Source organism: Triturus cristatus, chromosome 11, assembly GCF_964204655.1.
Source record: "Triturus cristatus chromosome 11, aTriCri1.1, whole genome shotgun sequence".
In the NCBI taxonomy this organism is placed as follows: domain Eukaryota; kingdom Metazoa; phylum Chordata; class Amphibia; order Caudata; family Salamandridae; genus Triturus; species Triturus cristatus.
In genome coordinates this window covers 823,920,322-824,064,500 of record NC_140594.1, presented here as the reverse complement: position 1 = coordinate 824,064,500, position 144,179 = coordinate 823,920,322, and the positions used below count along the sequence as shown (strand labels likewise).

Below are 144,179 nucleotides of genomic sequence, written 5' to 3'. Positions count from 1 at the left end.
AAAAAAAAATGCCTTCATATTTATACAGTGGCAGATTCAGCAGTAAAATGCAGAACGCGCAAACAGCGAGCATTATTGGCAACTTTTTTGTAAAGAGTTGGTGCCGACAGCACTAATCCTGCAACTTGCATCATCTGGACATATTTCATGGTGTAGTGATGCTTATCAGATGGCGGTTGTAGGAGACAATTGAGTGGCTAGAAGGGAAACCAGGACCAGGCTCTGGCTAGCAGTTTGTTTTATACATTTTGAAGATGTGGTTTACTGCTGGACCTGACAACTGTGATAGGGCAGCTTCAGAGTTAATGCAGGATGTATCATCTGTCCTTCACTGTTCTCCTTCCAGACCCAGCTTCTGCAGTTTAAGCATTTTGCATCTCCTCTGGCTCTTTCCTTGATACCTTGCTCTGCTTGCCGCCCTGTCCCGTCTTACTTACCTCATCTATTTCCCCCGGCCTCTTCTCTGTTGGGTCTGTACTAGAAGGGGTGAAGTTGCAGTACTGTATTGGAAACGTGGGAAGTTCGCCGGTGTGTTTTTTACAGCTGCGAAGCGAAAATGCAGCTGGCCCGCTACTCAATGGGCTGAAAAAATGCTCAAAGACAAAAGCAGGTGTTTTTTCGAATTACTGTGAGGGGCTGGGCAATTACTTAACTGAATGATAACTACATTAAGGTAAATCCATTGCCCGGACACTCAAGCTAACACTCTGCTTCCCCAACACGGATGCCTGTGTTCAATCCTGCCTACATGGCCCTCCTGGCGCCCTATCAGGCAGGCGCCACACTCAAGCTCACACTCTACTTCCCCAGCACGGATGCCTGTGTACCATCCTGCGGGCATGCTCCTCCTGGCACCCTATCAGGCAGACGCAACACTCCACTTCCCCAGCACGGATGCCTGTGTACCATCCTGTTTGCATGCTCCTCCTGGCACCCTATCAGGCAGGCGCCAAACTCAAGCTCACACTGCACTTCCCCAGCACGGATGCCTGTATACCACCCCTGCCTGCATGGTCCTCCTGGCACCCTATCAGGCAGGCACCACACTCAAGCTCACACTCTACTTCCCCAGCACGGATGCCTGTGTACCATCCTGCGGGCATGCTCCTCCTGGCACCCTATCAGGCAGGCGCCACACTCCACTTCCCCAGCACGGATGCCTGTGTACCATCCTGTTTGCATGCTCCTCCTGGCACCCTATCAGGCAGGCGCCAAACTCAAGCTCACACTGCACTTCCCCAGCACGGATGCCTGTATACCACCCCTGCCTGCATGGTCCTCCTGGCACCCTATTGGGCAGGCGCCACACTCCCCTTCCCCAGCACGGATGCCCGTGTACCATCCTCCCTGCATGGTCTTCCTGACACCCTATCAGGCAGGCACCACACTCAAGCTCACACTCCATTTCCCCAGCACGGATGCCTGTATACCACCCCTGCCTGCATGGTCCTCCTCCTCCTGGCGCCCTATCAGGCAGGCGCCACACTCCCCTTCCCCAGCACGGATGCCCGTGTACCATCCTGCCTGCATGGTCTTCCTGGCACCCTATCAGGCAGGCACCACACTCCAGCTCATACTCCACTTCCCCAGCACGGATGCCTGTATACCACCCCTGCCTGCATGGTCCTCCAGGCACCCTATCAGGCAGGCGCCACACTCCCCTTCCCCAGCACAGATGCCCGTGTACCATCCTGCCTGCATGGTCTTCCATCTATCATTTCCTATCAGGCACCCTATCAGGCAGGCACCACACTCCCCTTCCCCAGCACGGATGCCCGTGTACCATCCTCCCTGCATGGTCTTCCTGCCACCCTATCAGGCAGGCGCCACACTCCACTTCCCCAGCACGGATGCCTGTGTACCATCCTGTTTGCATGCTCCTCCTAGCACCCTATCAGGCAGGCGCCAAACTCAAGCTCACACTGCACTTCCCCAGCACGGATGCCTGTATACCACCCCTGCCTGCATGGTCCTCCTGGCACCCTATTGGGCAGGCGCTACACTCCCCTTCCCCAGCACGGATGCTCGTGTACCATCCTGCCTGCATGGTCTTCCTGCCACCCTATCAGGCAGGCACCACACTCAAGCTCACACTCCACTTCCCCAGCACGGATGCCTGTATACCACCCCTGCCTGCATGGTCCTCCAGGCACCCTATCAGGCAGGCGCCACACTCCCCTTCCCCAGCACGGATGCCCGTGTACCATCCTCCCTGCATGGTCTTCCTGCCACCCTATCAGGCAGGCACCACACTCAAGCTCACACTCCATTTCCCCAGCACGGATGCCTGTATACCACCCCTGCCTGCATGGTCCTCCTCCTCCTGGCGCCCTATCAGGCAGGCGCCACACTCCCCTTCCCCAGCACGGATGCCCGTGTACCATCCTGCCTGCATGGTCTTCCTGGCACCCTATCAGGCAGGCACCACACTCCAGCTCATACTCCACTTCCCCAGCACGGATGCCTGTATACCACCCCTGCCTGCATGGTCCTCCAGGCACCCTATCAGGCAGGCGCCACACTCCCCTTCCCCAGCACAGATGCCCGTGTACCATCCTGCCTGCATGGTCTTCCATCTATCATTTCCTATCAGGCACCCTATCAGGCATGCACCACACTCCCCTTCCCCAGCACGGATGCCCGTGTACCATCCTCCCTGCATGGTCTTCCTGCCACCCTATCAGGCAGGCACCACACTCAAGCTCACACTCCATTTCCCCAGCACGGATGCCTGTATACCACCCCTGCCGGCATGGTCCTCCTCCTCCTGGCGCCCTATCAGGCAGGCGCCACACTCCCCTTCCCCAGCACGGATGCCCGTGTACCATCCTGCCTGCATGGTCTTCCTGCCACCCTATCAGGCAGGCACCACACTCAAGCTCACACTCCATTTCCCCAGCACGGATGACTGTATACCACCCCTGCCGGCATGGTCCTCCTCCTCCTGGCGCCCTATCCGGCAGGCGCCACACTCCCCTTCCCCAGCACGGATGCCCGTGTACCATCCTGCCTGCATGGTCTTCCTGCCACCCTATCAGGCAGGCACCACACTCAAGCTCACACTCCACTTCCCCAGCACGGATGCCTGTATACCACCCCTGCCTGCATGGTCCTCCAGGCACCCTATCAGGCAGGCGCCACACTCCCTTTCCCCAGCACGGATGCCCGTGTACCATCATGCCTGCATGGTCTTCCTGCCACCCTATCAGGCAGGCACCACGCTCAAGCTCACACTCCACTTCCCCAGCACGGATGCCTGTATACCACCCCTGCCTGCATGGTCCTCCAGGCACCCTATCAGGCAGGCGCCACACTCCTCTTCCCCAGCACGGATGCCTGTGTACCATCCTGCCTGCATGGTCTTCCTGGCACCCTATCAGGCAGGCGCCACACTCAAGCTCACACTCCACTTCCCCAGCACGGATGCCTGTATGCCACCACTGCCTGCATGGTCCTCCTGGCACCCTATTGGGCAGGCGCTACACTCCCCTTCCCCAGCACGGATGCCCGTGTACCATCCTGCCTGCATGGTCTTCCTGGCACCCTATCAGGCAGGCGCCACACTCAAGCTCACACTCCACTTCCCCAGCACGGATGCCTGTATACCACCCCTGCCTGCATGGTCCTCCAGGCACCCTATCAGGCAGGCACCACACTCCCCTTCCCCAGCACGGATGCCCGTGTACCATCCTCCCTGCATGGTCTTCCTGCCACCCTATCAGGCAGGCACCACACTCAAGCTCACACTCCATTTCCCCAGCACGGATGCCTGTATACCACCCCTGCCTGCATGGTCCTCCTCCTCCTGGCGCCCTATCAGGCAGGCGCCACACTCCCCTTCCCCAGCACGGATGCCCGTGTACCATCCTGCCTGCATGGTCTTCCTGGCACCCTATCAGGCAGGCACCACACTCAAGCTCATACTCCACTTCTCCAGCACGGATGCCTGTATACCACCCCTGCCTGCATGGTCCTCCAGGCACCCTATCAGGCAGGTGCCACACTCCCCTTCCCCAGCACAGATGCCCGTGTACCATCCTGCCTGCATGGTCTTCCATCTATCATTTCCTATCAGGCACCCTATCAGGCAGGCACCACACTCCCCTTCCCCAGCACGGATGCCCGTGTACCATCCTCCCTGCATGGTCTTCCTGCCACCCTATCAGGCAGGCACCACACTCAAGCTCACACTCCACTTCCCCAGCACGGATGCCTGTATACCACCCCTGCCTGCATGGTCCTCCAGGCACCCTATCAGGCAGGCGCCACACTCCCCCTCCCCAGCACGGATGCCCGTGTACCATCCTGCCTGCATGGTCTTCCTGCCACCCTATCAGGCAGGCACCACACTAAAGCTCACACTCCACTTCCCCAGCACGGATGCCTGTATACCACCCCTGCCTGCATGGTCCTCCAGGCACCCTATCAGGCAGGCGCCACACTCCCCCTCCCCAGCACGGATGCCCGTGTACCATCCTGCCTGCATGATCTTCCTGCCACCCTATCAGGCAGGCACCACACTAAAGCTCCAACTCCACTTCCCCAGCACGGATGCCTGTATACCACCCCTGCCTGCATGGTCCTCCAGGCACCCTATCAGGCAGGCGCCACACTCCCCCTCCCCAGCACGGATGCCCGTGTACCATCCTGCCTGCATGATCTTCCTGCCACCCTATCAGGCAGGCACCACACTAAAGCTCACACTCCACTTCCCCAGCACGGATGCCTGTATACCACCCCTGCCTGCATGGTCCTCCAGGCACCCTATCAGGCAGGCGCCACACTCCCCCTCCCCAGCACGGATGCCCGTGTACCATCCTGCCTGCATGGTCTTCCTGCCACCCTATCAGGCAGGCACCACACTCAAGCTCACACTCCACTTCCCCAGCACGGATGCCTGTATACCACCCCTGCCTGCATGGTCCTCCAGGCACCCTATCAGGCAGGCGCCACACTCCCCCTCCCCAGCACGGATGCCCGTGTACCATCCTGCCTGCATGGTCTTCCTGCCACCCTATCAGGCAGGCACCACACTCAAGCTCACACTCCACTTCCCCAGCACGGATGCCTGTATACCACCCCTGCCTGCATGGTCCTCCTCCTCCTGGCGCCCTATCAGGCAGGCGCCACACTCAAGCTCCCCTGCTCAGAAAGTTGGTTTTAAGAGCACTGCCAGGGACTAGACTGTGTAATTGCCCGAATGTAATTATCACCAAGGTAATTTGCAATGCGTGGCCCCTAACAATAATAGAGGCATACGAATTCTAGTTCTGTGCATTCCCCACTTCGTGGAATGTGGAACTCTTGTTTTGTAGGGTATTTTGCATGCATTCCTGCCATGTTTCAATTCACAGCAAATGCGTACGTCAAAGGCAGCATTGCCCACAGTCCCGCATCGTCTTACTGTAGATTGACAAAAGTAGATTGGGCATTCCCTGGCAGGACCCTACATGGGTTTGGAGTAGGCAGTACATTGCAGAACGCAGGATTGGGCGCCATGGGCATCTGTGTCAGATCTCCTTACTGAGCATGGTAATAACACTTTTAATAAACCCCTCCAAGTCTGACACCTATTGCCATACTTATCAAAACGTAACGCAGCACAGCATGGTGCAAAAGCAACGCAACCCTTTGATAGATATGGCCCCTAATGCTTTAGTAGTGCATGTGTGTGCCTGGGTTTGTGTCCTGGAACCTCAAGAGCAACGACACAAGCATCCAGCAGGCGCGCAACACCCATTGGGCTCACCGGGCTTCAGCCCCCCCCCCCCCCCCCCCCTCGTGTGTGACAGCCCGGCTGAGACAGCCTCGCGGGACCATTTACTCGTTAATGAGGCTTTTGTTGTGTTTTCACCCCTTCTTACAGCCACTCTGCCTATGGCTGGAAGACTTAGCCCCCCCCGAAACTTTTTCAGCCCCCCCCTCGAAATTTGGCTCTAGTTGCCCGTCTGGCATCCAGGGCACAGCAATCTCTTCCCACAGAAACCAAGACAATGCTACGATGTGGAAAGTCCAAGAAGCACAAGATGGGCAGGAGTTGGACAAGTATCCCCAGAAATCACATTACAAAGTCCGGAGAGTAGACTAGACTGGGAGCAGAGCCTGAGGGGCATATTTATGAAAACTGTGACGCAGTGATGCGCAGCACGTCACCTTGCGGCGCTGCACTTCGTGACAAGGAAAGTACAAGAATGGGACGCATTTTAAAGAATACAGAGCATTTCATCCTTTTGCCCTGCGCTGGTGCCGTCTTGGCTACCTGGCGCCATTTCAGGCACCCTTGGACCATGTTGCAAGGGTGTCTGTGTTGCAGGCAGGATTATTTTTCTGCAGGAAGGGGAACCTTCCTGCAGAAAAACAATCCTGAGAGGCATATTGCTCTATTTATCTGTGTTGCAGAATGCAGCACAGATAGAAAAATGAAGTAATAACTTAAGGTGAAATTAAGATATTTCTCCTCATTACGTTGAAGTCCGCCCTACGTAGATGTTGCATTAAACGATGGCAACTCGTCTAAATGTGAGAGCTGCCGAAGTCAGCCTCACAGAGCAGATGTCATCACCTCTGTGCGGCTGACTTCAAAGGCTCTCACATTTAGACGAGTTGCCGTCGTGTAATGCAACCGCTGCGTAGGGCGGACTTCAAGGTAATGGGGTGAAATATCTTAATTTTTCCTTATTACTTCATTTTTCTACAAGTTTACTCGAGTTGCCGTCATTTCGGGCAACCGCAGCATAAGGCGGTGTAGAGTCCGTGCCTGGACACGTTCTAGTGTTCTAGTCCTATGTCATACACTGTACACCCACCGTGTCAGGTGACGAGGTCAATAAAGGGGCCGAGCGCACGTGCTCGTGGCGATTCCCACTACCCTATCTATGTGTCTGGTGTCAGTCCTTTCACCCAGCATGAGGGCCTAGTGCCCAACATTACAGGCGGACTTCGGTGGCCCATGCCTTTGTTCTTCACGAAGGCTTCTCACCCATAGAAGACAGATGATATGTCTCATCTGATTAGACAGTAGCCCAACCATCGCATGTTTATATCTCAAACATCTTTCTGTCCATAACGTGGCCCACTTGGCACGCTACTACTTTTTGCCAGATTGAATCCCGATCTATCCCTTCCCTCACAGGGCACCCGACTGGGCCCTATGTGAGTATAATACCCCTTTTCCTCACTTTATTGGTGTGCACTCCACCAATTATGGCTTATGAGTATTGTGACTCATCATGGGTCCCTCATTTCTAGGTCCTGATGAGACCCGTTATTGTTTGTGGGGTCGAAACATCGTCTGCTTGCATTTCAAACAAACCATTTCCAGCCTCTCTAAAATAATACAGAGGCTGCTATGAATGAGTGTTTCCTTTAAAAAAAATGGTCAATGGTCGGTTTCATGTATTAAGAAACATTGTATATTGTAATTGGTCATCAATTTTATGTGGTTTCTGTTTTTCACTTGGGACACAAAGCACAGTTTATATGTTTTTTTTTAAATACAGAAGCTATCTTGTGCAAACAGTATTTGGTTTTCTAAATATGCTTTTGGTTTCAACACCCTATTTGCAGTGTGAACTGCTATTATGCTTCTGTACTATTAACTATTCATACATTGTCCACAAGAACCATAGTTCCCCTATATATATATATACACTGTATGCCCTGGTTCCTTCTGAGGAGGGTTGCCCTTGTTTCTTTGACACTGAAATTGCAATGTGACACATCTATGTTCTTAGTAGATAAGAACCACTCCTATTCTACAGTGACAAAAGTCACTAGTCATTCAGTGTGGCTTTGCAGAGTAAACCTTGCATTGTCTCCCCTGCTGTGCATCTTTTGCATCAAACCTTGCTCACAGTCAGCATTCTCTTTGATGAGTTATCTCAGATTTCCAGGTGTTGGCAGTTGGGGGATGAAACAAGTGCAGTGGGAGGCCATGCCCTGGAACCTGCAGGCTTGAGACACTCTGTGGAAGAGCAGCAGACTTGAGATTTTTAACCTTTTGAGGATCTGCTTGAATGCCTTCTGCTGAGAACAAATCTTGTATAGTACTACACGTGGGTTTTGAGAAACACACACTTGTAGTAGGAGTAAGACTATGCTCTGGTCGCCACCGGAGTGTCACCTGAACCTTTGTTGGTTCTCCTGTGTAGGTTTGGTGTATGTCAATCTATTTCTGCTAGAACTTATTTAACTCCCACACCATCTACCCACTGCAAACCCCACAGGGGTCCTGCCAGGACTTACTGGTTAGTAGTTAGGAATAATTCAAGAGTTGGGGATGCACCAAACCGGAGCTGACGATGGCAAAGCCAAGTCAGCTATGTCCAGTATGCCCACACGGATAGAGAAGGAGCTCTAGCTGCTGGTATCTAATGTTAAGGACTAGTTTGGAAAACCACTGTACTCCACTGAGGTCATTCAGAAGGCTATCTACTCTAGGCTTTTTATGCTTTTCTCATCACATAGCTTTATTTGATAGGCGTGTGTGGTTGAAACCCGTTTGCCTATTATTGGGCACTAGACAGAGTGTTGAAGCAGGAAGGCTCCTTCGCACTTGCACTGACCCGGTAATTGTTGTGGGGGTTGCCAAGTTTCTGGGGTGGGCATGGATTATAAGAGCTAAGAGTATCAGATAGTAAAGTCAGACATCTGGTATGTTTTACCCAATGATCTTTTATTATATGCTTTTTTAAAACTTGTAAATATTTTAAGTAGTTTGCTTTTATACTGATTCTTGTTAAATTATTTGTGTATTTTGTACCTGTACTTGTTTTGTCTCGCTTTTATGACTTTTGTCGAATAAAGCTGTTTGGATTGGATTGGATAGCATCCTGTCCACAACGATGCAGACTGGCCAGGATGTTTGGCCTTTTTAGTCACCACTAATGGTGAGACTGAGAGGGTTGGCGCTTGGACAGTTTCCATTTTCCAGGACCTCTGCAGCTTCTGAGCTATTTATTGCTCCACTTGCTGCACAATGTGGAACAGGATGCATCTGTTTCTCAGGGGTGCTACATGCCTGGTGAGACCAGCATTTAGCTTCATCATACTTTTTAAGTGTTTGAGGTGTGTCTGTATAACAATTTTGCAAAGTAATTGTCTCTCAGCAGGTGACTCTGAGGTCAATCTATTTCAGTTGCAACTCCTTCTCTGTGATTTAGTTCATCAGCATTCCTGTCTCCATGACCGATGCCTATGCTTGTACTATGTTTGCCGTATGGTTGAGGATGTCTCAGAAATAGCCACAAAGAGTCAATGGTTCAAGGTCTCCCCAGGTGACGATGCGAGGGCAAGTCTGCAAGTGTGGCAGCCAGGATCCCAAGTGTCCATATTGTACCCATACCATAATCTTTGTGGTGGCTTTTAAGTCAATTGATGCTGTGTTCTTGTGGCCCTGGATCAACACCTGCCCTGTGAGCCTGGTGCAACTGTTTTCCATTATCTTTTTGTGAGAGGAGTTGTGATTCTTCATCCATTTCTCTTCTCTACGGCCTTTCCGCCATTTGTAGTCTCAACGGGAGCACTGCACCCCTTTTCATGAAAAACTCATTCTTGCAGAGCATATGGCCACTGTAGAAGACTTTGAAAAACCTCAAGCCTGGGGTTTTCGATGTGTGTCTAGGGGAGTTTCCTCTTGGCCTAGCCTGGATAGGATTTCCCGAAAGTTCCTCCTTAACTATATTTGAAGCAAAGACTGCATCAGTGTGAGCTGCCCTTAATTGGGACAATACTGAGGCCCTTGCCACTGGAACCACGTCTTGTAGTTTAATTCGGAGCTCCTTCAAAAATTGTTGACATTGATTGTTGGAGCATAGTCTTACTATTCTCTGCAATCTGCACACATTTCCCCCCTGAGAGTCTGCCACACTGCAGGTGTCCACCATTTCACCCAGCATCACATGATGCACATGAGGTGTCCACTGAATCACCCACATACTGACAGAGAATGCACATTAGGAATTTTCCATAGGATGCATTGACTCCCCTGGGACAATGTGCGAATTTGCGCATTCACCACTGGTTTTTGTCTACATCAGCCCATGTGGTATATAAACGCGCACCCTCCCCGCACATGACACCAAATGCGCTTTTTATTACAGCAGTAGTACTTTTGAAGAAAGCTAATGGACAGCCCAGTCCCAAACCTTCCATTGTGGTGACGTGTGCCATGGCTTTTGATGTGTTTTTATAACGTGACATACTATACATACTTTGCTGCATGTCACCATGGTCACTTTTCATGCATTGAATGCATTAGAGCGCATGATGGTCACAAATGGCTTAGAAGACAGGCTTACTGATTTTCTAACAACAGCTGTTCAAATTGTGCAAACTAATTAAATATATACTTGATCGTTATGTATTCTGATTCTCGCGATAACCGTGCAGAGAGAGGACATTTTCCATTCTCTGCGCTTTTTCATAAACATCGCACTTGAGATATGGCTAGAAGGAACAGATGACCTTTGAGAGTTCTTCCTTGAAGAAAAAAACAGTATATTTCATAAAAGTAGTCTTCTGCGTACTACCTCTAATCTAAACAGGAGTACTGTTCAATGTGCTGTATGACAAAACAAGCTGACCCCTCTTCTCTCCATAGGAAAACAGTTTCTTGAGCGATGATAAGATACAGAGCAATGGCTTTAGGCCCAATGGCATAATAAGGTACACGTGGCAGAGGGGGGGGGGGGGGGGGGGGCTTCACACGATTTGGAATATATAAACAAACTAACACAACTCTGCTACAGGACAACAGGATATAATGTAGGTAGGGATTAGACTAATTAATCAGGGATGAAATATTATTGGGGCATATTTAATCTTTGCCCTGATTATTATTACTTGCTGAGCTGGTCATATAATATTTAAAACCATCTTATTCGCATTCTGTGTTAACGAATAGTGTATAATAAATAATCATATAGTATAAAATGCCAGTACTTGTATGTATGCGCTGATTTTGGAGTTTGGGGCAAGGCTTTAAGAAAGCTCAGACCCAATTAAACATCACTACTCCACAAGATGGCCTTTCTAGCTGCTTGGGATGTAAGAGGGAGAAACAATCAGGGTTAAAATCTCAATACTGCAAAACCAATTTGGTTACACAATAACTAAATTTTAGATTAGTAAAATGTAATTTTAAGTTAAATAATAAATTGATATAAGTCAAGTCTCAGCATTACTGTATAGAAATACAGGATACACAGAATGAGTCCAAATCTGCTAAAAAGATTTACCCCATAAAACAAAAAGCATACAACTTGGGGCATATTATCAAGGACGGCGTTAAAATTATCGCCGCTTTAGCGGCAGCAAACTGCCGCTAAAAGCGGCGATAATGGGCTTGATAATATGCCGCAGAGAATTCCAATAGAAGCCCATCTTCTGGTGTGAACATGGGCTTCTATTGGAATTCTCTGCAGCATATTATCAAGCCCATTATCGCCGCTTTAGCGGCAGTTTCCTGCCGCTAAAGCGGCGATAATTTTAACGCTGATCATGATAATATGGCCCCAATTCGGTTATGACAATGCATGTAATAAGGAAAAAGTATTTAACGTTAAATTGCATTAATTGATTATCAAAGGTAAGCATGCTATCTCTCCCTACACTGCCTTAAAGGGACAACTCTAACCTATGAAGCATGAATAAGACTGAAAAATATAAAAGTGTCAGTTGTCAGAGTCTTCAGTAGAGGAAACTCTAACCAAGAGGCATGTAGCATGAAGCAACGCAAAAACAAGAAGAGGTCTGCGCCTCATGAAGCCCTAAGATGTCTCCCTGAACCTCACTACATTACAGCATAAGATATTAGTCTGCATTCAAGGTAAATCGTGGTCTGCTTCAGTAACTTTGAATGATCTAGGCACAAATTGGTTACTGGCACCATCTTTTCCACATCGATAAATTTCTACTTCATTCGTCCTTGGCCATCCTTCTTCTCCTCCTCCATGGGAACTAGTCTCCTTCCTCATTACCGCATTTCTCCTTTCCAAAATCAGTCTTCTCATACCTCACTATCTTACTAAAACACAAGCTCTTCTTTACTAACTAACGAGGTTTGTCTGCACCTTCAGTGGAAACAAAAATGCAAGCAAACACATTCTATATTGAAGGTTAAATGCAAAGCCAATGATAGACTTGAACCGTGAGCTTGTGCTGAAAGCTGTGCTTGAGGCCTCAAAATCATGTACACTTAATAATGCACAAGATTACAAATGCGTGCACATTTCTAGACACATATGAAATGCAGTTTCTAAACTAATGAATAAATTGCAAACTATAAATGTAATGGATGTCATATTAGGATACATCTGTATGACTACAATTCCTTGCTACATGTATAAAAGCCTAAACATTAGTCTACACATGTCTTCAGTTTCACATAAGATATCTTTATAAGCTTAGCTATCTCTGAAAATGTTAATATATAAGTATCGTGGGAATGTCTACTAATTAAATTTCTGAGCACACAATTTATAAACCTCAGTTTTCACATGGAGTACTTCAAATATACAAAATTTTCTTAGTAACATTAATCACACAGAATATATTAGAGTGCTGACTACACATGGTTATGATGCACTCCTACAGTATCTTAGAGTGAAATCAAACTTACGCTGCTCAAGCTTTCATTTATGAACTGTAGATAAGAGATTCCCAGACAGATTTTGTCTGGCACCTAACACTCTTGCCTGTATGAGCATAACTAAGTCGGGAGGGGTGAGAGTCACCTGCCAGTGTTCCTTTCCTATGACAAGGTTGCAACTTCCTTTTGTGGCTTAGGAAATCTACAGGGTGTGACACGAAACAGCGTCCCTGAGGGTCCAGAGCACCACAAATAAGTTGAACGCACAAACTGAACCATAGATGTCTGGAGGTATTTTATATTCCCCCCCTCATTCCCCCCTCAGTGCTGGGAATTGTGTTCTCTTGCCCAATTAAGGTTTGTTAAATGATTGCCAATTCCAAAGGATATTCCCAAGTCGTTAGTAATGATTCTTGAGTCTTTGTAAAAAATGGCAGGAGAAACAGAGAAGGAAGAACTAGAAACAGTGGATATAGAAGATGCCTACCCCACCCTTACTGCCCATTTGAGAGCAAGAGGAATTTGTTTTTACCTTCTTTTTAACGCCATTTCCTTTTGTGCGCATTGACAACAGTGTGCAATATCCTCAGCTGTTGTGTTCTTTGTCAAGTCCTGGAATGGCCCATGTGTGGGAGGGGCACAATGCAGCATGGAAGACACAATCATAAACCGATGAATCACATGTTGGATAAGCTTTGGGGTAGTACTGATGAAAATAGTACTCCCTGCTTGGGGGGGTTACTATTATTATTATTATATTATAGTGTAAAATCAATACAAAAATATATAAAAATAAAAAAAAGAAAGTTTTACTCCTGATGGGGCCAGGTAGGCCTTATATTATTACATCAACCATAAATTCAGGAATTAAGGTTACAAGAAAAGTGGGAGAAGTACAATGATCACGAAATAACCGTCTAGAGCTCCACTCAATCTGTGCATCAGCTATGCAAAAGCAACAAAGCTTTTCCTAATATAAGGCACATCAAAACAATCTTTGGGTGTTATTTCATGTTAGGGGGGTATCCCATCAACCTGCCAGGTCTGTGGCAGAGGAATGGTTGCCATAATAAGATATCCCCCACCTGCCTGAGGGGGGGGTCTGTGCCGTTCAGTGTACCTGCTTGTACAGCGGATGCACTAAAAGCACAGATGAGCCGAGTGGGCACCTGGTTTGTTTAACCTACTGAGCAATCTTTTTTTATTTTTCTGAACAAACTGCCAATGTAGAAAAGCAAAAAACAGCCTGGAATGCAGACAGTTTTGCATGTGTGGTTACATCCCTTGGCAGAGCCAGGCAGGTGAAAGGGGTGTAGCCCCTTCCTCAGTAGGGCAGTGGTGGAGCTACAGCTACTGTGACCAGGCCGCCCATTGGACTGCAAGTTCACGGGTTTCCATCAGCCGACCCAGTTAAGGCCTCATCATAGCAAATCAAGCAGTTATCCCAACAAAAAATGAGTTTGAGGATCCACAGGTTTAGGTAAAGAACCAATTTATGGTGGCACTCCCACTCCATATCAGTCTGACTGTAGTAAGTAACAAAGTTATGACTAACAAAGGATCCCAAGGGTTATCTGGGACCTTGGGTAAACGTATGCAGAGAAACACTGGTCCCATTGACCGATAACATCACAGTAATTATCAATACACCAAACCATACTTTTATTAATGTTATAGTTTACTTTAAAAACGTCAGTGGTGGCATAGTGGCTGTGTAGTGAAAAACATGCTCAGTGCTCTTATAAATGTGATACACGTGACAATCGGTGACAAAGAGTGTGTATCAAAAAACTAGAACAACACATCACATTTCTTCTATATACAATCATGAAAGGGTCCCTAATAGTAGTCGGCTTTTCGATCATCTAGAAGATAATGGAAATCATCATCAGAACCCTTGATCTAAGTGAAGCCAAGACAAGACGGAAATTAACTAAAAGAGAAACACATAAAACATCCATACTTAGAATAGGGATAGGATTGGAAGAAAGTGCAAGGTTCAGATATAAAGCTTTAGAAATTTTCACAGAGCAAAAATCGGGGTACACTTTTGTGAAAGGATGGATAGACCACACCTAAAAGAGGGGGATACAATTGAGAGCAGGCACTACAATGGGGGGATTTAAGCTGAACAGAAACATGAGGCAAAGCCAACAAGACCTTAGAGAACCTTTACAGAAGCAGGATGTAAAGAGTCAAGTCCAGTCCTCTCACTCCCAGGCAAGAAACAGGAGACTAACACAGCAAAGTAAGTGGCAAAGTAGTAGTCCCTCCTGGCAGCACAACAGCTCTTCTTCCGGGTAAAATGTCCTCCGTTCCAGAACTGTTCTGAATACATGGTATCAGAGGTCGAGTACTTATACCCATTTCCGCCTTTGAAGTAGGGAGACATCAAAGAAAGGCCTTTGTAGTGCACAAGACACTGCCCTTGCTCCAAAACTACAGGAGGTATGCACTCTGTGTGGGGACAGGCACAGCCCTGTTCAGGTGCAAGTGTCAGTTCCTCCCTCTCACTCGAGCTCAGGAAGACCCATCAGCCTGGTGAGGGGCCTTCAGGGTATGCAGGGCACACCTCAGGTCCCTTTGTGTGGGACTGGCTAGAGGGAGCGCAAAACCCAGCTGTCTCCCAACAAAGATGTGTATTCCAGAGACAGGCATAGGCACAGAGTGATTAAAGTAAGAAACTGCCAACTTTCTAAAAGTGCAAAAAGAACCATTGATGGACAGAATGCAGAACAATGTCATACATTCACCTCGGTACAGAGATCTGGGCCTAAATCCATCGTTTTTTTTGCTCACCATGCCATTCCAGTTTGGACCCAGCCATATGCAAATCAGTCTTGACCCTGTGTCCACTGGGAACAGTCCAGCCCGAACTGCCAGGCCAGGTCCTCCCTGGACTGGAAACAAGCATCCTAGGACCGGCTTCGGGGTTTCACCCGTCTTCAGCCAGGATAGCTTGATTCCAGTGGCATGGAGAGCACGGGACTCACATCTGAGCATACCCGTCCCACTCGGGGTGAAAAATGCAAAAAGAACTATTGACGGACAGAATGCAGAACAATGTCATACATTCACCCCAGTAGAGATCTGGGCCTAAATCCCTCGTTTTTTTGCTCACCATGCCATTCCAGTTTGGACCCAGCCATATGCAAATCAGTCTTGACCCTGTGCCCAATGGGAACAGTCCAGCCCATGAGGCACCGGGTCAAGACTGATTTGCATATGGACATGTCTGAACTGGGGTGGCGTGGTGAGCAAAATAACGATGGATTAAACCCAGATCTTTGACTGGGGGTGAATGTTTTGCCAATGTGCAACATTCTGTCCATCATCTTGTGTGTTTTGCTGTTCGCCCTATGTGGAAAGGGTATGCCCAGACGTGGGTCCCGTGCTCACTACGCCACTGGAGTCAAGCTATCCTGGCTGAAGAGGGGTGAAACCCCGAAACCGGTCCTAGGATGCTTGATTCCGGCCCAGGGAAGACATGGCTTGGCAGTTGGGTTGGACTGTTCCCATGAGGCACAGGGTCAAGACTGATTTGCATATGGCCATGTCTGAACTGGGGTGGCGTGGTGAGCAAAATAACAATGGATTAAACCCAGATCTGTGACTGGGGGTGAATGTTTTCCCAAGGTGCAACATTCCGTCCATCATCTTGTGTGTTTAACTTTCTAAAAGTGGCATTTTTAGACTTGCAATTTAAAAACCAACTTCACTAAAATATGTGTTTTTAAATTGTGCATCCAGAAACACCGAAGTAATTCTTCCTATATTTTCCTAATTGGAAGTTACACGTGTAAAGTGTTACAAGGCAGCTCCAAGGCTAGCCAATGGGGGAGACAGGCCTTGGGGTAGTGAAAAACGAATTTAGCTGTTTTTCACTACCAGGACATGTAACACTCCAAATTTCATGTCCCACATTTTAAATGCACTGCACCCCACCAAAGGGGCTATATAGGGCCTACCTTAGGAGTGACTTAAATGTAATAACAGGGAAGGTTTGGCAAATATGTGAACTTGCCAAGTCGAAACTGCACCTACAACGTCTGCAGTGGCTGGATTGAGACATGTTGTAAAGGGCTACTTGTGTGGGTGGCACAATCAGTGCTGCAGGCCCGCTAATAGCATTTGGTTTACAGGCCCTGGGCCCATATATTGCTTTGTACTAGGGACTTAGCAGTAAATCAAATATGCCAATCATGGAGAAATCAAATGTCTTTACATTTTAGACACAGAGCACATGCACTTTAGCATTGGCCAGCAGTGAAAAAGTGCACAAAGTCCTAAAGCCAGCAAAAACGAAGTTCGGCACACTTGCAAAACAGAAGGTCAGAAAGCAAAAAGTGAGGAGAAACCATGCCAAAAGATGCCAGGTCTAACACGTGTCCCCTTCTACGGAGAGTAGGGAGAACTACCGAAACCCTTGAAAGTTCTCTTTCACTAAGGCGAAGAACCTGGAAAGACCATCAGCGTTGGCGTGTTCTGTTCCAGGATGGTGTTCTACTAAAAAGTTACCTCTCTGTAGGGAGATGAACTATCTCAACAGTGTAGGATTCTCACCCTGCATTAACTGTCTGAGGGGCCTGTGGTCTGTCTGAACTCAGAAGAGAGTCCTAAAAAAGTAAGGTCTTAGCTTCTTCAGTGCCAAGACCAAAGCAAAAGCTTTGTTATATATTGCGCTCCACCTCCGAGCCCTGGGGAATAACCTCCTACTAATAAAGGCTACAGATTGATCTTGGCCCTCTTTATGTAGCTGTGAAAACACGGTCCCCATGCCATTTTCTGAGGCATCAGTCTGCACCATGAAATCTTGGGAGAAGTCAGGAGCTTTGAGCACAGCTACGTGCACATGGCCTACTTCAGGGTGTTAAAAGTGGTATGGCACGCCTCTGTCAAAATCGCCTGACGTGGCTGCTTCTTGGACGTCAGCTCTGTCAAGGGGGCAACAACGGTGCCATATACCTTGACAAATCTCCTTGATAGTTAGGCCTGCACTCTGCAGGGCCCGCAGCACTTCCTCGAGGTGGTAAAACGGACCTCCCAACTGGAGCTGAAGTATGCAATATTGTGAAGATATGCTGCACTGAAGTTCTACAACCCAGCCAGGATTTGGTTGACCAACCTCTGGAAGGTGGTAGGGGCATTCTTCAACCCAAAAGGCATGACCCAGAACTGGTAGTGCTCGTCTGGCATCGAGAACGCTGACCTCTCTTGCGCTCCCTCGCTCAAGGCAATCTGCAAGTACCCAGGGGCTTATTTACAAGCCCCTTGCGCCGCCGGTGCATCACTTTTAACAAGGGAAAAAGTGACGTATCAACAATGCAAGGGGCTTGTAAATAAGCCCCCCAGACGTTAAATCAAAGGTGCTGAGGAACTTGGCAGCTCCAGCCGATCAAGGAGCTCATAAGCCCTCAGGATGGGGTGTGTGTCAATCTTGGTGACTGCACTGACCCACACAGTACCGGAGTTTATGTGTTTGGTTGTGCCACCAGGCGGAGTAGCCTTAGGGACCAAACCCACTGGGCTAGATCAAGGACTGTTGGAGAGCTCCATAACCCCTAACTCCAGCATCTTAGAGACTTCCTCCTTGATACGGACCCTCACTCTGTCAGACAACCTGTAAGTTTTGTGCTTAATAGGCAGGCTGTCCCCAGTGTCAATGTCATAAGTGCACCAATGGGTGACTCCTAGGGTGAGTGAGAACAGAGAGGCAAACTGTCCCAGCAACTGGTGACCGTCCCTCTGTTGCTCTAGAGTCAAAGTAGCGGAGAGGCTCCCACCCTCTACTGAACCATCCTGCTCTTTGGAAGACAGGAGGTTGGAGGGAGGTTCACTCTCCTCTTCCAGCCCATTATCTGTGACCAAGAGCATGGTCAACCCAGACCTCTCAAAGTGTGGTTGGTGGTGGTTTTAGGACCGTCTAATAGTTCCTAGAAGTCTGCAAGTCCACCAGGTAGGTGAGGTCACTCTTGTGCTTCTTTACCTCAAATGGGCCAGACCAGCGGTCTTGCAGAGCAAGGGGCTCAACGGGCGCCATTAGCCACACCTTCTGACCAGGATGAAACTCAACCAAAGTGGTATTTTGGGTCACACCATTATTTCATGTCTTCCTAGCTAGCTTTCAGGTTCTCCTGGGCTAGTTTACGGAAGCGGGCAGTCTATTTGCCGAAGGCCATCATGTAGCTGAATGCATCCTGGTGTGGCTTCCCGGGAGCTTGCTCCCAGGCCTCCTTCACCAAACTGAAAGGTCCTCTCAGAGGGTGTCCATAAACAAGATCAAAAGGGCAGAAGCCAAACCCCTGCAGCTGTACGTCCCTGAAGGCAAATAAAAGACATGGCAGGAAGACGTCTCATTTATGCCTCATGGGTTCGGGTAGACCTATTATCATGCCTTTGAAGGGTACAGTTGAATCTCTCAACCAACCCACTGGTTTGTGGGTGGTAAGGAGTGAAGAACTTGTAGGTTACCCCACACTTCTTCCACATGGCCTTCATCTACAGGGACATGAAGCTGGTACCACCATCAGATACCACCTCCTTGGGGAAACCCACTTGGGTAAAGATCCCCAACAGTGCCCTGGCCACGGCAGGCGCAGGCACTGTCCTCAGAGGGATAGTTTCCAAGTACTGGGTGGCATGGTCCACCAAGACCAGGAAGAACCTGTTGCCCGTGGCTGTTTTGAAGTCCAGAAGCCTCACAATCTCAATGCCCTCCCGCTCAAAAGGGAATGGTTGCATGGGGGCTTTGCACTTCCCACTTGCCTGGCAGGTAGGACAGGACCTGCAGAACGCATTAGAATCCTTCCTCGTTTGAGGCCAATAAAAGTGGTTGACAAGCCTATCAAAGGTCTTGTCTTGCTCCAAATGACCTGCCAGTGGCACATCATGAGCCAGTAGGAAGGTTCTGAAGCGCAGGGGTACCACCAGCACAAAGGCTGCACCAGGCTGAGAAACCTTAGGCTCACTATACAGGAGACCATTCTCCCAATAAATCAGGTCTTTGACAGAGGCGTCATTAGCTGCCTGGGCCTCAGCTTGCCGCCAAAAGACTCACATGAGTAGGGCACTCCTTTTGCATCACACAGGACCTTTATCCTGCTGCCAAAGGGTCATCTCAGGCAGGTTCTCCAGTTGGGCCACTTCTTCCCCTCTAGGTTCTGGGCATCCCACTCAGGGTCAGCCTCCTCCCGGACTATGTACATTTAGGGAGCAGATTTCCCACACCTTGTCCTTCCTCTTCCTGGCAGGCACCTAGGCCATTCTTTCAGGCTCCATGTCCTTCTGGCCACCCTCACATGCTGCCATGGACTGTGTGGTTAGGCACACCCACTCAGGCAACCCAAAAATCTCCAAGTGTGACCTGAGCTCCACCTCCTTCCAAGCGGTATGCTCCAGGTCAATGCCCAGCAGACAATCCACAGGCATGGACAGACTCACAGCTACTCTCAAGGAACCGGAGGACCCCCCCCCCCCCATTCAAAGGGATCCTGAGCCACTAAACTTTGACTCTCTTGGTTGTCTACACTAACAACTTGGTGGATCACATTAGGTACCACCTGCTCTGAAGACACCAGATGGTTGTCATGCTGGTTCCTGCTTCTCTCAAAGCCTCCACCCTTTGCCTAGTAATGATAATTGTTAGACCTGGACCTTTTTTCAGGGTTGTCCCCAAACCTTTTGCCTTTTTACTCCTATTTTTCTGACCCTCTTTCGGTTGACTCTGGGCACTGTACCACTGCTAATCGGTGCTAAAGTGCATGTGCTCTCTCCTCTAAAACATGGTATGATTAGTTTACACCTACTTGGCATATTTGATTTACTTGTAAGTCCTTAATAGAGTGGTATCCCAAAAGCCTGTAAATGAAATGCTATTAGTGGGCCTGACTCTCTAACCACAAAGCCTACCCTACTCAAAACGAACCAGGGCTATAAATCCTTATTTTTTCACAGTGGTTCCTTTTGGAAAAATATATGTATACTTTAAGCAACACAAACACAATCTCCTAAATTAAAATATAGTAGGATGCAATTTAGGGAAGACTCAACACGGAGAGCACACAAATAATGATTCACAACATAAAAGCACTTGTGAAAATATTTTATGTAAATAATCCCAAAACATATACACAATATAACATGTCTCATGTGAAACGGAGGGGTTGTTGTTGATTACAATAGGTAGCATGGCAACTGTAAACTGAAAGATATAGGCCTGAGCCTAGATGATCTGATACCTACGGGCTGTTTTTCTTGACATGTTGCTTACTGTATTTTGGTACGGTCCGACTGTTAGATTTTGAAGCAATAAGGGAATCTAATCAAGAATAATAACCTGAGTACTGATGATACTGTGATTGCGGAAAAATTCATAGAAAGTATTGTATGGATGTTTGGAAAAATCAATACAAATTTGTTTTAAAAAAAAAAAAACACGCTTCATGTGAAACATACAAAGATCCCATTCCAAAAGAATAGTATACATTATTGAAACTAAAACTGAAAACCTAGGTTTCCAACACAAAAGACATCTACCTGAATTTAATTCACACAGGAGTTTCAAAACAATCCTTCCGTGCAGAGGATTGAAATACACAGTTGGTTTGGTATTTGTCGATGTCGTTTCGAACCACTATAGGATACGGGGTCTCATCAAGATCATACAATATGAGGGACACCTGATAAAACCAACATCCAAACGTGATAAAAAAATGTTTTACCTAAATGGAGACCCAAAAACGAACCCCATGCAGGGAAGTCCAGAAATGATACGTCAGGATTTGCGTCCCACCATACTAAATGTCGTCACAGGATATGCGTTAATTAAAAAGGGACCAAAGTGAATAACGGAACTGAATTAAACATACATTAAAACTTTACAATGGGTAAACTCTAAAAATGATGTATTAAAGGTGTAAATTAAACATACAAGCCACATGAGTAGTAGGGGTGGGCCCTCTGTTGGAGGTAAGTGGCTTACCTAGCTGGAACCAGTGCAGAAAGGAGTGCAACTATAGATACACCGAGGTAGTGCTCTACTTGAAGTACATATTTAAAGTGCTTCTAAAGTACAAAACATGCAAGCCATGGGAGATAATCCAGTAACCCCCATTAGATGAAAGGTGGCTTAGCTAACTGAAACTAGTGGAGGGAGGCATACAACTGCGAGGGCAGTCGCCTAATAATCTGCCTAACATGCCCGCTCAGTGCCCTCTTACGAATTAAATAAAATACCAGACAAATTCGTCTTTAAGAGGAGCTGAAGACCCCTTTCACACTTTCCCCTGAGTCACCTGGGATTAAACATAAATCCAATTGGTCGCACACTGCTCGTCCTACCAGCGTGTTACCCCAAAGCATTGTGGTCCATGAAGTCAGCATCAGCGAGTGCGCCTCTGCCAGGGTATTAAGCAAGAATCAAAGTCGCGTTGGCCATCCCTGGACACGTGTTTCGAGGTCATTACCTCTCGTCAGCAGGGAATAGGCATGTATGTAGGGTTGCTGCGTAGGCTGCCAAAAATTGTTCTCAGGTCCGGTACCGCTCGTGGCACGCAGGTGCGTAACCATGTGCTCGTCAGCCCCACCGGCTCAAGGGAGCCTGAATATAAACATAAATCCAATTGGTCGCACACTGCTCGTCCTACCAGCGTGTTACCCCAAAGCATTGTGGTCCATGAAGTCAGCATCAGCGAGTGCGCCTCTGCCAGGGGATTAAAACTACAGTGGGGGGCTGGAGAACCTAAAGCCTATGTGGCTGCCAGGAGGACTAAGAAAGCGACTTTTAAGAATTTCAGTAAGCGAACAGACAACTGAGTGTATTCCCCTTTCAAACAACATTGCAATGCCTTGTTTATAGTGTAAAGAACCAATGACTTCAGGATTGGAGTATCGAATATTTTCTGTGCGGTAGTAGCGTTTTACAAATGCAGATTATATTAATAAGGACTCTACTTACATTGCACATAGCCTGCACTGTGCCTCCTTTTTGCTCCCTCTCTTGCCTTACCAATGGGCCTTTAGTGTATATGGACGATCTTCTTTATATCACGGCACCCCATGCCACAATTCCAGTAATCTTTCAGACCATAGAGTTGTTTGGTAGCTACTTGGGATACAAAACAAAAATGGGGGAGATCTGTACTTTTCAAACATTATGGCCCCTCTGACACGGTTGCTCTGCCGGGTAGACTGCGAGTTGAAACATTCAGGGATTCAGATCACACCTGATAAAGATCTAGCTCTGGCTGCCAAAACTATGGAAAGTTTTCACTGCCTTTCGGGGAGATGCAGAGCGCTGGCATGGCTGCCCATGACTATTCAGGGGAGGGCCACCATCTTCAAGATGATTATACTCCCCAAGCTGCTCTATAGCCTCCAAAATACAGATTATACAATCCTTGAGGAGAGGTATAACAAAAATAGACAGAGGTGCAGATGTTACCTTGGGGGTGGGAGGAGACCCCCACGGATGGCACTACTGATGCTACAGCGAAACTCCTACAATGGGGGGATATCTCTTCCGGATGTCCAGGACTACTATTGGCTGCACACCTGATACCCATCAACGATTGGCTGTTTGCACCATGGAACCACCCAACTTATATGTTGGAGAAGGCTCAGCTACTGCCGCACTCCACTCTACATTATATATAGGGTGGTACTGGTTCGGGCAGGTTACTGCCAGCAACGCAGGTGATGTTGGGAGTATGGTGCAGAGCCTCCAAGATGATGGGCTGGGCGTCTAAGGTCACCAGGAAAACACTACTTTGGGAAGGGGGCATGATGAAAGAATTGTGGAAATAAAAAGGGTTTGAGTCCTGGGACTTGATTGGCATCTCCAAAAATCGTTCATGCCTGGATGGCTGAGGGGTTATATGAGGTCAGTCAATATGCCTGAATACGCCAAACTTGAGGCAAGGTTCCTTATGGAGGGGCATGGGAGGAAGGCCATTTCATACTTCGACAAAACCATCAAAAATACTATTCCTGTTGTGTGTGCTATGTACCACGTATGTATCCATGCCAATCTGTATTTGAACTGGTATATATTAACCAACGTATGATAAAAAAAAGTTAAACAAATAAATATATACTATTCCTGACACATTGGGTACACTGCAAGAGAGAGGGGTGACTGACATTGGGGAGATTGAGGACACTGATTGGGTGGCAGCTTTGATGCATCCCTGGGTAGTTGCAATAAAGTCAAGGCTGCGACTAATACAGTTTAAGGTGCTCCATCGGGTATACTATGACCGTGCTAACTTATACAGATTAGGGAGGGCGGACTCCCCGGAGTGTTGAAGATGTACGGGGTCTAGAGGAGACTTCTTTCACACACTTTGGAGTTGTCTCATCAACCAGATTAATTGGACTGAGGTTGTCCAGGAACTCCAGGCCATCTTAGAGGTAGATGTCCCACTTGACCTGAAATGCATCCTTCTGGGAACCCCGGCTGAGATTGATGTCCAGAGGGCTCAACTCCTGCTCTGTAATCTGGGTTTGATTGTAGCGAAAAGATATGTAGCCAACTACTGGTGTGTACAGGAGGTCCCATCATTGTGTGAGTTGAAGACTGGTATGGATATGTAAATGGCATCTCTGTCTACGTTACTATGATTTGGCACCGGGGGCAGGTGAGAGTGGTAATTTGGGACCAGGAAGTATGGATGGTGTGTCTGGCTAGAGTTGTACCTTGGGTGGAATGCCCAGTGTTGCTTTATTTGCCTTATTTTTGGGCACTTTGCATTGTGGTTACTAATGGGATGACTTCCATGGGAGAATTTCCTTTCTACTTCTGATGTTTCAATGCTGGGTCCAAGCATGGGTGACTTGATGAGATAAAAACGATGGATTTAACCCATATCTGTAACTGGGGGTGTATGTTTGACAATGTTCTGCATTCCATCCATCATCTTTTTGTGTTGCTATAGCCGCCCTAAGTGGGAAGGGTATGCCCAGACGTGAGTCCCGTGCTTACTATGCCACTCGATTGAAGCTATCTCGAAGTTTGGGGGGGGGGGGGGGGGGGGGGGGAAGATACAAACAAAACCTGATGGACTTAACCCAGATCTCTGAATGTGGGTGAATGTTCGTCAATGTTCAGCCATTTCATCCATCATCTTTTTGTGTTGCCTCAACGCTTTTGAGGCCATGGACTTTCCACACGATACTTTAAAAACAAAATGAAACCTTTGGAAACACCATTTTGGACGCTCCTTTTATTATTTGTTGTTTTTGAAAAACTCAATATAGAGATTTCACACAAAAAAGTGAAAAGGGTGCAGGTTAGTACTTTAAAACAACGTTTGTGACCTGCATTAGAAAAGAAGCTCTCCCAGTGGCAACAGTACTTGAATAGCTCTCTGAATGCCTTAGACCCATACAATTTCTGGTCCGCCAATCTCCCTCTGAAGCAGACGTCGAGATTACTATTAAAACAAGCAAAAATTATCTTGACAAAGTGTGACAGGAAGGCTCTGAAAGAGAAATTCCATGGAAGCTAGGCCATCAACCTTTATGGTCCTGGGGTGCTTCCAATGTGTGTTAGTAACAGCAGGATATAGGCTTTGTGTCGCAGAACAAAGTGGCAGTCCAGGTGGGTCGCCCTCATAGCTGAAACGAGAGTCCGACCTTTGAAAGCTTTGGTTGCAGTGTCGCGATTTATGAAGATGCAAACGTCAGCTACAATACGTGACTACGATTGGGGCATTCACTGTAGGAGAGGCAACAAAATGAAAGTCTGCACTTCAGTGGACAATGTAGTGTGCCCAAAAGAGCAAGTGTTTCAAATAGAGGTACAAGGACATCGCTGGGAAATTAACCAATCTAAGGAAATAATTCCACAATTTGCATGGTAGTTCAATGAGCCATAGGTTGGTATTATTGGGGCAAGACTTGTTTCTGAAGTTATTTAAAGAATAATAACGGCCAGATGGGGGGCCTTTTTGGATCGTGCCCAACAGCTTTCAGCTCTTGTGGTCCATACCAAAAATTTACATCGAGCTTAAAGCCTGCCCGCAGCTCGCCGCTGGATGGCTTCTTTGTCATTTTTTGTGTGCTTCTTATACAATGGTTTGCTTTCCTCTTCTTGTGTTTGTCCCTTCCCTAGAACATAGTCTTTTTACTGTCCTTTTGATTGGGTGACTTGTATCCTTCCACTGCTCACATTCTGGGCACTACTTTTCACCCCAAATGTTCGCATTCCATGTTGCTCCATTCGCTGCCCCACCCCCACCCTGTCCATTGTTTCCTCCCCATGGCTTTTTTTTATATTGTTTTATAAATTCATTCCAGCCCCGCTTCTCTTGCTATTGCGGTCACCACTCTCAATTACTTCCCCCACCCTCTCCTTCATTGATGCCCTGTCACTACTGGTCATTAGAAAAATGTTATATACTAAAGTATAAATATATATTTTCTAAAGGACTCAGTAACTGCGATTTGCTGCCGACCCGCTCCTCTCTTAAAAAAGCAATTTCGTGTAGGTATTTTTTTATTTACCGATTCAGGTGTCCTCCACCATCTTGGATCGGTAAATTACAAAGAAAATGGAAGTCACCTCAAGCATTAGGTATGTGCATGAGTGCCTCAGTCGTCATGCATGAAAGCAGCTACTGAATGACGCAGAACTAGTAGGGTCATGACGTATATGCCATGTTGCGTCACGACGCTTTTTTTTGCGGATGCCGCACACCATTGGCAAAAAGCATTTAGATTTTTATCAATGCTGTGCAGCGTGTCCGAAAAGCAGTGGCTATCTAACAGATAACAAATGTGAGACCCGTTAGCTCTGCCAATACTTGTTTTTATCTGTTAGGTGAGCAGGAAATTAAATCTAAATCAAAAGGAAAATATTTGTGATGTTTTACTAATTAGAAACCAAAGACTGGACTGAGCTATCTCCAGGAGAGTTTTCTTACATTAATTTTAGACAGTCTTCTGCCAGAAACAACCCTTCAACTGTGTGTAAGTTCATCGTTTACACTTTACTCCCATGATGATACCATCAAGCCCACTACTCAGTCAAAAGATACGGGGGACCCACCTGAACGTAAGTCTTGAGGTTGTAAAGCCTGCAATTCGCAAAATCACAGGCTTTGCAACTACAAAATGTTTTGAAACATACAAAAGTCTTCCAATCTGCAATAAGTTGTGACCCTTTTCAAATCCCATATAGGAAGGGGCATCATATTTGCAAATAGCAATGCAATTAGTTGCACAGTTAAAGGAGGTGGGCGGTTTCACCCCAGGCGGCACTTTGAGGGTGGCAGCACTTATCGGGGGGTGAGCAATTCCAGCGAGCGCAAGGTAAGTGGTTTTCTTTTTTTTTTAAATGTTATCGTTTGTCATCGTCTGACGACTCCCCCCACCCCCTCCTCTCCCCCCCCCCCCCCATTGCTCTTACCTGCACAGGCCGTCACTGAGCGTGAAACTCAGGGAACGTCCTGGGTGGCAAAAGCTCTAGCTACGCCACTGAATGCAATGTATCAGTGGTTTGGGACTAAAACTGCAGTCTGCACCACTGATCAGTTACCACCCCCCTTCCCGAGTTGGGATGGTAACTTATTTGCAAAGGGGAACCTGTCCCTTTGATGAGCTTGACCTTTGGGAATCATGTTGGGCAACCTCAGGGGAGCAGACAGTGGCATCCTCCCTCCACGGTCAATCATTCAAGTAAAAATATTCTATTAAAGCAGCACGAGTTCCTTTAACGTTTCAAATCAGTCAGAGCTCAATATGCACATGCTGGGCTTTGTATCACATTATTTAATAACACTAACTGAAAAATGGAGGAACATCTCATTGAGATAAATTGACATACAAAAGAATAGCAAAACTAAAAACAAACCAGCTTCAAGATTACTAGATTGGGAATAATGGGCAGTTCAGATCGAAAAATTACTGGATTTGGGAGAAACTGCAACTCTGATTTACTGACCCTTTTCAGACTGAGGAAATGATAAGGTACAAAACTTAAAATTCATAGTACTTGGAAAGATTAACCTGTGTCCAATGCATTGTTTTTTACAATATACTCGAACTAGGGAGAAGGCTATATGCATGTATCCTATACAGTCTAGGTACGATGGAGGAATGTCTGGAGTTTGAGACATAGGATACTCAGAGAACTATTATTATTATTAAGGTTTCATTTTATTTGACAGGCTGGAAGAAAGATGTTCCAAGGAACTAGTCTTGAGGGCCCATTTGATTTAAGTGTGCATACAGACAGAATCACACACGGTTACTTTGCTTGTTTTTTTTAAGGGGGTTCGGGGGGGCATGGAGACTAGCTAAACAGCGGTCTGTGGCCACCCCCCCCCCCTCTCAGGCAGTAGAATTATGAAGTGATTTTCCTTTGGCTTACCAGGTCAGAATTGTGAAGAGCAGCACTAACAGTCGCGGGAAGAGAATGATAATAGAACTGTCCTCCAATGTGGTCTACTCCAACACCGAGCATTTCCCACAGAGTTGGGATAGAGCGGCGCTTGAGTGGAAACACGACCACTGTCCAGTAACACACATTGCCCTGCAGGAGAACGGTTGTACAGTCAGCACAGACAGGCACATAGTGCATTTGTAGTCAAAGTAGTGTTTCTATAAAAAGCGAGGAACAATTTGCGATGAGTCGGGTGGCAACAACCCTTGGCCAAAGGCAAGGAGGAAACACTTGTCTCCTGAAATAAGATAAGCCAGGCATAGCACACCAGACAGTAAGTGAAGATGCAGGACTTTTAACAAAGGGGGCAGGATATATCAAAGACAATGCAGACAGGGATGCAAAAGAGATTATCTCTTGAGAAGTGCCAAAACAGTGGAAGTAAGGGGCATGGGTAAAGTAGTGAAAGAATACCAACATTTGAAGTCTAAAATGTTTCCACCACGTAAAGGGGACTTACTAAGTCTGGAAACACTTAATGAGAAATACCGCTCTTAACGAGGGTGAAGAGGAAGGGAGAACAAGTCTAAATAATAAGAATTGAACCCAAAAAAACAACCTCTTAAAAAAAAACTTAAGGTTCAATTACAGACGGTGACTGAGCCTAGAGAAGAACAGCACACTAAAATGGCAGGGGTGGATTGGTGTGCTGGGACTGGGGTCCCTCGCAAAGGGTACCTTAAATCGAAATTGAACTGAGCACTGTTTGTTTCCTTGATGGAGGAGAGAATTACAGGGCTAGACAGAGAAGAGATACAAGATACTCGCAGGAGAAATGGGGGGAGCTTATAGTTTATGAAGCAGTACTTAAGGAGTCTGATGAGGAGCAGAGGCAACGTTTTGCAAACAAGGAAGGTAATGGACCAGCCGAGAGAACTGGGAGATGCTCCCAAGTGAAATAAATCGCACTAACCACGGAGATCATATTTTACAATTGCAAGACATACCTCTTTACTATGTATTTTCTATTACCTGCAAAGCTTACAGATGTATGTATCCAAGCACTTTGTTTACACTTTTTGTAGGGTTGTTTTGTTTTTCTTATATTTATTTAGTAATTTGTAAAAATACGCACTTCTATGCACATCCGCTTCTCAGAACGGCTGGTTTATTTAGCAAGAGGTGGCTACTTTTCTTGTTTTGCCACATATATGGGCCTAGAGACAGGGTAGATGGTTGTTAAAGAATAGGTTCTGTGGAGGATCTATTTTATAAAGTTTCATCCGGAGGCCATTTCGTTATGAGAGAGTCTGGCAAGTACACAATATAACAGCAAATTTGTATTTTGCACTGGGTGGTCCTCTGGAGGCACCGTCCGTGGCGCTCCTCGACCACGCAGAACAAAGGGAGACTCTTTAGAATGGTGGCCTGGCCCTCCATTGAGGTGGAAGAGTGGACACAGTATGATCAAGATATTGGTCCTGGGAGAAGGTACTTTCAGTGTTCTGCTTGAAGGTGAAAGTCTCTGCAGGACTATCGCGATAGTGTGCAGGAAATCAAAGACCAAGTATCCTGCACTGTAAGTTTTGCCATAGTGTCTGTTGAAAAATCTAACTGGAATGAAGCTGTATATTTGGTAGGTGCTACTCATCTGTGTAGCATTACATTTTTTAATCCACCATTAAGCAATATAGTTCCGAGAATATCGTCTTCAAGGATTAGACTTCAGATGCTGCACTTTTAGTCTTTTGTTGAATATTCTTTTGGCGACACAGGCACACTGACTCTTGCTTCGTCTATGGCGGCCATCTTAATTTGCAATAGTAATCTTTGCAATTTTGTAAACTTACTAGCCTTTTTCAAACAACTCTAAGGAAAATCTATATGGAGTCAGGACCAAAGCACTAGGATAGCCAGTGTGTATAATGCTGCATATTTAGTGATGGTCAGTTTTGATGCATATTCGGAATTTCGGTTTTTCCCTACTCGGACTGTGATAATCGGTGGCTATCCTTTTATGTAAGAGAAGTTGTTCGGGTGATCATCTGAATAGGGTGAAACCCAGCCCAATTGTTTGCCGACCCCTGTGAGAGCAGATTGTTGTTACCTACTGGTAAGCATCCTTACACCCAGTCAAATTAGATATAGTGAGAATATAGTAAGAAAAACATTCCTTTCAAATATTTGAATATGACTTCCACATCACGTTTGCATCTTGGAGGCATCACTTCATCTTCTCAAAGACGATAACCAGGTACCAAGAAGATACATAATAAAAACAATTATTTTGCATGGCTACAATACAACATTGGTAGCTAATTTATGTTCAATTATTATAGGACTCACAGGACACTAAAAATAATGTATCCTGAGTTAGATAGGAAATGTTAACAAAGGCGTGGAATGCGGAGACACCAATACCTATATGGTGGTCATGCCCTAAACAACAGATTCTCTGGATAAAGGCTCTGATCCATATTAGGAATGTGCTGGGTTATCCCAACCCTAAGGACAGGGTACTCCAATACTGAGGCTGCCTCTACACTCATTGAAAGCGAAGTCCAAAATGGATTTGATACTCACTGCGTATAAGTTGTTAGCAGTGAAACAGGAAATTACAATTGCGGAGGAATTAAAGAAAAACCCACCCACAAGCAGTACTGATTGATCATGATGAATATGGACATTAATGCCGATGATGGAAATACTGATGTGGGATGTAAGTACCAAAATCTATAAATCCGCTCCACACATTTGTTTTGCCCCAAAACTTTAAGAGCACTGACCATATGCTGAAATCGATCAATTAAAGTGAAAGTGGGAAAATGTAAATAGATGGAAGTTAATCTAGTAGAGTGGATAAAATGGGCTTTACAATGAATAATTTTTATTTCTAGGCGAAATCGACCCATTTTTAAATATTACTTCAACAGGATAAACTGGTTCTGGGTGGGGTGGGTGGGAGGGGTTAGGACTGTACAGTTAAATAACAAACGTATCGGGTCAGCGGGAGTATCACCAGCTACACTTTGAATGGCAGGTTGTTTGGTGAAAATAGAGCTAGCAGGTGCTATGTGAATGTAAGTTCTATTGTTCTTGCATTTAGGAGACAGCACTAGGAAGTGAAGGTTTGCTGTGACACCTTTTTCCACGGAGTAGCTACGGATATTAGAGTGTTTGAGTCTCTTTTCTAGGGCGGATGTCTAAATGATAGGTTCAGACGTTCCACTTGAGGTAGCCTAGGGTGGCAAATTCCACAAGGATTTCTTGTTAATAAAGATGAGATTTTACACTTTCCTGTAGTAGAGTAAGTCTCTCTCTACCAAGCGTTTTTATTTTGTTACGGGCCATTGTTATGGAGCTACTGGAAAAGGAGTCATCAGAACTATGTTGGTTTGTGTTGGGATGTTGGAAAATTCCATTATTGGCACACGGGACGCTGGTGCGGAGGAATTACCTTGAACAAATACTTTTAAATATAAAAATGTTTCCAATGAACCAGCGGATGACATACTCGGACTCTGGGTCTGCCATATTGGGTATTTTATATATAATGCTTAAGCAGCCACGTGATACACTACAAGTTAAGCTTTCAAACTATAAAAACAGCGATTAATTTCTAATAAATGAATTGGATTGGGGGGGGGGGGGGCGCGAAGTCCATGCGTTAGTGATTTTGGGAACACTAACTTTCTATAAACAGATTTTGCACATCTGCTTTTAGTGAATTCAGTCATGTAGACACATGCATCACGTTCACCTTATTTAAGGTAAAACTGTATCTTTCCCAGACAAAGGGTTTGCATGTTTCTAAAAACAATGATTTTGCCAAGCTAATACCGAATGGCAGATTTAAATACATCAAGGAGGCCATCGCCAAACCTACCCCAAGCGCCTGGATGCTCTCTCGGGTAATTAGGGTGCTATACAAATCAATAACCCCCTTCCTCCAACCAACCCCCATCGTCTGCAGACCAGAATGACAATTGGATATCGGTAGAAAACGAAATGAAAAGGTCATTATCAGTCAAGCTCACCAAGAAGGAAAGACTGGGTGGATGGGTGTAAAGCATTACCTATTGAAAACAATGGTATTCTGTTGCTGCTTTGCATTAAAAGCAGATATAAAATACATACCTCATCAACAATCTCATAGTTTTGACATTTTCCCCTAATGTGAATTGTAAAAATTTTAAGTTTTATTGGACATGTATATACACTCGTAACTTGACAAGTTTTGAATGTCCTAGAAAAAAGGAATCCAACACATGCAATATTGTCATTTTCTATTTTCAATTTCTAACATTTAAATTAGTTGTGGAATTACATACAGTGCAAACAAAGTCCATAAAACGACCCCACTTAGTCCAACTGAGAAACAAAGTTTGGCGATGAATGTCCCCAATTCTCTTCCACCAAGGTCCAGCTCTGGTGCAGAGAACACGTACACAAGCTGCATAATGTCACCAGCTATTGTCCACAAAACACTGATCCTTTTATGTAGGCATAGTAGTGGCTTTCAGTAATAGGTGCACCAGTTACTGCCATCAATGGGCATCAGTCCTCCAGTGATCAGAAGAATGAGATCGACAAACCACCAGATTCCCAGTCCTCCGAGGGTCAACAGCTTCCCCACCGCAGTCCCAGTGTGTCCAAGACAGAATCTGTCCACTCCAAAGCAGCCCAGGAAGAAGGAATAGAACAAGGTTGTAATGAAATAATGTCCGGTGTATCTGCAGAAATCATGGAATAAAAATAACATTTAGTGGCCTAGGTGTAAATGAAAACAGAAAACATGTCCTTGTCACATATAGTAATTCGTAATCTGTATGCAAGATAAAAATGTCCCTTGTGTACATTTTCATAGCTTTCTGGAATAGGAGTTTTTATTACTGAAGCCTTTAACCGACTGAGGCAAACATCGCACAGATGGTGTATTTCTTGCTTTCTTAACCTCACAAGGCGCAAGTTTAATTTCATATTGATAAATCTCAAACTAAAAAACATTACCTTAAAAGATCTTCATAAAGAAAATAAGCCAATAGGTTTGGGTTGCTTGCACTGTTAGCACATTAGAGCTAAATACTTGAAAGGGAGCCTGCAGGAGCGGACTTATAGTTGTAAACTAGCCCCTCGTGCATTTCAATGCAGGCACTGATGTGGAGGGGGACAGCCACCAGCATTAAGGTAAGAGATGATTACTCCACTAGACTGAGCCAGGATGCGATTGAAAAAGTCTCCATATGAAGAATGGTCTAAGAAAGACAGTGGTGGAAGGGAGAAGCCCTAAAGCTCACTGTATAAATATTGTTCGCAACAGGCCTATTTGAGAGTTGTGCTGTCAAATGCCAGACCGAAAAAATATTCAAGGGAGGCGTTAAAAAGGAAAATAAAGCTAGAGTTATCCAAGCCAAAGTGAGCAGGTAAGTGAATTACAAAACACATGACATCGGTTTATGTTCTGCTGCATAAGACTGCAAGACATGTACATTTAACAACTCACCACTGCAACAGACCAGAGAACAGCAATCAAAATCAGGGCATTACATTGAGCTTTAGTAAATGGTCATCAACACCCCATGCAAAGTAGGACTTTGTCAAATCACGCCCTCTGCAGCCATACAAAATCCAAATAATGCATCCTTTAGTCTTCTATATAACGTGTAATATAAATGTAAATTTGATACTTGTATAGCGCACTACTCACCCGCAAGGGTCTCAAGGCGCTTGTACCAATACCGCTGTGGAACCCATCCTGGCGTTCCCTGTGAGGCGTCCACTCCTGGGCACCCCCAAGGTGGAGGCCAGGCATCCTTAGCGTTGTGGGGGCTGTTGTGGAGATTAAGCAAGCTATTGCCCAGAGTTGCAGAGTGGGACTCCATGATTGGAATAGGCACCGAGGCGAGAATTATCAGGTCCGTGGACTTTTTTGAGCCCAAGACCCGCCGAGGCGGAGATTTGAACCCTGGTCCCGGGCTAGACCTCTGCATCAGGGTCTGCCGCTCTAATCATTGAGCCACACTACTCCACCTCCTCCAATATACAACTAGCTCTAAATAGACACAAACCTTCCTATACACCCATACAAAATGGCAGGTTTTGATGATCCTTAAAAAAATACTATTAACCCTAGCACCTTCAAAAGAACTGTCAAATCACCCATCTAGCATCCTTGAGCAAGGTAAAAGAAAAAAAAAAAGAAAAAAAAAAAAAAAAACTTACACCTTAACTTTCCACTTGGGTACAAAGAACATGAACCCATATGCATGTAAATCCGAAATTGCGATTCACAAATGGCGAATCTGTAGAAATCGCTAAATGGAAATATGTAACCTGCAATTTCCTAATAACAATTACTGCAAATTTTCATTTGCTATTAGGAAATCGCAAAAGTGTGATTCCCTAACGGGAAGTCGCAAAATTAACACATATGAGCCAATTCTGTTTTTGTGATAATATGATGTCTGCTAGTGAACTTAGAATGATGTTAAAAAGGAAGGGAGTAATGATAGATCCTTGGAATACTTCTCCTGTTCTGAATGGTTTAGTGCTAAATGGAAGAAATTATATGACAAGCATCCTGGACAAAAGATAGTCCTGGACAGAAGAGTCATTAGGCCACGTATCCTACAAGAAACACAGCTGGCAGTGCACTACAGGGCGGAACAGCACTTAGCTACCTACATCTCCAGGCTGGAATCCTGGTCCTTGATGTTGCTTCTAGTGCTCTGCTGGTGTTGCTCATACCTTCCGGCACAAAAACTTCTCTTCCTCAAGCAGTTGATAGGAGCGTCCCTTTTCTAGGCCGTTCCTCACTGTAGGGATACTTCCAACAGCCCTCCCTCCTCACTGATAGCTTCTTCCATCAATCCAACAGTTATGTCATACTAGCAGTATTGTTGCAGGGCCTTCATATTTGTTTTTGACCCTAAATGGTGGCTATCTGATACAGATACAGTCCCTGGAACTCAGAAATCTACCTCATTTCATTGCTGTGGACCACCATGCACCAGTTAGTGAGAGGTCTCTGGCACACTTATTTGACGTGGATCCTGAAACCCTCTCGGTTTGTTACATTTAATTTTAGGGGAGTAGGTTTTCCTTCACCTTCACACTAGATACTTGAGAACTCAAATGTGTTCAGCAGACGTGACAGATAGAAGTTAGATGGTGGGTATTCCCTACCAGGCCCCTGTGAGACAAATGACACACAAAAACCTTGACTTCCCTCACCCTACCATATATAGATATGATCTTTGCATATCTTTTGCGAAGCCTGCAGCACAAAGGGGGACAGAGTCTGTCCTAAAATTTCCAATGGGGTTCTCTCTTCCTCCTTTCTTTCACAGGAGCATGTTCCACTTTAAAGGACTTTCAGGAATGCTAGCTGTTACCTACATGGCTCCAGCCTCCACTTCGTGAAAACTCACAGATGAAATCCAAAATGGATTCTTTTGTTCCTGCAGTCATACAAAAGCCACACCTTGCACCCTCACTCTTCCACACACTCTCAGTGCAAACATGCATGCACCTTCCATGCTTCGCAGGGACAGTGCAAAGAAAGTGGATGAAAGGAACTGGCGGAAACCTTTTTAGCAGGAATGGCTGGGAGGACACTCTCCTCATGCAGGTAACAGTTAAATGGCCCACTAAGGCATCTATAAATAAACTGCTGCAACCTGGAGAGAGGACAGTAGTCACTCTCAACAGGTAGGGTTGCACTTGGTAGGTTCCAGAACTCCACTCTATGACCCAGTCCTTGTCACCGACTCAGCACACATGCATCATTCTTGCAGAGGTAAAAAATAAACCAACAGATTCATATATTTGCCATGGGGAAAATTAGATCAGAGGCACACATTCCAACAGGTTATGCAGGAAATTATTTTGTCCCAACCCATATATCCAACTAAGCAGTTGCAATAATAGGCGGGACAACAAATTCACTTCCAACAACTCTATTTAATCCACACTAATGAATGACAGTTGGCTGCCTTGACCTCCCAGGACCAATGGCATAGTGAACATGTTACTACTAAAATCACTAATAGAGTAGCATGGCTAACAATAATCTAGTTTATTCTGGTTAATGAGATTTTTGTATTAGGTGACTTTGTAATATTCACATAAAGGTTGAAAAGTGCCACTGGGGTCGTCTCTTCACTCCTCTTTAACATCTGTAAGCAATTAAAGACAGATGCTAGTGCACAACCATCTTTGCAAATCAAAGCAAATGATGCTTAAATTTACGTAGGATTGAAGAGCCAACCAGAGAGTAAGAAAACGTCACCAAAGGAGTTGGCTAAATATGTCCGTTCCACTTGTCATATAATGGCCAGGCTCTAGAAATTCCTAGTTGACATGGATCAGTCCAGAGAACTACAAAAAAAAAAAAAAAAATGAAAATAAAATTTGAATAAAAAGACATAAAAGGACAGGGTAGAGTTACCCTGTCCCCATAGGCCTGGTGACCATGCAAGGGGCCAAAAACGTTTTTTGTTACGCAAATTCGAAGGTGATCCACGAATCCGCTGCAAAATCTAAAACATTTTTTTTTTGTTAATTGAGGAAAAAAAAAATACAGGGGCGGCAAGGGCTCAGGATGATAGCATGACTTTGAAATAAATCTTTTTATCATGTTTATCGCAGACAAAATGCGTAAATCATAAAATTTGCCAACTTAACCCCCGGTTGCTGCAACATACAGATACATTGGCTATGTTGAGTGACAGTGTCAGACGTAAATCCTTTCGTAGAAAATATATATTTTCTCTGCTAAATCCATACTTAAAAACACTAATCCAGACAACCACTCTCCACAAACTGAAAACTTAAGAATGGAGAATCAGCACTGAAGTTAATAAAAACTTTTTAAAGAACAGCTTAACCCTAGGAGTGATGCTACCAAGTGCACGTTGTGAATGGTATTCCTCTTGTTGCAAGATGTTTTGCACAGTCAAATGCCTTTTTTTCCTTTTGAAAAGAAAATACTGAAATGTGAAACAAAACATAGAAAAGGGGACATTAGCACTTCTAAATTACACTTGGGTGATGGGGGTGGTGGAAAGGCCAATGCGTACAGAAGCAGAGAATGTGGTCACAAAAAGTCTGAAGTGACTAGTTACTCACTTGATGCAAGGTACATTGTCCCTTCTAAAGGTGCGCGGCCCAGCACACTCAATCCCATCCAACGCCTTACAAGGTACTTCAGTGCGCTCCACTTCTTTATATTCTTGACCACCAAACTGTGACAAAGCCAATAAAAAAAAAAAAAAACACAGATCAACTGAAAAATCACATTTGTTGAGCACTACTGTGATATTTGTGGCATTTCACTGTTGATTTCAAACAAAAGAACTAACTTTTTAATAACAAGTACTTTTAACCATGCAACACTATCCAGCAAGCATTGGTAGAACCAACTTGTCTCACCCATGAAAACTATTGGCTTTGCTAATGCTTTTTTTGTCTTAGATAGCCACCAGACTGATCAGTAGCCCCCCTCCCAAACACCCGCCCCCACGCCTTGAGACCCTCATGGGTGATAGCCGAACTTCACAGACCTATGATTGGTTGATTGGTGAATGAGTGTGTATTTGCAGCAGTCATCTTGGAATGAATTTGGCTTTCTTTTAATAAATCTGGTTCAAAGATGGCCACTGTACTTACTTTTACATCCATGCCAGCCACCTTTGCATGTTATTTGTAGAGATTTACAAAAACCCATCCATAGATAACTGCTGAACGTGCATGGCCATGTTGGGATGGGAAGAATCCCATTTTAAGATGGCTGCCTGGCGAGTGGAGACCAGTAGGGCAGAAAAAGATAAAAATAAATAAATACAAAAAAATAGTAGCGAGTGTGAAGAGGGATCTATTGCCAGGGGAGGGGTGACAGAGAGGAAATGGGCACATCATACAATCAAAAACACTGAGGCCGAAGTGCTCCAGACTGGGACAAACAGAAAAGTAGGGGAGAAAGTTATCTAATTAAGAACATGGAAGTGATGCAGACAACAAAGCTATCCAATCATGAGGAAGGGGATGACTCACCGCCCACTCCAAGTATATGTAATGTATTAGAAATAATAGCCCTTCCACAGACATCTGAAGCGTTTGTTAGCTAAAAAGAACAAGCATTGGCATAGCCAATAGGTCTCGCCTTTGGGACCTTATAAGTGTTTAGCCATACAACAGTTGCATAACTAAATACTTCTAAGGTCCCAAAAGCGAGACCTATTGGATATGCAAAGCGGCCGTGCGGCCGCAAAATTGAAAGTAATTGCGGTAAAACGCGGCACGCGAGCCCGCGCACATGCACTGTAGCTCTAGGCTGGCATAGTAGCACTTTTAGGAGCCCTCTCAATAAGTCTCGCCAGGCCAGGGCATGCGCTGGGTCAGGCGAGACCTAAAAAATTAGATCCTTGCACACAGATACTCCTATGTAATGTAGACTCACGTCAAGAGATAAACATTTTGTGCAGAATCTAGGGCATGATTTGCAAACATTCTTGTATGTTCCACTGATATACTCAAAAAGACTAACTTGCAAGAGTAAATAGAATCCTAATTCACAGAATTCAGTTAGGTGAAATTATTTTTATTACAACTGAAAATCCAAAAGAATGCTCAATTTTTCTGCGTCTGTAAATGAACGGAGAGTTAGGTGGGTGATTTCGGGGTGCAATGCAAACTGCAGCCCCCAACTATAATATAAACAGAAAAAAGGGATCCATGTTTTGAATTAAAAAATCTTGCAAATACAATTTTCTGCATCATTTATTTATGTGACGTTTTCCACCTGGAGTACTCTCAGGAACCCACAACAGTTGCAGTTTTACCAAAGTAGTCTGACATACTTTTCAAACCATATAGAACCCATATCTATTCGTATGCTAAGAAACATTTTGACGCTGAAAAAACTGGTTTTGTGATTCACACCCCTATGGTGATGGAACACCACTTAGTGAATTAATACGGAAACTATAATGTTCAAAAGCATTACATTTGGCAAATCATAAAGACAATCTCCTTCAAATTCTGTGTACAACTACACAAGGACTATTGAAAAATACTGCTTATGCACATACCAGAATCATAACGGACAAACGATTAACAGTTTGCAAACGTTTGCCGCACTCTTTGAAATGAAGCAAGCTTTGGATAGGCCTATGAAGCAATTCATAAACAAGACATGAATGACAGCATTCAGACCATTCCATGGATGTGGACATCCACATTCTACATACTCTAGACTGGAATAAGTCAATCAATGAGAAGTTGAAAACGGATGTAGTCACTATTTAACGAACACTACAATGTTTACATACCACTCAACTCACCCCGATATGCATGGTGTCATCAGCGTGGTAATAATTTTTACTTTCCCAGCATTCCAAATGGTTCCCATAGACATCAACAGAATCATACATTACAAACACCTGTCTTCACCCTTCAAAAAACACACTAATCACCTATTATTGACTTCACGCCTCCCTCATCCCTTCTCCTTCCACAGAAATTTAATAGATACAGAGGTTTTTGTGATCTTGAAGCCACCTTATCGAGGGTGCATGGGGTAGGACTAGACCGAGAAAAGCTCATTAGTTTAGAACCCAAATTATTATAGATTATTTTCTGACAAACCCAATTCCAGCGCAGGTTCAAATGCAATTACCTTGTAGCCCAGACATCCTTTGGCTTGACAGGCTTGGAGTAAATTTTCAGGCTGCTAAAGTCCAAGTAGCTGTAGTGCAACCAAGAACACAATCTTTGTCTGGAGCTAGCAGACTTTATATTTGTCTGATTATGATGGCAGTTCAGAGATCTAAGTTCAGTCTGTTCACCTCGGCAAAAGAGGGAGCACATGGCCAACAAAGGCGGTTGTGGGAACTCAGACTGACTTCAACAACTGTTCCCCTATTTTCCCTCACAACATAAGTCTCATCCTGTAGTTTCCTTATCATCCTTTCCTAGGGGGCCATCTTTTATCGTTTACTCTACCCGATCTCTGTGTATCTGAGCAACTCCCAACCTAGCTCCTTTCATGCAGTTTCACATTCAAGGCTTCCTTCAACTTCAAGCAGTGAAAGTACTACCAACATGGAATTATCATTACAGCATATGATACAATGGCAAATGTCCTTTGACTAAGGAGACTTGAATGTAATACTAAACCTCAAATTAAATAGGGCCTCTAAAAAGAATGGTTTCCTAGCCTTAAAGAAGATTTCTGCTCAGTCAATGGCAAAACCAATAACAAAGCTCCAGATTTTTGTCAGCAGGCAAAGTTATTTACACAACAATGAATTAAAACAAAGTCTTTCGGCAACACCCAAAAAGGATACAAGAGATTGTGCAAGTCAGTGAACAGATTGTAATACTACCTTTAAAATATGCACATAAGGATTGGCATGCAAATTTAAAAGAAGAAAAACAAAAACGTAAACATGCCCACACAATAAATGTGGTTTGGCTGAGAATGTTGTGTTTGGCTGGTTTCTGTATAATCTGTGAAGGAATTTGATGACAAAGACCAGGCGATCCTCTTGATTGAAACCTAATCGTTAAACTCAGAGTAGAACTAGAAAAAAAGAAAAACCGCTCCAAAGCCGTCAAACGTCTCCTGTGAAACTGGCAACTCTTGACAACAAAAAGATTATTGGCCTGATTTAGAATCCGGAGGACAGGTACTCCATCACAAATGTGATAGATATCCTGTCCCCTTTAATAAAAGTCAAGTTTATAAGTGCCTTAGATTCTAATGCACTGTAATAAGGCAAACAGGATATCTGTCACTTTTGTGATGGAGTACGGGTCCACCATGGCTTCAGTTAGGCAGAACGAGTTCACACAGGTTACCGCCAGTTCAATGTCAGGATCCAAAATGCACGTCCAGCAAACAATCCATGGTGAGTTATGAGGCCTATTCCCAAATAATATGCAGAAGCCGCTCTGGCCAAGATTATAGGAAGGATGGATCACGGTGGGGGGGAAAACTTCCATCACAGGATGTCAGTTGCCAACATCAGCACGTGGTCGAGTATGAGATAATAAATGAAACTGCTGATTAATGAAACCTTTTTCTAATGGTGCACTAAATTTCAAGTACTAGATCTTCAATTCTGCCCCTTATAGAAACCTCAGAGACAGCACGTTTGACCTGGCTGATATTTACACTACAAGATGGGCATGGTACTATTCACCCAACAGATCCAGCCAGCCTGTTCCCAAACAATTTCAAAAATGAAAGAAAGCAGCCATAATCATAAAACATTAGCCATTAAAAGCCAATCTACCTCATTCCTCTTTAGACTCATAGCCTGTATTAATGGACAATTGAGCCTTCAGTGCTTACCTTTTTACATCCATGTTCAAGATCATCGGTTTTATTCCCATGATGATCTACTGGAGCATCGCATTCGATAAATTCTTCAGGCCTGCAGTAGTTAAAAAGATAAAACAGGAACAGGATAAGCATTTCAGCACGACTCTTACACAAAACAAACCCAATATATTGCGGGAACACAACTAGGTCAACAACAAAACACACTAAGGAACCATTCTCGGTCAGGACCAGAGGCTCAGATCATGCATTTCTCTCTTCATTTATTTTGCTCAGAAACCTATAATCATGAACATTACAAACGTTACAACAGCATAAGACTAGAAGTCCTACGAGTCCAAGCTGAAGAACAAATATCCACCAATCAGGGATAACAACCATCACATAAGAATACCCACAAGTTAAAGCACTTCCTCTTTTTGCTGCTCAACAGCTAGAGTAGCACTTTTCCTTGTGGAGCTTCTTGATGATAAATATAAAAGGTGTGCGTGTGTGTCTTTGTACTTATGTGACTCGTGTAGTATCGCCCTGCTTCATGGGGAGAGACATTTTATTAATTTTCATGCTAAAGGTTTTCCCTCATTGACTGTATTTTGTACTTAACATAGCGCAGGTAGTTCAGAAGCAGGACCGGTGGCAGAAGGGGGGTCTCTTCAGAGATCCCTTCATGAAAGAAAATCAGTAAGTTCATGTCCACATTTTCCTCATTGGATAAGGTCCAACAGTCCAGGAAGAGGGTTTTCAGCACAAATGATTTTAGAGGGTCCAGTAGAGGAAGGGGGCACTCGACAAGCAGCCCTTACTTTACAGCCTCCCAGGAATACTATGAACAAAGCAGTTACAATGCTAGAATATATTTGGAGGTTTCTTTCTGACCAGAGGTGCAGGACACGGACATGGAGGACAGAGATCTTCTGGATGTAAAGACACTCTTTTTTGGTCGAAAAGAGACAAAAAGGGCCTTTGTCCAGTTATGAATTTGACAGAGTCTGGTGTATCGCCATTTACACCTCATAAGAGACATACTGCTACCAAACAATTGGATGGGAAGGCTGGATATGAAGGATGCTTACTTCATGACACTGATTTTCCGAACCACCTGAGGTTCCTCCATCGTTGGTGGGGTTAGGAGGTGTATGAGAATGTGGCCCTTCCTTTCAAGATCTTTCACTCCATAGTGTTTCACCAAGATGAGACTCATGGACTAATCATCTATCTGGACATTTTATTAATGAATCAGAGTGCTGTGCGCCTTCTGAGCAACCTCATGATAGCAACTCCCTGCTACAAAATCGGGGTTGCATTAGAAAAAACAAAAATGAGAATGCCAACCTTAGCAATCAATGGAATTTTTAAGATTTATCATCAAGTCAGTACAGCAAACACTGAAGCGCCTGGTAAAGAAGAGGACAAGCAAAAGAAGGAACTAAGACGTACCCTAACGAAGGCTCAAGAATCGCTGAGATACTTGGACAGAGTAGTCATACCACTGGAGTCCTCAATCCAAGCAAATTTCATGCTGCTTCTACATTGTCGAGCCCTGCAAAAGGCTGAAAGCCGCCCATCTGAGAAAGGGTCTCTCCTATGCATCACGCATCCAACGGAGAGCAGATGCTAGCAAAAAAATCTGGAGGTAGTTTGGAACACATGGAGGCCTGAAAAGGCAGGGCCATCATCGGGTCTGTCCAGGATATAGTCATGGAACACAAGCCTCTTGGCTGGGACGTTCACTGTAGAGATATTACGACAAGCAGAATCTGGTCAAAGCAGTAAAGGGAATTGCACATCAACTGCCTGGAGCTGCTTGCCCGATCATTTGCAGAGAGGAGTCTCACATGATACAGTCATGCTCCATTTTCCTCAAGATGGACAATATGACTGTGGCCCGATACATAAGCCGCCTCAGAGGGACAAGATCAAGAATCCTGGCAAAACTAGCGAAGGATTTTTTGCACTTCTGTCTAGACAGGAAACTATCAGTGACAGTAAAGTCTCTACCGAGGAAGTTGGACCTCCTAGTGGATTACATTCCTGATATCTAAAGGACTTCAATGCTTGGAAGCTAGATCCAATACTTTTTCAAGCAATTATGAGCAAGTGGAGTTCTTGTCTCAACCACCAATAACCTGAATTCTTGAATTCGAGACCAAACTCAAGGGTACTGGCGGCAGATACATTCTTGTGAGGCTGAAACCATTGTTTCAGTTAAGCCTTCATGCCCTTTTCGATAATTACTAGGTTTAAGGCGCAGGTGAGGCAACAGAAGACATGCTGCTCTTAATGACATCGTTTTGGATATGTCAAGCTTGGCTTCCAGTTCCTTTTGGAACTTTCTATGAATTATCTAACCCCATTTCCCCAGAATCAGAACATGGTGATGGATTCCTGAGGCAATTCGCACCAGCTGGTTCTAGACAGAACTCTACGGCTTATGGTGAGGAGGATTACTGGAGATGCAGGTCAATCCCAGGTCCTTCAGGGCTAGCTTCACAACTAATCAGGAGGGCTTGGTCAAAGTCCAGAGTCAAGCAATAGATTTCAGCTTGGCACAGATGGCCCTGCTCGTGTATGAGGCAGAATCTAGATCCTGTGGGTTAGATATAATGAAAGTTCTAATTTTTTTGTTGGAAGTGTCCCTCCTTAGCCTGGCCTGACATACAATCAATGCTTGCAGATTAGCAAGATCAGTAAGCAACGAGCCAGGTAACAGGATACAAATAGGTGAACATCCCTTGGCATGTAGACTCCTGAGGGGTGTTAGGCTGCCAGTTCTTGCAGAGTGGAGGTACTCTCAGCTGTGGGATGTAAATGTGGTGCCACGCCTCTTGGAATCCTGTCAGGGTAAGGACATTTTATCCAGGAAAGAGTTATCAGATATGCTTGCAATGGTTTTATGCCTAATTTCTCGTAAAACATTCTGATTTAACTGCGATGTATTTGTCAACTAGGATATTTGCCCCTGAAGTGTTACATTTATGGTGTACACAAACACAAAGTATAATATCAGAATGGTTCATTATCCAGCCTTCCCAGACCATCCTAGCCTATGTGTGGTGAGGGGCACTAGCGCATCCGAGGCCATGACGGAAGCATATAGACCAGAAATTATCAGATGAAAGCTCTTTGCAATAAAGAAAACTTTCCTGCCAGTCTCTTCACCCAAAACTGTAAAATGGGCTTGGTGGGTGATGAGTGAAGCAGGCATTTATATCTCTTCCTTTAGTGCTCACTCAGTAAGAGGTGCTATGGCATCCAAGGCCTTCTCTGTGGGAGGTCATCTAGAGCATATTTTGAGGGGGGCAGTGTGTTCGTCGATTCAACCTATAAAACGTTCTATATCAAACCAGTGATGGGTGTGGCAACACTGGCGGTCAGTAAGCTTTAAACATTCATAATCTGAGCCTCTGGTCTTGACACAGAATAGAACATTTCTTAGCTATAGTAAAGGAAAGTTTAACATCTATTAATGACAGAGGCAAGGATTATCCCACCCAGGGGTGGAAATTGTCCGGTTTCCCCACCCGGTTGCAGTTTCTACTAACCGTATGAAACACGTTAATCATCTTAAATTATCACTGTTATGATAAACAATTTACATTTATGTTTGCAGGGTTATGTTCAGGTGGTGTTCATTTTCTATGGTGCACATTAACTTTGTGTTGTACTCGAAGCTAGCAATAAATTTAGTTTGGTATATACATCCAGGTTTAAGGGGGTAATTTCAACACTGTTTTCATTCTGCAGGCCCTGAAGATTACCGATAGTTGGAGGTTAAAAGACTTGTTTTATGGCACAATGAAAGAGGAAGTGCTTTTCCTTGATGATCTTTTTACATGAAGGTAGTCATCCCTGACCGGTAGACATCTGTTATACTGCTAGAAATAATGGAAATTGTAATCTTTCCCGGTTTTAATATTTCTAATGTTAAAAGAATTAGGCTACTGAGCAAAATAAATGACAAAAATGCATAATCCTCGCCTGTGTCCTTAATAAAATTGAAACTCTCCTTTACAATATACAATTTCTTAGCTATCACCCAACATTTTAAGTACTCTCATACACTGAAAGTAGATAAAATGCTTCACAGGGTTCAACATTTAATACCCAAGTATATTATCAACAAACCTAGTCATTTAAACTTGACCGTTAATCTTAAATAAAAATTCACAATGGAATCAATGTTCAATGCCAAAAGCATTAATTTTTCAGCTATACCTCGTTAACTGTTTGATGGCATACTCAGAATCGATCATCAAAATCATTAATAGGTTAACACTGTCTAAACTGCAAAACAGTCGACTCAAATTCAACCCATACGGAACCGACATCCAATAGTGTACAGTTTTTCCAGCTGTAATTTTTACATTAAAAAAACATAGCAAATATAATCACAAAATCAATTTAGCAACTGTATGAAATCACTTCCGTTCATAATTACTACCTTCTATTGAAAATTTGAAGCATGCGATTCAGAAAGAACAATTTTATAATGATGACTAGTCCAAAAGTTACAAAATATTGTATGTGCAATCCCCTTGGTCGAAAAGAACAGAGGTTAAACCTTGTACAAGAGAAATTTAATTTTGAAAACATTCTGAAGAAATAAATGAAAGTTGACAAGCTAAAATCTTTAAAGAGAGTATGAGCTTTCCCTTTTAAAACATATGCAATGAGCATATCCGAATGCAAAGGGTCATTTAATTTAGTGAAATTGGAAATCTTGAACTCATTGGTGCAACATAATTATAACGTGATTGTATATAGTGCTTCCTACCCTATTTTGGTTATGTACACACTTATATATGAAGTGTTGCTATAACCAGAATTTCTGGTAATCAATTTAACTACCCTGCAAAACTGGAAGGCTGAGTTGGTTTTTCCAAACTTTGCACTGGTAACCTGTAGATCACTAGCCCTCAGCAGCCAATGTATACCTCAATGAGCTGTTAACTCATCTTGACCACATAACCTCACCTCTACATACGTGCAAAGTAAACAAGTGCTAGAATGGGGGCAATTTCTACGTAATGATCCAGACAATACTACCTGCTTGATCGAAAGCAATAAAAGACTTATACAATTGGTGGTTTGGTAATATAAACCAGTAGCACGCGTGAAACTGTTTATTCTCACTGCTCATCCTGGTATTAAAGCTTATGCTAAACTCCAAAGAGCTTCAACATTTTAGAACATGAGAGTCAAGTTTTATATGTTGTGATATAATTTCCTGTTCCTACAGGGCGCTCATCTGGTTAAATACTTTCTCTCAAACCCAGAAAGAGCAGATGAAGGATGGAATGCTCAACAAATCAAACATTCATCCATAATCTTTTTGCTCACCATGCCAACCCTGATGAGGGGGTGATTATCCGAAGCTGGTCCCAGGATGCTTGTTTCCAGTCCATGGAGGACCTGCCTTCGCAGTTCAGGCTGGACTGTTCCCACTGGGAAAGGGGCCAGGACTGATTTGCATATTGTTTGGTCCAAACTCGGGTGGCATGATGAGCAAAAATAAAACGAAGGTTTTAAACCAGATCTGTGACTGGGGGTGAATGTTTCACAATGTTCAGTTCTGTCCATCATCTTTGTGTTGCTAAATACTTTCCCTCACCAGAGCATTCGTTGTTCAGATGCCATATACGATGCAGAGACTGCAGGCACAAATGCTTTATCAGAACATATTGCCTTATCTGGTCCTGCATTAGTTTTAATTAACTGAGTACTAAAGTGTGTGTATGTGTGTGTATATCTATCTATATATCTATATGTATCTACACACACATACATACATACACACACCTATATACCTACGCCTGGCACAATGCTGGAACTGGCATAGCAGAGGCAATTCTTAGCATAGGCATTACATCAACAATGGTGTCACCATGGAACGAAAGAATGGCAGCACATGGAATGGAATGGAATGGAAGTATATTTATAGAGCGCGAATTGCTGCCCAGAGGCGTCCAAGCGCTAATAGATACTGGAGAGGAACCTAATAAGGTGGCTGAGAGGGACTAGTAGGGAAGGTTAAAAAGGAAAGTTTTTAACTCCTTACGGAATGACGAGTGGTTGGAGTTGGCTCTGAGATGCAGAGGGAGAGCATTTCAGGACTTAGCGGCGTTATATGTGAACGTCCTGCCGCCTGACCTGGTCTTTTTTATTCTAAGAGGTGTCGCCAGGAAAGTTTGGCTAGAACTGAGGTTTCTGGTAGGTATGTAATGGGTGACTAGGTCGCGGGTGATCAAGGGGCCTGTGTCCCAAAAGGACTGGTGAGCAATGCACATGGCTTTAAAACGAATACTTTGACTAACTGGCAGCCAGTGCAGTTTAACCAACCCGGCCCTCACAGATTGACTGCGAGGGAGTTCGAGTAGTAGTCGGGCTGCGCAGTTCTGCACTATCTGAAGTCTGCGTAGGGTGTAGTCTGGGGCGCCGAGGTATAACACATTGTTAAAATCCAAGCGGTACTGTATCAGACCCTGTGTGACTACCTGCTTGGCTTCCATAGGGAGGAGAGGCAGGATTTTCCTCAGCATTTTGAGGAGGCCGAAGCAGGATGCCGAGAGCTTAGTGGCTTGAGTCTTAAATGAAAGGGAACTGTCCAACCAAACCCCAAGGCTTTTGATGTTATCTTTAGGTTCTGGGGGGGGGGCCTAGGACGGAGGGCCAGAGGGAATTGAAGAGGAGGGGGTCGGAGGGGCCCAGGAGCATCAGTTCCGTTTTGTCCCCATTCAGTTTAAGGGACGATGAGGACATCCAGTTTTTTACTTCTATTAGGCAGTCTCTGAGTCCGCCTGACGTGGGAGGGTTGGCTCCCTGTGCCAGTGAGACCACTAGCTGCGTGTCGTCCGCGTAGGAGATGATCTTAATCCCAAAAGGGCGGACGACGTCGGCCAGTGGCCTCATATAGATGTTGAAAAGGGCAGGACTTAGAGAGGAGCCCTGAGGGACTCCGCACCCCAGAGGTCTGCTGGTGGAGACGGCCTCGCCGTCAAAGACTCAGAAGGATCTGTCCTCCAGGAAAGATTTAAACCAGCGCCAGGCTTTGTTCTTGATTCCGAAGCTGGACAGACGATGCAGCAGGGTGTCATGGCTGACCGTATCGAAGGCTGCGCTGAGGTCAAGGAGGATCACTGCCACTGATCCTCCCTGATCCAGGATTTTTCTAGATTCCTCCGTGACCATGAGGAGGGCGGTCTCAGTCTCGTGTTTGGGTCTGAAGCCCGTCTGGGTGGCGTCTAACAATTGGGCATTTTCTAAGAAATTTACCATGTGGGAGTTGACATATTTTTCTAAGATTTTAGTCACCCACGGGAGCAGGGAGATGGGCCGGTAGTTACTAAGATCTGACGGGTCGAGATTGGGCTTTTTTTTTTAGTAGTGCACGAACCATGGCTTGTTTCCATGCCAGAGGAACTAAGCCAGAGATGATCGATGCGTTCAGTACATCCCTGATGATTGGCAGTGTGATTAGAGATGCAGACATTAAGATGTCTGGAGGGGCTGGATCTTCTGGAGAACCAGTTTTTACTTTCCGAGCTATGGCTTCCAGGGTGGGAATATCCAGGAGAGGGAAGTGGTCCAAAATAGAATGAAGCTGAGGGAGGGGGGTGGTTGAAGATGCGTTGGACTGAGCTAGGGATGGGATATTGCTGGGGAGAAAGGAGGAGTAGATGTTATTGACTTTTTGATGGAAGAATGCAAGTCAGTTATATAAATAAACCAGATCACAGAACGCCAATTCCTAAATAAGAGTTTAGTGCACACGCATGACTGTCAACACTTTAGGAGGGTAAAAAAAAAAAAAATTACCTCACGGAGTGCTTCGGGTCTTGGTCTTAATAAATTTATCTTACTACATAAAAAAGTCCAAAAGGTTTATCATTAATGTTTTTTGTGCATGCGAGTCGGCATAAGGTAAAGAGAATTGGAGCTGACCCTACATTTGCTTCTACAACCATCTGTCCCTGACAGATGAACTAAGGGCGGTGTGCTGTCTCAGCACAAGTGCAGCCGATTGGCTCTGCCCTTTTAGTTATCACATCTCGTAATCAGTTGACGCGCGGGTCCATCGTATATAATCAGTGGGACCATTTCCACACCAGATGAGTGACTGTAAAGAGTCGCATTTACACCGGATATTCGGTATATAATCTTTATCCTGTTCGTTTCATGCGTCTTTTTGCGTGGAAATTAGTAAGTGTCAGCAAGTACCAACGTAAAGGATCCAGTTCAATACTAATATTTTATGAATTTAAGAGAGGACACTTCCGATTGGGGGTTTTATTGCCGAGTTGTGCACCGTAGAAAACATATCATTTTACGGTGGATACTGACATAGGAGGTCAAACTTCTAAGAATATTTTTTTTCTTCGTTTAAAGCCCTACATACGAGAGGAGGAGCCTAGCGCGCAACCAAGATGGCCGCGTAGGCACAGGGCTCCCAAGGGCCTCCACAACTTCCCACGTCTATCCTGAAATTATCCTGATTCTATCGACGGGCTTCTACAGGCGAACCTATGTGGAGGTGATACCTGTTGTCCAAATTCAAATCGGACATCAGGGACCGGAATAGCATCGACCCCAAGTTGGCGGCCTACTCCGGACTCGAGTTGGCATGGTGCCCGGGCAGAAAGTGAACAACAACGGCATGCAGGACTTGGGCCGGTGCGTACCCCACACTTTCACTTTCGGTTTCGGGTCTCCTCGCTGCAACTGACTGAGGGGCCCTGGATTGTCAGCACACATTTATAGTGGGACGATTGGGTATCCTGCCTGCTCTTGGCCACTAGCCTGGACTACCCTTCGTGATCGCCGAGGCTCCCTAGATTGGCTTTCCGGAGATTGCTCATCGTGTTGGTGGCCGACACCCTTGGCGACCATCAGACAATGGCGGCTAGATTGGACGGGGATAAACAAAAATCCAAGACGACTAGGCGGGGAGCTCATACCCAAGCTAACAACATGGACCGTTATACCCAGTCAAAAGGATCCCCTAGCGGCCTGCATAAGTCACCGGAGAGACCCAAGGATGGCCCGGGATCGTCCACGGAGATAACATTGCAGGACGTCATGGGTGCCATCGATGAGATGAAAGCGGCGGTCGGCCAGCAATTCGACACATTGGCCCATAAATTGGACACGGTTTTGATCGACGTTAAACTAGTCAGAGCGGACCTTTCACAAACGAATGAAAAGGTCAAATCCCTGGGTCTGACGACGTCGAGTCTGGTAACGGACGTGTCTGACCTGCAAGCAGAGGTCCGTAATCTGCGGACGTCCACTGATTTGTCTGTCCGTCGACTGGAGGATTTTGAAAGTAGGGCTCGGCAGAATAATGTCCGCATAATCGGGGTGCCGGAGAAATCGGAGGTCCCTGCGGCTGACCTCTTCGTGGAGGACCTCGTGATCAACCATCTCGCACCCAAAGGCTTGAGTTAATTCTTTGCGGTTGAGCGGGCCCATAGGGTTCCGGGTGGTAAGCCTAAACCGGGCGCTCCCCCACGGCCCATCATCGCCAGAATTTTTCATTTCAGGGACAGGGATGCTATACTGCAGGCCTCGAGGGTGAGTGGGCCGACGAAGTTCGAGAACACTCATAAGTTTCTACCCGGACTTCACACAATTGGTCCAAAAGCAGCGACAGGAGTTCATGGGTGTTAAACGGCGACTGAGAGACATGGACCTGAAATATGCGATGCTCTTTCCGGCCAGGTTGCGTGTTGAGTTTGAGGATCGGACGCATTTCTTCGATCGGCCGGAGGAGGTTGGAGATTGGCTTGATACCCTGCCTCAGCAACGACGACGAGAGGGACAGACCGAAGGGAACGGAGTGGGCTCGGCTGGACAGGAATAGACTTTTGGTTCCCGGTGACTGACTATTGTGATGACACTTTCATATTTTGGTTTGATGTTTCTATTCAGTGCCTTATCCTTCAATGCCCGGGGGTTGTAGGGTGCTTAGTGAGGCTCTTTCCTCCTCTGGGTTTTCTTTTTGTAGAGTAGTTAATGCTAGGGCGACAGGCACACTGCAAGTTGGGGGGGCTACACGGGCTCGTGCAGGGTGGGGGAGTTGTAACGGGAAGGTTGGTAGGGGGGGGGGGGGGAGAGTTGGGGAATGTTTGAATGTCCTACAAGGCAACGTCACGCTATACGACTGGTGGTCGGGATCGTGTTCACTGGGGGTGGGGGGTGGTGCGCGGGGTTGGGATGGGGGGTAGGGGATTGAGAGTACTCTCGTGGAATGTGAATGGCTTGGGGGATAGGATTAAACGTGGAGTAGTGCTGCAGTTTTTGAAGCGGCTGTCGCCAGATATTGTCTTTCTGCAGGAAACGCATCTGATTGGGAATTCTTGCCATGCTATGAATAGGCGGGGATATCGTCTTGTTGTGCATTCTGGTTTCACTTCTGGCTCGCGTGGGGTGGGCATCTTGATTAGAGCCTCTCTCCCGTTGGAGGTGGACGATGTGATCCATGATGATAGAGGGCGATATGCAGCACTTGTAGGCCGATGGGAGGGCAGAACCATCTCGCTCGTTTCTGTTTATGTCCCACCAGGATTGCAGACCGTAACTTTCGCTGATTTGGGGTGAATGGTCTTGGGACTCCCGGGGGGGGCGATTTCAACTTCGTCGTATCTGGCAGGGCGGATCGTCACCCTCCCAGGGATCTCCCGGGGGCACAGGCGTGGCTGAGTGGGTTTATAGATACCCTCGGACTGATAGACTGCTGGAGACTAATGCACCCGGGGCAGGCGCAATACACTTTCCACTCAGGGGCTCATGGGAGTTTATCGAGACTTGATTATGTCCTTATGCCGGCGGCCCAAGCTGTGATGATTAGGGAAGTAAGACATCTGGCCCGGGGTATTTCCGATCACTCCCCACTACTGTTGCACATTGAGGTCACCCCCGGGTCTGAGGGGAGGGTGGCACCGATTAACCCCTGGTACCTGCGTAATCCTAAAATCCAGGCGGACCTGGTCAAGTCTATTGAGCGCTATTTCACTGAAAACGTGGGGTCAGTCTCCTCTGCTGTCTCGTTATGGGAAGCCTTCAAACAGTGCTCCGTGGGCAGGCTCTTTCTCTAATTTCCCACTCCAAGAAAAGCAAGACTGAAGAGGTGGTTCGCCTTGAAAACGACATGGCCAAGTTGGAGGGGGACCTGGAGCTGGGTGTTACGAATGAGAAGTTGCATGTTCAGTCTTAAGCAGCTTGACTATAGGGCGCTGGTTACTGATGCTGCCAAAGTGATGAGTAGAGAGCAACAGGGGCGCTTGTACGATGTGGGGGATAAGGCTGGAAAATTGATTGCATGGTTGGACAAGGAGAGAGCGAGTCGAGTGGTGCCAGTTATTAAGAGAGCGGATGGTGTGCGTGTGACTGATCCTGTGGAAATTGTTGAATGTTTCGCGACTTATTTCCGCGACGTATATTCTCCAGTCTCGAATGGTCTTGAGGATGACTCATCTGTTGCTGAGAGATATAGTGTTGCCGTCATTGTCAGAGGCGGATAGGGTATTGATGTATGCGGCGTTGTCGCCTGATGAGATTGCTTTGGCTATTCGCTCGGTCGCTTCTGGCAAGGCCATGGGTCCCAATGGCCTTCCCATTGAACTGTATAAACTGCGCCCGGACAAGATGGCGTCTCATCTCTGCGACATGTTTCTTGAGGCACGTGACGTGGGCTCCCTCCCCTATGATCAGCGTCTCGCTACCATAGTCGTGATTCACAAGGAGGGGAAGCCGCGGGATCGGTGTATTTCTTACAGGCCCATCTCATTATTAAATGCTGAGCCTAAAATTCTTGCTAAGGTTTTAGCTAATCGTCTGGTTGGGGTCGTTGGCGACTTGATCCATCCGGACAAGTCCGGTTTCATACCTCACCGTAATACGGCTCTGAACCCGAGGCGTCTTCATGGAGTGCTCGCCAGAGCGGAGTACATACGTGAACCGGCCGTTTTGGCGTCCTTGGATGCCACTATGGCGTTTGATACCCTAGAATGGCCGTATCGTTGGGCGGCGCTCGCGAAATTTGGTTTTGGCCCCGGGTTGATCGGTTGGGTGAAGTTGCTGTACGAGGAACCGTTGGCTCAGGTTGTTGTGAATTGCAGAGTGTCGGCACCCTTCGGGTTGGGAAGAGGCACGCGGCAGGGTTGTCCGCTGTCGCCCCTCCTCTTTGCACTTGCCTTGGAACCTCTGGCTGCCTGGTTATGATGGGAGCCCTCATTGCGCGGCATTAGGTGGACGCCTGAATTTGAGGACCGCATCTCTCTTTATGCGGCGACATTCTCTTGTACCTCACATCTCCCCGGCAGTCTTTGATAGTACTGGTCGATGTTCTGAACTCATTTGGTCGCAACTCCGGCTTGGTCATTAACTAGGCCAAGTCATGCGTCTATGTTCTCTCTGGGGACGCTCCTCTCCTTCCGCGTGGCTGCCCTATCCAGATTTCGCAGTCAGGGTTTAAATACCTGGGAGTGTTCATAACTTTGGACCCTGTGGCCCGTTATGAGCGGAACCTACTCCCCCCACTCCAACGATTGAGGGCCGATGTCTCGAGGTGGCGACGGCTTCCGCTTTCGCCGCTCGGACGCGCGGCGTTGTTTAAATGATGTCGCTGCCACGATTCCTGTATGCACTGCAAAATACACTCGACGTCATACCGGCCCGCTATTTCCGTGAGGTGGAGAGCTTGCAGAGGCGGTTGTTTTGGGACGGGCGATCCCGAATCGCTCTCACAAAATTGACACTCCCTTGGTATGATGGAGGTATTGCACTCCCCGATATCAAGCGATATTATTGGGCGTCCCAATTGGCGGCGGTGAACCACGGGATGTACGGACCGGCCCTGAACCCGGCGTTCGAGATGGATAAAATGCTATTGCCTGGGGGGGGATTATAGTAGAGCACTCTATTCGAAGTCTCCTGGTGTGCAGTTGACAGGCCCAACAAAGATAGCAGTACGTGTGTGGCATGCTGCTAATGCTGCGATGGGTTGGAAGGACCGCCTGACTCGAGCGACTCCACTGTATGCTTCGGAAAGACTGGGCTGTTTGTGGAAAACTAAAGGGTTTGAGAAATGGGATATGATTGGCATATGTAAGGTGAGTGACCTCTGGGTGAAAGGGGAGTTTAAAACGTTTGAAATGCTGAAAGCGGAATATAAGCTAAACGATAGGGAGCATTTCCGGTATGCTCAGGTCCGTCATGCGTTGTGCTCGGTTTTCCCTGATGTTACGGCTATCCCGGAAAATTCCCCGCTGGAGGACAGGGTGCTCGATGGCTACGTGCCTGACAGCACAATCTCCTTGATCTATAAAAAGCTTATCAACGATCGGGCGGATCTGTTGACCCGCTTGAGGGAGATCTGGGTGGCTGACGGTTTGGAATTAGATGATGAGGACTGGGTCTCGGCAATAGCCTCCCCGCGGGAGGTGGCAATTCCGACCCGCCTTCGTTTCGTACAATTAAAGGTACTCCATAGAGTGTATGTCACTGGTCCCCGCCTGATGCGCATGGGTTTCTCCGTGGATGGGATGTGTAAGCGTGGCTGTGGTTTGCTGGGTACTTTCCTTCACGTTATATGGGAATGTCCTGAGGTGGCGCTCTTTTGGCGTCGGGTGCATGCGGTAATGGAAGAAGTCACTCACGTTGCTCTGCTTCCAGAAGCTAGGAGATGCCTGCTGAACGTGTGGGAGCCAAACGATTATAATGTGGCACAGACGCGGTGGGCGACTTTGGGAAATATGGTGGCTAAACGTAACATTGCCCAGTTATGGGGTTCCCAGAGGCCGCCCACGGTCTCGGTGTGGAAGGAGAATATGGATTGGTGCATGTTTAGAGAAAAGACGGTGTATGTAGCGAGAGGCAAGCCGAGGAAATGGACTGGGGTGTGGGGTCCGTGGAACGCTCATCGCGGAGACATCTGTGCCCCTCCTCTGGCTGTTGTATTGGATGTTCCTTTGTCCCCCTAGCCGAGCATTCCTCGTCTGTTAGGTTATGAGTGACTTACAGTTTGATTTTCCTCTGTTCCCGGGCCCCCCTCCCCTCTCTGCCGCTGATCATTGATTCCCTACCCCGGGGAGCGCGTCCTGACATTTAAAATGCCTATTGCCTTGTTTGTGTGTAATGTTTTAGTTCTAACTTGAAAACTGCAACCGTATTTAATATTGTCACTTAACTATTGCTTCTGCCTTTACTGGGAGCGATGATGGACTGACGGGCTCCCCGGATTGACCAATCTGTATAACGGTGAATGATACGTCTCATGCTAATTAGCGGCCGGCCCAAAGGATTGTAGGCCCATTCTAATGAGTGTTCTCATCAAAATACATAAATTGGGCACATAGAAGTTTTTAGTGCAGCTTATTACAAACATACTACCTTGATGGCTAGTCATGTTTAGCAACAGAAGAGTAAATAAGGACGCACTGAGAAGGAGCCTGGAGCAAGATTAAGAAGCATTTAGGTAGGGTTTTTTATAATTATATATCAAATAATAAGGTTTCTTGTTCTAATATGTTTGGCTAGTATTTGTTCAATTATCTAAATACGCTCACAGGGTGCAGTGTTAATAAACATGACATCTCCATTTATCAACCAGAGGGAAAGGGTTTGTTGGGAAGAAATTTCTTGATGTGACCATTACCCTTTTTTATTGTATATTTATATTTTTCGAGTCAATAAACACATACACCTCATTTGGTTTGCTATGATGCAAACTCAAGATAAAAGGAACGACTGTAAACGATGTCATTTTGAAGGTGGAATATGTAAGCGTAGCCCCCTTAATTCAGCATCAACGCAATAGGACCACTTTTGGTGTAGGGGAAATACACTGAATGAAAATACCTAATCATGTCCCTTTGAAGATTTTAGGAACAGGCCACTTTCTATGAAAATGTGAGATTTGCTGAAAACCTTGGCTGTATTTGTTCGTTACGAGTATGTAAATGGTGTGTCATTTGAGCGGACCTATTATTCAGCAACCACATACAAAGGATAAAAGTGCACATAAACTGCAGTGCAATCGCAGTCAGAATACGCATACTGGGGCAATAAGTTACATGGGTTATTACGGTAAACGGGTTTAGTCGGTGTCTTCGGAATTGATAAAGCAATCAGAAATATTTTAGTTTTTTAATTTATTGCACATAACTTTTTTCTTCATGCTGTGTACACTCTACTAAAGCTACTAAATCTTTCACTTGACATTACAAACAAGCACTTGCAAAGCCAGTAGGTCAAAACTATGTAGATAGACACCTGGTTTCCCAGCTAGCCACTTGCCAGTGGACTTCAGTTCCCGCTTATTCCAGCCTGATCCAGTCACACCGCCACTGCCTGGGTTTTCCTGCTCACCGTTCTTCCCGCCAACCTAAGCCCTGCCCAACCCCAGGACTTGCTTAATCCAGGCTGCAATGCAACCACGCAGGGGACTTGCCGAAGGCAGGTGAAAGGCAAGCCATCTGCACCCGGACCACGACCAGTGCCACATTCCCTGGTCTTCCCGCCCCCACATAAAATATTGCCAAGCTATACTGGCTAATACTGACACTGCGCAGACCCACACTCCATGGTAGGACTTTCAACTGCACCCACTACCACTTCACCTGCCATGCCAAATGACCAGCCCCACCCCGAACACACTACACACACCACCTGAACAAAAACACCAACTCACATGCGCCCTTCTCAACACACTATGCAAACACACCACCGAGATTTGGGAGCTCGTTTCCACCCTCACACCAGATGCCCTCTTCCTCACAGACCAGGCTCAACCCAACTTCCGCACCAGACATCGCCACACAAACCCAAAGGGTACAAGATTACCCACCACAACTGCCTCAACAAGCCTGGCAGAGTGATCGCCATCATACACAAGGAATTCATCCAATGCACTACCACAAATGGCATCACCCCAGCCATGGAACACCTCAACTTTCAACTCCGAACAGACAGTAAAACCACCATCAGGGCTACCCGCCTACTGTCCTCCAGTACCACGTCCAGCCTTCTGCAACTTCATGCCCCTCCTCCCTCACTGTAGACTCCAACTAAATTTCCCTCAGCGACCTTAACTTCCATCTTGAGGACCACGACATCAACACTACCAACCTCCTCTACATAATGAACAATATCGGACTCACCCAACTCTTTCACGACCCCACACCCTATATCCCCCCCCCTTCTCCTCCAACAACCACATCAGGGACAGCCACAACACAGAACTCACCTGGACCAACCACTCCATCGTCCACTTCAACATCACCAACTCACGGAGCTCTGTCCCCAGACTAACCAACACACCCGACCGCAGCTGGAGCAAAGTCTCAAAAGACACATAGATCAACGCACTCAACACCAGCCACTCCATCTCTTCCAACAACCTGGACTAGAATATCAAAAACTTCAACAATTGAATCACCAACTGCGCAGTTCCACCAAGCAGGCTAGCTCATACACTGAAGACCTCAGAACCACAAAATAACACTGGAAACAACTGGAAAGGAGATAGCGCACCAGCAAGCTCACAATTTACAAGACCGCCTTTAAGAGAGCCTTCAACCAATACCACAGACAGTTGAGAGAATCCAAAAAAAGCCTCAGCCTCACGCATCGAATCAAGCTCCAATAAAAGCAAAGAACTCTTCAACATCGTCAAAGAATTAGCCAACCCCTCAGCTGCAACAAACATTAAGGAACTCTGTAACAAGCTTGCAAACTTCTTTCATGACAATATCGCCAACATCTACAGAAAATTCAAACCCCAGATCAAGGTCACCGACTTCCTTCTGCAACACAACTACCCTGCTACCACCACAGACATCCGACTAACTGAATGGAGCCAGCTCGCCCCACAGGACACAGCTTCCATTATGAACTAAGTCCACTTAAGAGCCCTAAACCACCAATGCCATCACTACATCTTCAACCTCAGGCAAAGCCAGATTCAGCCACGTAATCACTACCTTGTTCAACACCTCAATTGCCACTGCGCTTTCCCTGAGGACTGGAAACACACAGAAGTTAACTCCCTACCACAGAAATCATTAGCAGACCCCAGCAACCTCAACAACTAACTACCAATCTTCCTGTTCCCATTCTTGACCAAAGTATTACAAAAAGCCATCAACTCTCCTCACATCTGGAACGGAACCTTCTACTCAACTCCTCCCAATCCAGATTAAGCAGCAAACAGCACCGAGACAGCCATCATCACGGCTACCGATGACATACAAGCCCTAGAAGACCGAAGAGAGACTGCAGCTCTGATCCTCCTAGACCTCTCGGTAGCCTTCGATACAGTCTACCACACACTCGTCACAAGGCTACACAACCTAGGCATCCAAGGATTAGCTCTCAGATAGATCGCCTCTTTCCTACCAGGAAGAAAGCAAAAAGTCTGCCTTATCCCCTTCACCTCAGAAACCAAGGAAATCAGGATCCTCGCTCAACCCCACCCTCTTCAACAGTTATGACCCCTCTAGCCATCATCGCCAAAACCCACAGACTAAACATCATATCCTACGCAAACGTCACACCACTCATCCTCTCCCTCACTGACCATGCTAGGGACCTAGGCATTATTCTGCACAACAAGCTAAACATGACGACTCCGATCAACTCAGTCTCCTTCTCATGCATCTTCACCCCCTGCATGCTTCTTAAGATATTCAAATGGCCACCTGTTAGAAATGGGATTTCTGGTTGGCTAGGGCTTGCGCCAAAGCCAGACAGAAACCACCACTCTAGTCAGGGGTGGGGAGTTACACGCCAAAGATAACCCCTGCTCACCCCCTTGGTAGCTTGGCACGAGCAGTCAGGCTTATCCCGGAGGCGATGTGTAAAGCGTTTGCGCGCGCACCCAGCAACAACACCCAAGGCCCACCACAAATGAAACTCCACACAAGGTATTCTATAAAAATAGCCTTTGTATTATACCAAAAACACATTAGATAAAAACACACACTTTACAATGTGCCAACAGGCACGGGCAGAGTTTACAAGGGATTATATGTACAGGGGACAGGGCCACATGGACCACTGTCAGGAATTAGCACTTTGTAGAAATTAGCACTTAGAACATAGGAATAATGCTTTAGAACATAGCACATACAATCACTGTAGCACTAAATAACACATGTAGCACACAACCAGTAACTACTGGTAACAGGTAAGTACCACCTACGCAACCCTAACCACCTTAGCAAAATGTACGCAGGGAATCAGGACCTCCCTAGCACCACCTGTACTAGGAGAAAAACAACCACCTAAGTATCACAATACCTGTAGGGGTCTAAGCACATTACACATGATGCATCGCAACACATTCAGAGGTGTAGGGAAGGAAAACACATGATGCATAACATACATTCAGCGGTGTAAGGACAAGGCACATGACGCATAAAAACACATTCAGAGGTGCAGGAAAGGAAAACACATGATGCATAAAAACACATTCAGCGGTGTAAGAATAAGGCACATGACGCATAAAAACACATTCAGAGGTGCAGGCCGCGCCAGAACCTAAACGTAGCAGCTGCCCACTACTTGCTGGGCAGCTGGGGACAAGAACAGGGCCTAAACGCTGCAGCTGGCACTAAGTGCTGCGCAGCTGTGGAAGGCACATAGTAGGCATGGGCTCTCACTAGCCCCTGAAACAATATCCAAAACGATGGAGCCACCTAGGCTCTAAAACAACATGTCCCCCATGGAGCACACGGGCTCCTGAAATAATGGTGCGCAAATATAGAAAAGGGGCTTGCCCCAAAGTACTGTGGAGCGCACTGGCGCTCTCTGGGCAAACAATGCTGGGTTGGAGCCTCTCTGGCTCAAGACAATTCTGTCCCCACATCGCTAGAGCCACCTGAGGCTCTAGAAATACAATACGGACCATGCCCGCCTCGTTGGAGCCTCGTGGCTCAAAACCAATTATTCCCACATCGTTGGAGCCTACGCACAGGCTCTAAAGATATACATCTGTGCCCCGTGTTGGAGCACGCCGGCTCAGAAAGTAACTAATGCCCCCGATGGAGCGCACGGGCGCTTGTGCCTCGAACAGGCACACAGGGAGCCCCCCCTTCTCATTGGAGCGGCCCGCAACGGCGGGACCGCTCGGAAAGCAACTTAAACTGGCACACACTGGAGCCCGCCTCTTACCGGCTCTCAGCGTGCGGCGATCTCTGGCTCTGCCCGGTCCCTCTTCTGGGACCGGGACTTTGCTTCTCAGCGGCAGCACTCCTCATGAGGCGCGGAGCTTCCCTTGCTGATGGGAGCCTCGCGCTGCGCTCAAACTTCACCCAGGCCTCCTCTCCCGGGAATGGCGGCACTTCCGCTTCCGTCCCGTGGCCCCGCCCACAACCAGGCGGGCCGCGGGCTCAGCGGCAATTTTGAATGCGGCTCGGGCCGCGGCGGTGATTTCTTTTGCGGGCAAAGTGCGGGGTGGGCACCCGCAATTTTAAATAACTAAATAAGCGGGGTAGGCACCTGCGCACCCCAGGCAACCAGATAAGCGGGGTGGGCACCCGCAAGGCACGCATTATGGGGGAATCCCTACGCTGGGGATTCGCTCTCTCGCTCGCAGCAGCGCAACGCTGCACAGCCCCAGCTCCTCTCTCTAGGGGAATAAAGCGCTCTCCCGGCGCTGTGTTCAGGACCAGTAGAAAGTCCTTGAGAGGTCCAGGAACCAGAAGCAAATGGTCCCACAAAGTCCATTAGGCATCCAGGGGCTGGGCAGGGCCCAGGGAGGCAAGCCTTCCCCTGGGCCCCAGCAGCAGCGCGCCCCTGGCAGATTCAAGTACAGAACGAGAACATTTTGTAAGGGGACACAGCCCCTTTTTATACACCTAATCCCTTTGTCTCAAAGGTGCAGGGAAGGGGCGAACCAGATACAACTGGTTCCTGAACACTTTGTTTTGCTCAGCCCCTCTCCCTATTCACAGAGCAGGCCAGGGTAATCAGTCGCACCACAGGGGGCGGAGCCAGCATTGTGTGGGGAAACCCAGCCCTATTCAGGACCTAGGTGTACTCCTGCCACCCATCTGGCTGCTGATCTCCCTATTCACCACTGGGTGACTCCTCCTGACTCTGGGGATTCCCTAGCCCGTCACCTGACCTTAGCCAGCCAATCACCAGACAAGGCACTCATTTCACACTGCACACAGAAGTGCCCACTTCTAGAAGTGGCACTTCCACACTAGATACATGCACGCCGCACACATCATCGCGCAGCATTTAATCACACGAGTCCGCACATACCAGACTCGACCCTGCACACCCCACGCATCAGGAACTACCAGGGACACATGCATTCCCCATGCATTCCTATGGGAGGGCAGGCCTATCTCACCACATGCACTCAGAGGGCGCACGCACTTTACTCTGGGACACAGGGAAAGTGCGCAGAAAGCAAAAATCACTACCACCAGGTCACCAATAAAAGCAAAAAGTTTAGGGGTGAACCTGCCAGAAGGGCCAAGTCCAACACCACCCCAAAGCTCAAGGTGCACCATCACCCAGGCCCTCGTCTCCAGCTGACTGGACTACGTCAATGCTCTCTACTCAGGGATCGCAGCTCACCTCGACTAGAGAAAATACAGAACATTCCTCCACTTTTTGATGCATCTGTTTGCTGGCCATAGGACTCTGAAAACTTTACTGTTGCCCAGGGTTAACTTGCATGGCTTCTCCCCTAAACATGGTGACCCTGGTATATACCCAATTGGCATATTTAGTATTACCTATAAATTCCCTGTACAGTGGTATACCATAGACCCAGGGCCTAAAATCTAAATGCTACTAGTGGGCCTGCAGCGCTGGTTGAGCCACCAACACAAGCAGCGTTGCAAAACGGTCTCAGACCTGCCATTGCAAGGCCTGTGTAGGCAGCTTACTGCCACACAGCCTTAAACTCCCCTTTTATTACATACAAGTAATTCCTCAGGTAGACCCTAGGTAGCCCTGAGGGCAGGGTGCTGTGTAACTAAAAAGTAGGGCAAATACTTTTATATTTTATATGTATTGGTTGTGGCAAACAGCTAAATTTATTTTTCACTACTCAGAGGCCTACTCCTCTCACAGGCCAGCATTGGGAATTCCTTAAAACACCTAACTGTAATTCCAGATGAGGAAGGGGCAGCTAAATCATGTTTCATATCTTTTGAATGGTAATGATAAATCCTCTTTACTGGTAACATTGGATTTAACATCACTGTTTTAGAAATGGCACTTTAAGAGAGTGAACATTTCTCTGCTCTTACTGCTCTGTGTGCCTTGCAGCCGGTCTCCAACACATATGGGGGCCGGGGGAATGACAGCTACACTTTGCGCATTCCCTCTAGACAGCCACAAACCTAGGAAGGGTGAGTGGACCAGAGAACCTATCTACATTCATCTGCATTCTGATAGCTCTTCCATTGCAGGAAGAGCAAGGGGAAACAGGCACTTACACCAGAACGGGCAGTGTCCTGTGATCCACACAGAGGGCACACACACACACAGAGGGCACGCACACACAGAGGGCGCGCACACACACACACACACACGATGAAAGGGGACCTGTGCGCTTCAAGGGCCTGCTTTGAAGTCACCTTTACATCAAAAGGCACATTTGGGTAGAAGTACTGGGGCTCTGACCCTACCAAGACGGTACACTACCAGACCTGTGAAGGACTCTGCCAAGAGTAAAGACTGCTGAGTTACAAGGATTGCCACTCTGCTTGACTGACTGTTCTGAAGGAGGTGCTGCTTTGCGTTGCTGAGTTGCCCTACTGCCTGCGGATCTCTGCCTTGCTAAAGAGAAGGACTGGACCCATTTCACTTGAACCCATATTGACTCCAAGGGCTTGCTGGCTGGCCTCGTGTTCTGAAGTCTCAGGGCCATCAAAGACTTCCTACAATCCTGCTGATGCTGCTGGGCTCTGCCATCTGGAGTCCTCCCTTGTCAGAGTTTCCAATCCAATCATGGACCTCAGAAGTGGGTTCTATAGCCGTTTTTGCTTCAAAATAGAAACAGTCACGAATTTGAGCCGATAAGAACCAAAGCATTGCCCTTCGACGCCAGCGCAGGAGCTAATCGAGGACATCGCCTCGACAGACTATGCAGCTCGACAATAACGCAGGTTCTGCATCTTAAAGGAGATCGATGCTAAAGCCTTCATCAACTGCATGGATCAGCGCCGCCGCTTTGCTTCCATCCATGGAATCGACGACGCGCCTCCTCACATAGTGTCTTAGACGTCGATACTTGCTCCATCCAAGGTACTTTGGCAGCAGGAGATGTGTAAATGCTGTAACCGGCCTGACCTCCGTCGCGGTCGGCCTGAACTTTAGATTTACCCCGGTCTAGAGTGCCCTCAAATAACACCTTAGCGCTACTGACTCTACTTCTAAGCACTATTTTTGGTTTATTCTTTGAAAAGTCATAACTCCGGTTCTACGGATTGGATTTTTGTTGTTTTGGTCTTGATTTTCCCTTTAAAATATTCTCTGTCTAAACCTGTGCAGAGCACTCTTGCTGTGGTGGGGCCAGGGAGGGGGGGTGGTGCATGTGTGTGTTGCACAAATACTTTACACATTGCCTCGTTAGATAAGCCTGCCTGCTCTGTGCCAAGGTACCAGAGGGTGAGCACAGGTTATCTTTCATTGTGTATCTAGCTTACCTTGACTAGGTTTGTGGTCCCTACTTGGACATGATGCATACCTCTGCCAACTAAAGACCCAACTTCTAACAACGGCTACCTGTGAATGTTAATTTCTGCAGCCACCATGATTTTTTCTAACTATAAAAAATAATTCAAGATGGCTGATGCACATGAGCACGAATACGCACAGAGCCTTCATTTTTAATTTATTTTTGTATTTTTAGTTTTTTGGTTAGGTACCACAAAATCATTGCCAGATGGCTGCCAGTGTGGGTAAACGTACTAAAGAACAGTGTCCACCATCTAGGAATTTGTTTTTATACTTTATTTTTTTAATTTACCTTTCTAAAATGTCCGTCTGCCATCTTGGAACTGTGAATTAAGAATAAAGAATGTGCAGGATGTCACACAAATTGAACCAACCCAGGCAGGGTAGCAGTTTCCAAGCCATCACAAAAAAAGAAAACAAGCATTTACAAAGCCAAAATGTTTGGCTTTAATGCACTAAAGACATGCATAAAACAGTAATCTACAAATGTGCACAAACTATTTGTGCCAAGTCTTGGTGCAACTGGTTTCTTTCTGTGCCAGCAACTGTGCCTTAAACAGAAAGTTAAGCAAAGCATTGTGCAGCAGGTTCAGATGACAAGAGTATGTTGGGTTAACAAGCAATAGATTCAAAAGGAAAAAGGAGAGTGATGCAGACAAACCTATAAAAGAACAAAGATTTACTACAGAGCAAAATATTAAAAATAATTGTAATGCAAAAGTGTAGCTCTACAGTCAAGTCACTAGGCCCGGAAGAAATTCATCTTGTCAAGGCTTCGAAAAGATAGGCACCACTAACACCATTCATCCTTACCACACCATTTAACACTGCATAAAATAAGTGCCTGCATTAAATAAGTATGCAACAATACTACCTGGGACAAGTATAACGCATTGAATGTCACCATGAAGCCGCTTTAAGACAAACACCAATAAAACACTGTCAGACCATGTTCACAGGGGCAAGTGGCAGGCAGGAGCTAATGGGCTACAGCTATGGGGACTGGATTTGTTTGTCTCTACTGTCTACTATGGCTGTACAACCTGGGTCAAGTACAACTCTTTAAGCAACTTTACTTTCAGTGGCAGCACAATCATGTCACATACCAGACTCGTGGGTCTGAGTCTTATGCACTTGAAAGTGGAGCCCTAGTCTGGGCACTCCACCAATTCCCCTTTGCCTATCCCTCAAGACTCTGGGGGGCATATTAGCAAGTGTGTTTTCGCCACTTTAGCAGCCCTTTGGCGCTAAAGCGGCGATTCCATTATCACGCTATCCTCAAGGCCTCGTTAACATGCATTAGCACCTGTTATCTTGCGATATAAGCCGGTTTCGGGACACATCACAGGCCAGCGATATATTTCGCTAATTAGATGCGAAGTAGGCGTTCCTTACAAGAACTCCATTAAATAAGTCGCAAACACAACTTTGCTGTATTAGCAATGGGGCCCTGGACCCGCAAAGCGATCAAAAAAGTCCAGCAAATCGCGGTTATCGCTAGAAATTTACACCTGAAGAAAACCTGACTTACCCAGCTCTTCAATGGAAGGTGGATTGTCAGCTTAAGAACACACTAGCGTATCAGCAAGCATTCCAATATCGCAGGTAGTTTATCGCAGGATTCAGACTGCCATCGCTAGTTTCCACCGATTTCGCTGGATTTTGCATCGCCTGTGAGTGACGCGTTGATAATACACTGCTAACAGGGCGAGAAAATACAGCGATATGCGGTGATACAATAAAGCGCACTAGCCTCGGTTTGCGATGATTATCGCAGATTGTAGATAATATGCCCCTGGGTTCTTGAGATGTTGTCTCTAGATTTTTGTGCAGCGTGTGTCCCCCACCTCTCTTAGCATAAGGTCTCCGTTGGACTGTGGGCCCAGATAATAGCTCACCTGTTGCTTCTGATGCGGCGCTGGGGCACACATGCTGTTCCAAAGGGCGGAGGGTTCGCAGGTGGGGAGGTGTGTACAGCATACAGCAATCCTACTGTAGGTATGAATTCGGTTCGGTCACTCCGATCAATCTTGGTCAGTCGCACTGGGGCCTCCTTGAGAAGAAAGTAGTTGGCAGTCCTCAGTTCTAAGTGCAAGGCTCTGGCGGTGCGACCCTATGGAGCTATGCTTGGGCACACTGGCAGTGATACTCTCTGGAACCAATTACTTCTGCGCCATGGCTGCCCGGTGCTATCTGCAGCATAGGGATGATTTTAAGAGGGCCATGTTCTTTGAAGTAGTGCCTTCCCGCCCACAGCAGTCTTGTGGGCAGAGCCAGGTATGCTGCTCACAGGGGTACCTTGGGAGGTACTGCAGATTTGCTGTCTTTACTTCTTCAACAGTCGTAGCAACACAGCATAGTCGGAGTGCTGCAGTAACAACATCTGGGGGTCACCAGCCCACAGAAGGTATCCTATTGCAAATCTCTATCCTGGCTTCAGTCGACCAGCCAATTGAGTACAAGTACGTTGCTGGTGATGATGGGGATAACACAGGAAGGCTTTGCCACATGCTTCGAAAAGTGCAACTGTTGTTCCTTCAGTTGACGTCAATACTGAACATGCCACCTATGCAGACTAGGAGTCAGGCGGTGAGGGGTGCGGAGGGCACCACAACTCCCCTACGACAAAGAAGTTAACATTTTGCCCTTTCAGATGGGAAGCCAATGAAGGGATTTTAGGCAGGGCGAGGTGGAACTGTATCGGTCTTTATTACATATAAGCTTTGCCGGTATCTTTTGAGTCACCTGTAGGCGGGTGAAAAGGTAGTCGGCCATTTCCATGTAAAGGTCAGTGCCATAGTCCAATCTACTTATTACTAGGGCTTGGACTACGGTTCTGTGCCAAACTACTGGAATCCAGTGGAAGCCTTTTTTAAGGAGTTTGAGCAGGCCATAACATCTGCTGCTTGTGGCAATAACTTGCTCCTGAATGGTCAAGGACTCAACCAAGACACTCACATTCTTTACAGTTTTTTATGGCATAGGCGCGGGTCCCAAAAACGCCAGCCACAAAGAGTCCCAGATCAGATGGAAACCTCCACATAATTAAATTTTAGATTTCTCCACATTTAGCTTTAATCAATGTCTTCTCATACAACTAGTGACATCCAGAAAAATTCTGTTGAGTGTCATTTTGTTTCTGACCTGTGGACAGGACTAACTGCGTGTCATCAGCATATCTGGAGTACCCACATTAAATAGAGAGGGGCACAAAGAATTGCCTTAGGTACAAAGCCTTTAGAGCAGTGGGAAGAAGATCGGACTGTGCTCAGCTGGACAGCCTGGGTCTTTTTATTCAGGAATTACCTGAACCAACGTAGGGTAAAAGAATGAAGCCCTGCCTCTTGAAGTTTATTTATCAATTGACAATGCAAAACAGTGTCAAATGCCGCAGAAAGATCAGGTAGAATCAGGACAACACTGTTTACTGGTTGATTCATTATTTGTTTTTTTCCCACTGAGCAACACCATTTCTGCTGCGCTGGCTTGTGGCCCCATTTGTACTTTTACAATAACAGTATTTCTCCACTCAACTGGTCTTCTCCATGGATTCTTCACGACACAACAGCAAAATACATGAATTTTGTGTAGGCACACAAAGATTACGTGATTTGCCAAAAGTCACAGGATGTTGAGCCAGCAACGAGAATCGAACTGGATTCTCGTCCTCCAAGGTCGGCAGCTTTGGCCGTTACTCTACATCCTCTCCTCTGAGTTGCTTGCTCAGATGGCTGATGAACACGTTTATATTGCTGGTAGTATTATTGCGCTGGGTATTAAAAAACAAGAGCTTATATAAACTACAACCTCATACACTTTTTTTTTTAATCTAAGCAAATAAGTCATCTTTTAAAGCAGCACACACACGTTAACACTGCAATCTTTTATTTCTTAAGAGGCACTTTTTAATATTTCTTTACAAAGCAGGCGAATCGAGTGTTTGTGTGGCCCACAGGCTCTGCTTTGGACTTCATTGGGCCAAACAGGGCTCCCTGTGTGCCGATTACTACAGCACGTCATTTTGGGACATTATTTTGCCAGGTATAAGGAAAGCGCATTAGCTTTCAGCACCAAAATCATAATTATTCCTTTGATAGCACAGAGACATTGGCAAGAGGGGGAAAGGGTCCAGAGGAGGCAGGGTGAGGGTAAGAGGACAGACTATCACTCTGATGGTGCCCGACTCAAAAAACACAGAATGCCTCTCCCCGTCCCACTTTTAGATGCACCATCGAAGGTGATAGAGTCTGTCTGCTGGCACTCCTTCTTATGGGGTGGATGCTGCAGCCACCCTGTGCTTTGGCTGTTTATTTGGGTGTTTTGCAGAACCAGACCTCGCAAGGGCGCCAAGATTGCTTTCCCACTATCTGCTGCCAGGCGGTGAGGGCACCACAACTCCCCTGTGCCCTACTGCTTTTTCTCCGAACACAAGTGATCCCGGACAGAGGTGATGGTCTCTTGTAGATTATTGCTGCTTTGATAGCTCCTCACACGTCAGCCACCCCCTCAGTACAAAACACCCAATTAGATCCTCATTTCTGCTGTACCCACACACAAAAACAATATGACTCCGCACAATGAAATTTTTAAAGTGTGGCAGGGAGGCTTGGAAAAGCTGGCAGGGTACGGTCTGGGTCAGTCTCTGGCCTAAGACAGGATGGCCGAGACCCAATTCACCGACTGAAAATACTTATTGCGCACGACGCATCACCTCCCCACGCCGAGAAGAACCAACGCATCCCTTACGCATCAGTAGGGACCCGTTGCATCACTGTTCTTGTGTGTAAGGAACCAACGCATCACCTTCCCTACAACACTTTCGTTGTATAGCGATACGCATTCAAAGGTACATTGAACTTAAAGTGTTGCATTTACCATCTTAAGAGAACTAAGCTATTTCTACCATCTTTAAAAGTACAGTATTGTGGATTTTTGTCATTTGTGGTCTTGTGATAAGTCTATATAAAGAATACTTATTTTTTATATAAAATCTGTGTGGTGTCCATCTATACTGTTGTCACTGGATTACTGTATGTGTTCACAAATGCTTTACACACTGCCTCTGAGATAAGCCTGTCTGCTCTTGCCAAGCTACCAAGGGGGTGAGCAGGGGTTATTTTAGGAGTTTATCTCCTTACCCTGACTAGAAGCAAGGGTCCCTATTTGGTCAAAGGTACCTACTTGTAGGAGAGTAGGATCTGCTTCACGCGAGTACTCCCACTTTTTGCTGGTGTTTCACTGTCTTTTTTACCTTAGTCTGGCTGTGGCCCTGCTAATCAGGACCACAGTCTAGCTGCTTCCTCTCTAAAATGGTTTGCATGTACATTAGGTACATATCTAACTGGATTCTGGAGTGCCTTATAAGCCCCTAGTATATGGTATACTATGTACCTAGGGCATAGGTCCCTCAGAGGCCTACCAGAGGCTGAAGCATGTATTGTTACACCCCTGGGAAGCACTCCAAAATGGCACCACAGGTCTGCTACTGCAGCCTGGGTGGGTGTGCTTGCACCCCTTACAGTGGTATAGGCTACCTATATCACTACCATTGCACACACATACAAAACCTTTAAGTCACTCCTGTGGCAGGCCTTAACAATTCTGAAGGCAGAGTGCTTGGTTTTTATGTGAGAGGGTGCCCCTGCATGAGCACAGCCCCTCTGCAGCGTTCGGAGTACCTCCTCTGATGCGGTTTGTGATGCAGCCTGACCATAAACTCTTAAGTGCATTATAACCTCGCTGTAAATGCTAACTTTGGGATGGCTGCACAGAAACATGTCGTGTTTGGTGTCAAACGCTTTGGAATACTAACCCCCCCCCCCCGGCCCCCCCCCGCCAGCATTCCACCCTTCTAGAGAGAGACATGTTCACACTGGTCTAACCCGGTAGGACTTTCTACAGCCCTGGCATCACAAAATGGATGCCTCTGCCACAGACACGGATCTGGCCTCCTGCTGCTGACCGAAATTCCGGCAGGGGAGGCGTAACCACCTCCCCAGACAGGTAGATGTGTATTGGGGCTGGGCGGGAGCACTATCTGGTACTTCGAAGTCCTGCACTGGGGGCACACTTGATGTCCCTGTGCATAGTCCAGTTCAAACCGGTTGCAGGGGCTACCTGCCCCTGCTCTGGCGTGAAACTGTACAAAGGAAATGGGTGTAACCACCCCTCTTTCCAAACCCTCCCATAGGTGGGTCCCTAGAGTATGTCCAACCCCCAAACTTAGTACGAGTATGGGAACCCAGTCCTTGCGACTTTAGATTACCTTGGACGAAACTCTTCAACATATATCCTGGACCTTCGACGTTCTATCCTGACTAGAAGACTGAAGAAATCTCGCTTGGAGTCAAGGAGTGACTCCCCTGCTTGGCAGGCACCAAAGAAGCAACTGTCCGGTCTGCAATTCCGAAGCTCCTGTTGGACGCCGAAGTCTCTGCATCACCAGAGGTAGATTTCCTGACTTCCCCGAGGCTACCCTGAGTCCACAGCAAAGCTGAGGCCCGTGGCTATCGTGGGTGACGAGGAACCGTGACCCCTGGGCACCGCGTACTATTGCTGGTACATCGGCTTCCTGTTTATCCTTGAAGTTCTGCTTTGGGCTGCGAGTAGCCCCAGCCTTGAGCACTGACTGCACCGAAAAATTTCTGGCCTCCACTCCACGAGTGACCCGTAGGCCGGGTTCCAGTGCGACCGCTCGAGGCTCCTTCGCGATCGCTAGCCCGTTGGCTAGTGGGTCCCCACGAAGGCAACTCCTCTTCTGCTTGGGCTTCCCTGGTTGCTCCAGACGTGCCCTAACTTACACTCGCTGGGTGAGTCCCTCAGACCTTGCTGGTCTGCACTGACGTCCTTCTCTTCCCACGAGGCTTGCCGTTGCCAAGGCTTGTTGGGTCCATTCTGGTCACCGACACCGCAGCACTCGACAGACTTCGTGGGACAGCTCGAATCCGGCTCATGGACTTCGTCGACACCTCCTGGACCTCGTGGCTGAAGAGTCAAGACACCCGTCAACTCACCTGAAGCACCTGACATATGTGGGCATTGGTCCATCCTGCCCTCGGTCACTGGCAAGTGACCCAAACTCTATCCCCTCTGCTTTCAGGTTCCTTCCATTCTAGATCCAGGCTTGGATCTCTCCGGACACTTCTCTTCACAGCAGCAGCAGTTCTTCGCCAGCTTCCATTGTAATCGACGACGCGAACCGACACCAAAAGACACCTATGCACCCGGCTTCCCTGGGTGAGGTAACTCAAGTACTCCGGTGCTCCCGTGGGTGCTAGCCCTAGAACTTCTTAAGTCCAAAAGGGTTCGGTCCTGACTCGAGTCCAAGTGACCCTAATCTTTAAATTTCAAACCGCGACATTGACCGTAGAAGCTAAGGGGAACCCGCGGTTGTGCTTACACACTGCACACAGTCCCCGTGGGTCCCCTGCGTCACTACCTTGGGTGGTTCCTTATGGTCCCAGCGATTCTACAGGCTCTAGGCCTTGTGTCTAATTCAGTTGTGGTTCTTATACCACTTTATTGGTATATGGTTTGGTACGCCCCTAGGGCCCAAACGTGTGTGGTTGTCCTTCCATTTGGTCATTCAAGAGATTATAGACTGGTAAAACAAGCTGCTTTACATTCCTTCAAGACTTAGCCTGAAGGCTGCTCTCAATAGCTACCACGAGGATAGCTTTCAATAAAGGTTGTATTTAACCTATTCACCATAAGGGGTTGTTTGGACTGATACACGGTGCCCACTATAAGTAGTGGATAGCATATATCAGACCAACTTCTCACACCTACCTCTGCCAACTAGAGACCCCCAGTTCTAACATTGGGCCTCATTTCTGCTGCACCCACACACAAAAAAAAAATCTGACTGCACAACGAATTTTTTAAAGTGCGGCGGGGAGGCTCGGTAGAGCTGGCAGGGCACGGTCTGGATCAGTCTCTGGTCTTAGACCGGATGGCACAGACCCAATTCACAGACTGAAAATGCTTATTGAGGACGGCACCAGGGCCGGCGCTAGGCATGGGCAGTGTGGGCAGCTGCCCAGGGCCTCGCGCGGAGCAAAAAAAAAAAAACCAGGGGGCCCCACTTCACTACCTGCCCCCACACAATCAAATTACAAATGCAAGGTGTCTTGACCTTGCCGTCAAGGTGTGGTGGCATTCCTGGGGGTGCAGGGGAAGGGACAAACAGAATGGGGAGGCACAGCAGCTGGGCCAGCAACTATTTTGTCTCACAGTTGCAGGGGCGGGGCAGCGCCTCTGATACTGTTAAGTACAGGCATTCTAGGCGCTCTTTCTGCATTTTGTTTCTAGGCAACAGAAGGCCCCTTTGTTTCCAGGACCAGGACACTGGTAAGGAGAGGTGGGTGAGGGAAGGAGGGAGCAGCCAGATAAACTGGCTTTTGTTAACCTTTACACTAAGGTCAGAGGATCCTTGAGCAGGGAGGCTCTAGGGCGGTGCAACCGGTGCATTCGCTGTGGGAGCTGACTTAGGGTGGCACATCATGTTTGCAAATAGGTTTTGTTTTTAAAAGCACTTGCTGCCTCCTTCTTGGCCTCAAGCAATTTTTGGCAACAATAAAAATGTCGAGATAACTTTGGTGATTAACGTTCTTCCGAGAGAGAGAGATGGAGTTTTGTCAGGTGGGAGTTTTGACTTGTGGAAAGGTAGTGATGGAGCGGGTAAAATGTTTTCTTTTTATATACGCAATCCATTTATATTAATATGATTAATGATTAATTATAATTATTAAGTTTGATGTGAAAGAACTAAACCAACCTCATTAACAGAAAGAATACACGTGGGAATGCATTTGCATGGCTAAAATAATAGGTGAACTAAGTTTGTATGCATATTAAAACGATAAATGTTGCTTGAGTAATGTTATTGTGATTTGCGCTTTAATAAACCAGCATTAACGGCTTTGAATGTTGCATATGGCTAGATAAATGCATACACATAAGGGTATTAGCAAGGGAATAACACGGTTTTAATCATTTCTATGTATTAATTACGATTTTGTGTTTCTTTGCTTAAAGTTGACTATTCTGGCCTACCAAAAGATGGCCGCCGACTGAAACCTAACTAAAGTACATTACTTCATCATTTGAACAATGGAGGAAGGCGCCTGCACTGACTTCGTTCGTGTCCCTTGTGTGACCTGTCAGACCATGCCCATGAAGACTACCCTGGGCGAGGTGCCAATGCCCCTGAACGTGAAGAAAATGTTACAATTGAGAATATGAAATGTCGAACCCAACTTGTTTCCAACGAACTGATACATTTAGGACCACGGATTATTCTTTCCCATACATTTGCTTTGAGACTTTTCCCGCATGGGAGAATTTGAAAATGTTTCCTGATGTACTGAGATGTATTTGAATTCAGCCAATCGTATTCCTGTGAAATGAGAAAATGTAACATTGATATGTAAATTTTAGTATCAATATTAGAAGACTAGAGAGGGCAATAACAGAAGCAGCTGACGGAGAGCCGATGATCAGAGATCCTTATGCTGACGGAGAGGACGGAGACTTTATATGATAAACAAGAACTCTGACGAATTTACTGAGGACCAATTCTGACTTAGAAAACGACAATTAGCCAGAATAGGTAATTATGACAAAAGATGATATTGCATTATTAAGATTTAACCTGCATTTAAATTAGATAAAAGAAAAATCATTATTTGAATAAATGTGTCGGGTGATTATTTCATTGAAATGTTTATTGATTAGTTTGAGAGTTAAAGTATCATTGAACTAAATAACAACTAAATGATTCGATCGACCTATTGATGGAGGAAGTGTTAGGGTCATTCAGGAGAAGTGGTTTTCCTCTATCAAAGAGAGCAGTTGTGGTTCGGAACTGATGTCCCTTTGTAGGCACGGATAGTTTGAGAGAATGAATGTTGGTGTTATGGGCCCCACCAGCGTATGATGTGTGTATGTGCGTGTGACTGAGAAATCATTCTGTCCGTGGAAGTAAGGGGAAATTGAGTAACCCGAACTGCACCAGTATTTCTGGTAGCAGAGGATGGTTTTTATTGGTTTTGATTTAATGATTTTGCATGTATATAGCTTATCGATTGATTGGTATTGATATATGTACTAACACTATATGTTGAAGTCATATTGAGTTTTATGTTGTCTGTACGGCTTCTGGGATGTAGGAAGTCGGAAATTGAGAACAGTTCCGTAGGGGAGCAGAGGTAAGTGCTGCTCTCGGGAAAAACGGGATTGTGGTTGCCCGTAGGTACACGGGAGAAACGTGTGACAATTGAAGTTGCACGGCGCATTGTCTGGGTTCGATTCGGTAGCATCATTGAGTGTTACCATTAGTGATATTTTCTGTGTGAGAGAAGTGTGTATGATAGCAAAGGTTTACCTGTGAAATTTTGGGCTTAGGTACCAGGAAACCAATTGGCATACCGATAATGCTTATCACTAAAAAGGTAGCAGGTGTTCTCTGAGCTTGTTAGAAGGACAAAGTAGAGGTAAGCGCTGCTTTGTTAACGTATGTAAAAATCCTGTAGTAGGACAGACTGTTTGCTGTTCTCGGAAAAGACAGGATTCTGTGTGAATGAACTACATTTTCTTGTGTGAAAGTGCTTGAATGAAATACCATTCGGGTTAATTGCGAAACTCTGGATTTATTTCTCAGGAGCATTGCGTTTCCAACTATGTGTCTTAATTCCGGAGAAAACAGTTAATTGATGCTTGGTAGAAGGGTAAAGTAGAGGGATGTGCTACTTTGCCAACGGACGAAACGATTCTGTAGTAGGGCAGAGGTAAGTGCTGCTCTCGGGGAAAACAGGATTCTCGTGGGAAAGGTCTTTTGCTTTTCTGTGGTTAGCGAAGCAGACAATGGAGATGTTTATACGTTGTAACTAACAGTATTGTAACATTGAAACAAAAGTCTACCGAGTAGTTTTGTAAAGGAGGGGTAGACTGAAGACAGGAGCCAGGAGCAGGAACTGCTGCAGCGACTGCTGACGTCAGAAAGACCGCGCTGGGATTGGATAGCCAGTCAGAGGTGTAAAACGCTCTTGATTGGTACGTCAGTGTAAAACCGCGCTAGGATTGGAGATTGTGACAGTGACGTAGATGCGCCAGGATTGGTGCGTGAGTGAGAGTCGCGTTGCTATTGGACTAAAGATCGTACAGTTGCAGAAAAGACTAAAGGGTTCACGAGAGAAAGGAAATGTATTATCATTCACCCGAGAAAAAGAAAACATCCTCGTTTAGTAAAATAAAAGGATGGTTTGTGAAAGACAAAGAGATTGCGACTAGGGAAGGACAGTTACTTCCTCCGACGAAAACACCCGCATCCTTCATGGTTGCGAAATATGGGTACCATACTTGCATCTGGTTAGACAATTGGGCGAAGTATACAAAAGAAGACGGAGTTTTAGCGTTTCCAGAAAATGGTTCCTTTAATTTGGCAATATTGAGGAATTTACGGGAGAGGATGATGAGCTTAGATCCGCGACCTAGGCCTACGCAGGTCGAGGCTTTGACTGAGTGGGAAGACGAGATGCATGAGCGAGAAAAACAGAGAAATGGCAGTAGATATAGATATATGTTCGGACGGCCAAACGATCGTGAAACTCATTGTGATCTAATGAGAAGGTGGCGAGACGCAAATATGACTGAAGGACTGTTTCCCGTAAGAACTGCAGGGGAAAGTGAGGTAAGGAAATGCATAGAGAAAAAGCATAATGTAGACCCCAGAAGGTATGGAGCAAATGAGATAGAAGATGATGTCTTGGATGATATGTTTTACAAAAGTCCACCTCCGAACAGGCAGGAATGTAATTTTATGTTATGTTATGTTAAAATATTTTTATAACGAGCAGTAGTTACTCCGAAGAGTGTCCCAGCGCGAACCCAAGAGGGGGGAGAGCCAAGGTAGGAGCAAGAAAAAACTTATGGAAACAGATAAGTTTTAAGGAGACGCTTAAAACAGCCTGGGTCCTGGGTATTTCGCAGGAAAAATGGGAGAGAATTCCATGCAGCGGCAGCTTTGACAGCAAGCGAGCTGCCCCCAATTCTAGACCGGGAGAAGCGCGGAACCCTCGCAAGTAAAAGAGCTGATGAGCGAAGGGTTCTAGTCGGCACATAAAAGGCGAACCGCCTCTGCAGATAGATAGGACCCAAATTATGTAGGGCCTTGTGGGCAATGACCAAAGCCTTGAACTTAACCCTCTCAATCAGGGGCAGCCAGTGCAGGGCCTGAAGATGAGAGCGGACACTGCACCTTCTAGTGATACCAAGAATGAGCCTAGCGGCCGCATTCTGGATCACTTGAAGTTTATTCAAGGAGTAGCCAGGCAGGCCAACATAGAGGGCATTGGCGTAGTCCAGGCGGGACAAAACCAAAGCCCGAACAACCGTTTCCTTCGCCGTTCTAGGGAGAAGTGGGAGAAAACTCCTGAGAACCTTAAGAAGGCCAAAACACCCACCCGAGATCTTCTTCACCTGGACCGCGAAAGACAGATTGTCCTCGAACCACACTCCAAGATTTTTTACGGAGCTCCCCTTGGAAGAGGGGGGGGGGGGGGGGGGGGGGAAGGTCTGGGGGCCAAATCTTACATCTGAAGTCCGAGGGGAAGTTACCATAGAGAAGAATCTCCGATTTGTCTTCATTGCATTTGAGTTGAGCCCTGGCAAGCCAACCAAATACCGAGGACAAACACTTCTGTACAGGCAGCACGGAATCATCCCCCTTGCTCCAGGTGAAAAGAAGCTGGGTGTCGTCAGCATAGGCTATCACCTTAGCCCCCAGCTTCTCGGCCAAGAAGACCAGCGGTGTAACATAGATGTTAAAAAGGAGGGGGCTAAGTGACGAGCCCTGGGGGACACCGGTAGAGACCTCCTGTAGAAGTGAGGCAGCGGGAGGCAGCCAAACCTGTTGGGTACGGCACTCCAGAAAGGACCTCAGCCAGGCTAAAGCCAGGCCAGAGACACCAATCTCTGAGAGGCGGGAAAGCAAACGCCGACCGCAGGTACACCAGTGAGGGAAACTCTGCGAATCATTAAGACAGAAGTTACGACTCCAGAGGTAAAGAGAAGGAATTCTCTTAGGGAAAGAGAGATGGAAAATAAGATGGAGAGTGAAAATTCGAGGGAACTAGCGAAAACCACGTTAGAACTGACAAGAGAAAATAAGAGAATTGACTAAAAATCTAGAAGCAGTTACAGTCCCTGTAACCATAGGTCCAGTTATGCCCATTTTTGAGAAGCAGAAAGAAAGTGAGCATGGTCTAACAGTTCCGTATGTGAATAATAGACAAGCGGAACAGCCCCTGATGAGAGCAAAAGAGAATCCTTGGAGACACCATGAGTGAAGGTGAACTACATGTGTCAAATAACCCATTTTATAATCCGGATACTGTAGAAAGAAGCAGAATGGTAGGGGGACCAATATTAGAACCACAGAGACTGACAGAACCAGGGAATGTAGAAAAATCAGTGGGTATAACTACAGACGAATTGAGCGAATGGCTGAAGGGCTTGCAAGGTAAAGAGAAGGAATCCCAAACCATTGATGTGGCAAAATTACGTATGGTGTTAGAAGAATTAATAGTAGGGACAATTCCCACAGAAAAGCTGAAAAATTACCAGGATGAGGAATTGTTGTTCTTATGTAAGAGTATCACTTTGAGAGCAAAGAATTTACATGACAGACTAGCAGAAATAGCAGGTGAAATGGGAATGGACATGGACAAGGTAAAAGCTTTACAGAAGCCTTACCGAGTGGATTTCACGGAAAAGGATATTGAAAATATGAACACTGCAGGACGAATAGGGCAGATTAAGGACATAATCACAGTGTTGAGGAAATGGGGAGATGTGGACAAATGGAAAAGTAGGTGGTATAGGAAACGGGATGATACCTCAGACAGAACTTTTCCAGCATTTCCTGTGAGAGAAAAGGAAAAGGTAGTGACAGAATTTCCCACGAGAGAGATTCCAGGAGCGGGATATGTGCATGTCAAATGGACAAGACAGGACATTTTGTCATTTACAAATGACTTCCCTCGATTGCGAGAAAAGCCAGTCGAGTGGTACAGACAGGTAGACAGATTTGTTAAGTTGTCAAAGGTACTGTGGATTGATCTAAATAGCCTATTTGACATAATAGTGCCAGCAGACTTTTGGGCAGAATGCAAAATAGTCATAGATTGGCCAACTAAAGAGAACCCGAGAGATCCCAAAACAGGAGCACCAGACCCTGAGGTAATGAAGAAATATGAACAAGTTATGGTGTTTTTGAAACCAAAGTGCCTCCCAAAGAAACAGACTGGGTTAAAATAGATCGAACACATCAAGAAGCGAAAGAATCAGTTCATGCTTACTATGAAAGGCTAATATTAGCTTTCAAACAGTTTAGTGGAGATGACAGTCTGGGCGAGAAGGATCTAAGTCATTTTGTGTACAGATTTGTGTATGGTTTGCGTTCCCAAATTGGGGAAATGATCAAGCAGCATACCGTAGAATGGCAAAGCAAGAAAATAGATGAGATCCTAAGGCATGCTAAATACTTTAGTGAGGAGATTGAGGCAAAGCAGCGAAAATTAAAAGAAAAGGCAATGTGGGCTCAAGTGAAAGTCGCAGAGAGACAGGAAGCTCAGCTGGTTGAACAAGCCAATAACCCAGGCATCAAACCGTGATTTGGCCCAGGAAAAGGAAAGGGTAATATAGAAGAAGCTAAAAAGAAGTTTCCATGCCACAATTGCGGAAGGTTAGGGCATTGGAAATCCGAGTGTAAATATCCACCAAGTACTAATAATGAAAATCCATCATTGAATCCACAGGTGCAGTGTGAGGTGAGTGGCCCACCGCAGCAACAGCAGAAGGCTGTTAATCCACAGAATCAGGTGCCAAAACCGCCATTACCGCAAAGCAGGAACACCCAAAGATATAGCAAAGAAGCGGGATTCTACAATGAAGAACAGGTAAACAAACCGCAACGCGCGAGCGCTGTGTCACAATATTGGCTGCGAAATGACGAGTGAGTCAGAGGAGACTTATTGACGGTGCCGAAGAGTGGAAGAAGGGTGCGTACTTTGCGCAACTCTATAAATTGATCAGACAGGACCATCTGTGGATGGGAAAGTTAATGATGAAAACATTACTTTTCTAGTAGACACTGGAGCAATGCGATCTACTGTCAGGTCAGCAGATGTGAAAAATCTTCCTCTCTCAGATGAAACAATCCAAGTAGTTGGTGTGTCAAACGCCCAGATTAGGACCTACCTTACCGAACCGGTAAAGGTTAAAATAGGGAAATTCACAGACATGCACCGATTCGTGGTGTGCGATACTAGTCCTGTGAATCTGTTAGGAAGGGATCTTCTGTGCAAAATGAATTGCACCATATTCTGTACTCCAGATGGAATAGCATTTGAGACACCAGATGAGGATGTACTGTATAAGATGACAATAGCTAATCAAGAAAATGGAATTACAGGAACGTATGCAGTATTTAACCCAGATGAATTACCCAAAGAATTGAAGCAGTCAGTGAAGGCAGGAGTCTGGGATTTTACTGGAGAAGATGTAGGCCTTATGAGAAATATAGATCCAGTAAAGATTACACTAAAAGAAGGAGTAGTTTATCCAAACATTCCCCAATATAGACTGACACCTGAAATAATTGAAGGGGTGACACCTTTAATTGAGAAAATGATTCAACAAGGAGTGTTGAGAGAAATAATGAGTAGTCCATGTAACTCACCTATAATGGGACTGAAAAAGCCCAATGGGAAGTTCAGGATTGTGCAAGATTTGAGAAGGATTAGCAAAATTGTTGTGTCATGTTGTCCCATTGTTCCAAATCCATCAGTTATATTGTATCAGATTCCCCATGATGCAGAATGGTACACAGTAGTTGATTTGTGTCATGCTTTCTTTTCCATTCTGTTGCATCATGACAGCCAGCCGATTTTTGCATTTCGGTTTGGAGAGCGTATTTTGGCATGGTGCCGAATCCCACAGGAGTACACAGAGAGCCCCTCCATTTTCAATCAGTTGCTAAAGAAATCTCTGGAAAGTCTTACCATGCCTGAAAATTCAGTTTTGGTCCAGTATATTGACGACCTAATGGTGGTGTCAAAAACACGCGAAGCTTGTGAAACGGACACAATAGCTTTGCTGAATCATTTGGCAGATGGAGGACTAAAGGTATCTCCGACAAAATTGCAATACTGTAAAAAAGAAGTACAATATTTGGGTCATACCATTGAAAAAGGGTTGAGAAAAGTAACCATAGACAGAATCAGAATTATTAGAGGAATGAGAGCCCCAATGACCCAAAGAGAGGTGAGAATGTTCCTAGGGATGGTTGGCTACTGTCGTCAGTGGATAAGTAACTTTTCCCTGATTGCCAAACCATTGGTAAAATTGACGAAGAGTGAGGTTAAAGATCCCCTGTAATTGAACAAAGAAGAATTGGCAGCATTTAGACAGTTAAAGAACAGCCTTTGCGAAGCCCCAGCTCTGGGAATGCCAGACTACGAGAAAGAATTTGAATTGTACTGCAGTGAGAGAAATGGATGTGCACTCTCAGTGTTAATACAGAAACATGGAAGGCAAAGGAGACCAGTTGCATAGTTTTCGTCAATGTTAGATCCAGTGGCGGTAGGTTTGCCCGGATGTCTGAAAGCAGTAGCTGCTACATGCCGAAGCCTAGAGCAGAGTGAGGAAATCGTGATGGGGTATCCAGTAAGAGTGTTTGTACCTCATAATGTGGCGATCCTTTTAACGAGGAGCCGAACACAGTTCATGTCACATAGTCGGCTGACTAAGTATGAGAAGGTCATTCTAGGTGCAACCAATGTGAGTCTGGAAAGATGTGTGAATGTGAATCCAGCTACACTTTTGCCTGATGCAGAGAGAGTGGAGGTAAGAGATGATGTTGATCATGATTGTTTGGATATGCTTGACTTTTGCACGAAACCTCGACCAGAAATAAAAGATTTACCATTGCCAGAAAGTGATTATGTGTTGTTTGTGGATGGGTCGTGCTTGAGAACAGACGAAGGATTGTTGAGTGCGGCCTATGCTATATGCACAGTTGTTGCAGTCATAGAAGCATCACACTTGAAAGGAGTTAAATCCGCTCAAGTAGCAGAACTAGTGGCATTGACAAGGGCATGCAAAATTGGGAAGAATGTGAGAGTGACTGTGATAACAGACAGCCAGTACGGCTTTGGAGTTGTCCACAATTTTGGCCAACTTTGGCTGCAGAGAGGTTTTCTGACCTCAAGTGGAACTCCTATAAAGAATGCAGAAGTGGTGGGAAAATTGCTTGAAGCAATACAGTTGCCAAAAGAACTGTCAGTGGTAAAATGTGCTGCTCATAGTCAAGGTAGTGATTATATCACTACTGGGAATCGATATGCCAATGACATGGCTCAGTACTGTGCCCGAAATCAGTATTCAATCAATAGGGCAAAGGAGAAGGAGATGTTTTCTTGCTCTATAAGGTTTACTAACGTTGTGGGAACATGGGAAGAAGTGAGGCAGTTGCAGGATGAAGCAGGAGATGAAGAAATGAAGCAGTGGGTAAAAGCAGGTTGTGCACCAAGGGAAAAAGATCATGTGTGGGTCTATCGGGATGGAAGACCAGTAATGCCTGACAGCAGGATGTCAACCATGGCACGGATGTATCATAGCCAAGGACATCTGGGAAGAGATGCCATGATAAGGGCTTTTAAGCAGACCTGGTATAATGCAAAATTCAGGTTGATAGCAGAGAGTCTCTGTCAAAGATGCCTAATATGTCAGCAGTACAATCCTGGAAGGAAAACAGTGGTGAGCCTAGGCACAATAGGCCGAGAGGGAGGACCCTTCACCAGAATGCAAATAGATTTCATTGAAATGCCCCCTTAAAACAAGTTGAGGTATGTTCTGGTGGTAGTTTGTCTATTCTCCAGGTGGGTGGAGGCATACCCAACAAGAAGAAATGATGGAATCTCAGTGGCCAAGCTCTTGTTGAGGGAATTCATCCCAAGATACGGGTTCCCAGTGACCATAGAATCAGACAGAGGAAGACACTTTTACAATGAGATCATGGCATTGATTTGTGAAGCATTGGGTGTACAACAAAAACTACATTGTGCCTATCGACCAGAGGCTTCTGGTGTGTTTGAGCAAATGAATGGTACGATCAAAAACAGAATAGGGAAAATGTGTTTAGCCACAGGAATGAAATGGCCGGATGTCTTGCCTCTAGTCTTGATGACAATCAGATCTACTCCAGACAGAACGACAGGTTTGAGTCCACACGAAATTATCATGGGACGAGCCATGAGACACGTATTTGTTCCAGTCAACAAATTGATGACAATAACTGATGACATGATTTTGGATTACTGTAAAGGCATGGCTGACGCAGTCCATTCTGTGTTTCACCAGGTTGGAGCGGACACCACCACCCTTGAGAGAAAACCAGCCCATGACCTGAGCCCAGGTGACTGGATGAGAATAAAAGTCCACAGAAGAAGGAATTGCTTGGTTCCAAGGTGGGGAAGGCCAAGGCAAGTTATCTTGACCACAACAACTGCTGTGAAGTGTGCTGGACTGAAAAATTGGATACATGCAAGTCACACTTTGAGAGTTCCAAATCCAGCAGATAGCATTGGAAAATAATATTTCGATGATTCAGAATCAAGTGATGATTCAGGCCATGAGAATGCAAAGTCAAAAGAAAATCCTGAAAGGGGGGGGGGGAAAAGGAGCCAAGACTAGTTCCGACTCCAAGAGAAGAAATTCTGAGGAAGAGATTACAGATTTCAGATGGTTCAGATTCTGGAGACGAGCAAAACGCCAGTGGCAAGCATAGAAAGAAGAAAAGAAAAGAATGTCCCGTCAGAAGTAACATTTACACCAGACGAAAGAGTAGAAGAAGTTCCACCTGAGAAAATTCTTGATGGAGAAGAAGGGATAGAAATAGAGAGAGAGGGACAGATTGCTGCGGAAGACCCCCGAGGAGGTGTAGGGACAACCAACACTGAGTTAGGTGAAGGGACAATAAGCAAACAGAAAGATTGCGTGTCGGAGACCCGAGGAGGGACAGAAGTAGGGCCGACTCAAGAGGTGGGAAAAGTAGCTGGTGGAAAAGAAAAATCAAATGAGACCGAATCTGAGGACAGTGAACCAGAAGGTCAAATTCTAAGGAAGAGAACTTGGATCGAGGAAAGAAACAGTAAAGACGGCAAAACAAGAAGGAATGCTAAAGGAGATCTTTGGCCACACAAAATAAAGAGACGGAGATATCGATTGACACGAGTCAAACCCTCAGAAGCTGAACAAGTGAATGAAGTAACAAGTCAGCACAGAGAAAAAGAGGGAGAGACAGAAGTGTCTGAAGGAAACAAACGATCGAGAAAACCAAACCAGAAGTATAAGTCACCTGAATGGACATACGTGGCACTGCCTGAACAAGGAGAAGAGGTAGATAGTCAAGGAAATCCAGAGGAGACTTTACTGAAAGTGGTGAAGGAAGAAGAAACAGTGGAAATCCTGAGAGTTATCCTATCCGATATCAGAGAAGAAGCGGAAGATCAGGAAATTCTGTATGTGGATGATAAGGAAGTGAAAAACGATGAGAGGCCAAGCTGAGTGATTTCAAGAAGGTCCTTGTAGAAAATATAAAGGATTGAATAAGAAATTGAAGTATTTGGATCACCTGATAAGGGCCTAGCTCTTGCAGGAAAACTACAAGAAGCGGAGTAAAAGAGGCTAAGTCAAAAGACACGGTTAATTTTAACAAGATGGCTAACATAGATTATCGCAAAAATACCGGTAGAACACGGGGGTCAAAGGGAAAATTTAAAGACCTGCACGGAAAGAATCCCCTAGTATCTATATCTGAACACAACAAGAAATATGTGTCTGGGAAGGCTATACTAATTGTTCAAAGCCACAGAACCGAATGCTATAAGAAAACAGAAGTCCTCATAAAGAGGATGAAGTCCCATCACCCACCGAAGTGGCATGCTTCATCATCTGGGGCCTCCTCTTAACCACAACCTGGTGTGGTTAAGGAGCTACAACTCCTGGAAGGATAAGGAAGGAGGAGCTTGTGGATGTTTTCTTGACCTTAACACGCTAATAAGGCCTAATTAAGCAGAGGCTAAAGCTGCCTAACGTGTGGTGAAGTAACGTGGAAAGTGCAGTGTAAGTGAATACTCGGTTAAAATTGACTATCTTACGAAAAATATGTTTATTCAATATCCTTAGATGTCAAAAAATAAAAAAGTGGTCGACATGTTTCAGCCATTAACGATCATATCTTGTGATCATGGCTTTCTTCAGGACCAGATGTTACTACTGCAACATTTGCAACAGGTGTGAAAAATCTAAACCTGAATAAAATCAGAACGATGCCTCCGGCAGATATACCCACTCAACTGATGGTAAGTGGAACTGCAGGGGTTCTTATGAAGTACCTGTGCAAGACACAAGGGAAAAACACAAGAGCAGCATATTAATATAGCAAGGGGATAGTGGGTAGAACAATTAGTAACTTTAGACAGTCAGTGCCAGTAGGTATACCACTGGCCAGCTTACCCGTCTTGAATCGGGAATAGTCGCCTACACTCCTGGTAACAACTCAGGGCGTGAGGCAGCGCTCTATTAAAACAAACAAAAACAAAAACAAACTGGTATAGGAAAAGATCTCATGGGTGGTATAGTGATCTTCAAACCAATACAATTCGAATTAGGCTGCAGCGCGTGTGTATCAGGCAACTCTTACACAATAATAATACAGCTGGAGTAAATGTGCCCCGCAATCTAACTCACAAAGAACTACAAATATATCTGGCTCAAAAGGAATGATAAAACCAAGTGGGGCACAGAAATTGTAATCTCCTGTATGGTGCAATCTCAAGACTACGCCTTATGTTCACCAATAGACAGTGAGCTAAACAGTGAGCGTAGAGACGCGCAACGTTTGGCCAAAACTTCAAAATACAAAGAAGATGGAAGAGCTCGCTACGGGCAGACTCGTGACTGTCTATGTACATGGACTATAACCTATATAGCCATCGGAGAATATACAATATGAGTGAAGCACAGAGAACGACAATGCGGGGCAAGCTAAAGAATGCGCATTGTGGTATCTAATAGGAAGTGAGCTAATTGCTAAGCGTATTATGCTTGAATAAAAACGCATAACCTTTAGTAAAATCACTAGGCTGCGGAATGGCCAGCCGACAGGCAATGTTCGATAAAAGTGAGGCGCAAAAGGTGCGAACGCCAGCAAAGTGCAAGCTGGGGACTAAGCATTGCAGACTCTAACAAGGAAAGAACGAGCTAAATCATATGCATCGCTTGCTGAAATGCAAACGCGCCAAAGTTAGCCTAAACAAAGCCATAGCACTACAATAGCTCGCTGTGAGCGAACTCTTGACAAGCGGCATACTTGGACAAAAGCCTACCTGGCCGTCGCTACCCCAGATGGTCTTCTTGGTTGTACCGAGCGGTACTGGAGCCGTGTCTGTCACTTCTACATAAAGCCGGTAAACACCCGGAAGCTATCCTGGAAGGCGGGGCCATGAAAGGGAAAAGTGTCACATGACCAAATTACGAGACTTATTCAAAATTCTGGCCTTCTGGGAAATGTTGTCAAAAGGTGCATACGTTAGTAAAATAAAAACAAAATACGTAACGCAGCTACTGATTCATGGCAAAAAATAACACCTGTGTAAGGAGTGTTATTACGCGACCTTGTAGTCAAAAAGCGTTAACAAAAATATACAGGAACTGACGCGTCTCAACTGGAGCATGTCTCTGGACGCGAGAGTAATAGTATAACGTCCGAAACGCGCCTCACGAGATCGCGAGTTGACATGATGCCACATCATTAGCAAGGAAATCAATCAAAGCGCCAAAGACACTAGACTTGAAACCGAACATAAAGAAGGCAACATTCGCCCATCCAATTAGGGACTCACTGGAGGACACAAGGCGAGGAAGAAAATAAGGTGCCAAAATGGAACATTCAACCCCCACATTTGGTGATGACAGAACCCTGACAGGGTATGTCAAAGTAAGGTGTGGACTCTGATTCAAAACACAACCCAACCTAGGAGATTAGTACGGACAACATTAACGAAGTGAAGTCCAAGGAATGGCTTCATTCAAACCCATCGTGTCACTATGTATTCTGAAAACCCACCGCTGTTCTCGTTTTAAGAGGAAAGATGAAACATCCGTGAAATGCGGAGGAATGAAGGGTTGTTCAAGAATTGTCCAGTTGATCTCATCGGGTGGATGCCTGAACTCCACAAAGTGATTGGTCAAGCGGGTCGATTGCTTCTTGCACCTAATGGTGCTTTTATGCTCCATTATTCTGAGCTTAACCTTCCTGGTCGTCATCCCTACATATCTCATCTTGCAGGGACATGTAATAAGGTAAATCACCTTATCACTATTGCAATTAGTATGCTTGATTTGTCTCCAGGGTTTACCCATCCCTAGGTCAATCTCAACAGTGTGTGAGGTCTGTGGGCACACTGCACAACTACCACACGCGTAGTGTCCTTGTACGGGAGGCAAATTCCAGAGCGTATTGGTTGAAGCTATCATGGTGTTTCTAGGGCGTGTATGCACAAGCGTGTCTCGTATGTTGGCACTTCTCTTAAATAAAAACAGTGGGAGAGGGAGTTGAATGCTGCCCACGTTTAATATGCGCCAGTGTTTCCGTATGCTTTTTTGGATTGAACTGGACTGAGTGCTGAAAGTATTAACGCACGTCATTTTGTCTAGTGCTGGTTTGGGAACACTTCAAGACGGGTAAGCTGGCCAGTGGTATACCTACTGGCACTGACTGTCTAAAGTTACTAATTGTTCTACCCACTATCCCCTTGCTATATTAATATGCTGCTCTTGTGTTTTTCCCTTGTGTCTTGCACAGGTACTTCATAAGAACCCCTGCAGTTCCACTTACCATCAGTTGAGTGGGTATATCTGCCGGAGGCATCGTTCTGATTTTATTCAGGTTTAGATTTTTCACACCTGTTGTTGCAAATGTTGCAGTAGTAACATCTGGTCCTGAAGAAAGCCATGATCACAAGATATGATCGTTAATGGCTGAAACATGTCGACCACTTTTTTATTTTTTGACATCTAAGGATATTGAATAAACATATTTTTCGTTAGATAGTCCATTTTAACCGAGTATTCACTTACACTGCACTTTCCACGTTACTTCACCACACGTTAGGCAGCTTTAGCCTCTGCTTAATTAGGACTTATTAGCGTGTTAAGGTCAAGAAAACATCCGCAAGCTCCTCCTTCCAGGAGTTGTAGCTCCTTAACCACACCAGGTTGTGGTTAAGAGAAGGCCCCAGATGATGAAGCATGCCACTTCGGTGGGTGATGGGACTTCATCCTCTTTATGAGGACTTCTGTTTTCTTATAGCATTTGGTTCTGTGGCTTTGAACAATTAGTATAGCCTTCCCAGACCCACAGATTTCTTGTTGTGTTCTAACATAGATGATAACAAGAGTAGATGTACCTTTGAGAAGATGGTGCAAGGCATGTTGTACAGGACTATTAATGCTTCTTTGGAGCGTACTCGCTCTTTTGATCTCTTTCAAAGTAACTTTAGATACACTAGAAGGGCATACAGAGAATATGACTAACATAGTGAAGAGTTCACAAAAGGTAGTTCAATTTAAAACAAGCACTGAGCATATGCACAAGGATAGGTCTATAACTGATTTTTCTAGCAATGTTTTTTCAAAATTATTGTATGAATATGTAAGAACAATGGACGTAAGGCATTGCTACGTATGTATGCAATTACCTGCCTCGGTTTCAGAAGGAGTGACTTACCATCACCTTATGGAATAACATGTAGCGTTTTAACCAGTATATTTTATCAAGTAGGGAAATTAGAATATAATCTGTCTAATATAGATAACATTCTTGGACAATTGCCCATGAATAATGAATTGAATCCAGCTAATGTACTAGGTGAGATTTTTATAGAGACTAAAAAACTTTAGAATATATTTTTAAAAATAATTTAACTTGCAGTTTGAAGGCAGAAGAGAAAACATTTTTAGATATGGTCGAAGAAAGGAGATTGAAAATACATAAAAATGCAGAAGGACATAAAGAGGGGGAAAACATTTGGGAAATAGATGGGAAAAAGGAGACAAAGGGTGATGCTAGACCAACAATAGCTATAGATTCACCACAGAAAGGCAAATTATGCATTATGAGGGAAAGATCCCAATATGATTATTATTATATAGGGACAAGTGAGTGTCATGATACATATTTTATTGCATCTGGATGGGGATTTAGAGGCGGAGAAGATCCAGTTTTTCATGGACTGTATTATATTTGTGGGAACAAGGCTTATTACAGGTTGCCCGACCATTGGTATGGCACATGTTATGTTGGCCTGGTCTTTCCAAAATTCTGTCACATGGATAGAGTAGAAAATAGTGGACCACATAACCTACTAATGCGTAGTAGAAGAGAAACTTGGTTAAAATTGTAGGTGATATTTTTGGAGCCTTGATACCAGCAGTGGGAATATCTTTGAATGCAACTAATATTCGGAAATTGTCAACGATAGTGGATCGCTTGTTAACAAGCACCGCTGGAGGATTTCTTTTGGTAAACACTGAGATGGTTGCCATGATTATGCAAAATCGACTTGCCCTCGATATCTTATTGGCAAAAGAGGGTGGAGTCTGTGGAATGCTGAAAGTTCAACATTGTTGCACTTTCATTCCTGATGAAAGCAAAGATCTAAAAGTATATATTAAAAATATTACAGAACTGCATGATGAAATAAAACCACTGGAGGTTGAAAGTATCTGGACTAGAATTAGTAATAAGATGGCTGCTATTAAAACTTTCTTAGGTAAATTAGGTAGTACTATATTAGGGAAAATATTATTTCCATTAACGTGTGTGATTTTCATATTATTAATACTTAGATTAGGATGTATGTGTTGCAGACATAGAAGAAATAAAAAGAAAATTAGACAAGAAATTATCAAAAAGAAGGAAAAGAAACAAGAAAGATTTTAACGAAATAGAATTGGAAGAATGGAAGGAGTATGTATGACAAAACAAAAAGAGAAGATTAAGGAGAAACAGAATTTTAATTGAGCAAGAAAACATTTCGAATTTCCATAAAAGGGGAAAATAAATTGATTTTTTCTGGGTTTTGTTTGTGGTGATAAAATCACCAAAGGGGGGATTGATGGAGCGGGTAAAATGTTTTCTTTTTATATACCCAATCCATTTATATATGTTTATATTAATATGATTAATGATTAATTATAATAATTAATAGTTTGATGTGAAAGAACTAAACCAACCTCATTAACAGAAAGAATACACGTGGGAATGCATTTGCATGGCTAAAATAATAGGTGAACTAAGTTTGTATGCATATTAAAACGATAAATGTTGCTTGAGTAATGTTATTGTGATTTGCGCTTTAATAAACCAGCATTAACGGCTTTGAATGTTGCATATGGCTAGATAAATGCATACACATAAGGGTATTAGCAAGGGAATAACACGGTTTTAATCATTTCTATGTATTAATTACGATTTTGTGTTTCTTTGCTTAAAGTTGACTATTCTGGCCTACCAAAAGATGGCCGCCGACTGAAACCTAACTAAAGTACATTACTTCATCATTTGAACAATGGAGGAAGGCGCCTGCACTGACTTCGTTCGTGTCCCTTGTGTGACCTGTCAGACCATGCCCATGAAGACTACCCTGGGCGAGGTGCCAATGCCCCTGAACGTGAAGAAAATGTTACAATTGAGAATACGAACTGTCGAACCCAACCTGTTTCCAACGAACTGATACATTTAGGACCACGGATTATTCTTTCCCATACATTTGCTTTGAGACTTTTCCCGCATGGGAGAATTTGAAAATGTTTCCTAATGTACTGAGATGTATTTGAATTCAGCCAATCGTATTCCTGTGAAATGAGAAAATGTAACATTGATATGTAAATTGTAGTATAAATATTAGTAGACTAGAGAGGGCAATAACAGAAGCAGCTGACGGAGAGCCGATGATCAGAGATCCTTATGCTGACGGAGAGGACGGACACTTTATATGATAAACAAGAACTCTGACGAATTTACTGAGGACCAATTCTGACTTAGAAAACGACAATTAGCCAGAATAGGTAATTATGACAAAAGATGATATTGCATTATTAAGATTTAACCTGCATTTAAATTAGATAAAAGAAAAATCATTATTTGAATAAATGTGTCGGGTGATTATTTCATTGAAATGTTTGATTAGTTTGAGAGTTAAAGTATCATTGAACTAAATAACAACTAAATGATTCGATCGACCTATTGATGGAGGAAGTGTTAGGGTGATTCAGGAGAAGTGGTTTTCCTCTATCAAAGAGAGCAGTTGTGGTTCGGAACTGATGTCCCTTTGTAGGCACGGATAGTTTGAGAGAAAGAATGTTGGTGTTATGGGCCCCACCAGCGTATGATGTGTGTATGTGCGTGTAACTGAGAAATCATTCTGTCCGTGGAAGTAAGGGGAAATTGAGTAACCCGAACTGCACCAGTAGCACAGAGGGTTAATGTGTCTGTTGCAAAGAAAATGTACCATGGAGAACACAAAGTGCACATAATGTAAATAGGGCAGTGGGTTATTGCTTTTGTCACCGAGATCCTTTAGTTACTTGCAGTTTAAAAGTCAAAATCCTGACATAGAACTGCGAGGTATTAACTTATCTTAGAGCTGCATGCAAGGTATAAATTGGAGGGTTATGGGTTTTTCCTCAGTCTTTGATTATCCTAAGGTTGCAAAAAGGGTTCATTCGGATCGAAATCAATTCTGCTTATTCAAGAGAACCCCCAACCATGGTATTACATTTTAAATTCAGAGTTTGTGTTTCTTCGGACCAATCACTATTAAACTATACTGCCTACTAGCATGGTTGTCATGCGACTCTTATACCTTGTAATCCTTTGTCTTTTGTAACATTTCCTATACAGTTACTTACGCACGTATGATTGATTATCAATGTTTAATGTGTAATGATTGGTGCTTTGGCACCGTACACTGGTATCAGTGGAGCTGTAAATCAAATGTAATGCATCTGAGCAAGAGTGTGGTTATGGAGAATTGAGGGGCACTGTTAAAGGGTGGTAGTGAGGGAATTGGTGGCGGAGGGAGTAATTGGGGGCACCAACAAACATTGTTTCATAGGGCGCCACCAGCGCTAAAGCCAGCCACTACCAGTTCCACCAGTTCGAACACCAAATCAAATAAATCGATTTGAAAACCCCTTGAATCTGCAGCGTACCTTCACTTTAAACACACCCAGATACTAGACCTTCCCTAGTGAATCAATACCAGGAAGCCACTCAACGAGAATAATCTAGAACGTTAGAGTTACTCTATGTATGTTTTACTGGAATTGTATTTTTAGGTGTTCATTCTCTCCTCATTTTTTTATTGCAATCTTTCTTTTTATTTGCTTTTTATAAGCAATGTATATTTGCTCATCTGTTTACCATCCCCTCATCGCCTTGAGGAAAATGTATTAATTCTGTATTCTAAATCCAAAAGCGTTGGTTCTTGGCTGCCCTTTTTTTGTTCTGGTCAGCGAGTTACATAACTTTCAAATAAAAATGAAAAATACATGTAGCTAAACTCAAATTCATCTTGCTATATTCCCGGAATTTTTCCCAGTGATGCCATTCAATTTATTTTCCGCAGTGCTTGATAATTTTATCATGCACTCATCTGGAAGCAATCAGTTAACTTGGAGTAAAAAATATCCATCTTTGTGAGACCTGCACCTAGCTTTTCCATCCAATGTAACAATAGTAATCCATTTAATACAGTTTTAAAATATATGGACTTATTTCATTTGTATATTTCTCTTTTGGTCCACATTAGGTCTCTTCAGTGATGCCAAATAAGATCAATAGTCCTGAATTGTCACTTTCTGTGATTTCACTTCTTGTGATGTTACATGCAAATTAGAGGGGCCTCATCGTCACTTTCGCCCGGGGCCTCAGAAGTCCTAGGACTGGCCCTTGTGCACACAGCATAGCAGCGCGCATAGGCTGTTGCTGCCTTATGACTGTTTCATGCTGAGCATCTCGGTGCCCTCTTATCACACACAGTGTGCACGTCCGGCCCTTCCTTGGGTAGAGAGGTCAAAGTGAGGCAGAGAACGGTTATGTAGATTTGCAGCAGAACTAGGAAGTCAGGGGCCCCATTTCAGGCTGTTTTGAAGTTGTTCTTTGTAGTGCTCAAGGACCAGCTGGTTGTGTCCAGAAATCTCATAAAACAGCAAGGGTCACAGGAAGCACTTGCCTTTCTTAAAGATATCCATATGCCCCGACTTACACCGCAAGAAGCTGACAGACTAGAAGCTGACATGACGATAGACGAACTCAAAGTGGCTATCACTAAAATACAATCTGGGAAGGCCACGGGCCCAAATGGTATTCCAATTGAACTATACAATTGCACAACAGATAAGATTGCCCCATACCTGTTGCGTATGTATGAGACGAGTCGGGAAATGGGGATACTCCCTAAAGACCAACGGCTAGCTACTATCGTAGCCATACATAAACCAGGCAAACCAGTGGAGGAATGTTCCTGGTACCGCCCAATCTCAATCAATGGGGAGGGGAAAATATTAGCGAAAACACTGGCGCTTCGACTTGCACCATACCTCTCCAAACTGATTCATCCAGACCAGTCCGGTTTTATGCCCGGTAGAAACACTGCATTAAATCTGAGACGCCTGCACCGCGTACTGGGCAGAAAACACACTATACTGGACGACGACGCAGTCCTATCACTGGATGCAAGGATGGACTTTGATTCGGTGGAATGGGCCTTCCTATTTGCGGTGCTCCAACACCTAGGATTCGGGCCAAAATTCTGCTCATGGGTGCACTTACTTTACACCGACGCCATAGCGAATGTAGTAGTAAATGGTCATATATCAAAGGAAATCACTCTGGGTAGAGAGACGAGACAGGGCTGTCCATTATCACCCCAACTGTTTGCATTGGCCCTAGAGCCATTGGCGACCTGGATAAGGTGGGACCCTATGATACGAGGACTAAAGTGAAGGGAGGAATGGGAGGACCGGATATCCCTCTATGCCGATGATGTATTGCTATATATCGCCTCGCCTACACGATCTCTACACGCACTTCTTAATATTTGTGCTGTGTTTGGTTCAGTATCAGGATATGCCATTAACTTGGATAAATCGGTACTGTACGTCCTGTATGGAGCCCCCCCACGGCTGCCGAGAGACTGTAAAGTCCAGATAGTCAGGGATAGTTTTAAATACTTGGGCATTCATATTACTGCAGACCAGGATTCCTTTTTTACTCTTAACTTACAGCCCCTCCTGCAAAGACTGAAACGGGACACCAAACATTGGAGGGCACTACCGCTTACATTGCTGGGCAGAGCGGCCCTCTTTAAGATGATGGCACTGCCCAGATTCCTGTTTGTCCTACACAACACACCATACCCAGTCCCCGACGCATACTTTAGAGCGGTGAACTCAGAGGTGACAGCCCTTTTATGGGACGGGAAGCCAGCCAGAATAGCTGGACACAAATTGACGCGGAGTTGGTACGATAGCGGGATAGCCCTGCAAGACATAAAGGCATATTACTGGGCCTCGCAACTCACGGTAATTAACCAATGGGTGCGTGTTCCTGACACAGATCCCACATACCATTTGGACAGGATGACCCTTGGGGCTGGAGGGGTTAATAGAGCGCTTTATGCCCAAAATAGAAACAACGGCCTCCTGGGCCCAGCGAGACATACGGTTCTTATATGGCATACGGTTAACAGACACCTGGGGTGGACGGGTAGATTCACACAACACACGCCCCTATGGGACACAGGCCGATTGGGAACATCGAAATCTCCCGGCTGGGGGACCTTTGGCGTAGTGGAAAGGTGGTCAGCTTTGATTATCTACAAGACCAGTACAAAATGGCCCCGAGGGACCAGTTTAGATATATGCAAATCCAACATGCCATAGAGGCAGTCCTTCCTCCAGCCGAGACTCTCCCAGAGTCGTCCCCCCTAGAAGACCGATTACTTACAGACCACTTATACAAGCGAGCAACTTCACCAACATATAAAAAAAAAAAAACAATAATCGAGCGGACCCATTTAACCGACTCAGGGAGGTCTGGCAGTTAGAAGGGGGAGAAATGGATGACCCGGACTGGCGAAACGCTGTGGCATCACCTAAGGAGGTGGCAATCTCCTCCAAATTACGGCTGGTACAGTTCAAAATATTACATAGGTCTTACTATACCAGGGTAGTTCTACATAAGATGGGAAGATCCACTGACCCGAGTGGTCTACGGCAGTGTGGGGACGTGGGCACCTTCTACCACGCATTGTGGAACTGTCCAAAACTAAGACCGTACTGGGAGACCGTGCTGGAGATCATTGTAGAGGTAACAGGGAAACAAGTCCCGATGGAGCCCAAGTGCTGTCTTTTAAATGTATGGGGGCCTACGGACCTTACACACGCCGAACAAGACTGGACAACGAAAGGCATGATGATAGCCAAAAGGAACATCGCGCAAATGTGGGGGGCCGGAACTATACCAGCTGCGGAGCAATGGAGTAATGATATGGATGCTGCTATGATGGCGGAGAAGGCCACATTTGTTAATAGGAAATGCCCCAAAAAATGGAGTAGAATATGGGGAAAATTGAATATGTATAGAGGAGAGATATGTACCCCCCCCCCTGAAGAAGACAATGACTCAGAGGATGATATGTAATAATAGTGATTGTGAAGCCGAATATCGCTAAATGTAATGAAATAACTGTACTGAAGTGTTTTGCAGGTGAAAGTTGTACATGCGGATCTTTGATGGTTTCAATAAAAAAAAAAAAAATTAAAAAAAAAACACAAAGGTTCTAAAGCAGTTATAGAGAGTGTAGACTTTTAGAAGATAACAGCCTTTACCAAACATGCAATATGTTTGCTCTGGTGGGCTTCTCTTCAGATTTTAATAGTGTTACCAGTGGTCGTCATTGCCACAGAAACAAAGTGTTGTGCCAGAGGCCCTAAGTGGTGTTTTCTTTTTTCCTAGCCCTAAGAAATCCTCAGCAGCTTTAAGGCTCCAAATTTGATTTGTTCTGTTCTTCAAAACAAGGGTAACAACCGGAGGAATTTGCAAGAGAATAGCAGACATACGTGCTCTGTAGGACGTAATTTTGAAACGTTTCTTATGGTTTGTGTAAATGTGATCAACCAGAAGTTGCCAGATTACATTACCGCACTATTTAGTGCGTCCTTGGTCATGTATCATACTTTTGCAATGAAGGATTATTGAGGGCTCCGCTGCATGCATCCAAATATTACATTACTTGTATTTACTTACTTTTCGTTAGACTATTTGCTGAAAGCTGGGTGTTAGAAATCTTTTCAGAGTGAGCTGTGTTTGTGCCTTTCACTGATTCGTACATGTTTACTTATTTGCTGCTATTTCATGGTGCATTTCTCTCTGAGTGGTAAATATGTGTCCAGCCGCTCTTACTTGTGTCTGTCAGTTCCAGGCTGGTTCTCGTCACAGGGTCTAACGAGGGGAGGGAGCCTCAATATGTTGGCATGGTCTTGTCTCCAGTTCTGGACACAGATCATCATTTTGGCAGAGGCTGCAGAAGCATGAGAGGAAGAGCATGTTCCGACTGAAACTGTTTTAAAGTTAGTGAGTTTTTAGGGCCATGTACAGTGTTTGTCTTAACTACAACATTCTCCCATTTAGTGTGAGGGATTTCGGCTTCTGTTGAGACGTGTACAGACCGGGTACGCTGAACCTCAGCTCTGCTTTTCAGACCCTGCCTCGTGGATCACAGCAGGATTTACAGGTTGAGGTGCTCTGTGTGCCTCGGGTGGGAAACTGTATTCACTGTTGTGCAGTTTCAAACGCCATAGAGCGGTATTCTTTAAACACACTCCAGGTTAGTGAGGATCTTTTAACAAAATTACCACATTTGGGCAGAGCACTATTCAATTTGATCATTTCTTTCCACCAGTTATGATAAACACTATTTTGCTTTTGGATGGAATGTATCAGTAATACATTTGTGTTTTCTTAACCTCAAAAGTCTTAGACTCATCCCCTTTTAAAGTCACCATCTTTTACTTTGCGTGAAAAAAGAGAGGATGCCGCAGAAGGCAGCAGTTCAGCGGGGCTGGAGGACGTGAACGTGCTTGCTGCGTGAGGCTTTCTTGCCGGCGCTTTTCCTTTCCTGTCCTGCCTGCAGTGGGGAACCTGTGCTGCCCGTGGACTGAGGGCGTACTTCTGGTGGTCGAAAACGGGAAGAAAAGCCAACCTGTTCCCCGCCACCCTCCGTGTACCTGGAAGAACACGGACTACCACTCCCAGCAGCCCAGCGCTAATCGGTGAGCCAGGAGCACCTGTGGCCAGTTAGCCTCGCAGTACATCACAACTTGCCGCACCCGCTGGCGCGGGTGCCGCTGCGTGAGGCTTTCTTGCCGGCGCTTTTCCTTTCCTGTCCTGCCTGCAGTGGGGAACCTGTGCTGCCCGTGGACTGAGGGCGTACTTCTGGGGGTCGAAAACGGGAAGAAAAGCCAACCTGTTCCCCGCCACCCTCCGTGTACCTGGAAGAACACGGACTACCACTCCCAGCAGCCCAGCGCTAATCGGTGAGCCAGGAGCACCTGTGGCCAGTTAGCCTCGCAGTACATCACAACTTGCCGCACCCGCTGGCGCGGGTGCCGCTGCGTGAGGCTTTCTTGCCGGCGCTTTTCCTTTCCTGTCCTGCCTGCAGTGGGGAACCTGTGCTGCCCGTGGACTGAGGGCGTACTTCTGGGGGTCGAAAACGGGAAGAAAAGCCAACCTGTTCCCCGCCACCCTCCGTGTACCTGGAAGAACACGGACTACCACTCCCAGCAGCCCAGCGCTAATCGGTGAGCCAGGAGCACCTGTGGCCAGTTAGCCCCTCCTCCTCCTAATAATAAACTCCCAACACTGTGCGCGACGCGGGACGCGCGCGGGCAGCGCCGGGAGAAGCCCGGGACAAGGGCGGGCCCTCTGAGGCCCTCAGAGGCACGAGGAGGACGGGACGGGGCCACCTCCTTTTATTCACCTATTCGTTACAACTTGAAGGTACTGTTCATTGGTTCACTGGCCATTCCTCATTTGGGAACTGTGGGTACTGCTATCATTTCCGGGACTATCTGCCTTATAACTATAATGTTTGCTATGTGTCATTGATACTTGTATCTGTAGTCCTGCGTAACAACCCAAACCGCAGAACAGGGGTTATTATTTGTCAGCATGGCCCCAAGAGGCACCCGCAGCAAAACTGCTGCCGCCGTGACTGGCCCCATTGACCTTTTTATTTCTAAGGCCAATGATGCCATCAACCAGGGCATAAACCTACTAGAACGCAGGGTATCACAAGACTTGGCGCATGCCAAACGTTCTTCGCTTGGCCTCATTGCTACCGCCACTACACCTGCACAAATTATGCCTAATAACATCAGACCCCTACTTGATGTTTGTGCTGACATACATACCATTCCTAGCGTGGTTAACCTCTCAGCCTCAATTCCCCTGTTAGACACAGATACCGACACTAGCACAGACCTGGAAAAAACGCCTGACTTACTAATTAACCCCTCTCCCAAAGTACAATCTGCTGATAACACCAGGCATGCTAGAGGTAGGCGTGAGGGGGCAGTTCAAAAACTGAAGTTACACGTACCCAAGCCCCGGGTAACTACGATCAGGAAATATGGCCGGGCACAAAGGAAACCTGGGAAAAATACCAACTTTGTCCCTGACAATAATCATAACGCGACTAAGGTTACGGTAATACCCCAGAGGGATGATAGTGAAACTGTTCAGCAGGGCAGAACAACGAACACTAACGGAAATATAGACAAGGCATATGACCCCCTGTTGGAAAGACTGGGGGATTTATTAAGCATTTATCTATCCCCAATCGAAAATAGGCTTGCTCGATTAGAAAAACAGCTAGATGAATTGAGCAACCCTCTTAAGATTTTCCTAAAGGGAGGTCCTGCAACCAGTACAAAAAATAGTAACCTCACCAATATAGTAGGCCCCAAAACAACTATCTTACAAGTACCCCCAGCCGCCCCAAATAATGCAGATAAAGTTGTACCTGTTGCGCTGGCCAATGGCCCAATTACTAAACAAAAAACAGCAACACCACACACTAATAGCAAATCCACAGATAAAAGAAAGGATCCTGGCATCAATACCACCGCGAATACCACACTCTCAACTGCGAGTATCACAGGTCACCCTTCAATTTCTACAAGCAATCCTATCTTGACCCAACCCATCCCAAAACCGCCCAGACAAGTTCCGGCCCGCATCAATCTTCCTCCGGAATGCGGTGCATATGTATTAGTGTTAGTAAATGTTACTAAACTAAGAGAGGATCAGGATGAAAATCCCATATCACTCAAAAATAAAACCCTGCACTGGCTAATTACTAACTGCAATTACCCGATTGATGGTGCAAGGGAGATTATTAACACACAGCGGGTGGGTTGGATTGGACCCCTTAGGAAAAAATTTGAGGGCGACTGTGTCATTATTAGTTTTAGAAAACCACATTGGGCAGAGAAAACACTAGCCAACGCCCCTTTACCATCGCCATGGGAATTTAACACCACGCTCCTTCCCTTAGGATATTTTTATCGACATCTGATACCTCCAGAACAAGCCACGGTTAACCCTCCCAACAATTTTCCCATTAACTCATACCAAGAGATGAATTTTGGTGCAAGGGTTAAATCACCCTTTTTTGCCCAAAACCAGAACCTAAATGCCGCCTTTTCCAACAACCCCAATTGGCATCCACAACCTCTAATGCCAATTCTTACCCCCAACCATCCACAACATTTTCAAGCCCCAACTATGCGTCAGAGCAATCACAGGGATAGGTCTTACCCAATCCCTAACCCATTCCAGTTTGCACAGACGACACAAGTCAAGCCAATGTACAATATCCCAACTTTCAATCGGTTCGACTATCTATCATCATTAGACGAACAGGATTGACTGAGCATACCCCTTAATAATGAATCATGCAAGAATGCAAAAGCTTGTAACCAAGAGGATGCCACAATCATAAATTCACTTGCATCACTCCATGCTAAAATAGTAGTTCCAGAAATCATATTGTCGGATAGCACTCCGGCCATTTCAAACGAATCAACTATCTATGATAATGGGAATACTAGGTGCACATTTATTAACCAGGGGTTCAAACACGGCCTATCAATCCTAAGCTGGAATGTCGCAGGTTTAGAATCCAAGCTCTCTGACCCTGCCTGGACCGAACTAATTAAGGACATAGACATACTCATGTTCCAAGAGACTTGGGCTGTTGATAACCTGTATATCGAAGGCTACCACTGTTTCAGCCTGACATCTCTAAAACCTAGTTTTGGCCGAGCGGTGGGTGGACTCTTTACGGGGATTAGAATTTTGGCAGGCGGTACAATTAATGTTTTGAAGTCAGATAACCTTGCTAATTCCAACATTCAAATTCTGGAATATAAATTGAAATCAAAGACCACAATTTATTTAATCAATTTTTACAATAATGATTTTAATGGTGTACCGAACAAAAATGTTGTTGCTTTATCTAAGGTTTTAAATATAATTGATTGTTCCATGTCAGTAGATATCAAGACTAGTATTCTGATCGGGGGAGATTTTAATGTGAAACTTATAGATAACTATGGATCCACTAACTTTGATCACTGTAATGACCGCAGGGGTTTGGAACTGATTAGCATACTCTCTGATTTTAATCTTGTTGATGTAATGAGTGTAGGGTATGATATGAATTTTCCTCATGCCCCTACGTTTAAGGGCAGGGATAACGGTTCAATTATCGATTACATTTTTGCATCACCTGTGTTAACGGACTGTTTAATCAAATCTTCTGTGGTGCAAACGTCCTTCAGCGATCATAATCCTTTGTTTGCTATTTTTAACCTCGCATCCAGTCCGATTTTTATGAATTTAAATGGAGTTAGGGATATCACACCCTCAATTGATGGCCTTCGCCTTAAATGGAGAGGAATTGATTGTGGGGCCATTATAGATACGATTCAGGAGGCATATCCGGATCTATTGAAATGTCTCTCCTCCCCCAGTACAAATAATGAAGAACTGATTACTGATTTTGAAGCTTTATGCACCAATATAAAAACTCTCCTGTCAGTCCCACTCTCTACTGACCATAAAGAGCCACGGTGGTTTGATACATCTTGCTCCGTGGCCAATAGAGAGTTAAGAAAGGCCCTCTCTGCCAATCCCAGGTGTAAGGACGCTGTTCGAGCCGCCAGGAAAAACTATAAAGATAAAACATCGAAAAGGAAGGCAAATTTGCTCTCCGATCACTGGGATAAGCTGGTTATCAGCGCCAATCTGGGTGGCAGCGGCCCATTTTGGACGGCAGTTAGGAGAACGAGGGAAATGGGCAAAGAGCTTACTAAAATTAGTTGCAACATAACCAGTACAGCCTGGGAGACCCATTTTTCTAATATTTATGCTGCCCCCTCTGATGAGCAACCTCTCCCTAACCTGAACCAAACAGCAGGCTTAGAGATTTCGGACTTAGAAGTCAGGAAAGCTATCAAAGAGAGCCTAGGCAATAAGGCGCCCGGGCCAGACGGCCTCCCTATAGATATCCTTAAATTTAACGTTGATCTTTGGACACCAATACTTTTAAATATTTTTAATAGTCTTCCACATGTAGCCATGCCTGCCACCTGGGCTACTAGTATTATTGTCCCCATTTACAAAAAGGGAGACAGATCTGACCCAGTAAATTATCGTCCCATCTCCCTCCTGGACAATACTTTAAAAATACTAGGACGAATAATTTATAATAGGGTACTGGTATGGGCGTCTGATTCTGACTTTTTAGACCCCTGCCAGATGGGGTTTAGGAGTGGGGTAGGAACAGTCGAGCAATGCCTAAACTTAAAATTGATAATAGATAAATACTGCATTGCTCGCTCATCCCCCGTTTACCCAGCTTTTATGGATCTTTCATCCGCATTCGATCTTGTGAATAGATCCAAGAAATGGTTAACTCTCCTGTCAAATGGTCTCGATGCCACTCTTGTTAGATTCTTAGCCTATCTCCATACTGACTTGAAAGCTCGGGTACGTATTGGTATGGGCGGAGAGGTATCGGGAGCCATTAAGATAGGGAGGGGGGTGAGACAGGGGTGCGTTTTAGCACCCCTGCTGTTTATCATTTATATTAATGGCCTGTCCAACTGTTTAAAGAAAGCTACCCCCGATGTCCCAATTATTTTAGGAAATCCCTTGCCCGTACTTTTATATGCAGACGACGCTGTCCTTTTGGCACGTACACCAAACGCCTTACGTCTGCTTGTACATAGTTTTGTAAATTTTATGGAGGGACTGGATTTAAAAGTTAATTTTAAAAAGTCTTTTATTATGCCTTGTGGGCCGGGCAAAAGGAAACTCGGCACTATTCAAATTGGAACAGATAAACTCGAATCTGTCCATAAGTTCCCTTATCTGGGGTTGGTTTTCGCTGCGAACGGCTCCTGGAGTGGGCATGTGGCCCACGCCACGAGCAAGTTCTCGAAAGCCAACAACTCCGTCCTGAGTCTCCCACGCCCTAAGAAAATCGGCGCCACTAAAGCTATTGTTCAAATTTTTAAATTACAGTGTTCCCCTGTTGCTACGTATGGAGCCGAAGTTTGGGGATCGGCCAGCAGCATTGGTATTCAAAGAGAGGAAAACCGTTTTTGCAGGAAACTGCTGGGAGCACCAATTTCCTCTTCCAATTTCATCTGTCATAACGAACTTAACCTCCCATTCATAAACGACTTTATTAAAGTAAGACCAGCACTCTTCTGGATCAGAATCTGGAGGAATGAGGCTGCTGCCCTTACGCAAAACATCATTAGGGACTGCCTCAATAGTGATAATGGCATACAGATCCCCTGGTTTAAAGAAGTTTTTAAAATATTTAATGAAATAGGAAGAGGTATTTTGTTTACTGAGCCAACGGCTATTGAACCAAAGGACAAACATGAGGTTCAAAAGGCACTCTATGCACTTTATCGTAATGAACGGCTTGGAATTGAACTACAGAAATCAGGGGTCAAAAAATACATTGGTAATGGTCTCTGTATGCAAATCATGCCACCCTACCTATCACTGCCTATGTCAAATTGGGAACGATCTCTACTGTTTCGTCTAAGGGCAGGAACTGTTAAATTTCTGCTCTCTTTTCCCCTGGGGTATCAATACCATACTGTCCTTACCCCCTGCCCCTGTGACGGTACAAGTACTCAAGATGATTTGCACTTTCTGTTTTTCTGTAAATATTATGTGAGATATACCAAATGGCTTTTAACCCCATATTTTAGAAAGCTCAGACCTCTTACACTTCAGGAATCCTACATGCTGCTGCTCACCCTGGACAATGATGAACTGACATTTCGCACTAGCACTTTTCTAAGACTAGCCATACGTGCACGCAAGACTATGGAAAGTCCTTGTAATCAGATTCAGTCAAAAAATACTACTGCTAAAACCTTATAAGTTAATGGAATTTACTGTCTATCCTCTGTATGAATTGCTCTGTTACTATGAAATGTAAATTATTTAACTGTTTTGTATTATGTGTATGTATATGTTCTTTGATGTGTCGGTACTTTTATGAATTTTAACAAATTCGAATAAAGGTCTTTTGAAACTTTGAAACTGTGTTTACTTCTTCCACATTGCACTGAGTGAGTTAACCAGTCCTTCTCAAGACACTCCACACCATGCCACATAATTTCAATCAGCATAATTTCACTCAATGCCACACGCTTCCAGGCCACACAATTCAACTCTACACGTTTCAATTCCACACCATAGAATACAGCAAACCACATATTTTAACTAACACACTTACACAACACACCACATACATCCAATCCACATCACAGAATTCCACATCATGCCACAAAATTCAACAGCACACCACATAATTAAACCCCACAACATACCACAACACAAAATATCATTCCACATACTTACATTGACACACAGTCCCAATCCCCATAATTCCAGTACACTCAATACCACATTATTACTATCCACACATTTCCACAGCACACCATGCCAAATCATTCCACAACTCAAATCTACTCCACACCACATACATCCACTCTAAACCCAAACACATGGGTAAAAGACATTGTCCTTTACAACGGCAATAGCTCCAACTCTCACAAATGCGGGACATATTGCATTGCAAATGCTTGTTTACGACTTGTGCCCTAATCGGTATAACTCATTATTTGCTTCCACTCTACCAATTAGACCAAATGATCTGATACTAACTTTGAGAGTAAAGTTCAGGACGGGGGACATGGTGCCGTGGTAAAATAGGGATAGAAAGGAAATCTAAATCTGGACTAGAACAACCTGGTCCTGAGCTTGTAAGCATCACAAATTGCCATTTCCATTGGGGTCGGGATACAGAGTATAGATGAAATTGGCAAACGGGAGCAGAAGAGCTGGTACTGCCTAAGATGCGCACACACACCTTCCTCAGACACACATACCCTTTTATCACATCGCTAGCCACTACCCCTTTTACTATCGACTCTGCATCAGACTCCCTCCTCCCACATACTCACAGGAAGGAGCAGAGCACCAGCGGGCTGAGCGGGTCCCGGTATTCGTTCTCTGGGCTAGGCTCCGTGGAGGTGTTGGGGGCCACAGTACCGGGGAAAGCTGAGGTCCAGCCGGTAGTGCTACTGTTGCTTGAGGAACTGTGGGAGACACAGTGCAGGAGTAGCACCGAGAGTAGCAGAAGCAGTTGTCCACCTAGCAGCAAGTAACTAAATGCCCAGACCTGCGCCATTCTGCAGGGGGCACCTGTCACCAACAAACAGGGCCGCTGATCTACATAGCTTCAAGTGTTAGGTTCCTGGAATACTACGGAAGGAAGCACACAAATCAGCTACGCCTCCTAGGGGCGGGATTTAAGAAGGGGGAGGGGGTGTATGCCAAGCAGCTGACATTTTAAGGTCAGGCAACGGTTAAATGTACAAATCGATGTAAGTTGTTTGCATCTTTTATATAGCGCGAACTCGAACCGAAGGTATTGGAGCGCTGTACATGAGCACCGTATTTACATTACACATTCAGGCATGGGGAGTGATTTGACCAGAATCACAGGATGTGGACGCGACCCCGAGGCTCGAACCCTGGTTTCCAGCACCAAAGTCGGCAGTCTAGCCGACGGACCACATCCTCTTCCCTAAGTGATTTAGTTAGATCCTTTTTTGGCAAAGAGCGAGCTCTCCGCGTCTCCACTCAGCTGCAGTTTGCATTCCCAACCATCATGCATCTTTGCCATGTTTAGCTGAGGACCATACTAACAATATAACTACAAAAACATGAATGTGTACTGTAATTGGTGCTCATGTAAATCGCCCCAATACCTTCGGGTTTAGTTCGCCTACCAAAAACAGCACAAAAATATTATATACCAGCTGGCGCCTGGCAGCTTAAAAGCAAACCGCGGCCATATTAGTCAGGCACAATCATCGTGCCCGAATTAGGCATAGATCTGGTCAGGGGACATTGTACGGCCAGGCAGAATACTGGTTTCGAACTGTGGTAGTGACGAGTTTGCCGTGTTGGGGGTTCTTGGGGACATAAAGGTCCCGCTCGCTTTCGATGCCTGATGGATGGCGCCGACCCAGAATTCACTCCGAAATTATTAGTTAAGAGCGACTCCCACCTCCGATCATTAGCACCCAAGAAACAAGTAAAGGTATTACGGAAATAAAAAAAGGACTAAGGTGACTGCCTGAACTATTTACTAGGCAAGCGAATAACACACGGCTCATCTAGGTTAGAGAAACCAGTCCACTATATAATATCAGCTTCATTAAGGGAAGGCCATCTGCGGGAGGTGACTAACTATTTTGTGCCTAAATATTTTCTACTGTAAATTAGATTTAGGGCTTAACTATTGTAATAAGTGCTGTTGGAGCCGGAATACAGAATGAGAATATTATCAAGGCTGTGGTTTTGGGCATCAGGCCTGTCGTGTCTACGACCAATAACGACAGACACGTGGGAACTGTTACTAAGAGCTTTATTCTTGTGCTTCCAACTTGGTCCCTGTCCCTATCCTATCTGCCCGCTTCCGGCCGCTTCTCCTCCCCTTCCTCTGCCCTCCTGACTCCACCCACTCCAACTACTGTACCGCTCACTCTCGACATCTTCCCCTTTTTTAACAAAATGAAATGACTGACTTGTTTATAGTTCTTCAATAAGTCGTTTCGGCTTGCGGATGTCCTGTCTCGGTCGAAGTGACATAATTCCTGCCACCAACTCACGTTCTCCTGGAGTCTCAGGATGCTGATTTTCGACAGCCCCGGCAGGTTGTTCTCTGACATCACTCCCTTGATGCCCCAGCATCCTTTGGAGCGACTCTTTCATGACTGGAGTGCATTTCTGAAAATGTGACGCATTCCGGGTAACTCTTCGGCTGTCAGACTCTGCAGTCACCATGGTGCCCCTTTTCTGAATGATCGTCAGCGGTTCAGCTCTGAACTTACAGTCTGTTTTCCTTTGCTGCTCCTGCTTGACGAGAACACAGTCCCCTTCATGGATGGAAGGTGATCTCGCTCTCCTTCTGGCGTCTGCATACGATTTCATTCTCTCTTTCCCACGACGGTCCGCTGACATGACCTCTCGATGAATGCGAGCAGGTGAGACTGCTCTCAGAGCACCTTCCCAGTTGGGTATCCGGTTCCTTATTGGTCTACCCAGCATTAGGGTGGCAGGGCATTTTCCCGTGGTGGCATGTGGAGTTGTTCTATAGGCCCTGAGGACCTCATTGAGAGCCACCTGAAGATCCTTTTTCTCAACGGTCGCTTGCTGAAATGTCTTCTTCAAGGTGGCCATGAACCGTTCAATGGTACCATTAGCGTGCGGCCATAAGGGCGTGACTTTGCGATGCGTGAAGTTCAGATGTCGCGCAAACTCACCAAACTCATGTCCATTAAAAGGAGGGCCATTGTCTGTCTTGAGTACTTTCGGAATACCCCACGCCGCAAACACTTCATCCAGCACCGCAACAGTGCTTGCCGCACTAGTGGAAGATACAAACTGGGCTATTGGGAACCTCGAATACTCATCCATAATTGCCAGGACATACTTTCCTGATTGAAGAGGACCATAGAAGTCCATTGCAAGTTCCTGCCACACGCCACTGGGCAATTCTGTCATTTGCAAAGGAGCTGGGGAAACTCCTTGACTGACAAGTTGGCATTGCGGACAGTCTTTGAGGGTGAGTTCTACCATCTGGTCTAATAGTGGGAACCACACTCGCTCTCTCAGGGCTCTCTTAGTTGCAACCACACCTCGATGACCTTCGTGGGCTAGATTAACGATACCCTGCCATAGTTGCGTCGGAATGACAATCCTTTGGTCCCTCAGCAGAAGCCCTTCCGAGGTGGCAGACAGTTCCTCACTCACATGTCGGAACGCCTGCAGCTCTTGACTACTTGCAGGATCCTCCCGTTCCTCCTCACTATCGTGTCTCCACCTATTTGTCTGCAAACGACGAAGTACCTTCTGAAGAACGACATCCTTCGCCGTAGCCTCTAGAATGGCCTCCAAGGGGACCGCTGGAGGTTGAGCCTGGCCCACCACAAAATGGACATACTCCTCAGCTATGGATGCTCGTGGCGCCGACACGGCTCGAGGGTGACGAGACATGTAATCAGCCGGATTCGCTGATTTTCCCGGCTTGTGCAGTATGGTGTAGGTGTATTCCTGCAACCGCAGACCCCATCGCTCAATCCGAGGTGGCATCTTCGACCTGGGATTTCCAAATATGGTGACGAGCGCCTGATGATCAGTCACCATTGTAAAGTGCTTGCCATAAATGAAAACATGGAAATGTTTGCAGGCCCTGACAACAGCCAGACTCTCTTTCTCTGGTTGAGAATACGCCTTTTCGGTGTCTGACAAACTGCGACTCGCATAAGCCACAATATGGCGCTGATCCTCCTCTTTATCATACTGAGCCAGGATTGCCCCTAGGCCCACCGGGCTAGCATCGACAGTTATTTCCGTCTTCCTTTTGGGGTCAAAGTATGCCAAATTATTAGCCGCCTCAACAGCCCGTTTGATGTCCTGGAAGGCCTGCTCACACTGACGGGTTCAGTCAAAAGGTTGTCCCTGCTTTGTGAGAGTTCAGAGTGGATGGCTAATTGTGGCATAGTCCTTGATGTACCTGGCGCAATAACTGGCCATACCCAAAAAGGAACGAACATCACTGACATCTTGAGGGCTCTTGGTGTCATTTAAGGCCATCACTTTTTCAGGGTCAGGTTTCATCCCCGCTCCAGAGAACACATGCCCCAAAAACTTGAGTGTGGATTGATGAAATTCGCACTTTTCTTTGTTTAATGTTAGATTGGCATCCAGCAGAGCGTGACATACCCGATCAAGGGCCTTGTCGTGTTCTTGAACATTGGACCCATACACAAGGATATCATCGCTGTAGTTCAGCGTATTAGGTATATGGCGTATAGTTTGGTGTATCGCCTCTTGAAAGATCTCCGCAGCCGAGGAAATGCCAAAACTTAATCGTTTATATCGAAACAAGCCCAAGTGAGTTGCAAAAGTTGTTATGTACCTTGATCTTTCATGCAGCTCCAGCTGATGGTAACCCTTGTTTAAGTCTAGTTTTGAGAATACCCTGGCCCCATTTAACGCAGCAATCATATCGCTTAAGTGAGGCCCAGGATGGCGTTCCCTTTCAGTCGCAGTGTTAGGAAGCCGCATGTCTACACACAGCCGCACTTTTCCAGAAGCACCTTTCTTTGGCACTATGACTACGGGTGATACCCATGGGGTGGGGCCGTCAGTCCGTTCAATAATGTCAGAGGCGAGTAGTTCTTGAAGCTCATCCTCCACGGCTTGCTGGAGGTGGTACGGCACTCGCCTGGGATGTTGAGCGACAGGTCGGATCTGCTCGTTGATGTGAAGCCGAACCTGACATCTATTAATCTTTCCTAACCCGGTGAACAGCTTGGGGAATTTGTGTAAGATGTCTTGGTCACCACTGACCCGGTATAGAATCTCAACCAACCGAAGTCGCTCTGCCGTTGGTAGGCTGAGAAGGCAGTCAGCTTCCGGGCCATCAATCACATGTATGATAGCTGACACTGACTTGTTCTGATGACGGAGAGTGGTTAGAAATTTTCCTAAACAGGGGAGCGGTTTCTTTGACATCCAGGTGAATACCCGGACGTACGCCGGGCACAACGGAGGCGGTGACTTCATCTTTTTGTACTCCGTTACCGGAATGTAATTCAACGATGCTCCACTGTCCAGAACAAACTGAGTGTCATGATTACTCACACTTATGTTCAGTCTCGGTATGTCTTTAATTGATCCGGATCTGCGACCATGCTGGCATATTCAACAGTGTATTCAGATTCGCAAGACCCTGATCGAGAGTCCTGGGACGGTGACCTTCTTGCCCAGTGAGATCTCCTCGACTCCCTGCTGGAATGTGACGAGCTGGAAGACGATTTTGGCCGATCTTGTACGGCTTTCGCATGGTGTCGTCTGGTGTCAGAGCGAGTTGGCCTCGTCCCTTCGTTCTTCCTCTCCCTGCGATATTCTCCACACGTCGCTTCAAAATGATTAGTTCGTCCACATTTCCGACATTGCTGCCCCATGGCTGGACAAGCTTCTCTGTGTGGGAAGTCATACCCGCATCGATAGTATTTCCGTCCACCATCTTGTCTCCTGTCTTTTCTGCCTGACTCATGCCTCCTGCGCTCGGTGTGTCTCTGGCGGGAGGATGGTCGGGATGGGTACCGTCGCTCCTTCGAGTATCTGCGCCTGTGGCTATCTTGCACTCGACATACTTGCTCGCGTCTCTCAGGGCGCCCGGTCTCCATGCGATTGGCTTGCTCCTCGGCTTGGTCATACACTCGGGTCATTTCCTCTATCTCCTCTAGGTTGTGACTCTTCCTTAACAATCTCCTCCTCAGTGTCTCAGACTGACACCCATCAATTATTTGCGACCGGATAGCATCATCCGTTGAGAACGCATCAAATTCACAATATCTGGACAATCGACGCAGCCGCGTTATGAAAGTGCTCATCACTTCTTCTTTCCCTTGACGGGCTTGGTGAAAAGCATATCGTTCGTAATCCACATTTCTTTTGTGCAAGAACTTCTTGTTCAGCGCCTCACGCACTTTATCGTAAGTTCCTGTGTCCGCTCTAGGCAATTCTTTGATGACCTTGCTAATTTCTTTGGCCACCAGGTTGCGCAGCGCAATCACTTTGTCTTCATCCTCGGTCACTTTTGATCCCTTGATGTAATCCTCAAAGTCTTCAAGCCATTCCTGCCATCTGGGGCCCATGCTCTCCCCAGTCGTCAGCGGTAACGGCTCTGGTGGGCGCAAATGTGACACCCCCGTCATGATCGGTGTGACTTCAGCTCTTTGCGGCGAATTGTGATTCGACGTCATGGCAGCGTACTCCTGAGCTCGTTCAGTCTGCCCACGTGCTTGTTCGTTTCTTGCTTGCCTTGGCTGGTGCCTGTTTACTGTCTTTATTTCTTGCTTGCCTTGGCTGGTGCTTGTTTGCTTTTTCTCGTCGTCCTTTTTTTTTCCTTGACTTGTCAAATGCTTGTTTGTTTCTTGCCTGACTTTAAAATGGCCGCCCCTTTAATTCCATTGGGATGTCTCACAGATGACCGCCTGACTCCAAGATGGCTGCTGCACAGGGCCTCTCACTCCCACGAGGTCTTGGCTGTCACTCTCATTCAGCTTGCCACACTGTTCTCAGCACTCCCGCAGTCGCAGCACCTTCCTAGTGCTTCGCGCACAATTTGGGGTCATTTACCTGCCAAGGCGAGCTCGGGGTGGGCTCCCGACGTTACTCCTCGCGCGCGTGCCGTTTCCCACGCATCGGGGGTGAGGTTTCGGTTCAGCGCGTAGCAGCGCTCCTTCGGCCACACTTTTCTTCGCTCCGGTGCAACCGTCATTCACCACAAGAGCTGCCTGCATTTGTCGGGCTCCCGCTCTCTCCTTCACCTTCACGCCTCAGGGGGTGACGCTAGATTCAGCGCTACCCGGCGCTCTACACTGAACGCGCTTTTCTTCGGTTGCACCAGGGGACAGGGACACGTCTTTCACTGGTTCGGGGACACTGGGCTGCAGCATCCCACCCTCGTCGCCAGCTGTCGTGTCTACGACCAATAACGACAGACACGTGGGAACTGTTACTAAGAGCTTTATTCACGTGCTTCCAACTTGGTCCCTGTCCCTATCCTATCTGCCCACTTCCGGCCGCTTCTCCTCCCCTTCCTCTGCCCTCCTGACTCCACCCACTCCAACTACTGTACCGCTCACCCTCGACAAGGCCCACATCCCGGAAATGAGGGACACAGACACTAGGAGATGCATAGCAGTAACTTGCCACGAGCACGTGTGTCGGGCCCTTTTATTGCTGGCCCACGTCACTGGTGACACCTGTGATGAATGGATGTGGGGGTGCAGTGTGTCCAGCCCTCAAAGGAGTGGCTGGGATTACAGCTTCCTGCGGGACACTAGAACGTGTCCCACAGGACACTACATTCCTTCCCAACTTCATTGAAAAACAAACAAAACGTTAGTCCAACCTGTGGGGATAAAAACAATTAACTAAACCACCACAGGATCCATCAGTCTTCTGAGACAGGTGGCCGGAAGACGTCAGACGTGGGCTAATGACTCTGCCTGCAGCAGGACCTCCTCGGTCGGCACTCATAGTTTAACCTGAGGGGTTCAGGACACGACCGCTGGCTTGGAGACGTCCACTGCATAGCGTCAGTTCACTTGTGATGAGAGTGAAGTCAATAAAGCATTTATATACAATACCTAATGGTATGCCTTAATCAGTGTTTATATATATGAGAAAGCAATGCCTCATGAACCTCAAGAACGGGTGGATAGGACCTAGCTCAATGTGGCTCCATCCCCCGGAACCGCGGGATGGAGCCGCATTGAGCTAGGGACTTCCAAAGGGCACTAGCAAGTGACCTGGTCCTATCCACCCGTTCTTGAGGTTCATGAGGCATTGCTTTCTCATATATAAAAACACTGATTAAGGCATACCATTAGGTATTGTATATAAATGCTTTATTGACTGCATTTTCATTCGTAAGAATCACAACATTACTAGTCTCTATTTAGAGTAAACATAGTAAATATAGGAGAGATCTTTATCTTGTCCTGACGAAGATGCCTTGCCGCATCGAAACATGTTGACTCACTAGGAGTATCGGCACATTACGCAGGACATCTCCACACCACCTTTTTAATAGCACCAGGCTCCCTTGACCTATTAAAGTTTGTATGTCTAAGAGGCCAGGTCATTTTTATAATTCACCCACCTACATTCACCCCAGACCCTCCCTCTTGCATCACACATAGCACTACATCATCAGTGCTCCCGCGTAGTCGCAGGTCGTAGCACGCCCCATCCCGCTGCGGGGCGGGAAGACCCTATGATGAAGCATGACACCAAGGGCCATTTTGGTGTGTGAGGGGTATTTAAACAAACACAGTGTGCGTCCAACCATTGTAGGATACACACTTTTCACTACCCTTGATATCGGACCCAAGCCAATAACCCCTCTCTCCCCCCCCCCGAGGTGGATTCCGAAGAGATTAACTAGCCTGGTCCAATAGGAGAGAGTATTGGTATAGAAATCAATGGCGATGACACTAGGTATGGGGTCAGAAGAATGGTTGGAGGGTTTGGTTTCGAGGATGCATTTGAGGAGGTCATCTTTCGAGATGGCAGCAAAGTTCTGCCAAGTGACTAAGGATTTTCGCTCCTTAATGGGGGTGGGGTGGGTGACCTGATCCACCAGTGATTTGACCTTTTCATCAAAGAATATAGCGAATTCAGTTGATTTCTTTGAAGCATCCTCAGGTTTGATGGTTTGAGGAGAACAGTTTGGGTTTTTGATGAGGTCAAAAAGTTTTTGGGGTCTGTTTTTAGCTGAGTTGAGGAGAGATCTGAAATGTGATGCTTTTTCATGGAAGATGTGCTTGTGGTATTTGGATCTTGCTGAACGTAAAAGAAAGAGATTGGAGGTGGATGGAGATTGTCTCCAATGTTTCTTCAAGATTCTAAGGTTTTTCCTTTCGTCATAGAGAGCTTTATTGAACCAAGGTGCTGAGGGGGTGGGTCTTTTCCTTTTGCTTTGGAGCGGAGCGAAATTGTCGATTTTGACTGCAAGGATTGAGAGGCAATGGGGATTGAGATCGTTGACATCCGCATTAGGGTCTAGACTAGGAAGTGAACGCATAGCAGAAACACACAGTCTCAATATCAATGTTTTTAGTGTTGCGGAACCAGGTAGAAGCCCTTTTAGGTTGGCCGAGAGTAATAATGTGCGAGAGGTGAAAACGGAAGGGAATGAGGAAATGGTCTGACCAGTCTACATGGATAGGGGGAGCAATGGTAAGCTGGTCTGGTTTAGAAATAACAAGGTCCAGAATTGAGCCCTTGGCGTGTGTAATTTCCGAGCAGTGTTGGACAAGATCGTTAAATGAGAGAAAGGTTGCAAGCTTGTTGGCAGCCGAGTCTTCCACGGAGCCCCAGTGGAGATTGAAGTCACCTAGGAAGATATGCCTGTTGCTTTGTGAATATTGGTCACTAATGAAGTCGGTGAGTTTCTCCATGAAAGAAGAGCAGTTACCCGGCGGGTGGTAGATGGCATGGAACTTGAAGGGTGAGCCGTGATGAACTTGAAGTTCTAGGGATAGGCATTCGAATGTGTGGAAGAAGATGGAGGGAAAGGCTTTAATTTGAAGGGAGTTTCTGATGATAATCGCAACACCTCCCCCAATCTTGTCTGTTCTGTCGTTTCTGAGGATAGAATAGTCGGTAGGTATCAGAAGATCAAACAAAGTGTGAGAAGAGTCATTAAACCAGGTCTCAGTGAGAAAGAGCATGTCGAGATTGTGGTGCATACAATGTGGCTCTGACACAACTGTTTTGGTGATGGGAGTGTATAGGTTGAAAAAGGGGATAGGGATTAGATTCTTGAATGAGGGTGGCCCTTGAGTGGGAGTCTGGTAAGTTCTGATGGAAGAGATGGTCTGAATGCTGAATTGAGTGGAATTGTTAGGAGAGGAGAGTGGAGGGGGATTGACGTTGGTAGTCTTGTAGCTAGCCAGTAAGTTGGTGATGTCTGTATAGGACAGAATGTGGTTGGCTGTATTCGGGCGCGGGAACAGGGAACTCCTCGGGAGGTTATTAGGGGAGGGGGATTTCTTAGCACTTAAGAGTGAAATGGACGCTTCAAGCTGGGAAATGGAAGAGATGAGAGAATCAAGTTTAGTTTCCAGGGATAGGTGGGCTGAGGACGGAGTGTTGGGTGGCTCAATGGGTAAGGGAGGGAGTCGAGTAGGCGAAGGAGGACAGGGGGATATGGGGGACTGGGGAGAGTGTTGGGTTACGAGGGTCAAAGGTGGGGGAGGGAGTGAAGTAGGTGAAGGAGAACAGGGGGATGAGGGGGACTGGGGACAGTGTTTGGGTGCAAGGATCAAAGGTGGGGAGAGATGGTGGTAGAAAGGAGTGGATGGGGTTACAGTGATATTTTTACTGGTGTTGAGCAGAGGTGAAGAATAGAGATCATAAGTAGGAGGAGAAAATTGAGAAGTAGAAGGGGAGGGTGAGAGGTGGAGGGGGAGAGGAGGGGGTTAAGGGAAGGCCAGGGATACGGTAAGATGAGAGGAGAAGGAGCTGTACAGGGGGGGAGGGGGGGAGGTCAATGGAAGGCCAGAGGAATGGGGAGAAGAGAGAGGGTGCAGGCCAGGTACCATGGGCTATGGAAGGTGAATGTAGGGGGAGAGGCACCAGGCAGTTTGGGGGAGGTTAGGCTAAATGGTAGTTGTGGGAGGAGTGAGGGACTGTGAGGTCAAAGGGAGGGAAGAGAGGAGAAGAACCAAGAGGGGAAACAGGGTTGTGAAGCATAGGAGGAGGAAGGACTGTAAGGTCAGAGGGAGGTAAGAGGATGGAATTACAAAAAGGGGAGGCAGGGATGTGAGGCATAGGAGGGGGGAGTGTAGGTTGTAGAGAGATGGGAGGTGTAAGAACAGAATTGAAGGTACGAGGGAAGGGGAAGAGAGGAAAGGGATGAGGAGAAAGGGGGAGGGAAGGGGAAGGGTAAGGCGAGTTGATCTGTAGTTCAGGTTGTAAGAAAGGTGGATTAAGTAGGGGGGAAATGGTGTCCGTCTGGTGTCTTTGGAGGTGTTCTTGGGTTGTGGTGCTACAAGTCCTTGAGCTTCTCCTCTTGTTGTCTTTGACACACCTGCGGGTGTCCAGCTCTTCTGGGTGACACGATTTCCACTCTTCTTCTTCTGGGGCAGTGACATGCACCATGTTCTAACAAGGCCAACGGGCCTATTAACTTCAATGGTCTCCGGACCATTCAAGCGAACCTTCAGTCGCTCTTCTCGGCTGCATGGCGGGCAGCCATTCTTCATGGGTGCTCCTTCTTCAGGCAGCTTCCTACCGCTCCTACTCTGGGTGTTCCCTCTCCAGGGAATAGATTCCACAGGCAGTGGTGAGCTGTGGTGGCGGCTGGCCACTTGTGGTGTACGAATCTCCTCTCGTCAGCCTTGGGTCACTGACAACTCCTGCTTGCGGCAGTGTGAGGGAGGACACTGTGCTGCGTTTGTCCCCTTCCGGGCTCTGTTGCTGCTGTGGAGATGTATGGAATCTCCCTGCTGATTCAAGCAGTGCTTCTTTCTTCAGATAGGTTTCTTCTCCTCATGGCAGAGAGGTTTCAACTCCTCCTGGGTGTTCACCTCTACTGACATTCTTCTGGTCGCGTGTGTTACGCACTTTGGGCTGTGCGTGCTTCTTCCTTGCCAGGACGCTCTCTTTTGGCACCGTGCGTGTCGGCTCTTTTTCCTTGCGGTGGTGGTGGTAGCTCACCGCCAAGGGCTTGTGGTGCGCTCTTCTCAAGCGCTGTGACGTTGGGTAGCCACTGGGGGTGCGCTCTCTGCACCAGCCTTCCTTGTGCTGTTGGTGGGGACAGTTCCTTTGAGAAGTTGCTGTCTGGCTGGTCGTCCACTCTTGCTAGTGGAGCTATCTTTGGTGTTGCTGTTTGTGTCATGCTTTGCATTTCTAGCGCTTCTCTGTGGGGTTTGTAAGTCTCTCTCTGAGCTTTGCAAAAGGGGCAGTCAGTGCTCTTATGCCCTTTCTGCAATAACTGACAGCCACCAGTGGGGTAACACTCGCATGTCGCATCGGGAACTTCTCCTCGCTGTAGGGCCTCTTCCTTCACGGCAATACACTTTGTCCCTGGTTTGGGGAAGCAGTTCTCTGGCTGCTTGCTGTGGTACTGGCTGGCCGATGAGCAGAGTCTTGTGGGGGTTAAAAACCTGTGTTTTTGTCTTTGTTCCCCGCATGAGCTGGGGGCAGCCTTGCTGGCGATGTTTGCTGTGCTCCTCCTCACAGGTGCTGCGATCTGTGATTCCATGGCAGGTTTTTTTTTTTACACCTTTTCTTCACCATCTTAGGTGCTGTGCTTTTCCTTATGCTGTGCTGCCTCGAGCTGGGATGCCTTTGTGTGGAGCCCTGAGTTGGGAGTCTCCTGTCTGGGCTTCTCTTGTCACTGCGATCCTATATCTGCCTTTTTGTCAAAGGTCTTGGCCATGTCAGGCTGGTGTAGTGCATTTGTGGCAGGGTGCGGTGCCACAGGCCACCACTAGGTGGCAGTGTGCCCCCGGTCTTAGCCAGCTGTCTCTCTGATACGGCAGCCTTTCTTCTTGCTGAAAGCGAGGCAGATGGCCCGGAGTTGCACCGTTCGTCAGAGGCAGGTGAGGGCAACCGCCATGGGGTCCTGCAGGTAGGTGAGGGGCTATTCCCATCACAAACCCGGCAGCTTTTCACGCTGCGGGCCTCGTTCCATGGGGCTGATGGTTCTTGAAACTTGCTTCTATGCACTCGGCGGCTGCCATGACGTCTCTGTCCAAGACGGGTGCATTGCAGGCGGCCTCCCCTGAGGTCTGTAGGACTGCTTGACGATGGGCACACTCTTCCTTATCTCTTGGGCGCTGCTAGAGGCAGAGGCGGCCTTGCAGGGTTCGGGGTCACACAGTGGCACTACCTCCTTTTCGCTGTGACTCGAGACAGGGTGCAGGGTGAGTGTCTACTGCGCTTTTGCTTTTCTGTTTCTGTTAAGATAAGACTGGGCGGCCTGCTGGAGCGCTGCTATTCGGGACGTGCTGGGAGGCTGCGCACAGCGGGTGCCGCCTGTGCTTTCCTGCATACGCGGGCGCAGGGGGTAAACACCCAGCAGTGCAGAGTTCACCATGCCGGTGTAGGCTTCAGATCCACTGCGGTAGGCTCAGTCTCGGTTTGCGGGGGAGCGGTTCCGACAGGGACTGTGACTGATCAGTGGTAAGGGTAGGAGTCCCGTCACCCGCGAGAGCATTTCAGGAGCGCGCCTTGGGGTTTACCTTGCAGACTGCGGCAGAGCGGCTCATCTCCCCTGGAGTTCGCCTCGTAGGGGCGGCCTCGCACATGCAGGTCACAGGAACCTCCCTGGCGCTGCGTCTGTGCTTGACTTTGCAGGCGCTATGGACATGGCTGGAGGGCTGATTCATCTACGGCTCGCAGCCGTGCTGGCGTAGGCTCTGGTCACCTACAGGTGTGACCGTTAAACTCTTGGTGTAGGTTCTGCACATGTGTGGGCACCGGAGGAGCTCAGGGAGTAGGATCCTTGTCAGTTGCAGCGAGGGTTAGCGGCGGGGGCTCCTCGAACGCTATGTGTGCTGCAACACTTTTCCTCCTTTTCCCCCGCACTCAGGTAGCGTTGCGCTGACAGCAGGGGGTGCCCTAGACATGGGCTAGACTGTCCCCTACGCAGGCGAGTAAGGTGTGGCCAGCTCACACATGGGTGTCGGCCCGCTCGTCGCCAATGTGTAGTTGGGCCTCAGGCCCACATCACGGAAATGAGGGACACAGACACTAGGAGATGCATAGTAGTAACTTGCCACGAGCATATGTGTCGGGCCCTTTTATTGCCGGGCCCACGTCACTGGTGACACCCGTGATGAATGGATGTGGGGGTGCAGTGTGTAAAACCCTCAAAGGAGTGGCTGGGATTACAGCTTCCTGCGGAACACTAGAACGTGTCCCGCAGGACACTACAAAGGCTTATATTGATGCGTTTTCGGCACATAGCACCAAAAAAGAGCAGATTTTCTTATCGCTTAATTAACAAGGACATGCTAACAAGCGTTAGCGTGTGTTTCCTTGCTACTTTGCATGTCAGTGATCAATATCGCTAATGACATGCAAAGTAGGTGTTCCTCTCCTAATCCTCATTGAAACCCTGAGGAACTTCGATTTTCGATTGTGAACGTATCGACCCGCCATTTTGTGCTCCGCCGCCATCTTGTGTTGCCCTCACTCAGGCAGCACGACGATCAAAGTCTTTTTCTGCTTTTTCTGCAGCTTTGTGTCAAAATTAACCTTCTGCTGGTGTTAGGTTTGGCCGAGTACACTAATCCCTGTCTGGTTTTTCTAATCCCCGTCTCAACTATCTGTTGGTTCACACTATTCTTTTCTGACTTTATCTTATCGTCTGGCCTTCACTGTCCTCTGCTAGCATTCTCTTGTTTCACAACTGTCCTCCAACACACACAAACGTATCTCGCCACCTGCAAGTTAGTTACAAATCCGTTAATGAATTAGTTTGAGGGAGGGGTGACAAACATAGTTGGAGGAGAGGTTTCTTCGAGTCATCTGACACTTTGTTTTCAAACCTTTCCTATTGGTTCTGTCCTGTTTTTCAACTTTTCTTATTGGCTCTTTCTTGTATATTCTGGGTGTGTATTTGGTTAATGTATATGTTACCTATATGGTATAAAAGATTGTGCGCCACGGAGTAAAGTGGCAGTCTCCTGAGAACCTACCTTGTGTACTTCTGGGACAACTGTACTAGCTGCAGCTAATAAATCTGATCTTTTACGCCGACAGAGTGTCCCCGTGTCTCTGTGTAGCTAAGCAGGAGAACCCAGGAGATGAAAGCGTACCCTGCGCCGCCAGGTCCAAAAGGTTCTGGTTCTTCAACTGGCGCACAACGTGGGGCGGCTTCAGTGGTACCGGTTCTGCCCGAAGGTCGTGAGGAACCCCGCAAGAAAATTCTGGAGGAATCGCGAGCCACATCAAGCGACCCCTGTATGTCGAAAGTGGTCCGAAGGTCTTTTGTAGCGCGGTTACTCCTTCCTGACGGCTATTAACGACTGCTGACCTGACTGCCGCCCTGCCTTGGCCCTTCCTTTGATGATGTATGGTAAGGCGAGACGATAGACGGGCCTCTGTTGGTGTAAGAAGACGTCCTTAGTTAAGTATTTCGTGGGTCGCGCCCACAATTTTTGTCCTTTGTTTCTTAGTACCTCTGGTCCTTAGATTCGACTATTGCAATAGCCGAAGCCGAGGGTAAGTGCATTTGTGCTGCGTAAACTGAGTTTTACCCCCTTGAAGTTTGTGAACAGTCAGGTGATGCCTGGTCTGACTAAGTTTGGAAAACTTTGCTGCTTTGGTTGTAATAGGGATTCCCGACTTGAGGACTCTTGTCCGATTCCTTCGGTTGGAACTCCCACATATGAGCTCTATTCAAAACATGGTGTTGGCCCCATTGCCTTTAGCGAGGCATGGACCCGATACACGAAGAAAGATGGTGTTTTAAAATGGCCAGAAAATGGTAGTTTCCATTCTGATGTGCTAGATAATTTGGAAACAGTTCTATTCAAAAGAAAAGCCCGGCCGGCAATGTTTGATTCTTTCCGCCTTTGGCGTAAGGAAGCCAAACAGAAAGAAATTAAGCAAGCAAAACGAGATTGGAAAGCACAGGGTATGACAATTATACAGGCTGCCCAACAATTCAAAGATGATGAAATTAATAATGCGATGGAAATTTCAGCAAGACAGCATCGTATGGCAATAGATAAATGCTATCCGGTGTTGCCTGTTTCCCCTTCTGATAATAAGAAAGATTTAGACGAAGATCCCCATATGTCCCATTTATTGAGGTTGCCTCCGCCCTATGCACAAAATGCCAATGCACCCCAATTGTTACAGCCTGTTCAGCCGCCAGCGGTACCTCCGCCTGTTCCGGCTCTTCCGCATTTGCCTCCTCCAGTATTACCGCCTCTGCCAGTTTTGCCTTTAACTTCAACTTCTTTGCCCTCATCTCCTGATCTTCGATCTCCTTTGCCTTCTGCTCCTCCTGCAATTATCGGTTCTCCTTCCATTAGTTCGCCTAATACCTTGTCCCCTATTCTTATGTCTAATTCTCCGTCTGTGCGTAAGCGTCTTACGGATACCGTCACTGGTATTCTATCTCCTTTCTTTGAAGCTTTAAATGTGTCTCCGGCTTTCGCTCGAAGACAATCTCGGAGTCAGTTCCCAGATTTTGAAGAACGAGAAAGGTTGGACTCTCTCGCACGTAAATGGATCAAGAAGGGTCCTCAGTATAGTGTACCTGACATTATGCCTACTTTCTCACAATGGAATGCGCCTACGCAAAGATATGTTTTTAATGCAATGTGCGATACTCTCATTAAAGAATGGGAAGATGTGAATTCGAGTCCAATCCCACAAGATCTGTTAGATGTTCAGGCTGATTTTGATAAAGGACTTGTTGTGGGTTCTAAGGTTGAGAATGCTGTAAGGACACTTATTTCTTATAGATCCTTATTGTCCCCTCAGGCTTTCCTTGATTCCGATCCATCGGTTAGACTGACACTGAAAAATTATCCCATGAGAGAGGTTCCTCCAGTATGGAAGGAAGAAGTTGCAGCAGTAGGTAATAATCCAGTTATTCCTGCTCATTTCCAACGTATATGGGTACATGTTCCATGGAAACGATCTGAAGTTTTGGCTCTTAAACAGACTCTACCGGATCCTCGTAAGAACCCTGCAGGTTATTATAAAGAATTATCACAGACAGTTGATGCTTGCATCATGAATTTAGCTGATATCGATATGTTGATGGGAAATGTAGTCCCACAGACAATATGGGCTAGGATTCGTAAAGAGAATCACGTCCAGGAATTAGGTGCTAATTGGGATATTATAACTGCCACAGATAGAGACCAAGTGGGTGGTGCAAAGCCTGACGCTTTGATTTCGGAACTCCCTGGTAGGATTATTACATTAATGAAAACGATGATGCCTGCATTGAGAGTTAAATGGGATAAATTAGCAGCATGCAAATAGAAGAAAGATGAGAGTGTCTCTGATTTCTTCACTCGTTTCGAGGAGACATTTATTGATCACAGTGGTCAAGATATGGCTACAGAGGGTGGTCAGCGATTATTTGTGGACAAATTTGTATTTAATTTGCTTCCCGAGTTGTCACACAAATTGAAAGATTCTGAAAGTTCATGGGCTGTTTCTTCTTCTGCCCAGATATTGGCTACTGCACAATATTATGAAAACGGAGATAAAGAAGAAAAAGAAAAGCAAGAGAAAAAGATGAAAGAACTAAAAACAAAGGTTCTTTTGCAACAAGCTTATCCTCCTCGCTATGTTCAGCCTCAGTTTCAACAGCCTTCGCAGTTTCAGAAGTTGTATCAAAAACCTGAGCCATACATTCCACAACCTTTGTTAGGACCTAATCAATGTGCCTATTGTAGAGAAGAAGGTCATTTTAAAAGTAGTTGTCCGGTTTTATTGCAGCGCAATGGAGCATCATCTGCTCCACGAGGTCGTGCTGGCCTCCAGTCAGCAAACAGAGGTAGAGGTCGAGGTGTGCTAACTCAAGAACAGCGTGCCCTTCCTTCTCCCAATTCCATGAACTACTTTGATCAGCAAAATGTTAGGTCCACGCAATATTATAATGAGGATTGTTATGTTGAAAGCGAGAATGAAAATCTTCACACTAACTAGGACAGCCATGGACAAAGTAAGGGACTTGTGTCGATTCCAGTAGATCAGAATGGACCCTATGTTAATGTCACTACAATGGGTGTTTCAGAGCCATTTCTCCTAGATACTGGTGAGATGAGAAGTTCTATCATTCATTCCAAACTCCCTGGGGCACCTTTGTCTGGCTTAACGAATGTATCTGTAGGATTTTCTGGCGCCCCTGTTCGTAACCCAGTTTCTTGCCCTTTGCCTATTTCAATTGGCCCTTATGATTTGGAAGCTCCACTTCTTTTGACGAATGGTTGCGGTGAGAATCTGTTGGGTTTGGACCTATTGAAAAGAATGCATGCTACAATATATTGTTCTCCTTTTGGTTTACATCTTACTTTAGGACAGAAATTGATTTCTCCAATGTATTTGTCCAAAGATCAGTTTCCACCTGAATTGCTTTCTCTTCCAGCAACGCTTTGGGCCACGGGTCCGAACGATGTGGGTTGTCTTGAGATTCCACCTTATGTTGTCATTTTTAGGCCTAATGTTGAATTGCCACGTATTCTGCAGCATAGAATTCCCACTGAAGGTGAAAAAGCGCTTTTGGAAATCATTCATGATTTGATTCAGAAGGGTGTGGTTGAAGAAACGAGAAGTAACACATGCAATAGTCCTATTCTTCCTGTTCTTAAACGTACTGATCCTACTCTTCCTCCTGTATATTGTTACGTGATTGATCTCCGGGAGGTAAACAAAATTGTTGTGCCGCAATTTCCCGTAGTACCAGATATCACTGCTTTGTTGACAATGATACCTTCCACAGCGACTTGGTTCTCTGTTATCGATCTAAAGAATGCCTTCTTTAGTATTCCCATTGCTGAAGAGAGTAGGGATATTTTTGGCTTCTCTCTTGGAGGCCGAAGCTTCCGGTTTAAGCGCGCACCTCAGGGCTATTGTGAAAGTCCCTCTATTACAGTCAAGCTTTAAAATGTCATCTTGATGCTTTCCATTTACCGTCTGGTGCTGCTCTTATCCAATACATGGATGACTTGTTGATTGCTGCTGATTCAGAAGATATTTGTACAAATGTGACATTGTTACGCCATCTGTTTGATTTAAATCATAAGGTTCACCTTCAAAATTACAATACGTTCGTAGAGAGGTTACCTATTTGGGTCATCTCCTATCCAAGGAGGGACGACGATTAACACCAGAACGAATTCAGGCGATTACGCAAATGTCTGTGCCATCCACACAAAGGGAGGTACGTGCCTTTCTGGGTATCACCTCTTAGGATCCCTAACTTCTCTCTGTTGGCCAAGCCTTTGTTGGCACTCACTTTGAAAGATACGCCTCAGCCCCTTCCATGGACTGACGAATGTCAGAGGAGTTTTACTGACTTACGTACTGCTCTATGTTCCGCTCCAGTATTGGGTACTCCCGATTATAGTAAGCCCTTCACGCTCTACGTTTATGAAAAAGAAGGTTGTGCGTTGTCAGATTTAACGCAGCGATTTGGAGACAAACAGCGGCCATGTGCATATTTTTCGGCTACGTTAGACCCAGTAGCTAAAGCATTGCCTAGTTCAGTGGTTCCCAAACTTTTGACTCCTGAGGACCCCCATTGAGTTACCACTGGAAGCCGGGGACCCCCAAGCAATTTGTAGGATTTAAATTTCAAACATTAAAACAGTAATTCGAAAAAAATAAACAAACATGTGCACACAAAACAAATACTCAAATTACTAAGGATTTTAGGGGCATATTTACAAGTCCCTATCGCCACGAGAACGTCACTTTTTGCGATATTCCTGTGGCAATAGGGGCTTTGCCTTATTTACAAGGCACAGTTAAGCCACTTATTGTGGCTTAATGCTGCCTTGTAAATAAGGACCCCTTTCACGCACTGCTTGGCATGAAAAAGGTGGGCAGTGGGAGTTGCAGTGGGCGTTTCACTCCAACACCCATTGATTTTGACGCTGCCCTCTATTTATAAGGTCAGCTTAAATAGGAGACAGCACCAGAATTAAGACCATGAAAAACCTGGTCTTAACTTGGCGAAATGAGGAGAAATGCCTTATTTCTCCTCGTTTTTGCTTTTTCCAATGGAAAAAGCAAAACACCTTTGATTATGTTCAGGATGGTGACCCTTCCTGCACATAAGCAATCTTTAATAAAAATGACGTTTTGTAACTTCCATGTGTGCTGCATTAGGCAGCACACATAGAAGTGACAAAAAGGCATTACAAAATTGTTCATGTGCAGGAAGTGGGAACATAGCAGTAGTAGGGTAATGATAGACTGGGAATAAACATATGTTGCTAACTTTTACCATGCATTTTTCAAGCAGCTCTTTGAAAGTTTATAGGACACTGTGCTAGATTACGATTGTCCCTTATGAATTGCACAGTGACAAAAGAATCTGTGACAAAATCAGTAGCCCACTGACCTATGCACATACAATACTGTTTTTTAAAATGCATTGTACACGTTCTTTGCAGTCGGCATATTAACCCTCTGTGTCACATTAGATAAGTCAAAGCTGCCACTAGACAAAACTTTCATCTCTCTCCAGCAGGTACATTAATCACTGGCATTTTCTTGACACTTTTATAGTTGCTTGAAAACTGCTAATTTTACAAGGAACTTTGCAGTGCTTTTAAAACTGCTGCCTGCGGACCCCCTGGGAATGTGCCACGGACCCCTGGGGGTCCTCGGACCCCAGTTTGGGAAACACTGGCCTAGTTGTCTCAAAGCAACTGCAGCAGCAGCGATTTCTATTCAACAGTCTGCTGGAATAGTGTTAGATAACACACTTATTGTTATGGTGCCGCATGCAGTGGACACCTTACTAAATCGAACAAAAACGCAGCATCTTACGAGTGCTCGTCTGTCTGGATAGGAGTTGACACTTTTGGCTAGTCACCTGCACATCAAACGATGTAATACTTTAAATCCAGCTACTTTGTTGCCTCTTCCAGTGGACAAAGATGACCAAGAACAACATGATTGTTTCCTCCGTACTGAGGAAGAGACAAAAGGAAGAATTGATTTAAAAGACACACCGCTAGAGAATCCGGATGGAACTCTATGGGTAGATGGTTCTTGCTTTAAAATGCCTAATGGAGATACAGTTTCAGCCTATGCTGTAACTACTTTACATACAGTTGTGGAAACCGCACGTATCAGACACAATTCAGCTCAAGCAGCAGAATTGATAGCTTTAACGAGAGCATGTCTGTTGTCAAAAGGAAAGAGAGTAAACGTATACACCGACAGTCAATATGCCTTTGGTGTAGCGTTTAATTTTGGGCGTCTTTGGAAAGAAAGGTTTTTTTTTACTTCCCATGTCACTAAAATACCACATGGTCAATTAGTGACTGATCTTCTTGAGTCACTTTCTTTGCCTGCCCAGATAGTAATTGTGAAGTGTAGTGCGCACAAAAAGATTACAGATGATGTTGGTCGAGGAAATGCATTTGCAGATGAAGTAGCGAAAAAGACAGCGAGAGATGTTACCAGTCGAATGTATGTGGCAGGTCCTGCGAATTCGGTCAGAGAGAGAGGAATGTATGAGAATACAGTAGAAAGTGTAAAATCAATTTAGGAAGAGGCTACAGAGAAGGAATTAAGTAGGTGGAAAGAAAGCACGGGAATGTTAGATGAAATGGGTTGTTGGGTGGAATTATCTGAACACCAACGTTGGCTGTTACCAGATGCCTATGTACTTCCAGTGGTCACTATGGCACATGTCCAGCTCACCTAAGTGCAAAAGGTATATGCAAACTTCTGGCTCCAGTGTGGCAAAATGGAGGAATCCCAAAGTGTGCAGACAATGTAGTGAAACATTGTATTGTTTGTCTGATGTACAGTCCGGGAAAGGGATCCCCAACTCCAGCAGGTCACTTTGCTCCTCCGACATATCCATTTGAGGTGTTGCAGATCGATTATATTCATATGGAGCGATGCAATAACCTCAAATATGTTCTGGTGGTAGTATGCGCCTTTTCAAGATGGATAGAAGCATACCCTCTAAAAGACAACACAGCCTTATCCACAGCTAAAGTTCTACTAAAAGAATTTTTCCCCAGGTTTGGTTTGCCGCGCATTGTCTGGAGTGACAATGGGAGCGAATTTGTTGGCCAAGTCATGCAAAAAGTTTGTGCGGGTCTTGGTATCAAGCAAAAGTTCCATGCGGCAAATCATCCACAGTCAGCAGGTTTAGTAGAATGCTACAACGGTACATTAAAGTTAAAACTAGCAAAAGTTCAGGCTAGTACAGGACTCAATTGGCCTGATGCTTTGCCATTAGCTCTTCTGTCCACCAGAACTGCGGTACACTCTCGTTTGGGACTTAGCCCTTACAAAGTGGTTTTTGGATGCCTGGCTAACATATGGGGAGTCCCTCGCCCTAAGAAATACTCAGACTTACCATATCCAATGTTAATTGACTACTTGCATGACCTTACGACTAAATTGCGTGTTCTCCATCAACAGGTTCAGAGTGTTTTGCCGGAGGCTTCCACAGATCCAGGTCATTCCATCCGACCAGGTGACTGGGTCTGCACCAAGAATTTCCAAAGGACGAAAAATTTGGAGCCCAGGTGGAAGGAGCCTCGGTTAGTACTTTTAACCACGAGAACAGCAGTCAAAGTCGAAGGAAAGAAAAATTGGATTCACGGTGTGCATTGTAAGAAAGTGCCTTTGCCTCTATCCTTCGATCAGTGGGTTCGTAGGGGTGTTGGTGACTCAGAAAGTGAAAAAGTTCCATGATTCGTACCTTTCAGTGATGCACACCTGAATGGAACATTGTCTGAGAAAGAGGACGACGACATTCTTCAGGAAGCAATACCATCACATCGTCGCTTGAATACGACAAATCCACGAACATTGTTCCAAAACCAAACTACACCTGATAAAGAACATTATAATTTGAGACCCAGACCAAAGAACTCTTAAGATTTCTCTCTCCTATGTAGTATTCTGTCCCGGTTGCAAGGTCACGGTAGGAGTCTTAGTTGCGACCTGAGTAGTGGCAATAGGCCTGCAGGACTTGCAGTGTCATAGGACGGCAGACAATCGTGACTAAGTGATTGAGGAAGATTGCCGTGAGCATCCACTTAGAAAGATAGAGACTACATTAGGCAAAAGAGAAAGTTAAGATAAAAAGAGTAATTGCAAAGAAATGTATAGTCGTTGTGGTATTGCTTTATGTATTATTATATCCTTTTCGCGTGTATAAATTGGATTGTTATTACCCTGCAGCAAAAAGTTGTCTCTCCTTCTACCTCTTCGTCTTCTTCTACTGTCTCTCCACATCTATTTCATACCCTTCCTCAACATGAACTCATTAGAAGAACTGAATATTACAACAACTCTTTTGTCCAGTTGTTACATCAACATCAATTAGTGATCAATACCACTGACTGTTGGGTGTGTGGACTTATGCCACATACCGTAGAAAAAGGAATGCCGTATTTAGTCCTTCCGTTCTCCTATGAAGGTTCTGCTTGGGCTTATTTTGTCATCTTCTCCAATGCCTATCAAAGCAAATTTAGACGATCCGTTAGTTTACGTATTAGTGATCCGGATTTTAGTCATAGTTCATTGATAAAGGGAATGGTAGCTATGGCTAAAATCATGGAAAATAGTAAGATCTCCATTGACGAAAGAAAAGCGTACACTAACTGGAACGTCACCCATTATGTCACTAGCCTTAGTGATAAAGTTAAAAAAGGAAAGTCTTCACCGATTTGGACTATACCACATCAGGGCAATTTCTGTCTACAGATAAATGGTCAGTCTGCTGACACTATGCAAAGAAATAGCTGTTCCCACACATATGTCTATTCCTCTCAAAACTCGACTCCTCTAGTGCCGTCTCAAGGCACATATTTCATTTGTTATAATAGGGCTTACACATGGTTGCCAACTGATTTCTCCGGTACTTGCTATATAGCTTACCTTCTTCCCCCTACATACACCGCTTCTGCAAATCATCATCGAAATAGATACGGCAGAGGGATTATTAATTCCAAGGACACAGCAGGACAAGAGGGAGGAGATTTCCTCAAAGGATTACTTCCTTTTTGGGGTCCAATGGCCAACAGCATAAGGCAACTGGTCCGTGTCGCAGAAACCACCATAGACATCACTGTAGGAGCCTTAAGTAATATCACGGCAGAACTACAGGCACATCGTCTCATGACTTTACAAAACCGAGTTGCCTTAGATTTTGTTCTTGCAGACCGTGGTGGAGTATGCAGATTAATCGGGTCAAGTTGCTGTATTTTCATACCAAATGACGCTCCGACAGTATAGGAAACAAAGACGAGGGGAAGGAGGAGTAAGGGTTTTTGTAATAAGGTCCAGCATACGTACCCAAGCGACTATGTATGAACAAAGAGTATGCAGTTCCTAACAGAAAAGAACAAAGACAATAACTCCCAGAAAAAAGCAGGAGAGTGATCTCCTTATTGGAAAAAGGCCCTCACACACCTGACAAGAAGGTGTCTTGCTTCATCATCGGGCCTGCTCCTACTCGGGCCGGCGCTGCAATGCCCGATCAGGCGCCCGTGATGGGGCCTACTTAACGGAGATCTTTATTCCGAAGCCGACAGGTGAAGTGCAAGTGAGGGTCTTAGTGTAGGTGAACGTGAAAGTATATAAGCCACTGAAAACAAAAGAAAGTTTCTGCAAATATCAGCAAAGTCAGTTATTGTAGTAGGGACTGACTTAATCTTGCATTTACTTCGAGTCCAGGCAGCATCCCTCCCAAGTACCATGCATCTGGTGTTATACTGACGCATTTCAGTGTGGTGGTCGCATCATCGCACTGATACAAAATCTGCATTATGGCACCTCTCACAGTTGTGAAGCTGGAGCGCCTAGAAGGGAGGTTTGGGGGGCAGCCGAACCCGGTGAGGTCTGGCCCCCAGTCAGATTAGGAGGGGGTAGAGGCGAGTCGATTAGCGGCCATTTTATGGTCGAGCTACATTGGGAATAGCCCAATTGTAGCCCAAAGGAAAAAATAGCCCAAAGGGTTTAAGTTGGGGTTTCGCGCTCTCCCAGCCACCATTTTAGGTTTGGTGAACTGGTGGCTGGGAGCGTAGGAGGTTTTAGCGTTTTTTGTGTGGTGGCAGATAGCCTTTTGGTAGCAGTTAGATGCCGTTCAGCGTGTTGTAGATCAATTGTTGGTAGAATGGCCGCAGAGGATTACCGCGTTTTGAAAGCGGTGCGTTTACTAAGTGAGGCCGGCCGGCTTGACTTATTATTGCCGGAGGCCTCGGGGAGCGCACGCCCGGTGAAGCGTGTGTCGGCGGGGGTGGCAGCCGCTGTCGTGGCCTGCTTGCCCCCCCGGAAGGCCAAGAAAGGGCAGGTGAGTGTTGGGGGCCGTGCATGTGGGAAGGGCGCGTCCCCTGGGGGCATAGCTGCTTTGCGGAATAGAGGGAAGTGGAAGGCAGGGGCGGAGGGTAGGGGCGGCGGGGACCGGCAGGAGAGCACGTCTCGTGTCTCCCTGGCAGTGTCTCCACAGGTCCGGGGTCGCTCCTATGTGAGGAGAGCGGCACCGCGTGTGAGCCGGAGCCTCCGGTGGTGGTTGAGGCTCCGGTGGGATCTGTCAGGGGTGAGGCACGCCGGAAAAGAGTTTTGCTGCGTGACGGTGGGGGCAGCGAACCGGAGCCTCCTGCTGGGGTAGAGGCTCTGGTGAGTAATGGCAAGTGCAGGGCACACTGGAGGAGCAGTTCCCCTCGTGTCTCCTTGGACGCTAGGAGGCTGCAAGGGAAAGGCAGGAGAGAGGCCCTGCAGTCTGCAGGGGCCTCAGAGTGAAGGGAGGGCCGGAAGAGGAATAAGAAGGGTGGGTCAGGTTTGACTGGACGGCAGGACGGGGGCAATAAATCCAAGGCAGATCCTATTTTGGTTGTGGAGTTGAGTAGTGAGGGGCATATGAGGACAGGTACTGGGGGGAGCAAGGAAATTTGGGCTCATTCTCACCCTGATGGGCAGGAGGAGGTAGACGTGGGTGGGGTGGGAGTTTGGGGGGCGCCGAGGTTGTTCCTGCGAAGAGAGAGGTTGGAGGAGGGGTGAGAGGGGATAGTGCTTGGGTCTTGGAGGATGAGGGAGAGGGCTCTCCTATTGACTTGGAGCCAGGAGGGAGTGGCAGGGACTGGGAGGGGCTGGATATTTTCTCCTCCTAGAATGAGGAGGTGCGGGGTGTAGATAGGGTAGGCCAGCGAGAGGGGTACCTGTCGCGGGGGGGGGGTCGGTGGGCTTGGGGGTAGAGGGGAAGGAGCAATCAGGGGTGGAGGTCAGCGGGGGGTTGGGTGGGGAGGCTTTGAGGGCAGAGGCTGGGCCCAGTTGGGCTCGGGTTTGGGGCGTGGCAGGCTTGGAATGGAGTGACGAAGAGGGGGAACAGTATGGTAGGGCGGGCATGGGCGGCTAGTACACTGGAGGCGGGCAGGAAGAGGAGCTGGGATGGGAGAGAGAGGGTAGGTAGGCCCAGCACACCAGACCATCCCTTTTTCTTTCAGGCGGCAGAGCAACAGCAGGCGCCAGACTTGGCAGAGCTGGGAGCGGCTCAAAGGCACCGAGGAGAAGGGAGGGTGGAGCCTCGCGCGGCGTACCCAGTACCGGCGTTGGATCGTGGCCAGCATAAGTAGGCCCCTGGCGGACTCGCAGGCCCCAACACCCGATGGGCCCCAACGGTCCTCGGGGCATCGAGGACACAGGAGCTCGGATGATCGGCATATAAGTGGGGCTAGGCGGGTGCAGTCTGCCCTTCCGGTTGAGAGGGCATGGGGTTTCAGGGTGCACGAGGAGCTAGATTACGAGGAGGACAGCCTGGAGGAGGACGAGTTGCGGGAAATTGAGGATGAGGGTGTGGGGGGGCGAGTAATGTTTTGTCTAGTATTTTACAGGTGTCACGATGCCCGGCAGAGGCCACGGGTCGGACATCGAGGTTGGACGAAAGGTCGGCCCCATTGGCAAGGCGTACTGCAGGTCGACTGGCATACTCCTTAGAGCCAGGTAAACAGGATGGGGGATTACGGCCTACCATGGTATCAGTAGGGGTTGTCGGGGGGGACAAAGAGGGGGGGCATGCTGCAGAAGGGAAAGTATGTTTTGGATGTGGGGGTGGGCTCAGACGACGCAGGTAAGGCGTCCGGGTGCCCAGGGGACGGTGTTGAGGCCAAAAAAGAGACTGTGGTAATAACGACAGTGGAGCCCGAAAACAAGTTAGAGAGTAAGGAGTTAAAAATCAAATGGCTGCCTTACATGGGAGTAACCAAGCCTTTGGGCGCGCACTTAATGCTGGCTACTAATGAGCGGATCTGGAAGGGCGAGTATGTTGAGATGCTCAAACCTCTGCATAGAGAAGTTCGGGCGAAGGAGGGATCTAAAGAGGAGGAGTACGAATTGGCCAAGCGGCCGAAGGTGCCTCTCACAATTGAGAATTGGACAGCAGCCTTTTTGATATATGCAAGTGTGTACTGTCAAAAATACCCAGAGAGGTGTGTGGCGCTGTTTAAGTACATGGATAAGATTAGAAGGGCCCAGATCACAGAGGGTGGATATGCATGGGCTCAATATGATGAGGAATTTAGGGCACGCATGGCATGGGACACTGAGGCAAAATGGGGGCAATTAGATACCGACCTGTGGCAACACACAATGGGGCTGTCCGTTGCGGGCAAGACTATTTTCACGGCCAGCGGGCTGCCGCTCATGTATCGGCCCATTCAGGGGCGACCCACCTGGGGAAGGATGGGCGGTACAGGTGGAGGACAGACTGGATCAGGGGGACCCTGCTGAGATTTTAAAAAGGGACTGTGCACCCAGGAATTTTGTAGATTTCGGCTTGACTGCTCGAAATGTGGAGGCAGACACGCCTTGGTTAACTGCTTCGGGGGTGGGCAGGGGCAGCAACAAGGGGGTCAGCAGTGGCAGTCAGGGGGGTTTAAGGCAGGTGGACAGCAGCAGCAGCCTTTCGCAGGTGGGCGAGGGACTAAGGGGCCTGTGCCAAAGGTCTCGTACGCCGGTTAGAACGGACAAATTGATCGCAGCCTTACAGGGTTATGGCAACCGGGAGGCTGCAGAACGTTTGCAGGCAGGGTTTCAGGAGAGCTTTAGACTAGGGTATGGGGGACCTAGGATGAGAAGGTGGTCGGACAATTTACAATCTGCAAAAGCACATCCTGAGATAGTGGAAGAAAAATTGGACAAAGAGGTGCGCGAGGGACGCATGGCGGGACACTTTAAGGATTGGCCACTGGAAAATTTGATTGTGTCACCCATAGGAGTGGTACCAAATAAGGAATAGGGGCAATTCCGTTTAATCCAGCAATTGTCGTGGCTGGAAGGGAGATCTGTGGACAATTTTATTGATGAAAGGGAGGCTACTATTTCTTATTCGTCAGTTGACGTGGCCATGTCACTGGTAGTGACCGCTGGAGCAATGGCGATGATGGCAAAATGTGACATAAAGTCAGCTTTCTGTTTGCTTCCAGTCCACCCGGACTGATTGGGATCTTCTGGACATCCATTTCAATGGTACGTGGACAAAGCGTTACCGATGGGCTGTTCTATGTCTTGCACATTATTTGAGTGCTTTAGCACGTTTCTGCAGTGGTTCTTCCACGGAGCGGACGGGTCACCAGCTGGTAACACACTACCTGGATGACTTTTTCTTTGTGGGCACCTCAGACTCCACGGACTGCCAGGCAGCTCTGGACAGCTTCAAAGAGATCATGAGGGAACTTGGGGTGCCTTTAGCACCGGAACAGAAAATGGGGCTCTGCACGGCTCTTTCCTTTTTGGGCATTGAGTTGGACTCTCAATTGATGGAGGCACGCCTTTCGAAAGAAAAAAAGAATCAAATGTTGGGGCTGCTGGCAACAATGTTGTCGAAGGGCAAGGTTACAGTAAAGGAGATTCAGGTGCTGCTGGGTCACCTCAACTTTGCTTGCAGAGTAATGAGAGTAGGAAGGACATTTTTCAGACGACTGGGCAGGGCACTTGCAGGACAGATTCCTCCACACCATCATGTGCATCTGTCTGCGGGAGTGAGGGAAGACTTGCGGATGTGGCAGTTTTTCTTGCAGGATTTCAACTGCATTCCTCTGATGCGGGAGGGCGACATGATGTGGAATGTCCAATTTTTTTCCGATGCCGCAGGCAGCAAGGGCTTTGGCCTCTATTGGCAAGGGAAATGGTGTGCTGAACAGTGGCCTACAGAGTGGGCTGGAAGGGGGTAGGAGTATAGCATTTTTGGATTTGCCTTTTCTCCACACTGATGGTCTGGATGTTTTTGGGGGCTTTTCGAGTGTTTTAAATGTTGGGTACAAAATTGGGGTGGGATTCAATGGGGGACGTGGCACCCTATCAGGATAGAGTTTGCATAAGGCTGCAAAAATCTAAAACGGATAAGAGTGGTGTGGGAAAATGGGTGTCACTTCAGGCTTCTGAGCCACAGGTGACTTGCCCTTGCAGGTGGGAAGCGAAGTGGAGGGCTCTAGCTGCCGGCCAGCCTGGTTTAGTTTTTGTTCCTATGAATGGGCGTCAAGCTACGGCATTTCAGCTATTGGCAGTCTTGCGGAAAGCGCTTGCGGAGTTGGGGATTGACGGCAGGGGTTGTGGGACGTATTCCTTCAGGATTGGGGCAGCATCGGAGGCAAGCAATAGGGGTTGGGGCGGGGGACATTATGAGGTAGGGGAGATGGTCCTCGGATTGTTACCAGCGTTATGTTTGCAGCGCAGCTAGGGGGATGTAGCGCGGTTGTGTTATTTCTCCTGCTCATTTAATTTTTCTCATTCGGGTTCGGTGATTGGTCCCCTCACCAGGGAGATGTTAATCTGGATAGTGGGACATTCATTTGTGAAGTGGGCATAGGTCCAGGCCCTCACCAGTTATTTTGGGGAAATTTGGGGTTTTAATAAAGATTTGTTTAAAGTTTTATGGAGTGGAAGGGGGGGGCATGCACTGGAAGGAACTGGTGCAGGTTTTGAATATCGTGTTGGCGGCTGGTAGGTGCCCCAACATTTTGTTGATCCATCTGGTTGAGAACGACATGGTCTGGTAAACATGGTTAGGTTTAATGAGGAGCATGAAGCGGGAAATGGCCTTGATAAAGCGGCAGTGGTCGGGTTGTTCTGTCATTTGGACAGAGTTTGGAAAGGAGCTGTTAATCCTGGGGCAGTGGACAATGCTCAGAAAAAGCTCAATACTGAAATGGTGCATTTTTGCAGGCATTTGGGTTTTGCGAGGATCGCACATAAGGACATCAGATATGACGCAGAGGAGTTTTTCATGGATGATGGAGTTCACTTGGCACGGATGGGCATGGATTTGTATCTACTGGAAATCAGAGAGGTTTTGGCCAGGATGTTGAATTGTCAGCGGCTCTAAAGGGTCATACCTATGAGGTCGGGGGAGGGGCAGGAAAATGGGGAGGCGGCGTTTCTGCCTACTATCCTGCCTTTACCTGGGTGGCAGGGTTGTTAAAAGTTGGCCAAGATTGGCTGAAGTTTTTAGTTAAGTGTTGGTAGTTTGTGAGCATGGGCAGGGGCAGGGAAAGGGTAGGCAGGTAGGCTAAGTTTAGACAAGATGTTTGGTAGTTACAGTTGCACAAAGGCAGGCAGGGGTTTGGGTCATTGGAGGGCAGGATTTGTAAATGCAATATTGTGTAATATGGTTGTTATGTAATTTTACTTTTATTATCGGCAGGGTGGGGGATTTGATGTGGGGATCGTAGGGGTGGGGGGGAACAGGGAGTCAGTTAATTTATGTATCGTGAGGTTTTAGTTTTGTAAGGCAGTTGCCAGTGTTGATCATTGTGATATGCACCTGTTTCAATAAAGCAGCCTTTTACACACACAAACAATTGGTCTTGGTTTGGCTTGTCTCCCTCCCTCCCAAGGGGAGTTTGGGGGGCAGCCAAACCCAGTGAGGTCTGCCCCCCAGGCAGATTGGTCGGGGGTAGGGGCGAGCCGATTAGCAGCCATTTTGTGGTTGGGCTACATTGGGAATATCCCTATTGTAGCCCAAAGGACAAAATAGCCCAAAGGGTTTAAGTTGGGGTTTTGCGCTCTCCCAGCCACCATTTTAGGTTTGGTGAACCTGGTGGCTGGGAGCGTAGGAGGTTTTAGCGTTTTTTCCCTCCCTCCCACCCTCTTTTTCTGAGGTTTGGGGTTTTGTTTATTTTGGGGTTTGTGTTTTTTTATCTCAGGACGGTTTTTTGGGACAGGCGCATAGGCGGTTGGCTAATTGTATATTCGTCGCTTGGAACATGTGCAGGCCGGGTTGTTAAAAGTTGGCCAAGATTGGCTGAATTTTTTAGTTAATGGTTGGTACTTTCTGATCAGGGGCAGAGAAAGGGTAGGCAGGTAGGCTAAGTTTAGACTAGATGTTTGGTAGTTACAGTTGCACAAAGGCAGGTGTTGCAGGGATTCTGCTTATACACAGAACTATGCGTAGAACCCCAGGACCTCAGTGAGTTGTGGTGTACCAGAAACTCACCTCAGAACCCAGAACCCTGTATCCGGCTAGCATAAGTGTCCCATTCGTTATCCGAGATTTAGCTCGGCGGTCCCAATGAAAAGACAACCCAGAACACGCGACTCAGTACATACTCAGGAATGGTGGGAATCGGAAATACCTGTTCGTATATTATTCTCACATCAGTCCACAACAAGAATCAACAGAGACACGGTGAAAATAAAAAGAGTTTATTTTTATAGACCACGTGTCCTAATATGCAGTACTTTGGCTAATACAAGCAGACAAATGATTAAAATCAAAACCATCAACATAGTTACAATTCCATAGAATATAAAAGGGGTGATCATGTTATAATGACAGTGGATACTACCACTTTCCCTTTACTAAGAAGCTAATATTATTATTAGTCTAACAGAAGGTCTCTTAGGCTTGAATAGGGGACCCCATACCTCAAAGATCAGCTTAGTGAAATTACATCACAGGAGCATCAGGAGTCTTCTCGCAGGAAGGCTCGTCTTCGGTCTGAATAATAAACATGATGTCCGTGATATTAAAAGCACCAACTTTCAGGTATGTGCAGCTGCTCGTGTGTTATGACTAAATAGTGGGTCGATCAACCTAGAGTGGAAAACATGCATTGTCTAACAACTCAGACTGTTTGTCACATCGTGTGCAGACCAAGGTCGCTTCGCAGAGCTCGGGATGGTAACAACAGATTGCTCTCGTGTGAGGCAAAACTCGAGTCAGTAGTTCGTTTAAGCAATAACATGTGGACGCAGTGTCGTGTGCAAAAGCAGCAAGATGGCTTTCTAACTTCTAACGTGGTTATGCTAACTTAACAATGTATGTACGTATTAAGGGAGTCCTTACTACATGCCCCCTTGATCGAAGCACTACTTAGTATGCAAGAAAAGAGAGAACGCAGAGTTCAAGCGCGACAGAGCAGAACAAGGCGTATCCAATTTAAAAAGGAACTGGTCAGTTCAGGCAAAGTTCGAACAGGAAAAAAAAAAAAAAAAAAGCGATAGAAAAAACAAAAAACCTCAAACGTGCCTTGGGAGGTGAAAAATCAACACACGCCTCACCGGGCAGAAGTGCAGACGCACAGGGACAGTTCAAGACACGTGAGGAAAACACAGTGGACGAAAGTTCACTCAATCCATGAAAGTATATGCAGCATATGTGGCCACAGCTTCCAGCAGAAAATCATTGGCACGGCCACTGAAGGTTTCAGCCATCCAGTTAAGTAAAGAAAAGGAACATACGTGTTCTTCTATCAGCGGAGCCTCTAGCACCATCAGAGGGCAACCAGCGTGTACTTCCAAGTAACTCATATTCAAGAAGTCATATGCCGCTCTCACGATGTCCCAATTGCCCAGGATACCATGTGCCGCACCGCAGGCCATAATCCGAACACCAGAACAGGCAGACTCGTGAGACACTAAGGGCCTCATCAGTCGATCAAAATCCGGGTCCGGAGACACCATGTTGGTTAAACACAAATCCATAGGCCATTCAAAGGGACAATCTAGGCAGTGGAAGACAGGTTGCACGCAGGTGAAGTAGGAATACCGGAAGGATAATCCATATGCCAGGCTCAAAGTCGCCAACGGCAGGACACCATAGTAATCAAGCATCCTGTCACGAAGAAGCTGCAGACGGGACAGGCTGACGTGTGGCACAGAAAGAGCAGCCATTCCGCAAGATGAAAAGTAAAAGTAGCACACCTGCCACTAGAGCCAGAATTAACGGGACACCTCCAAAGACGCTGGAGAAAATAGAATGAAAAAATGCCGGAATCACACCAAAAATAGTTTGGAAAGAGGTCACGAGGCCCGAGCCCACAAGTTTAAAAAAATGAGCCAGGCCAGTCGTGGACGAGGCATTGAAAATTGTTTGGATCAAAGCACCAAAATGCAGGGGGAGGTCAGTATTCAAAAGCGCCTGTACCTCGGTGCGCGTATTTGCTACGTGAAGGACAAATGTTTCCCGGGAGGAAGTCAATGGCACCTCCTTTTGGGACAATAGCGCTCTTATTCTGCTCATTTTGTCGAACTCTGCTTTCAAGGTTGGAATTGAAGGCCAGATAGAAGCATCCAGCCTCCCATGCGGGGATGGAAACAGGACGTTATTGCAGCAGACAACCCTCTGTGTTACAGTTACTATATACGGGATCCCTACTAACATCCCGCAGCAAGCTTCATTATTCAAAATTAAATAACTACCGTTTGCAAGCAGCGTGAAAGACGGCGTAATCACTGGTACCGGGATACCTTTGAGGACGCAGGCCAAGTTCGGAGTGTGTACATTACAAGCACCGTGTAATTGAATGTGCCTACACACAACAGAATGATCAGGTGACGTTGTACATTCTTCACCCTTCAGATAAACCTCAGTACCGTCCCTTGTACACCTATACGTAAAGGGGAGGGACCAGACTTCATGTATGAAAGCGGTACCCAGCTGTTCATATCTACCCAGAGCATAGTGTTTCATACAAGAGGTAAACTTAAAAAGCGCAAACGGTAGACTTATCAATCCGTGTAAGAGCCACACAGCGGAATCGACTTCCGCAACAGAAAAAGGTAACGGCTCCAATTTCTCAATATGGAGCAGGGAATATGTAGCATCCTTCATGGACATGAACTGCTGTTTGTCAGTAAGGTTAAAGGGAAGAAATAACGATGTTGTATTCAGATAGTCCCAAGGGACCTTCCCTGCCTTCAATGTTTGTAATGTCCATGCAAACTGCATAACAGAACGCAACTGGTCTTGACCATGATACAACACAGACATATCATCCTGCACAATATCAACAATTGAAGAAACAATATTATCTAATGTATAAATGCGAGAAGAAAGAGTGTTAATGCTGTTATCAATAACTGCTAATACTTTTTCCATATTAGCCTGATCAATAGCTCTCAATCTTGAAGCTGCCTCAATTTGCGACAGTTTCCATACTTCGTTGTAAATAGCATACGCCCATCTCTTGGATCTGCCACCCACAGGACCTTTAACAAAATCATTCAAATCTATTTTGTCATGTAACTTTGATAAATGAACTTTGACAGATGCCAAGGTGGAATGTCGCAGCCAGGACTGACATAATTTCCCCACAGAGTATGTAGTTACTGTATGTGACGACTCAAACCGGGGGTCCACGCGATCTTGAGTATACCCCGGTTTCAGTCCTAGAAAACGACGTTGACAGGTATCAGAACTGCTTTGCCAAATTAACCATCCCTCACTACTAAATTTCGAAATATTGAAAGATGAATTGGAAACCAAGAACTGCAAAGCAGGAAGGGACAGATCTGTGTGATTATTCCAATTTGGGTAAGCACCCAGATCCGGCACAGAAGGCAAATTTAGTTTTTTAGAAGTGGCCAATCCGAAACAGGTGGTTTGGAAGATGGTTGCATTTAAAAACAACATATGATTTGGTACTAGACAGGCACGGTGTAAAGCTTCAGTTCCCTGAACCTGCCACGGTTTGGAACCCCAAACCGACTTAAGATCAATAGTAGCCTTCCATAGATCATAACCTTTGATTGACAACTCATCCATAAAGGACTTAGAATATAGCAATTTGGTGTGTGTCAGTCTAACCTTGGAGGCAGACTCAGGCTTAACTTTAAAATAAAAGGATGCCGGGGCTGAAACACTGAAATCAGTAAAATAAGTAAACTTATCAACTAATGTGTGTGAACTGCCAAACGAGGGGGTGGGACAATGTTCCCACTGGGTAAAATTTACAAAATTTCTAAACGAATTTGATTTATGCAAGAAGTGATTGCCATAATGTTGAAAACAATACTGTTCCGCATAATTAGCCGCATTTTCATACAAATCCTCTGCATCAAAGGCGGCATAATATTTCAAATCTGAAAACAGTGCTTCAATGGCGTGCACATCCCAATCATCAGAACGTATGTTCTGTTTAACTACATCACCCATAGAAACACGAAATACATTAGGCACATTAATGACCTCTGTAGGCCCATGAATTTGAAATTTAACAGCATCCCATGCGATTCCATCCATGACGGGCCAGGCAGTAATAGTCACAAAAGTCTGGTCCCTTTTCATGATGTGGGATGAGGAGTGGGGGGCCAAAGTTCCATTGATAAGTCTAATTGTCGATCTCTCTTTGAGATAATGGCCATCCACCAAACGGAAGAAAACTACAACAAATCCAATAAACAAAAAAATACCAAAAAGCATCAACCAGATGTATGTCCAAGGAGCTATCAAAAAATGTTTCTTAAACCAGCTCACAAAAACAGCAATGTTTGATGGGGGAGTTGAGGGCAAAGAGTTAGTGTCAAAGGAAAAACGGGACTGGCCAAGTGCTGTAGATTGTAAAACAGGCGAGGGTCCACGTGTAGGATAAGCATACTCAGTCTCATCGGACAAACCACCAGCCGGTGGTATCAGCAAGGGATCAGTAACTGAATGCATCTCGATTGCAACATCAGACAAGGTGGTAGAAGCAGGAACCATCATTGAATTTCTTTGCATTGTCTGGCATGGAACTGCCGGAGTCATACTAAGAAGTATCGGCCACTCGCTGAAGTTTGACATTGTCAATAGAGATGTACCTGTTTTCTTTGCGACCAGGAAGTGGAGGTAAAATGACTGTTCTTGTACCCTGCACTCCAAGCACCGGAACTGGTGCACGATAAGAGGGGCCGAACTCCTTCTTGTTCTCCACCTTCTCACGGACCAGATCACCAACTCGGGGTAGCCAGCCGACTACCGGAATCTGAACCTCAGCTTCAGACGTGGAGGGCAAATGTTCTTTTGAAAGAGAGTCTCTGGCTTCTTGTAGAGTCTGCAAAACAGCACAGTGATCATCTACGTCAAAGGGTGCGGTCGACGCCGCAATGTCTAGACCATCAAGGTCTGGAACAAACATTCTGATTCCGAAGAGCATCATGTACGGGGTCCGCCCACCCAGAGACCTTCTAGGGAGATTATTTAGTGCATGTTGGACGTTATACAAATGGGCTAGCCAGTTCCGGCCTGTGCCTAAAACACGTGTTGTCAATGATTGCTTTAAGTCACGGTTCATTCGCTCCACCACACTATTACCCTCAGGTCGGTAGGGAGACGAAAATTTGACAAGGACCCTCAAATTTTTCATAGCCTCCTTGTAAGCCTTAGAGGCGAACGCAGGGCCCTGATCAGAATGGAAGGTACCACACGCAAAAGTTCCCACAAAGACACGCAAATCCCTGATGACAGTCCGCGAGTCAACACTCCTTTGTGGCCACACCCATAGAAAACGTGTGCACGAATCCACTGCAACCAAGATGTACTTGTACGCAGTATCAGAAGAAAAAGGACCGCAGTGATCTAAATAAACACAACCAAATGGCTTATTAGAGATGTACAGCTGTGTCTGTGGTGGGCGCGCAACAGTAGAAGGTTTAATCTGTTGGCAAATGTCACAATCAAGAACATAAGCGCGCGCTTGTTTATATAAACCAAACCACCAGTAACGTTGTTGTAGCAGAGATATTGTAGCTGACACACCGGCGTGGGCTGACGCCAACCCCTCGTGTGCAGCCAAGATCAGTGCTGGTCTGCAGTCCGCGTTGGGAATTATTCTATCACCAACGTCGTTAATCCTCACTAACGGGACGTTATCAGGACTTAAATGATAAATATACCGAGAGGGAAAACCCTTCGGGTAATCTCCTCCCTTCTCTGTAGCAGCAATAGCTGCCAAGATGTCATCATCAATCTTACTTTTGGATCTTGTAACTGCTGCCACTAAGTATGTAGCCACTGCTGTTTTCGCTGCCTCGTCAGCTAAGCTGTTGCCGACAGCATGGACACCAAGCCGCTGGTGACCAAGAGTGTGTATAACACTTACGAGAGGGAGACGTTCTTTAAAGTCCGCCACTCGAACCCAAAGCGTTTTATGCTTAATTGTGCTACCTTTAGTGTCGCGGTAATCATTCTGAGACCAGAAGTGTAAATTGTCATTGTAAGACTGGACACAGTAGAAGGAGTCACTCACTATAAGAGTAGTGACTCGGGGATCAGCAAACTCCAGTGCAAGCACCAGAGCCCGGAGCTCTGCCAATTGCGCGGTACAATCACCCAATGACTGCGTATGCACTGCATCAGATTGGAATTCACCATTTACGAATGTACCTACGACAATTGCGCAAGCCGCTGAATAAGCGTGCTTCGATCCAATTGCGGGTTGCGCAGACCCGTCAGTGTATATGACACAATGGTATTCTTCGAGCGGGCGCAAAGACAGAGGTGCCGGATGAACGAATTCATACTGCAAGTACTCTTGAGTCTGTAATGAGGCATCAAAGATGTAAGTGACATCTGGCGACGTCAGTGTTGTAGCCCATTGTATCCACCGTGGATGCAAAGCTTTAGAATTGGGTACACTTGCTTTAGTCACTGCCTCTAAAGCAGGATATGGAGTTACAACCAGAATCTGTTTCCCATGCGACAGTGCGCGTTCCTTGAGGATCGCCATCTGCACAGCAGTCAGAACTTTTTCGACCGTGGAAAAACGTAATTCAGCAGAGGTGTACAAGTGGGATTTGTACGCAATGGGGACTGTATCGCCCTCATTAAACGTCAAATACGTGAACCCCACGGCGCCTGGTACTATTCTTATCACCAGGTTAGTGCGGTTATCACGTGTCAGCAAGTATTGTGAAGCAAGAAGGTCAGCCTGTAAAGACTGTAAAATAGCAGAGTGTTCTAGCTGCCAGCTAGGTTTCGAAAATGAAGGCTGTACCAAGGCGTAAAGCGGCTTGATACGCTGGGCATAATCACGAATGTACGTACGGCCGAAATTCAGAAAACCCAGCAGAGATTGTAATTTCTTCAGTGTCGTAGGAGCACTCAAGCGTGCACACTTTTCCAGAAAGTGGGGGGCTAACCCCTTACCTTCATTGTTGAGCTCGTAGCCCAAAAACAACACCGTATATTCTGCGATGTGTGACTTCGCAAAATTGAATTTGTAGCCATAGTCTGCAAAACTCACGATAATATTGTCAACGCGAGACAGATGCGGCATCGGCTCATCATCCGTAAGATAGATATCGTCAACATATGAGTATGCTTCGGGGTCTATTCTTTCTAAAAGAGAAACCACGCGAGCAGAAAAGACGCCAGGGCTATTTTTGTAACCCATGGCTAATCTTGTAAACTGTTTTTGTTTTCCGCCCGTAGTAAACGCTGTCCACTGGCTACTCAGTGTGGACAGGTTGTGGCTAAAAAAGCCATTGGAAATGTCAAGTGTCGTTTTAAATCTTTTACGCACGAGACTGTCGACCAAAGCCGAGCTATGTGTATTTTGTACCGCGCAGGTCCGGCAGTGGGAGTTTAGGTGCCGGTAATCCAAAACTAAACGGTACGAGCCGTCAGGCTTCGTTACAGTGAATAAAGGGTTATTCATAGGGGACACACAAGTTTCAATAACACCCTGATATTCCAATTGTTCAAGGATTGCCGCGACGTGGGGTCTCGCTTCACGACGCATAGGATATTGAGGTTGAGGCTGGGGCATAGACCGCAATGGAATCTCATGGCAGGGGGACAATCTGTCCCATCCCACCTGAGTACGATACACCGCCGGCGCAAGCGCAAGCGCCCACTCCTCAGCATACACTTCAGCTTGGTCCTTAGGCACCGTGTGCGCAAAGGACGGGAGGATTACTTCCTCCCCTCTAGGAGCCTCTAAAATGAAAGCTGGGGGCCAATCTGCCTCCGCTAGGAGGATATCATAGGTGGTGGTCAGATTATCCCAAAAAATCCCTTTTATTGTACGTTGTATGTCACCCTCAATTAATAAGACTATTTCATAAAGTCTATCAGGGGGAGCCACTCTGGTGTCAGCTGTTTCCACAGTAACCGATATATCAGTTGCTGTCACCGCCAGAAATGGACGCAGAGCTTGACGGACTATGGTAATTTCCGCTGCGCTGTCCAGGAGCGTCAGCGCCCATGTCCGGTTCCGAAGCTGTGTCCGCACTATCTGAGGCATACCTTGCCGTCAGAGCCGCCACTTTCTTCTTCTGAAACAGGGGTCTTTGTCGTGCAAATTCGTCCTGCTTGCCTTTACCCTCAGTCTGTCGGGGCTGGTCACGCTGTTGTGGAGCACCCCGACCTTTGCCACCGCCTCCGCCACCGGACTGTGTAGCCGATGTTTCCTGTGAAGAACGAGGAGAGCGCTGTTCAGAAACCTGAAATCTATCAGGAGACTTTATAGCAGCACGATCGCGCAGATCATAAGTGCGTTCACTACTTGACTGTACGGGAGAGGGAGGCCGAGAGCCCTGTTTCTGCTGCTGCTGCTTCCCCTGTTGTTTAACCTGCCATTTTTGTTTAGGAAAAAAGGGCCGGTCGTCCTTACCAGACGTTTCTGCCTTACCCTGCTGTTTTAGATCGGGATTCTTTATTACAGGCTTAACTCCTAAAGAGCTACGACCCAAATCCCGATATGCCTCTGCGATTATTTTCGCAAATTCCTGCGGTTTGTCCTCCTCAGGAATTCGTTTCAGTTCATTACGAACTTGGAAATGCAAAGCATCACCCTTCAGGTTACCAATTATCATGGTAGCCACCAGGTCAAATTGCCCGAGGAGCCGCATCCCTAACTCTATCGCAGACTCCGCACCATGGTTCTCTTGAACTCTTTTGATTACGGAGGGCAGCTGCAACATAGACGGAGTGACATAGCACTGCGCGTAGGTCGCTGCAAAGACCTTGCCCCAATTTGTACAATCATCAATGTGGGGGACCAAGTCCTTAGGCAAACTAATGGTGAGGATCCTGTGTTTCTCCACAGGAGTAGTATTCGGGTAAACCGCTTCTATTTGGTCAAATTTTTCAGCAAGCCAAAAGGGGAAATCATCCCTAGTTTGGGGGCGCTTGCCCATAACAGAATTGACCATAACAGGACTAATGACCACCGCGTGATGATCAGTAGGCTGTCCCGCAACAGCAGGTGCCCCCGCCTGCATATTGCGCGACACATACTGCACTAACGCCCTATATACCGTAATGAGGGCAGTGTGTAGTACACGCAGCTCAGCCACCGTCACCGTGAGGTAACGGGGATGAGGCGTAAATCCGGCTAGTACCGGCCAAGTGGCCCCTGCAATTGATAAAGGGCCCATTCTCGGCGGTATAACCACATGGGGAAGGGCGCCATTAAACCAAATAAGATGCTGCCAAGCAGATATTGGTATTTCCTGTGTCCTATACGGCGTATAGTTCGCCGGCACTGCAGCGGCAGTGTAAGAATGAAAGGTGTCATCATCCCCCACCGCTGGAATCGTCACCCAAGAGTAGAACAACTCATAGGGATGAGCCGCATCGGCTCCCACCACAAAGATGACGTTCATACCAGTGTCCGGTACCCCATACTGCGTCAAATTACGTTTTAGAGCCGCACGGCTATGCGCCGCAATATCCACCGACATTAGGACAACACACGTGAAACTATCAGTAGCACAAGGGTTCACTAACCTTTTTAATTATCAAGCTTGAAAGAACCTATATCAATAGACCTAGGTAGGTTTAAATCCGTCAGACTTGTTATCCGGAAACAAGAATGAGGGTGTTGTGGACAAA

At 46.2% G+C, this 144,179-nt stretch overlaps 1 protein-coding gene across 2 annotated transcripts; it reads right to left on the bottom strand.

Annotated features, from left to right (window-relative positions):
- Positions 1-32,245: 32,245 nt before the first annotated feature.
- Positions 32,246-104,876, bottom strand: TM2D2 (TM2 domain containing 2). Of its 2 annotated transcripts, XM_085634574.1 has the most exons (5): positions 103,771-104,100; positions 84,595-84,657; positions 41,329-41,410; positions 37,101-37,216; positions 32,246-32,704 (listed from the first exon to the last, which is right to left on the bottom strand). In XM_085634574.1, the coding sequence occupies exons 1-5, from the start codon at positions 103,995-103,997 to the stop codon at positions 32,491-32,493; spliced, it is 702 nt and encodes a 233-aa protein (XP_085490700.1). In that variant the 5' UTR covers positions 103,998-104,100; the 3' UTR covers positions 32,246-32,490. The 2 variants fall into 2 exon arrangements, with proteins under 2 accessions (XP_085490700.1, XP_085490701.1); XM_085634575.1 differs by lacking the exon at positions 84,595-84,657 and having other exon boundaries at positions 103,771-104,876.
- Between the last annotated feature and the right edge of the window lie 39,303 nt (positions 104,877-144,179).

Excerpts from the sequence above, each read along its gene's own strand:
- TM2D2 (XM_085634574.1), bottom strand. The coding sequence starts at position 103,997 with ATGGCGCAGGTCTGGGCATTTAGTTACTTGCTGCTAGGTGGACAACTG. Across the intron at positions 41,411-84,594 it reads CTATTCCCGATTCAAGACGG|GCCTGAAGAATTTATCGAAT; the intron begins GTAAGCTGGCCA and ends TAACTACTGCAG. Across the intron at positions 32,705-37,100 it reads GACAATGTACCTTGCATCAA|ATACACCGGACATTATTTCA; the intron begins GTGAGTAACTAG and ends TGATTTCTGCAG.